This window comes from Aethalodelphis obliquidens, unplaced genomic scaffold (genome assembly GCF_003676395.1).
Source record: "Aethalodelphis obliquidens isolate GAN/ISIS:26980383/991018 unplaced genomic scaffold, ASM367639v1 scaffold52, whole genome shotgun sequence".
NCBI lineage: Eukaryota > Metazoa > Chordata > Mammalia > Artiodactyla > Delphinidae > Aethalodelphis > Aethalodelphis obliquidens.
This window is the reverse complement of record NW_020837996.1, coordinates 2,032,010-2,175,130: the sequence shown is the minus strand read 5'-3', so window position 1 is coordinate 2,175,130 and position 143,121 is coordinate 2,032,010. Positions and strand designations below refer to the sequence as shown.

Here is a 143,121-nt window from a genome sequence, read left to right as displayed (position 1 = left end):
TAAAAACATAATGTCTATCTCCCATTCTGGAAGGCAAGCTTCATGAGGTTTACTTTGCTGACCATTGTGCCCCTGGGGCCTAAGCAGAGTGGGCCACAGATGCCCGTCAAATATTAGGTGAAATGACTGATGAATGATATACGGTCTAGACAACGTTTCTGGCTTCTTTGGGGGTGGTCCATGGGTCCCACACTTCTCTGAATGGGATTGTTTCCTTTATGAATCTGGGAGGGATGGGCAGGGAGGTTGGCCAAGCCTGCTTCTTTCAGGAAAAGACTAGTGTTTGAACCTTGGTGTATGAATGGCCAGGCAGAGAAGCACTGCAGGACACCTGTCACCAGTGGGACCCCAGCTCTGACACTCTACAAATGACCTATTGGGGAATCCTGGGAGAAAATTCTTCCAACTTTCAATAGAGCATTTTCTGAATATTTGACTGCAAATTTTGGAAGAACTCATGTCTTTCATTTTGCTTCAGCCACTGGGAAGCTCAAGTTGAAATTGTAGCCACCTCTTACAATCCAGTGACAGCTCAAGGCTCGCAGTTTGCACGGCAAGCACGCTCAGAATTCATTTTCCTTTCCTACCTCCATTTCCTTTAGTTCTGATTTCTTACTGCATTCATTTTGTATCCTGAAGCACGTATGCAACAATCAGCCATGTCGAATCCTTTCTGCAGTGATTCGGGTATTTTTTTTTTTTAATCGAGATGACGTTTGTCAACTAAAGCTTAACCATTTTGAAGTATAGGGTTCAGTGGCATTTTTAGTACATTCACGACGTTGGGCAGCTACCACCTCTATCTAATTTCAAAACATTTTCATCACTCCCAAAGAAAACCCCATAGCCTTTAAGCAGTCGCTCCTCACCCCCTCATCCCCCCATCCCTTGGTAATCACCAATCTGCTTTATGGGTTTTCCTATGCTGGGTATTTCGTATAAATGGAATCATCCAATACGTGACAGTCTGTGTTTGGCTCCTCCCACTTTGCATAGTGTTTCGAGGTCCATCCATGTTGTTGAACTTATCAGCACTTCGTTCCTTTTTAGGGTCTGTTTCGGTAGTTTGATTAGGAATGTGAGTCAGCAGAGGCTGAGAGCATTTATTTGCCTCTAACATGTGAAAGGAGGAAAAAAATCTCCCTAGAGGGCTCTTTAGAGTTCACAATAGGGATTCCCACCCAGAAAACCAAAGTACCATGGACAGTCCAAGAGTACATTCCAGAGGTCTTGGGACCTGGGCACGAGCTGCTTCTCTCCAGAGATAGTCTCCCGGAATAGACAGAGGTGTCAGTCAGCATTAAAATAACCTTGGCAGAAATCCTCATGCCAGAAAGATAGCCACAAACATAAGCGCCAAGGTACATGGTGGCAGGGAAGGGGGTTCTAAATTAAGTCTTGGGCTATGAGTTATATTGACTTGGGTCTGGTGGGGCTGACCGGTCGGTTCTGCCCCTTTTGGGTGCATGTCCCTGGTTTGGCAAGTGGTGGGTGAGAAGGGCCTTGTGAAGATCAAGGTGGAAACGCTGCCGATAAGTGTGGTATGGTTTCCAACACCAAGGCGCTCCATCCAGGCCAGAAATGAATTGAGGCGGGGAGAAATAAAGGGAGGCGCATGGAATTCAGCTTCTTGACTGGGACTTAGAAAAGCAAATTAACAGCCGCTTAGCTCATGGAAACGGGCTCCGTTGATGTGTTGATTGATTATTGACATTGGAGATGATCAGAGAGATGTTTGGGGACTCAGACAAAAATGACTGCAGAGGGCTTCCCTGGTGGCGCAGTGGTTGAGGGTTCGCCTGCCGATGCAGGGGACACGGGTTCGTGCCCCGGTCCGGGAAGATCCTATGTGCCGTGGAGCAGCTGGGCCCGTGAGCCATGGCCACTGAGCCTACGCGTCTGGAGCCTGTGCTCCACAAAGTGAGAGGCCACAATAGTGAGAGGCCCACGTGCTGCAAAAAAAAAAAAAGACTGCAGAAACCACTGTGAGCCCAACGTAATTTCCTTCTATGATATATCATGAGATTGTTCCTCTTTTTGAATCTCATAACAATATAAAATGATGGTTTGGGCATTTGGGGAAGTCTTAGGGCTAAGATGAACCTCAGAACAGATTCCAGCCATGTCATCTCTAGTTATGTCAACTTGGGTACATTTCCCCTCTGACCCTTAGTTTTTTCATCCTTAAAATGGGAGTAATATAGCATGGAAATCCAAAGAACTACTGTATGGATTAAAGCGGACAATGCAGGGGAGACGCCTGGCATCGTAGAATGTGTTCCTCAACGCTTACTCTCTTCTTCTTTCTTTATCTTCTAAATGTTAAGGAAAAAAACAGATCTTTAGGTGAGCACAGCTATGAGTGATGTAATGTTCGACCCCAGGGTGGGATGCAATGAGAAAGCAGAGGGATAAGACAGGTGAACGCCTTATATATGAGAAGACTCCAAGACCTCAAGTTGCAAGAGACAAAGTAAATCTACGTGAGAAGCAATTTCAGAATAACCTCAAACAGTGTCTAACAAATGTGAGGGGGCCTGTGCCATCTTTGACAGTCCGTTGGTGGTGTCTCCTCTGGAGGTCCTCGTCCGAAGCCTCGGTGGGTGGATGCCATCCCACAACACTCCCCATCCCAGCACTGACACATCACATCAAAATGATCTGTTTGGGGGTCTGGGCTTCCCTCCTCCAACCTACTGTGAAAACTGCCTGGCACATTTTTTAGTGTTGTAAGTTAGCATTTAATGGGTATTTACTTTGTGAGAGGGCCTGTGCTAAGCTCTTTGTACTGAGCATCTCCTTTTTTCATTACGGCATCCCTAGAAAGTAGACATTGTATTCTCCCAGACTAACAGAGGAGGGACAGAGGACTCAGAAGCAGAATATACTTGCCCAAGGTCACAAGGGGAGCAAGTGGCAGAACGGCTCTTGGACTTAGGAAACTGGATCTCAACGTCCCTGCCTGGCATCCCAGACCCACTGGCACTTTGGCCCTCGTCATTCCCGCCTACTGGGTACAGCAGGAAGGGAAGCAGGAGCAGTGTGGGCCCGACTGGCTGCTGAGGAAGGCTCCGAGGAGTCGCTGTGACATTGCTGACCATGTTTGCCCTGAAGGCCTGGGTAATCACAGGAGACAAGGAGACCAAAAGCTTCCCAGTGGCAGCAAGTTGTCATAAGCATTAAGGGCAGTGGAAGTGGGCAGCAGAAGTAGGAAGACCGAGGAAGGTTCTGTGGATGAGGAACGGCAGCCCCAGAGAAACTGTCACCCCATCACACGAGCTGGGGAGCACTGGCTGTGTACAAGCTCAGTGGCTCCATTGTGGGCATGACGGGGAGCAGGAAATTCGTCACCTGTTACTTAGAAAGAAAGCTTGAGAGCAGGGTGCTTGGGAGGGGAGGTCGTCCCTTGGAGCCACTCCTGGATTTGAGAGATGCGTAACTTAGGAGATGCGTAACTTAGAAAGTCGCCTTTCCTCTCTGGGCCGCAGATTTCTCACCTATAACCTAAGTATAATAATAGTAGCTACGCACCAGAATTATCCCCAGGATTGGAGAGAACGCATGCAACATAATAAGCACTATGCTTCCCCCATAGATAGAAATGGGAGGTAGCAACGAGTGGTATTAATACGTGTGTCATCTTGATGGAGTGTTAGTGTAAACCTAGGTTTCCTTCCGATGGCCTCGCCAACTTTGGCAAAAATCAAGAGTACCCACCTGTTTAGTTAAACTTTGGAATCAGCCTCAGAATGGAGAGTGAAGAAAGTTGGTGTGTGTGTGTGTGTGTGTGTGTGTGTGTGTGTGTGTTTATGGGTGTGTATAGTTGGTAATTGCAAACTGGCAGAAGGATATGATCATGCTATAGAGCAGGTCTGTACCAAGTGCAGTGCAGGCACAAATGACGGGATTATTCACCCTGTTAAGGCAGGGAGAAGATGTGACATCAGTATGGGCTCTTGGCAGATGGTATGAAGTCAGCGGGTAAAGACGAGAGAGAGAAGCAGAGTGTTGGCGGGGCTCACCTTGTTCAAGGAGCAAGGTCAGAGGGAGCAGAGACAGGGAGCTTGGAGGATGTGACAGGATGTGTGGCTGTAAACACGGGCCCTTTCCCAGCTCCAGCCCAAACCAGGGTCTGGCTTCCCACCCCAAGGCCCCTTGGACACTCGGCCACGGTTGGCCCCATCCTCCACCCTTCCCACCATGCCACGTGGGCGACTCTGCACTCAAGCATCCACGTACTCCTGGCTGTGGGTCTGTCCCAAGGCCCTGGGAAGAGAGGAGCAAACAGGTGAATGAAGTGGGAAGGGAGCCAGAAGCTGGGCAAGGACCCAGGGGCGGGAGCCTGGAAGACAGTGTTCTTTGAGCTCCCAGACCTTGGAGGGCCCGTGTAGCCTCTGCTGTGAGCCCTGCCAGGGTGACCTCTGGCTGTCTGCAGTGTCTCCGTGGCGCTGAGCCATGGAAATCGAGGGTGGAGATTGTTCTTGGCGAGGCCCGCCAGGGTCTGGTACATCTCATTATTTCCCTTGGAGGCCTCCCTGGGTGTGCTGTCTATCACAGGCAAAGATGTCCACGGGGGCCCCCATTGACTCTGACTTGTTTTCCCAAAATTGCGGCTGGATGTGCTCAGTACCATCTGCACTATCTCACCGGCCACCCCACCCGCCCATCTGTTTACAGGCTGTCAGGCGGCTGGCTGGGGTGAGGGGGATACTGCGTGACCACGGAATGTACAACGTCGGCAGCTTCCAACAGGAGGACCCTGGGGTCTTTACTTTGCTCGCCCCGGGATCCCAGCTGAGAGATGGGCCCCATCCACCGCGACCTTAGCCTATGCTAACGACAGCAACAACAGTAATAACACCAGTGATTGAGGGTTTATTAGGTACCAGGTACTGTACAAACATCTCATTAATCCGTACAGCAATCCTGCAAGACGATGGGGTGACAGGGTAGCTGTTAGTCTGTTCTTCCTGATGAGGAAGCTGAGGCTCAGAGAAGTTGTATAAATTGCCCTAGGAGTCACAGCCAAGTAACAGAGCCAGAAGTAAGCCCCTGGAAGCACAGGACCCTCTACGCAGGAAAAAGCCCCCTCCTCCTGGTCTTGGGATCGTGTACTGATCTACCCTGCTGTGCCCTCAGACCCACAGCCCATCCACAGTTCCCTACTGGCCATTCCTGATGCCCCATCTTCTTTCCAGCCTCCCTGTCTTTGTCCCCAAGGTTTTCCCCGCAAGTGTCCCTGGCAGTATCTCAGAGGAACCAGCCTGGTCTACACAGGGAAGATTATCTCTTCCTGGCATTTCCTGTGTCCAGCGCCACGGAGTTGATGATAACACTTGATTCTCAGGATACCAGCTCATTGTGAAAGATGCCAAGAATACAGAAGTGCATAGAATCAAATTCTCCTTTCCCGCTCACATCTCCTCCACCCCCAACTTCCCCAGAGACAGCCACCATGTTTGCTGTGTGTCCTCAGATGTTTTTATGTATGTGAAAAGGTAGATATAATTTACACAAATGGGATCAAACCACACTCCGTTTGCCTCTCCCTCCTCCGCCCCCAGCCCCGCAACTCTTCTCTGTCTTTCGCCACTGCTTTCTGTGTCTGGGAGGTCACCCTCACAGATGGCAGTGCCCTGGCTCCCATGGGCTCCGGCGTCAGGGGGAGCTGGCCAGTGGGACACCCCAGCGGCAGGAAATGGAAGGGTGGGAGGGGAAAGAGGCGAAGGTATTTACTCCCTCCTTCTCCCCTCCTGCTTCTCCCCTACCTCGCTGTGGCTCTCCAAGTGGCCGGACTCCCTGAGGCCACAGGCCATGTTGGGCCCTTCTTCACAGCCCTGGACTCAGTAACTTTGGGCCTCCCCTTGTGCCTTGTACCCTGAGGCTGAGGCAGGGCAGTGACTTCCTGCTGTCTCTGCCCCCTGGGTGCTTCACAACCCCTGCTGGTTCCCTTACCCTTGCCCAGCACCATACCTGTCCCCTTCATGGCATCATCTTCACACCTTTGCACACTTTGCAGCATGCCCTCTGCTTGCCAACGGAGTCCTGTGACACGCATGCCATTCTGGAACTTCTCTGCCCCTTAGCACTGTATCATGAGCATCTTTTCAGAAGTCCTAGCTGCATATCTATTCTTATATATATATATATATATATATATATATATATATATATATATAAAAATTCATTTATTTATTTTTGGCTGCGTTGGGTCTTCGTTGCTGTGCACGGGCTTTCTCTAGCTGCTGTGAGCGGGGGCTACTCTTTGTTGCAGTGCGCAGGCTTCTCATTGTGGTGGCTTCTCTTGTGGCAGAGCACGGGCTCTAGGCGCGTGGGCTCAGTAGTTGTGGTGCGTGGGCTCAGCAGTTGTGGCTTGCGGGCTCTAGAGCACAGGCTCAGTAGCTGCGGCACACGGGCTTAGTTGCTACGTGGCATGTGGGATCTTCCCGGACCAGGGCTCGAATCCATGTCCCCTGTACTGGCAGGCGGATTCTTAAGCACTGTGCCACCAGGGAAGCCCTGCCTATCTATTCTTAAAGCATGCATACTGCTTCTTCCTGGGAAGATTGTAATCTAGAACTTGAGACCAAAAATGAACAGTGACCAAGTAAAGAGACGCGTGTGTTGGTAAAGGCAAGTGGTGGAGAGGGCTGTGGAGGGCATGAGTGAACTCTCATGACAGAGACCTATAGGGCGACCTGCTGACTGGTCTCCTGTCATCCCTACGGACCGTAGTCAATTTCCTCCATGGCCCATTGATGGACACTTAGGTCTTGTCCACAACTTCACTCCTGCAAACAATGCTGCAACATTCTGGTACCTATGTCTTTGGGCCTTTGTCCTAACAGAGCTGGAAAGGCACTTCCCAGATGTGAGACTGCTGCAAAGAGGTGGGAGTGAATTTAAAAGTTGCTAGGGGGCTTCCCTGGTGGCGCAGTGGTTGAGAGTCCACCTGCCGATGCAGGAGACACGGGTTCGTGCCCCGGTCCGGGAAGACCCCACATGCCGCGGAGTGGCTGGGCCCATAAGCCATGGCCGCTGAGCCAGCACGTCCGGAGCCTGTGCTCTGCAACGAGAGAGGCCACGACAGTGAGAGACCCACATAACGCAAAAAAAAAAAAAAAAAAAAAAAGTTGCTAGGTTTAATAAATGATGATGAAGGAGCACCTCTTCCCAGGGAGGCCCATACAAGACGAAACCACAACTTGTTTGCACCCTAGGGAGCTTGTCCAAGGGAGGGCCCCGTGAGAGCTGAGCCCCTCCGGCCCCCAGGACTGAAGCCCCATCATGGACTTTCTCCTTTTATTTAAAGTGGCAATAACATGACTTGCCCACCATCCCCTCCCCTCCCCTGCCTTCTATGACCATGTTTCTTCCAAGGAACCTTGGCGTCGATAAAAGAATGTTACAACCAAATACAACAGAGATTTAAAAAAAAAAAAAAGATCCAAGAGAAAACATGGAAGCAATTACACTTCAACTTTTCTGGTGACTCAGTTTGAATAGATGGTTAAAGCGCACCTAGTCTGTGCTTGCTGGGAAAACATTAACGGATACGATGCAGCCCCTCCGCCCCCTGAGGAGCACACAGTCTGGGGAGGGGAGGGGAGGAGTTAAGGACAGTGGTTTCCAACCTGTCAAGGGACCTGTTGCATCAGCATTATCTCAGAGCTTTTCAAAACACAGATCCCAGAGGCCTACCCTGGGGGCTTTCCATTCAGCATGTCTGAGGTGAGGTCTAGGACTCTGTGTGGGACTCCCGTGGAGACTCTGACGTTCAGGGAGGGTTGTGAGTTGCGGCTACGACACATCTACATGGGTACGCAACGTGGTCGCTTGTGTGACGTAGAGATGAGAGAGCTGCATGGCCCAAGGGTCAAATCTGGTATTCTGTGTGGCCTGGAGTTTGGGTTTGTGCATTTCAAAAGAAAAAAAATAAATAAATTAGTTTCCAGCCTCTAAAACTCAGGAGATCTCTCCTTAAAATCTGGATTTCAACTATTTGAAAAATTCTAACAACTTGGCTACCGTATTTGGTCTCTTAGATGGGGCATCCATCCTCCAGTGTCACAGTCCCCAGCCCTCCCTAGTGCCTCACTCTTAACATCATCAGTTGCCGTGTTGTCATTGGATGAACGACATATAGTAGAACTGAAGGAAAATGAAATACTTCTGTTCTCTTAGCTAAATCAAAAGTTGAAAGACATCAGACTCAGATGTCTGTCTCTGTGTGTGTGTGTATTTATGAACAAGAGCGTATTTCTTTATGAAATTGTTCGATAGGACACATCAAATGTGTCAAAGGAATATGAGGCCAGCTCATTTCTCTCATTGTTACTCCCAGCCTGATCCCTGTGTACCAGCACCAAGAACCCTGGATGGGGAGATGGACGGCAAGAGCATGGATTCCTCCAGTGCCTTTGGCCATTAACTCACTGTGTCGCCTTGGGCACAGTATTTAACTCCTCTTGGCCGCCCTATAGAACAGTGGCTGTTAACTGGGGGACATTTTGCTCTCCCTCCCAAGGGACATTCGATGTCTCGAGGCACTTTTTGTTGTCACAGTTGGAGGGAGAAGTTGCCATTGACTTCTAGGCAAAGCTCAAGGATGCTGGTAAACATAACCCAACGTGCAGGACTGTCCCCCACCGGAGAGAATTATTCTGCCCAAAATGTGAACAGTGTTGGGCTTGAAAAACTCTGCTATAAATGAAGGAGTCCATCCCTTCTAGCTCTGAAAATCTAGACTCTATGAGAGCACACACACAGTTATGGCTTTGGGGGGCTGACAAAGCCTCAGAAGCAGGTAGACTCTTGAAGAGTGAGTAGGACAGGAGGCAGGGAGAGAGTATTCCAGTCAGTGGGAGCCTTGAGCAGAGGTAGGGGAAGGTGAGTCCAGGGTCATGGTCGTGGAATGGTGAGTGGTCTAGTTTGCCTGACTGTCATGGGCCGTGTAGAGAAAACCATGCCTGGAGGGGCTGGGGTGCCGCTGTTTGGGGCAGTGTTCTCAGTGCATGGGTGGGATGCGAGTCCGTATGGCTGTTCACAAATATTCCAGCTCTCTCTCCTTCTGGGACGTGGTAGGATCGTACTTCCTGCCCAGGTGAAGTAAGGCTGGCCATGTGACTTGAATTAGCCATTGAAGAGTGAGCACAAGTGGTGAGTGTTCACTGCTGGGTGGAAGTATTAAAAGTCAGTGCACGCTTCCTATCACTCCTTTCCCTCCGGCATAATGACCCTCAATGGTCAAGATGATGGCTGCTTCATCAGCCTAGCATCCGGAGCAGCAAGAAAGAGTGGGGACCCTGCCAGCCCACAGTAGACAAGGGCAAGAAATAACCTTTGTATTTTAAGCCGCTGCGATTTGAGCATTATTTGTTACTGCTACAGAATGTGCCTTTCCTGACTGACTTAGATGGAAATCACTTGTGGTACCTGAGATTACTGAAGATGCTACACAGAGATGGCATGAAATTGCGTGACATCCCTCAGTGAAAATACGCCTCCCTTTTTAACTCTTTGGATCACACCAAGGAGTGAGTCTCCGTGTGGGGTTAGACAGTCTCTAACGCCTGTCCATTACATCCTATGCTCCCTTTTTAACAAACAGAGAGAGCGCACGGGCTCAAGTTTCTGTATTTAGCTAAAGTTTCATAGCATAGTTTTAAAATTGAACTTAATTTGAGGGTTGCCTTCTATTTATGGTAAAGGATTATAGTTTTCCCTTTATGGTAGTGATATACAATTTTTTTCAATGGTAAGTAAAGAAAGTGAGTCACTTAAAAGACGTATAAAGCCAATAAAACACAGGTCATACACGCTTATGGCTGAAATCATGAGGATGGTTTACAGATGACTGAAGTCGGGGGAGTAGAGCTAATAGTACATGGCAACGTGTCTTGCAGAGGTGCGAGAGGTCTGTCAAGGCAAAAGGTGTAAACATAACAACAGATACACCACTAATGATAACATTTCCAGGCATTCTCCTAACAACAAGGTGAGAGCAGCTGTCACACACCATAATTCAGAGGGGCGCAGAATATAGTCCCATGTCCTCAATACCACCCAGGGCCTGGCGCACGGTAGCTGCCTGACCAACATTTATTGAATGAGTGATGAGTGAGCGTTATTAGTTGAGTGGGTGGCAGTCTTGGGAAGGCCCCTCGCTCTGCTCATCGTGTAGAAAAGCTTCCGGGTGCACGTCCGGGAGCTGTGGCAGAGGGCTAACTAGCTAGCTCTGCAAACAGAGGGGAGAAGAGTGCGGATCCCTGGATGTGGGGATTGGTGGGTGAGAAGAGGATTCACAGAGGCTGTGGCTGCTGACCAGGAGGAAAGGGGGGGACATCTCAGTGATGTGTGTGTGGTGTGTGGGTAGGAGAGGGATTGGCTGGAAAGGACTACGGAGAACAGACGTTCCTAATATGAGTTTGTAAGCTGTTTGCATGAGATATGCAATGTAAATCCCTTCTCCCTGCTGCCCCAACACAATAGATGAGTTCCACACCTACATGTGTACAGCCCAGCTCCCACTCTGCATGGGAGAAGCGGGGATTGCAGAAGAGCTGGGGAGACTTGGGCTTTCCAAAGCCATGGAACTATTGGGTCAGAGGTAATTCCACCGTGATCTCAAGCACTGATGAGGCTGCAGCTGCCTTCTGGGCTACACATGAGTGAGTGAGTGAACGAATGATGATGACTCGTGTACATGAGGATGGGACATGCAGAGACACCGTGTCCACCATCAACAGTGAGTGGCAAATCATTTCCCAAAGGTGGGTGTAACAGAGTATCCCATCACACATGCTCTTCTAAATACAGTGTGACTGGACACTGGAGAGGTGGTATCTGTGTTCCTTCCCCTTACATATGTGTGGGTTTGTGATGGCTTTGACCAACAGAATAGGGTAAAGGATCCTATGTAACTGCCAAGGCTGCATCCTAAAGGGTCCTGTGGCTTCTTCCTTGTTGCCTGGGACACTTGTGCTTTAAGCCCTATGCTACCCTGTAAAGGGTATGACCCCTCTAAAGCTGCCATGTGTGAGAAAGCCAAGCCACGTGGAGTGGTCACATTCAGGTGCTCCGGTCTGCAGGCTTAGTCTTCAAGTCATCCAAGTCCAGACCTTTAGACAATTTCATTCCCCAGCTGCAAGTCATCTCTGGGCTTTGTGTCTCCCCAGCTGACATCAAGGAGCTAACCCTGCAATGCCCCGATTGAATTCCTGACCAGAGAATACAGGAGCATAATCAAATAGCAGTTTTAATCTGCTAAACACCGGGGTAGTTTGTTACTCAGCAGATGCTGACTGAAACACAGTGACTGAGTACTCCCTACCTCTGAATCCTCAGCCCAGAGCACCAGGCCTGGAACCAAGCAGGGGCGACATAGGATTAGTTGAGTAAATGAGTGAGGGAATAACTGAATAAATGAGCGTGTGTTTTTAGAGCTCTGCTCATGCGTAAGCTTTCCTTCGGGAGCCCCTCTCCATCATCTGTGTTCACACGAGTAGGCTGAGTACTGAGGCTTTAGTGAGGACTGGATGCTCCAGAACCAGGAAACAGCACTTCTTTTTCAAAGAAAATCTGCCATGATTTGCTGTCTGACAAATCAGCTTTTCTGGTTGATTGACAACTTTGGTAGGAATGAGAAGCTCACAGGCCAGTGCAAGTGGGGAAAGGTAGCCGTATGCAGAAAGGAAATAGGCAGCAGAGGGATTTTACTATTATCAAGTGTGTCATTTTCCACCGAAGTGAGCAAAGGCCTGCACTGCATCTTTTAGAGGCAGGCCACTGACCAAAGTGCACGAAAAAGGCTACCAGTTAACTTTCCCCTCTAACTCATTCCAGCCCCACATCCCCACCCAGCTGTAAAGGCTGGGGAAGAAATTGCTCTTGGTAAAGTCCACCTTCATTTAAGTCCCAGTCCTGGATGGAGGCAGTATGTTGGCCTAGACTGTTTTTCAAATGCTGTCCAATGTGGTTCCTTTGATTTGCCCCCAAGCCGCTTTGCAATAGCTGTTAGAAATTATAACTGCGAGGGAGGCATTATAAAGAGCCAGGGGTTTGCCTACCTGGAAAACATTGGTGGGCAGCATCCAGCTGAGGCTGCTGTCTCTTGGCTGAGAAAGCATCACATTGCATTCAGAGGCAGGAGGCCAGCTCCTTTCAACAGAGGGCTACGCCTGTGTCTTAATAGCAAAAGCATTGCATCCTGGGGTCTCGCTGCCCTTGACATGTGACCTAAGAGATGTTGGGAACACTTGTTGACTACAACCTGGCAGGGATCACCGAAGGAGGCAAGATTGTGCTGTGGGGAGAGCATCTCTCTGAGAAATCCACATGGCGAGTCAACTGAAAAAGCCCTCTGTCAACTAGAGCCTTGTTAAAGGAGTCCAGTTCAGCTACTCCCTTTTACTAAAAGGATAGTCAGCATGCTTTGAGTTTCTTAAAGCAGAGAAGTAGGCAGCTAGTTCATTTCGCATAACCTGAACCCTCAATCTCAAGATGTATTTACTGCTAAAAGGTGTGTGCGCAGGTGCCCCCTATAGGCAAGTTGTGATGCTGCAGCCTAGCTCTATTAGATGCCGTACCAGACAAAAAGCACCGTAAAGTCAATAGATAAAAAGTGCAAGGGGATTTTAAAAATATACATATATAAATATTTGTTGGCATAATTTGTTTTATAAAGAGGTAAAAGCTCTTTCGAAGTGGAGACAGCAATCATTAAATTGTATGCAAGAAGATGGAGAAAACTGTATTCGAGGAATTCCTCTCGGAAAAAATTCTGTGTGTCAAGGAAAGGAATTCTCTGATAAGTCTCTCTGGTTGTGGCGTAAGACTCCAGAGGCCATGCTCCAGGAAGAGTAGATGGTGTTTAAACTGCCTGCTAAGGAGGGTGGTTCCTGTTAGCTGGCTGTAGTCGATCTGGCGGGAGTAGACATGTTTGAGGGCAAAGCTGCATTGCTTGACCCAATAGAAAGGAGACAGAGCATTTGCAGAGGAGTTTAGAAGAGGAAGATTACCAGGGGCAACACGAGAGAATGGGCACTTGGGGGATAGTCATGTCTGTTGAGGAATGGAGGAAGTGTGCTCTGAGGGGTACAGGGTACCATCTCTCCTGCATGTCCCCCATAGGAAATCTGGTGGGATTCTTTGTGGAAAATGGATAAGTGGTGAGACCCTGGGTTGTTCTGGGTTCTAAATAGAAGCTTGAATCAAAAGGGGTTTTAGGAGGTCACCAAGCCCATTCCCACACAAAGTAGAAGCCCCTTCCCTGGCTCCCCTGGGAAGCATAAGCAGTCTGGTTCAAACACTTCCAGGACAGCGAGCTCACTTCTTCAGGAGGCAGACAGGGCCAGTGAGGAGACGCCTGTCTTTGGTTTGCTGTCTTTGTTTGATTCAAAGGAATTGCAAATAAGGAAGTGGCTACACTTTTGTGGTAGGGAGGCGAGGGCATAACAGTAAAGTCACAATAGCTCCTGGGTAGAGCATTCCTACCGGTGCCAAGTACTTCACTTACATGATCTTCTTAGAGCCTTATGGGGAAGTCATTTCTTCTGCTTTGAGATAAAGACATGGAGATCTTACAGGCCCAGCTTATCTGCCTGAAGTCACACAGCTAGTACGAGGAGAAGCAAGGATTTAAACTTCGGGGTCTTTGAGCTTTTCACCCCATCACCATGCCTTCCCTGTTGATTTTACTGGGAAGTCACCCTCTAACAATATCTGTGAGAGAACGCTTGTCCTGCAAAGTGATGGACTCCACATCAGGTCAGATTGTAGTTTCTGCACCTTAAGAGGAGCAGAGAGAACTTCCAAAAGGGTCAAATAATTTGCAGGGGAAACTTGGAGAACAAATATCATCTCTGAGAAACATTGAAAAGAACTGGGATGATTTCACTTGGAGAAGGCTAGTTATATAATGGGCTTTCAAGTTTATGAAAGATTCTTAGACACAGTGGCCACCAGCTGTTCTTCATTTCCATCCTGGACCAGAGAGGAGGAAATAGGCTTAAGCAGCAGCCTGAAGGTGTCGATATGGAAGAACTTCCTGACCCTGCAATGGGTCAGTGCAGAAAAAAAAAAAAAAGAGCAGGCCCTTTTTCTGAGGACACCAAATGGAGAGCAGAGTCATCTTGGTGTGTGTGGGCTTTTTAGAAGCCAACGTCTGCTTTATTAATTGGGTTCACTGGGTGTATATCTCAGGATTTTGTCTCTACAAGCACTCAGGGTCAGAGGGCAATATTGTGGGATCCCTTGAAGATCTTCTCTGACAGTAGAGCTACACCCCCATTTATAGCCACTACCCCTTAATAATGACTGATCTTGCCAAGGTCCAGGGCATTATGCATAGATAAGTGCCAGGGCTCTGGGCCATTGGTTCTGCCCCTGGCAGTTTCCTGGTCCCTAAAACTGGGGCTCAGGGCATCTCATGGGATTCTGGGGAGGGGGGAATGAAATCATCTATGTGTAGGTCTAGCAGAGAGCCTGGCATGTAGGTGGTACTCAATAAATGATAGTCTACTATATGTATAACTGAACCACTTTGCTGTACACCTGAAACTAACACAACATTGTAAATCAACTATACCCCAATGTAAAGTAAAAATTAAATTTTAAAAAGTTAAGCAAAAAAAAAGAAAAAAAGCCTTCTGCTCCTACTACCCAAGTCTTAGAACTTATGTGAAGTCTAAATAAACTCTGTTGTTTTTTTTTTTTCGGTACACGGGCCTCTCACTGTTGTGGTCTCTCCCATTGCGGAGCACAGGCTCCAGACGTGCAGGCTCAGTGGCCACAGCTCGCGGGCCCAGCCGCTCCGTGGCATGTGGGATCTTCCTGGACCGGGGCATGAACCCGTGTCCCCTGCATTGGCAGGCGGACTCTCAACCACTGCGCCACCAGGGAAGCCTAAACTCTGTTTTTTAATAGTAAAAGTATTTGATTTTGAGTTGATGAGTTCTGCAAGATTACTCTGTTGGACCTAGTCAAAGATTCAAGGGACACAACTTAAATGTTTGGTATGGGGATTTGGTGATAGAGCTCATATTCACTCTCTCCACAACACTCATAATATTACAGACCTTGAATCTCTGCTTTTAGCCCAGATCTTTCCAGACCAAAGTGCCTTGGGTTCATTACAGGTCACCCTTGCCCACCTCTCCCTTCAGTCCATCCAGCCAATGTGGACTGGTCCCTTGCAGGTCTCTAGTCCTCTTTAGGTACAGAATCGAGGGAGGCTTCAAATTATTTTAGGTCAGGCTGGGTTCCAACCCCAGCTCTTCCACTGACTTGATCCGTGGCCTGGGACAAGTCACTCAATATTCCCGAACCTCCGTTTCCTCATCTGTAAAGTAGGAATAAAAATCTTGCATCCTGTTGCATGGATGAAATCAAATAGGGTACGCAAAGCACGTGGCACAAGGTTTTGAATACAATTGCCAAATGAATGTTGAGACTAGGGCCATATTCTGAGGATGGTTTCTAACTCTTGGCCATACCTGAACCTCTCCAGAGCACTTCCTGGGTCCATCAGACTCTGGAACTTTATTAGACAACCTGAATTGGCCTATGGAGGGACCCTCTTTTCTCTTGCCCCCAAGTTCCTTCTTGGCTCACACGGGAAGAACGTCCTTCTGGGAGAAGGGCTAGGAAGGGAGCTTCTACAACCTTCTCTGAGGCCTTAGTTTCCCTGGAGCAGCTAATCTGAGTGGCCGGAGTGGTTGCCAGGCCACTGACGCATGCGTGCACCTCGGCCTGTGGCTGGTGCCTTCAGACTCCCACACAGCCTCGAGGAGGCCCGCCGTTTGGAGGGCAGGGCGATGGTGGTGGCGATCAGATGCTTGCTTAGCTGTTAATCAAGCCACGCTTTCTCAGCTTGGCACTGTGGACGTTTTGGATGGGATCAGTCTTCCTTGTGTACATTGTAGGATGTCAAGCAACATCCTCTATACCCATTAGGTGCTGGTAGCATTCCCCACCTTAGTTGTGATAGCCAAAAATGTCTCCAGACATTGCCGGAGACATCCTTCTGGGGGTCAAGCTCGCCCCAGGCTGAGAGCCACTGAATGAAGGTGAGGCTTTGATTCAGGTTTAGGTAATGAGCCTCTATCAGAGGTTTGGGCAGTGAGTCTGTATCAGAAAACTCAAAAGAGGGAGAGGGGAATTTTATTCCCACTAACCCTTAAACTCTTCAGCGGTGCTCCAGGTGGCTCAGTGAGAGGCCTTCTTTAGTTTCTTCATAGAGAGATAGAAATAGAGCAACAGATCGAGCAAAAGGGAGAAATGACAAAACGGGAAACTGAGGCAGGAGCCAGAAGCGAGTGACTTCCATGAAATTCCCGTGGCTGCTGGGTGTGCAGCAGTAGAGGAACCGGCGGGGCGGGGCTGGGAGGGCCTCTCTGTGCCTTGGTAAATATGCTTTTTCGGGTGGAAGGGCTGGCAGGTAAATATTAGTGAGCATCTCCACAACAGCTACTGGAGAGGTTGAAGTGCGGGGAAGGACACACAGTCCCTTGTACAGAAACCACATATTTTCCTCCCTCTGTCTCCCTAGCCAGCCAGTCACTGCAAACTGCCCCGTCGCGTCCTCCCCCGCCCAGACCTCTGCCCTGGGTCACCCACCGCTGCCAACCGACCTAGTCCTCTCCAGGTCCTCCGCGCCGGTGCTGGAACCCGGGTGCATGGAGACAGGGGGCAAAGGAAATGAAACTCCCCAGCACTGAGCCATTGAAAATAATCCCTGCCTTTTCAAAGGCTGTCTTCGCCCGGTGCCAAGGCAAGAACTGTCTGTCTCGCCACCTTTCAGTTCTTGTTAAAAAGCAGAAGGCATGTCAGGGCCGGGCCGGGTCACAGGACAGAGAGGGCTTTCTTTGCAGTGCTGGATGAAACTCAGTGCTTTCATGAAAGCTCTTATTAGCCCAGCTGGCGTCCCATTTTCCTGAGCTGGAATAAAAAAATTGCCTCGGTCATCCTTTCCCAGGCTAATTTCAAAAGCATAATTACCATCATCATAATTGATTACTATTTATTTTGGTCATTAATAGTCATGCACCCCCTTGTTCCATGTAGACTAAATGGTCCAAGAATATTTATGGCACGTGGCAGCTGTATTCGTTTTTCTTCATTCCACACGCCCCCCAGTCCCTTTTCAGGGTAGCCCCTTGATTTCATGACACCCAGAGAATCATTCTCTGGCTTTCATGTTCAAACTCCTAAGCTATGGTGACTGATGAAAGTTGGGGTGAAAAGCTGGGGGTTCAAAAAAGACATAGAGAGAGTACTATCGGGGTAATAACATTAAAGGACAAGAGGCCGGGTTACACCTTCCAAACTTGTGTTGGAGGTGGGAGGCTAAGGAGGGAGTGGAAGGGAGATGAACTGAACAATTATGAGATAACCATTTCTTCTCTCTGCTGTCTTTTTTTACTTTTTTTGTTTGTTTGTTTGTTTTTGCCATACGCGGGCCTCTCACTGCTGCGGCCTCTCCCATTGCGGAGCACAGGCTCCGGACGCGCAGGCTCAGTGGCCATGACTCACGGGCCCAGCCGCTCCGTGGCATGTGGGATCTTCCCGGACCGGGGCACGAACCCGTGTCCCCTGCATCGGCAGGTGGACCCTCAACCAATGTGCCACCAGGGAAACCCCTCTCTGCTGTCTTGAAGGAGGCAGTTGTTACCAAGCTTCCGTGGGCAGTTAGTTTGGGAAGAGAATTGGTATTTTCTGCCTTCAAGACAGAAAGCTTGAGAGCTGCCTGCATGTGACTGCTCAAGGATCATAATGTTCCCCCCAAATATTCAAACTATGAATATAGCTCCCATGTTGCCAAACTCTTAAGATTCCATCAACTGAAAGTCCCAGAGGAGGTTAGTCTAATTCACACCCACCCTTAAGTTGGAGTAGTTTTACTTCCACATCGTCCTACCTACTGTTAGATATTGAGAGCTCCTGAAAGGCTCTGGAGATTATCAAAAAACAAAAAACAAAAGACAAGGAGAGGTTAAAAGCTTTAAATTCCCCCAAAGGGAATGCTCAGATGCCTCCTGCCTCCCACTGAACAGACATGCTGGGTCCGCGTGGGAGTCTGACTCAGGCTAAGGCAAAGTTAATGCCCACCTCCAGCCATCCTACTCCTTCATTAATGGAAGGATGAATGCCAGGCTCAAATACATCAATCAGAGCCCTTCTGTAGAACTTTTGAAGCTGGGACAAATAACAGCACGAGTCAGTGCCTCCTTGATGTTGGAAGTAAAGAACCATTCACCATGGTGGAGGACAATTCTTCATCCACCACATGTATGAAATCAGCCCATGGTGGGAAGGATTTAGTCAGTGCTCAGAGAGAAGCCCATTTCAGAAATGCAGAGAGAGTCCTGGTGGCATTTGAGACCCTGCTTCCAGTTATTCCTGAAACCTGGACAAGAGACACTGAGAAGAGCTAGACAAGTTGTGCCAGGAAGTGCCATTCATATAGCCACCTTGTGATAGTGGCCCCGGGGTTGTGCAGTGTGCAGCTTGCGCAACTGTACATGGTGACCCATCTGGCAGCATCCCTACCCTTTCTTCAGCTTACTTGGAGATACTCCAATACCCTGTTATTGAACTCCCCTTTTTGCCAGATCCAGTTGGAGTTGGATTTATGCCACTTAAGCCCAATGAGATCTAAATAATGATAATAGTTATCTACAACCACAAAGGAAAAAAAAGATGTAACATCCCCTGTCCACCCCAGCTTATTCTAGATAGCAGGAGGGAAGTACCTGTTTGTCTTAGCTATGAACTCTCAATTTACTGGCCCTTCAGGGAGTCATAGAAGGGGAAAAGAAGAGTAGAAGCAAATCAGTTCCTCCACCCCAGCGCAGTCCTGGGGTGCCAGGCCTGGCAGAGCTGCCAAGAGTACAGAAGGCACATGAATGCAAACAATTTCCGGAAGGCCTTTGGTCTAGCTGCACGGGAACAGCTGCACAGCTCCCTAATGGGTGTCAGTGTCAACTCAGACTCAATATTTTCCAGGGGGAACGGGGCTGAGACAATGCTGTGCTCCGGCCAGATGGAGCTCTGGAGGGGTGGGGGGATGTGGAGGGAGAAGGAAGGTTGCCAGGCAGAATAGTTGCACGTCCAGACTCAGTGGGGGGGGGGGCGGGCGGGGGGGAAGAGAATGAGGAAGAGTCTTGAAAAGCTTTCAATTCATAGTTCCTGCATTCCAGCCCTCTCAGCTCTTTCTGAGTCTAATCAATAATTAACGGATTTTTTTAAGGATGGAGGGGAAGAGGAACACTGGCAGAGTTCTTAGTAAGAAGGCTGAGAGAAGAGAATTCAAAAAATCCCAAGGAATGTAAATAAGTATTCTACAAAGAGACAGGGGCGGTGCCGTGGGATTAGAGTGGATTTGGAAATCAGCCTGATTTGGGTTCATGTCCTGGCTCCGTGGAACCGTAGAGAAGCCACATCTATCTGGAAGCATCAGTTTCCTCATTAAAATAGGCCTAGTTATACCTAATTGCGTGTGGGTATATTATCAGACACAATAAATAAGTTGTCATTAAGACCATAGAGCTAGTGTCACCCAGGAGAATAGTGCAATGCCAGAATGTGAGCTATTGGGTTTGGTTTTGTTGCTGTTATTTTCCCCTTACTACATTTTTGACACTGTTGTTAGGTTCGTATATGCATCTTTTCTAATACAACTCAGGTCTCTGCTTTTATCCTCAGGCCAAATATTTTTGGAAATATGTAACATAGTCCTTTTGATCCTAGAGAAACTCAGACTCATAGGCCTTCCAGGATCCATGCCACCACTGTTTGAATTTTTCACCTCGTCCCTGCCGTACCCATCCACATCTTGCCTCCTTGTGTATCCTTTTGGTTTTGCTTTGCTATTGCTGCTTTCATCTTTTTCTCACTGCCCATTTGTATTGGTTATCTATGGCCACATAATAAATTATACCAAAACTTAGTGGCTTAAAACGAGAAGCACATACTATCTCACAGTTTCTGCCAGTCAGAAATTCTGGAACTTCCGAGTGGTTCTAATTCAGTGTGTTTTGTCAGACTGCAGGCAGATGTCAGCCCAGGTTTCAGGCAACTGAAGGCTTGCCTGGGGCTGCAGAATCTGCTTCCAAGTGGGCTCATTCATGTGGCTATGGGCAGGATGCCTCAGTTCCTCCCTCCGTGGACCTCTCCACGGGCTGCTTGAGTGTCCTCACAACATGGCAGCCACCTGTCCCGAGGGTAAGTGATGGAAGGGAGAGTGAGCAAGCAGCAAGTCCCAGGGCCTTCTATGACCTAATCCTCAAAGTCACACACTGTCACCTCCACTTTATTCTGTTTGTTAGAAGTGAGTTACTAAGTCCGACCCATACTCGAGGGGAAGAAAATCAGAATCCACTTCGTGAAAAGCACGTCAAAGAGTCTGTGAACATTTTAAAACCACCGCAACATCTAAGTTAGTTAGCCTTCCCACCATGTCTTCAGTTTCAGGATTTTAAGATTTATTTTCCCAGGGACCTGCACCCTATTTCCATGGTATAGAAGGCTGAATGGTGGCCCCTAAGCATATCAGGTTATTCCAGCGTATTCCTGGAACATGTGACTGTTACCTTAAATGTGAAGTTTTTGTAGATGTGATTAGGTTAAGGATTTTGAGATGAGGAGATTTTCCTAGATTACCTGGGAAGGGCTTAAATGCCATCACAAGTGTCATAAGAGAGAGGCAGAGGGAGATCAGACACAGAAGAGGACAAGTTGATATGAAGACAGAGATAAAGATGGGAGTGATGTAGCCACAAGCCAAGGAATGCCAGCAGCCACCAGCAGCTGGAAGAGGTAAGAAGCGATTCTCTCCTTGATTGTCTCCTGGAGAGAGCATGGCCTTGTTGACACCTTGATTTCAGCCCAGTGAGACTGATGTCAAACTTCTGGGCTGCAGAACAGTGAGGAAGTAAATTTCTGTTGTTTTAAGCTGCCCAGTTTGTGATCGTTTGTTATAGAAGCCACAGAAAACTGGTACACATGGGTTTCCTTCATTCAGCCAATACGTCTTTAATATGCATCTTTTATTCAGTGTCAGCCACTATGCTAGGTCTTGGGTAAAGAGGGGCTTTAAAAGAAACCCTCATGAAACCCTAATTCTAAATGTGGGGACTGCCACATATATGTCCACCCCCCAGACCTCTGTCCTAAACCCCAGAACCCTACTTACTAAGTAGCTTCACCTTGACCTCCCATGGCCTCTACGGAACTCAAATGAAACTTGCCCAACTTAACTATTTTTCTTCTCACCCTACACCCTTTTCCTGGTTTTGGTTTATGGGATCAACATGCACCCAAATACCCAAGTAGGGAAACTTAGCCTTGATTCCACTGTCACCACCTACATCCAGTCTCAAATCCAATGGAGTCTACCTTAGAACTCTCTTAATTCAGCAGTTTGTGATTTCTTACCTAGAGGATCTCAACAACTTCCTGTGATATGGTGATTTATAATAGGAAGTAGACCTTTGGGTTTTATCCTTGCTCCTGGCACAGAGCTCCTAAAACTCTTGGAATTTCCTAAGTGAAAATAGTGATAAAGATGCAAAGAGTGTCTTTTGTTATTCATAACAAGCTCCTTTCTACCACACCTGAATTTATGTTGAGGTGACTTTTGAAAAACCCCTAAGAATGGGAGCTGGTTGATTGGGGAACTGACCAGGATGAGAGGGTTGGAACTTTCAGCCCTACCCCCTGACCTCCTGGGAGGGGAGAAGGACTAGAGGTTGAGTTAATCCCAACCTTTTTGGCACCAGGGACCGGTTTCATGGAAGACAATTTTTCCATGGAGCAGGGGATGGTTCAGGCGGTAATGTGAGCGATGGGGAGCGTTGGGGAGCGGCAGATGAAGCTTTGCTTGCTCGCCTGCCATTCACCTCCTGCTGTGCGGCCCAGTTCCTAACAGGCCGTGGACTGGTACAGAGTGTTGGGGACCCCTGGTTTAATGGATCATGATCATGCCTTTGTAATGAAGCCTCCATAAAAAGACAGGGTTCAGAGAGCTTCTAGGTTGGTGAAACGTGGAAGTGCTGGGAGGGTGGTGTACCTGGACAGGGCATGGAAACTCCAAATGTCCCCCATTCCCCAAACTTGCCCTATGCATCTCTTCTATTGGGCTGTTGTATACTTTATTATAAACTGATAAACATAAGTAAAGTGCATTTCCGAGTTCTGTGAGCCATTCTTGAAAATTACTGAGCCTGTGGAGGGGGTCATGGGAAACCCTGATTTATAGCCACTCGATCAGAAGTGTGGGAGGCCTGGGACTTGGCAGTTGGCATTTACAGTGGGGACAGTCTCACGGGACTGAGCCCTTAGCCTGTGGAGTCTGACGCTAACTCCAGGCAGATGGTGTCAGAATTGAGTTGAATTGTAGGACACCCAATTGGTGTCCACAGAGAACTGAAGAATTGCTCAGTGTGGGAAAAAATCACAGATCTGGTGTCAGAGGGTTGTGTGAGTGTAGAGTAACTGAGTTTTCTGAGATTTCCTCTCTGGGATTTCTCTTTCCAACTGACTGTGGAACAAAGGTTTCTCAACCTTGGCACCAGTGACATTTGGGTCCAGATAATTAATTTTGTAAGTTGTTGAACAAATTGTCAGCTTTAAAAAAATGCATGACGTGAGAGTTGCGAGTTAAGTTTTATTTGGGGCAAAATGAGGACTATAGCCTGGGATACAGCATTTCAGATAACTCTGAGAAGCTGCTCCAAATAGGTAGGGGGAAGGTCAGTATATATGTGAATTTGGTGAAGGGAGAGTACATACAATCAAGCACATATTTTTTTTAAATTAATTAATTTGTTTTTTGGCTGCATTGGGTCTTCGTTGCTGCACGCGGGTTTTCTCTAGTTGTGGCGAGTGGGGGCTACTCTTCGTTGCCGGGCACGGGCTTCTCATTGTGGTGGCTTCTCTTGTGGCAGAGCACGGGCTCTAGGTGCACGGGCTTCAGTAGTTGTGGCTCACAGGCTTAGTTGCTCCACGGCATATGGGGTCTTCCCGGACCAGGGTTCGAACCCCTGTCCCCTGTCTTGGCAGGCAGATTCTTAACCACTGCACCACCAGGGAAGTCCACGAGCACGTATGTGTTGCAGAAGGTCTCGCGAGGGTTACTGCGAGTCACAAGGAGCATACGTCACCATGAAGGAACTTAGTGCTTTTCTAGATATGAGGAGATGCAAGAATTGGGCTCATAAAATCAGCTCCTGAAAATGTTTAACTATCTGAAGACCTGTTCTGCCAGTTTTTCTCAGAGCACCGAGTGCCTCATTCCTGATCTTCACCCTGAATTCCTTTCAGGGGGTGTTGAAGGTATAATCAGCTGCAGCGGCAACTGATATAATCCTTGCAGAGGTAGATGGCAAGTGCCCGTGGCAAGTGCCAGTTTGTAGCTGACAAATTCTGTGCTGTGCACCACACTCTGTGCATTGCAGGCTGTTTAGCTGCATTCCTGGTCTTGACCCGCTAGACGCCAGTAGCACCGTCTGAGGTGTGAAAATCAAAAATGCCTCCAGACATTGTCAAATGTCCCATGTGGTAGGAATGTGGGGGGCAAAATTGCCCTTAGCTGAGAACCACTGTGTTAAGCTGACTCTAGAGTTTCATCATAAAATATGTTAATGATAAAATATACTTATGGTGTGTTCAGTGTACAAGGCTGTTGGTGATTGGCCCAATTTGTGCCTTTCTCGCTCTTGGTTTGTTTTTGTGTTTGTTTTTTTTTGCGGTACGCCGACCTCTCACTGGTGTGGCCTCTCCCGTTGCGGAGCACAGGCTCCGGACGCGCAGGCTCAGCGCCCATGGCTCACGGGCCCAGCCGCTCCGCGGCATGTGGGATCCTCCCGGACCGGGGCACGCACCCGTGTCCCCTGCATCAGCAGGCAGACTCTCAACCACTGCGGCACCAGGGAAGCCCCCTCGCTCTTGTTTTGATCTTTCTTTTTCTTGTTGAGGTTATGAGTATGCACAGTTCAACTAGTTCTGCAAGGTTTGTTAGACAAATAACATTCCTCTGTTCTCCTCCCCTCCCATTTTCCCTTCTCTGGGGCAAGTATTTTCAACTCTCTTAATAGTTCCTCCATATCTCTCTATATATAATTGAATTGCTAACTCTGGCTTTTTCAGTTTGGGGCAGTATCCATCAATTTATCCATTGACTGGGGAAGATGAGGACTTTATCACTACTTTCTCCCTCCATTTTCACCACTTCCATCCCCTACCCTCTCCATATATTTATGTTGTAATTTTGGCTTGATAAGCATTTTTTGTTTCTTTTACATGTTTACATATGCCTTGCAGAACTGGGGCTATGAACTAATCTTCTGTTTTTCCTGGAATTAATGACTGCCTTTTTATTGGTGCTATTATTTATTTGTTTCATTTTCTAAGTGTTTATCATTAATTCAATCTCCAAATCTCAATTTCACCTTTCTGACAAAATCTATGAGCATCTAACCTGCGCAATCTGGGCTGGATGCCCTCTGCCCTCATACATAGCTGTCAGCCTGGGCTAGTCCTTTGCCATTATCCAGAGAATTCCTCTCATCTGTTTCTGTATGTTATACTAGGTTAACTATTGTCCCTGCCCTCCCAAATTCATGTTTTTACTAGAATCTTAGAATGTGACATTACTTAGAAATAGGCTTATTGTAGATGTAACTAGTTAAGATGAGGTCATCCTGGAGTAGGGTGGGACCCTTAACCCAATACGACTGATGTTCTTATAAAAAGAGAAGAGATAGAGATAGACATGCACAGAGGGAAGACTATGTGATGATCAAGGAAGAGAATTGGAGTTCTGCTCCTACAAGCCAAGGAATGCCTGGGTCCACCAGCAGCTGGCAGAGGCAAGGAAGAATCTTCCTCTCGAGGTTTCAGAGGAAGCATGGCCCTGCTGACATCATGATTTTGGATTTCTAACCTCTAGGACTGTGTAAATTTCTGTTGTTTTAAACCACCCAGTTTGTGATAAGTTGCTATGGCAGCCCCAGGGAACTATTACATATGGCATGTCTTTTTCTTTTTAGCATAAGCCTTCATTTGGTAGAGTATACCTTCCAATGGCTTCCTGGGAAAAAGCATGTGGAAGTTAAATTTTTTTTTTTGAGAATTTGCATGTCTGAATTATTTTTATTCTCTTCTTACACATGAGTGATAATTGGGTTGGATGTAGAATTCTAGGTTGGAAATAATGTTCCCTTAGAATTCTGAAGTCACTGCTCCATTATTTTTTGTTTGTTTACTTGCTCCCTGTGTGCTGTTGAGAATTCTGAATTCTTTCTAATTCCTGATCTGTTGCATATGACCTGTTTTCTTCTACCCTTCAGAAGCTTGGCAGTATGTTTTCTTTATTTCCAGTGTTCTTGAAATTTCATAATAATGTACCTTGGTGTGAGTATATTTTTTCCGTTATGCTGTAAACTTGAAGTTCCCTTTCAGTCTGGAGCCTCCTGTTCTTCAAGTTTAGGAAATATTCTCATATTATTTTGTTGATGAACATCTGCTCCTCTCAGTTTTCACCGTTCTTTCTTTGCAGTACTCTTCTTTTTGCATGTGAGACTTCTTGGACTGGTCTCTGAATTATTTTCTCTTTTCTTCCCCATGTTCTGTCCCTTTGTCTTTCTGACTTACTTTCTGAAACTTTTCCTCAGTTTCATCTTCCATTTTTTTACAAAGTTTTTTACTTCTATTTTCACATTTTTAATTTTCAAGAAATGTTTTTTGTTCTGTTAAGTGTTTTCTTTTTATAACATTCTGTTCTTGTCTCATGGATGCAATGTCTTTTCTTATCTTGCAAATGTTATCAATGCTAGTTTGGGGAAGTTTTTTTCTCCTTGCATAATTTCTGTTTCCTCTAAGTTGTTTTTATTTTGTACTCTGATTTACCTTGTGGAGGCTTTCCTGAAAAGTATCTTCATCCGTGGTTGTCAGAATAGTTGGAGCTCCTTGACCGTGAACTTAATTGTGGAGTGCCATGCTGTGCCAGTTGATGGGGGATCCCCTGTGTCAGTATCTTCAGATAGTTCCACCTGAGCTTGTTAGACATAGCAGAGAATATTCTTCCAAGCTCCTGTCTGGAGGGCAAAGGCCTGGTTGCCAGCATTCTGGAAGCTCAATAGGGGCAGGGGTAGAGGAGAGGGGCAGGGGTAGAGAAACAGGTGAATCCCCCTGTTTCTATATGATTCCCTGGGTATCAGATCCCATCAACTGGGTCTGATGTCACACAGACCAGAGCCCTTATGTTTTATCCTCCCTGGAAAGCAAATGGTCAGTCTTCTTCCAGAGTCAGGGAGGGGCAGGTACCCAGCAGTGTAGTGGGGGAGGTCCAGGCATCTAACTGCTACTAAACGGATTTCAACCAATGTCCATTATTTTATGCTCTCCCTCCCCAAAGCTTTGCTCTGAGTTCCAGAGGTACCCGGTGCCACAGGTTCCTGAGCTCCTCTGTGCATTCTTTTGTATAAATCTAGATGGTTCATTTTCCTGCTGTGAGTTTGGAACTCATCTCTGTCAGGGCTACTCAGGCAGTGACTTCTTATCCATAAGCTTTCCATCTTCCAAAGTTTTGTGATTTTCATCTCTCTCATTTCACTTTTAGGTTTATGTCTTTAAAAACTCCCATCATGATAGTTGTAGTAAGGTTTCATGAGGGACTGCAATCAGATGCTTGTGTTCAATCCAATCTCTTTACTCAGAAGGGCCTAGTTTGCATTTCCAACCTCATCTTGGGTGTTCTTTTGCAAGGGAGCTCAGGCATGTCTCAAGTCTGTTCTGAAATGACTTCCTCAGCATTACTTGGTCCAAAGCCGCACTTTGAGCCAATCACGTCCTATCCGGCAAAACCCATAAACTGTATTTATTTATTCCATACTGTCTTCCTACATAACCCAAGGAATCACGGTTCCGTCAGATACTTTTGTCAAGCACTTTGCCACTCCTTTCTACCTCTCCTGCACCTGATCCACACGTGATACTGGGAGGAAATGAAGAAAGCTGGGTTACGGTGGAGGAGGTTGGTGATTTATTGGTTTGTGACACATAGTCAGAAGTCCACTTGGGGACTTGTTTATTCAGGATGGTCAGGGAAACCTGCTTTGATGATGTGGTGTGTGAGCAGAGACCACAGGAAGTAAAGGAATAAGACATGCAGTTATGGGTGGGGGCGGGAGGGAGTATTCTGTAGTGGGAAAGACAGGACCAAAAGCTCTAGGAGGGAAAGCAGGAGACCAATGAGGCTGGAGAGGAAGAGGGAGAGGAAGCATGGTGGAGGACCAGCTCCGTGAACCCATGATTAGATGCTGACATTTTCTCTGGGTGAGACGGGAGCCTTGAGGAGAGTTACATGATGCATCCTGAGTTGCTATGGCTACGGCAGGAGAAGAGAGCCATGGGCAGGAGCAGAAACAAAAAGCCCAGCGAGGAGGCTGCTGGAGGCACCCAGGGGAGAGAAGGTGCTGGCCTGGACCAGGTAGCAGTGGAGGTGGTGAGCTATGGAGGGATTCTGGGTCTATTCTAAAGGTAAAGCTGAAAGGATTTGCAGGTGACTTAGATGTGAGCTGTGCAGAAAAAAAGGAGTCCAATTTTTTTTTTTTCAAGCTCCCAGGTAGACAAAGTTGCCAGATGTTGGAGGGGAAAAGAGTGGGAGAGGGCAAGTTTGGGGGGTAGATCAGGAGTTCAGCTTTGGCTCTGCCAATTTGAGTTTCCTGTTGGATGTCGAGGTGGAGATGGCGAGGGGGCAGTTGACTAGAGGTGGGAAAGCGGACAAAAACACCCAGTGTTTATGGGGATCTTCCAACGTGCCGAACACTGTCTGTGCGCTTACACATATCTAGTCATCCCATCTCCATGGCGCCCTGATAAGGGATTATTCTTCCTCTGCATGGACGGGAAAACAAAGGTACAGAAAGGCAAAGTACCTTACCCACGACCATACTGTGAAAAAGCACTGGACCTGAGTTCACACCTGAGCCATCTGGCCCCAGAGCCTGCCCTTCCACCCACTGTTCTCTCTTCGGGGTTTGGTGTGGGCGGCAGGAAACTGATTGGGGCCTGCGTGGAACAGAGGAGTGTGAAGCTCTCAGGCTGAAGGCAAAGCAGGCAGCAGATTTGTGGCTGTTGTCGAAATGAGGCCTGTGGGGCCAGTCAGATCTGGGTTTGAATCTCTGTCACTTAACTAACCTTGAGGAACTTATTTTCCCCCTCTCAGCCTCAGCTCTCTCTTCTGTAAAGTGGGGATAATAGTGAGACCTACTTCATAGGGTCATTGTGAGGATGAAATGAAGCAATGCATATATGGTGCTCAATAAATGTCATCAGTTATCATCATTATTGTTATTAAATGGCAAAGGTTGCAGTGTCTCCTGACCAGACTCACATCCCACCCTCAATCCTCCATAAGGTGTTGTGTTGGAAGGGAGGGAGGATTGGTGGGAGGGAGCTTGAGAATCTATTATAAAATAGTAGACCTTATAGAATCTTTGGGAACAGCCTCTGTCTCTTTCAGAAGTCAGGTGTGGTTCAGGGCATTACCCAAAACCCATGATGTTACTGAGACTTTGTGGTCCATAAAACCACCTACAATTCTTCTGGCCCAGTGGTCTCTTTCTTTATTTCCATTATTCCAGGACCTCAGAGATTAGGGCTATGGGAGGGAAGGGTCCATCCAGGTTGGAGATCAGACTCATAAGGAAGCTTCCTGCTTCCCGAGGCTACCTTGGAGTCCCACTTGGAGGATGCTGGGATGCAGCTTTAAATGGCCCATCTCACCACACAACATGGCAACAGCCCTGGAATGTTTCCTGAGATGAGGCCCTCTCTGACTTACAGGAACGAAGAGTCACCTTTAATTCTTGGTCCAGAAGGATCCCAAATGAATTTAGAACAACTAAATACTCTCAGTCAGTTCAGAAGGACACTTTAAAAAGCAACCAATAATTACAGTTTGGGAGCCATGAAGTAGCTCGAAGAGACCACGGCCTGTCCAGAAGAGACCAAAGAAAGAATTCTGTTTACCAACTTTTCATTTATGCTCCACCCACTTCCAAAAAGAATTTGGGGTGGCTGACTGGATAAAGCAAACAAGAATCCAAGCTCTAAGACTTTGCCCACTGCTAAAACTCCTGAGATGGATCCACTAAAGTGGGTTATTTTTCCAAGTGGAAAAAGAAACAGATCATGGAACCAAATAAATCACACGGACGAACCAGCTACTTATATGCATAATATATGTCGAAAAGAGAAACTATTCCAAATGCTTCTTTTTTTAGCATCATCAGGGAATGGAATTTTTTAAAATAAATTTATTTATTTTATTTATTTATTTTTGGCTGCATTGGGTCTTCGTTGCTGCTCACGGGCTTTCTCTAGTTGCGGCGAGTGGGGCTACTCTTCATTGCGGTGCACGGGCTTCTCATCGCGGTGGCTCCTCTGGTTGCAGAGCGTGGGCTCTAGGTGTGCGGGCTCAGTAGTTGTGGCTCGCAGGCTCTAGAGCGCAGGCTCAGTAGCTGTGGCGCACGGGCTAAGTTGCTCCGCGGCATGTGGGATCTTCCCGGACCAGGACTCGAACCTGTGTCTCCTGCATTGGCAGGTGGATTCTTAACCACTGCGCCACCAGGGAAGCCAGGGAATGGAATTTTTAAAGCACATGTTGCCATATTTAAATTACTGATTCTTCTCTGTTCTAGGCACTGAAATTCTACCATTAGAATTCTTTTTTTTCTTTCCCTAATCCCTATTTTATTTAATTAATTAATTAATTTTTATTTTTGCTTTTTGGTCTTGCCTCATGGCTTGTGGGATCTTAGTTCCCCACCCAGGGATTGAGCCCAGGCCCTCAGCAGTGAGAGCACGGAGTCCTAACCTCTGGACCACCAGGGAGTTCCCTACTGTTTGAATTCTTAATGCAAATGTTCCAGGGAAGTGACAAGCATAAATGTATCAATTTATCAGGTGGTTCCCATTGTGACTGTTGGTCTATGAGTGGATGCTAATTTGTGACTGAAAATTTGAGGGTCTAGACGCTCGGTACTGCTGGGGGTAAGACAGCGTGGGCTGGGGTGGGGCACAGGTAGAGGTGGGTTGACTGCACGGGGTGGGTCTGGGGAGAGAGTGGGGAGTATGGTGAAATGAGTGGGGAGTATGGTGAAATGAGAAGGTGGGCAAATGTGTGAGAGCACGAAACTGACATTTGTTGAGCATTTATTTTACGTTTAGGCCTTTAAATGTTATCTTTACAACAAGGCTGTGAGATCAGTATTATTATCCGTAATTTTATTAAGGAGGAAACTGAAGCTCAGAGAGGCACAGTGATGGGTCTAAGTCACACAGCTACAAAGGAAGTGAGTCCTGGCTTGTTCGCAATGTGATCCAGCACCAATCGATCCAAAACTGTGGAAAGTGTTGACTCCTCAGCTCCTAGAATTTAGACCTGGGGACATTTTAGGAATTCTCCTGTTCATCTTCTTCCTTTGATGGGGAGGGAAGCAAAAGCCCAGAGACCCAAGGCATCTTGACTGCTGGGTGATAGCAGAGACTCACCCTGAAACTCAGCTCTAAAGCCCAGGGTCCTGCTGCTTGCTAACGACCACACACTTCAGCTGCCTGGATGGCTGCCATGACACAGCCTTACATGACAGAGCTCCCGAAAATTCTCTAAGCCCATGGACCATTTTCAAAAATGGAAAATTTCAGCAACCACACCTGCTGGGAAGTGGAGTCTATTTTGCACTGGAAGCCACTTTATTTACCATACCTGACCTTGATCTGCATCAGAGAACATTCTTAAGGATCTAGAGACATGCAGGTCAAATCCTGTTACAACCAGTACTTGGGGCCGTGGGGAGGAGGCGGGGGGTGGGGGGAAATAGTTGTGTTTCCTCGTGTCAAGTATTTCCAGGCATAAGTGGCTTGGGGCTTGGAAGTATTTTTGACATAGTGTGCTTTTTGTTGCTTATGGGATTTTATTTTATTTTAATTTTAGGTAAATGTCAGCATGAATTCCAGTGCAAACACAGGCTTCTCTATATCATTCACAGGTAAATTAAAATTAACATCACTTCCACTAGTGTCCTGTTGACAAACCCTGGCAAATTTAGGCAATTGGGTTATTAGAAATTAAGTTGTTTACTTTTTTTCTTTTAATTTTTTTGACCATGCCCTGCAGCATGCAGGATCTCAGTTCCCTTGATCAGGGATCAAACCTGCACCCCCTGCAGGGGAAGCACCGATTCTTAACCACTGGACTGCCAGGGAAGTCCCAGAAATCAAGTTGTTTAAAACTCACTATGACATATATGAAAAGGTTGGATATGTGAAACCAAGGGCATGTGCCCAGTTCTTACGGCGGGGAGGAGGGTGGAGAAAGCAACAATACATATAGGTGTTCAGAACTCTACAGCCAATGAGCACATAATGGTAGGCAAGAGCTGCCATTTTTTGAGTATCTTTTCCCTGTGCTGGGCACTGTTTTCCCTACAAGTTATTATTTAACAGGAACTAGTCAGACTGCCTGGGCTCAACTCTCATCTTTGCCATTTACCAACTGTGTACCCTAGGGCAGTTTACTTACACTCTCTGTCCCTCCACTTTCCTCATCTGTAAAATGGGGACAGGATTGGTCCCTACCCAAATAGCAGGGTTGTGAGGGGAAAGGAGATTATCCTGCTAAGGCATTTAGCACAGGAGCTGGGCTGGAATAAACACTCAGTCCATGTTAGCAGCTATTACCTTTTGACTATCACAGATATGCCAAGTAAGTTTTCTTTTCTTCATTTTGTGAATGTATGCGGTGGGCTTATAGAGGGCTAACACACTGCCCAGAGCCATAAAGAGTGTCTGGGGCAGAACTGGGGCTTGAAATCAGACCTTTTTACCTGTGAAACTAAACCCGGTGAAGAACCAGAGTGCGTGGTTTCAGGCAGGTAGATGGTGGCGGGAGGTGAGGTGCCTTTGAGTAGAAAGGCTATGCACACATTGTTTCTCCTGGGGTTGGAATGGGTCTTTCTATTTCACAAATGTAACGAGAGGAAGCACATTATAGTTACCATAAAATTGGTTGGCTTAAGAGGAATTCCATTATAGGAAAAAAAAAACACATCTTACTGTTCTTATCTGATTTGAAATGTGAGGTCCCCTTGGCAGAGCCGATCACATTGGTCTTCTCTCTACCAGACACAATGGCTCCTTCTTACAGAAAATGCTTCGTAAAATCCCCTTTGCCATCCTGAAATGAAATGTATCTACACACGTAATTCCCCCTCCCAAATTAATTTAACGCTCTAGTTGTAATCGAAAAGAGAAATACAACTAAAGCAATTTATGATAAAATCATATGTGCACCAATATCTAGACACCTGGGCATGACCAGACCAGGGGATATAGCTTAAGTGATCAGATATGTGCTCTGAGCTATAATGACTACGTTTGGATTGAAGAGAAGTAAGACGATTATCCAATGAAGATTGTCGAAACTTCCTTTACAGTAAATAGTTTGAAAAGGAGTCAACTAAGTATGTGTGCCTATTTCAAACATAAAATCATCTAGAAATGTAGACAGATACAGGTGGGTTATATGGGTAACTCGCGTAACTCAAGCAACTTTCCTGTCAGTGGCGTATCTCTTCTGAAATGGTGATTCAAATCTTGGTAAAGTTCCAAATAAAACAAAAAATAATCGTCTCTAAATTTACACAGGAGTTACATTCTGGGAAACTCAGTGTATATTAAACTGTACAAAAAAATACTTTGTTTATGTGTAAAGCTGAGCTAGGCTCTAGGTCAGATCTTTATAAACAGGTTTTTCATCTTCATGGATGTCTGATGGATCATTCAAAAGTGTGTGGGATTATAAATCAGAATGTGAAAGGTGAAACTATGAAACTTCTAGAAGGAAACAAAGAGGTAGGAAATGATGACTTAGCACAAAAAGTTATTAACCTCAAAGGAAAAGTTAATGAATTTTACCCTCTAAAGATTCTGTTTTATCAGATGACACTTTTAGGAGAGTGAAAAGACAAGTCACAGAATGGGTGAGGATATCTGTAATCCATATATTCATTGAAGAAGTCATACCTGGAATACAAAAGAGCTACAAATCAATAAGAGAAAAGACAAATGACTCAACAGTAAACTGGGCAGAAGACTTGAGCAGACACTTCACAGTAGAGGATATCCAGATGGCCAACAACCACAGTGTGATACCACAGGACACCCTCCAGAATGGCTAACATGAAACAGACAGTACTAAGTGTTGACAAGGAAGCAGGGCAACAGGAACGCTTCTACTGGGCAGGTGGGAATGTCAACTGCTACAATAACTTTGGAAAACTCTTTGGCAGTAGCTACTAAGGCTGCGTATATGTCTGTCCTGTGATCCAGGTATTCACTTCTTGGTGTCTGCCTGGGAGAAATGTGTACATCTATCTCAAGAAGTGTGTGAGGGAATGTTCGTGGCAGTGCTACTCCTAATGGCTCCAAACTGAAAACAACCCACGTGTCCATCAAGAACTACAAGCAGCAACATGGAGAAATCTCACAAACATGATGTTGAGTGGAAGCAGCCAGACATGGCATGAAGTCATTTCTAGGAGGTCTAAAAAAAAAAAAGGAATTCCTTAGACGTGTTAGGAATCAGGGTGGTGGTTATCCCTGGTAGATGGTCATGGCTGCAAGGGGATCCAAAGGGATTTGGGGATGCTGACACTCTTCTGGTTTTGGTCTGGGAGCTGGTTACATGGATATGTTCACTTTGTGAAAATGTATTGTGTGTACACTCAAGATATATGTACGCTTCTCTATTCATGCCATAGTTCAATAAGTTTACAGTGAATATTGAAAAAAAATGTCAACCCTTATCCACTGATATCACTGGCTCCCCGCCAAACATTGAGACAGCTGAAGATGCCACACTCATTTCCAAAACAGCCCCAAAGATCCCCCCGTGAGAACCACTGGTCCAAACAAAAGGGATTAAGACAAACGAATGGAGAAATTCTCTACACAGGAAAGTAAAAGGGATTGAGGGGTATATTGGTTCGCAACCAGGAGCAGATGGGAGGAAGAGTCTATAAAGGGAGCAGAGAAGCAAGGAGGGGGATTGGAGCTTGGGAGGGGTTGCTCTAAAGCCACCTGGGACGCAGCCCCACGTGTTGGGCTGTGAGCTCAGGTGCAGCAGGGGCACCAGCTGGTGACGCTGTGTTGGCCCACACTCCATGCCCACGTGGTGTGAGTGCTGACAGCCAGGTGCTGGGGTGGGGGTGGGGGGCAGGTGGTCTGCCAGGCCAGCAGGCTGAATGGAGGACAAGGTGAGAGGTTGGGGTTTGCATCCAGTGAGTGTCCAGGGGGGACCAAGTCAGTGAGAGGGAGATGGCCAGTGCTCCCTGGGGTGTTTATGAGCCCAAAGAACAAGCCGTGAGGTCACACTGGTCACAGGTGGGGGCATCAGAGTCAGCAGGGCACCAGCAACCAGGTGGGAAGGGTCATGGCTCTGGATGTCAGCAGGTCCCAGCCAGCACCCAGGCCAGGGCCCCTTCCTTCCCACTCCGGGGTGGTGTGTGGCCCCTTCCCCACTCCTGGATGCAGAGGCGTCTTGTGGGCATCACCCATCAGAACACACACGAGGCAGGTGAGTTAGAGCAAAACCTCAGACCCTCACCACCCCAGGTGTTAACCTTTCAAGTTGCTGGATTATGTGAGTCTGAGAGTTATAGGGAGAAACTGGGGACAGAGTAGGGGTACACTAGTGGGGCTTGAAGCAGTAGCTGTTTACAACCTGCGTGGTAGTGTTGATAATTTATCAGCCAGTACAAGTGTGTCTTTATACGCTGGCTGAAGGTCAGCCCAGCCTCACCACTCTATCCAGATGAGGACTGGGGGGAGGTCATCTGAAAGACATTTTTATCCAAGAGACACCCAGGCAGCACACACACGTCTCTCTTATAAACAATTGTACAAACCACCTGAGAAACAGAACATCCTGGCCCACAAAGTGGGTTAAAGCAGTTCACTGGGTGTCGATTCTACATGGAGAGGGAGGGGAAGAGGTATCTCAGCTGGCAGTCAGCCCAGGGAGAGACGGTCTAATGGGTAAGATTAAGTTCATAGCAGCTGCTATGAAAGCACCGTGCCTAGGACAGCAGCAGTTTATACACAATAATGTTGATTTTTCTCTCATTTCAAACAGTTCTACAAGTAGTTAGTCCAGGGCTGGTGTGGTATTTCCATGGTCAAAAGGGTGCCGGGTTCCCTCACTATTTCTGCTTCTCCATCCTTAGCCTTTGCTTTCATCCTCTAGTTTGCCTCATGGATCAAAGAGGCTGTTGCATTTCCAGCTACCTATTACGGATTCCAGAAAGAAGGATGGAGGAGAGGGGAAAGGGACACTCCATCTAGCTGGCTTCCTTCTAAGGAGCATCCCTGACGTTGCCTAGTGTGGACTTAGAGTGATTTCCAGGGTATCACAGGGAAAGTGCGAGAAGCAAGTCCTCAAGAAAACAGAGAATTGGAGAAGCCTTCCAGGCAGTCAGATCTGGAGCAGGCATTTTGCAGAGCATATTAGGGGAAAATGCCTTTTTAGAAATCAGTAGTTGAGTACTCTGTGATTTATGAGTATTGGGAGATGCAATTAGCAACAAGAGCTCTGGGCCCACAAAGCAACCTGGGAGAAGGCAGAGGGCAGAGGGCAGAAGGTTAGGTTCCGTTGAGTCTAGATGCTGGAGGAAAAAGAGGATCCAGCCAGATCAGAACAGAGAGTGGCCTCTGACATACCTGTCCAGTGGGCTTCCTGCTCCTTGGTGATGCAGGGCCTGGTATTGCCAGTTCACCACCATGTGACACGTGCATCTGTATCCGACCCATCCCACATAGGTAACCAGCTTCCTGGAGTCCTTCCTGAGTCCTTCCTTTCTCAAGGCACCCGGGACTCTCAGACTCAGGGTAGTAGCCTTATCACAAAATTAAATCTCTAAGTTTAACCGATGCAAAAACACGTTCGTTCAGTGGTGGCGATGCGAAGCTGAGACACTCTGGAGCCTTGGAGAAGTCCGTCATCTGGCTTCTTCTGATGGCTGAGCATGGGGACAACCTTCCCATCCCCATGCCACAGGCAATTGAGTTGGAATCCAGCCCCACTACCGGGCAAAGGCAGGACATTCTGCACTTCGTAGTGGACAGCCTCTAACCCCTCCATTGCCCCCACCCCAGGCCCACAAGTGCATCATTTCAAATCAGATCTTTTGAGCATCTACTGAAAATGCCAGTGGTGTTCTAGGTGCTGGTGGTCAGGTCTGTCCCTGGAAATGCAAGGCCCAGGCAGGAGTACTGGGAAGACCCCATATCTTATGCTCAACAGGTAAGCGTTCTAATCAAGCCATGAAGTACAGTATGCTCTAAAAGTTTCTCTTGACAAATGTACCTTCCTAACTGTCTTCCCCCGGGGGTGAGGCAATAGGGCCTGGTGGGCACTGTGATGAGCTGGAGTGTATGCCCAGTCCCAAGAAGGTAACTGCCCCATAGCCCCAGAGAGGTTGCCCATGTGAGGATATGGGCCCTTCACCTCATTTTATAAGCAAAGACAGAAATATGGATTTTATGTGAAAGATCCCAACTTAAAAATTTTAAAATAGTGACCCCCCCCCCCATTCAGTTTATCAGACACCAGGAAGCTGAACAGAGGACATCTGGGGGCCAAATCTGGCCGACGGGCTGCTCTGCTGCCACTTCTGTGTCGCCTACCTCTGTGTATTTCTCAGCATCCTGGAGTAGGTGGTCTGTGTTGGTTGATTTAGTTGTATTTCCCCCGATCCAGTCTCCAGAATTATTAAATTTTATGCATTTTCAACGTCACCCTTGAGCCGACAGCCAACTATGCAGGAAAAAGAAAAAAGAAAAAGGGATCAGGGAATTGAGTTGGATTCCAGAGACCCCAGACCCTTTCCCCGGGGGTTCGCAGGTTCGCTTCAGCCTACAGCGAGCTGTGGTCCTGCAGCTCAGCGAGGGCATCTCAGGCTCTGCGGACCCGCGTTGCCGACAAGGAGGAGTTGCGGGCGCCCTCTAGTGGACAGAGGGAGGCACTGCCGAAAGCCGGCGAGCTGGCTGGGGGCGATGGAGAGCTCCCTCGGGCGGGGGTCGAGGTGGGGAAGGCAGAAAACGACCTGGCCCAGGGCCCCAGGGGTCGAAATGACCTGACCTGGCACCAGGGACACACAAAAACAGGCGGCTGTCTGCAATTCAAGAACTCGAAATACTAACAATATCAATAATAACAGTAACAATAATAATGAACAGAATGACAAAGAAATATAATAATTAATATTTAACAGCTTATGAGTTACAGTTCACAAGAGGTTTTTATTGACTGTGCCTATTTCACAACTGAAAACACTTCACACTTTAGTAACATCAATGTTTTCTCATTGAACATGATTCAAACAATATGGAAGAACATACTGCAAACGTTTTTAGGGCCTTTTAGATAATTTTTATTTTGAAATCATTCCACACTTACTGAAAAGTTGCAGGAATAGTGCAGAACTTCTACACACCTTTTATCCTGTTCATCAATTGTTAATATTTTGCCATATTGGCTTTATCCTTCACTCTCTTTCTAAATATATATTTTTTTATAAGTCTGAGCCATTTGAGAGTGAGTTGCAGACATGATGATCCTTCACCCTTAAATAGTTCGTGGGTGTTTCCTAAGAACAGGGTCATTCTCTCCCCTGACCCAGTCCAGTTATCAGAATCAGGAACATTAATATGGATGCAATACTATTATGTCATCACAGACCTTATTCAAATTTCACCAATTGTTGCAATAATGCCCTTGCTAGCATTTCTGTTGTTGTTGATCCCTGTTACAAAATAGGAGAGTTCAAAGGTTTTTCCTCACCCTCTCCTCTCCCTTGCCCAGAGGTGCCTCTCCCAACCATGGGGGGTGTTCTCCTATGAAATCCTATTTTCCACTTCTCAATATGCCTTGAGAATTCTTGTTCAATCTCTTCCCCAGCCGTCCAAGGGCAGACTTTCCCGTCCCATTGGACACCAAAGGAAACAGAGTCTCATCTCGATAAGGAGAGTGCCTGTGGTGACAAAACTGGGACTCCAGTCCTGTCCTGTGACCTCAGGTCCCCAGACTTGCTAAGAAGGCAGGAGAAGATGACTGTCCTCAAGCGTGATTACAGTGCCATCGGCGAAGCCCCTTCCCTAGTCCGTCCTGTGCTGGGTCCTTTACACTCAAATCTTGCCCTTATCACCGTTCTCGGCTCCCATCTCTGTGGACCCACTGGCAGCATTTGGAACAGCCCGTGGTGCCCCCTCCTTTACACATCCTCATCTGGCTTTTCAGACACGTCTCTCTTCTGGTTTCCCTCCACTGCCCTGTTCTGGTTTCTCCTCACAGCCTCGCCTCTCAGCGCTGGAGCCCGGGGCTTAGTCCTGGACACCTTCTTCTCTGTCCCCATTCTCCCTGCACAGGTGAGCTCATAACCTCCTCACCCTAAGATGCACCTAAATGCTGGTCACTCCCAAATTTGTCCAGCCAGCCGGGAGTCTCCCGTGAACTCCGGGCTCATACATCCAACTGTTTATTTGACGTCTCCCCTTAGATTTCCAATAGGTGCCTCGTGCTTAATAAGCCCCAATGGAACTCCTAGTTTCCCATTCCCAGTCTGGTCCCATTCATCCCCAGCTCAGGAAGCAGCTACTCCTTCCTTCTAGTTGCTCAGGTTAAAACTTGGAGCTGCCTGTAATGCCTCTCTCCTCTCTCACGCTCCACATACGATCCAAAAGAAAATCCTATCAGTTCTCCTTTCAAAATGCATCCCCAATCCAACCCCTCCTCACACCTCCATGGCTTTCCCCCAGGTCTCCGACCTGGGTGATCACAGAAATCTCACTAGTCTCTCTACTTCTCCTCCACCTCCCTTAGAGTCTGTTTTCTACACAGTAGACAGAATAATGTTTATAGAACATAAATCAGATCACGTCCCATATCAGAGCAAACGCCTCCTCTACTCTCTGATCTCTCCCCCTCCCTTCTTGTCCTGGCTGTCTTCCAGCCACACTGGCTTCTTTGCTGTTGCCTAAACACACCAGCAGGCTCCTACTCAGGGCTTTGCACAGGTCTCCTCTGCTGGGAATGTTCTTTCCCCAGTGATTCCCATTGCTCGACCTCTTCCTGCATGACCTGGTTAACTGTCACCATTCAGTGAAGCTTCCCCAATCATTCATTCATTCAATTCACCCATTCATTTCCTCAACTAATATTTGTTGAGGGCCCACTATGTGACAGCACTGTTCTAGGTGTGGGAGAAACATCTTTGAACCAAACAGACCCATGTTGCTACCCACATGGAGAAAGTCTATAAACAATAAGATAATAAAATCAATATTAGAGGATAACTGCTATTTTTTTAAAGGGGGAAAAATGAGCAGGCCAAGGAGATTGGGTATGCTGGAGAGGTTGCAATTTTAAATTGGATAATCAAAATAGGGCAATTCAGAAAATGCCATTTGAACAAAGTTTTGGAAAGGTGAGAGCTCAAGTCATGAGGGCATCTGGGGGAAGAGCATGATAGGCAGAGGGAACAGCCAGTGCAAAGGCCCTGAGGCAGGGAGCATTTTTGTAGGTTCAAAGAACAGCAAGAAGTCCAGTATGGCTGGGGTAGATGAGCAAGGAGAAGAAGTGGGAGAGGAGAGGGCAGAGGAGTGATGAGGTTTGAGGGGCAGAGGATGAGGGTGTCCACGTCTATATTCTGAGGAAAGCAGTGGCCACTAGAGGGGCTACCATAATAAACACCCTCCTTCTACCCAGTGTCCACACGCCCTGCCCTGCTCTGCTTCCTCACTCAGCAAGTGTACGTGCCATTTCTAGGTTTGGGGGACCCAAGAGGAAGTTGTTGTTGGCTGCCCTCAGAAACTCCCCAGGCTGGTGGGAGGGACGGTGGTAGAGGGGTGATGACAGTACAGAGACTTACGTGGAGAGCTTTGTGGAGCGATGTGGGTGTGATGGGGTCCAGGCCACCTGGTCCTCCAGTGGCCTATGGTTGTGGTGGCCACACCAGAGGTTCTCAGCAGGTAGCCCAGCAGGCTGAAAGCCCATGCCTGGTGACACTGTTTGACTGGGCTCAGTGGACCTGAGTGCAATGGCAGAAGTAGGGCTTTGTTGCCACGAGAGTGGGGATAGGAGAGGTTCAGAGAAGGAGGATGGAGAGGACCCAAATCACCCCTGTGACTTTAACCCAAATCCTGGGAATTCCCTGGTGGTCCAGTGGTTAGGACTTGGTGCTTTTAATGCCGAGGGTCCGGTTCAATCCCTGGTCAGAGAACTAAGATCCCGCAAGCCCTGTGGTGTGACTAAAAACACAAACAAACACAAATCCCTTGCAGCAGACACGGCCTCCGGCCCCAGGTCCCTTGGTACTGGGGACAGAGGACAGAGCTGAGTGCACAGAGGAGACTGCACACTCCCCATCCCAGCGCAGCTGAGCCGCCCCCTCCTAAGAGTCCCCGGATCTCAACGGGGAGTGGGGGACAGAAAGGGGTGTTGTGCCCATCTTCTGGGTCCTCCGCTCCTGTCCCCTGCTGTATGGGACACTGTTCCCAGATTTTACTCTCGCTGGATCCCAAGAATTCGGACTATGAAACGCTGCCCTCTGAGGAGTTGGGTCACTGGAGGACCCGGGTCTCAGCCCTGATTTGGTCCTATCGGAGCTGTTGAAGGAAGTTGACGGCTGGTGTCCTGGGGGCCAGCAATGATGCCCAAGGGGTCACGGGGAGGAGTTTCTAGGATTCCTGAAGGCTGTAAGTGAGCATCCCGGCTTCGGAGTGTTTCAGTCCATGAGTGACATAGCCGGGTGCACAGTTTGTCCTTCAAGTTTTCATTCCCACCACACCATGTGCCGGCCCCTCAGCGGGTGCTGGGGACACAGGAGTGACAGCGTACAGGCCGAGCATGGAGTCTGCTGGAGAAGACGGGCAGGTCAGCTGCAGGTCCCCTGCAGCGTGAGAAGTACCACCAGTCAGCAGTGGGTCGCAGTGGGGCTCAGAGGGGGCCACCAGTCCCGCCTGGGGTCCTGGAAGCCCTCTGATCAGTTTCCTGTGGCTATCACAAATGACCACAAACTCAATGGCTTAAAGCAACATAAATTTCTTCCCTTCCAGTTCTGGAGGCCAGAAGTCCGAAATCAGTGTCACTGGCTAAAGCCAAGGTTCCTTGTGGAACCACTGAGGGGAGAACCTGTTCCCTTCCTCCTTCTGTTTCCAGAGCCCGAGCCTGTTCCTCGGCTCAGAGCCCCTGACCCCGTCTCCAGAGCACACCAGCCCAGTCTCTGCTTCTGTCATCAGTGGCCTTGTCCCCTGTCGTCAGATGCCCCTCTGCCTCCCTCTTTAAGGACGCTGGTGATGACATTTAGGGCCCCCCTGGCTAATGCATGATCATCTCCTTGTCTCAGGATCAGTAACATAATGGCATCTGCAGAGTCTTTGCCATACAAGGTGACACTCCTGAGGTCTGGGGATGAGGCCCTGGACCCCTGGGGTAAACCCCACCGCTTCCTGGAGCAGGTGACTGTGGGAGGGGGGTGGCAAGAGGAGTGCGGCTGCTCCAGAGTGGGCGGGGCTAAGGAACAGGGGGCGGGGCCGACCTGGGACTGGAGCCACAGTGATGTGCTCCCGCCTCTTTGGGAGGCTGTGACCACCCCAAGGAGGCGGGCAGGGAGGGGTGATCAGAACCCAGAGACAGCAGCTGCATGGAGAAGGTCACAGGAAAGGGGTGTAGCTGACCATGGTGAACAGGCAGGGAAGGATTCAGGGCTACAAATGCCCCGAACCCACTCTCCTCTCTCCCTCCCATGACTGCTGCCGCCCCCTGGACAGGGCAGCCTCGTGGCAGAGCAGGGAGGCGAAGGACTGGGTGAGGGCAGGGAGAGTGCCAGCACAGCTATCACTTGGGCAGTGGCACAGTCAGGTCATGTTCGAGAAAGTTCATTCTGGCCACACAGGAGAGGACGGATCCGAGTGGGAGAGGGGGAGGAGGCGGGAGGCCAGATCACTCTAAATGGCCCCAAGATCACTTTTCAAATCTGAATAACCCTACTTAGAGGCCTATTTACCCTACAGAGCGTCTGGGTTGGTTTTGGAATCAGCCGTGCCTGATAGGGTAAAAGGCATGCCATGCAGCCGTCACACCGTACACTAAATGCCTCCCTTTCAAAGATGCCGAAACGGAATTGATTACAGGATGCTGGGGGCTCCCGGCGTGTCCTGAGCAGCCCGAGGACCAGGCTGGAGGCCCTGCCCGTGGGAACACGGCCCAAACGTGCCACTGCAGGGCAGCTCCAGGGAGCAGTACCGTGGCCAGCACCTAGCAGAGCCACTACACCAAAGGGCCCGGATGTAACCGTGGACCTTCTGCCCCTGGACCCTGCCGCCTCCCCGCCATCTGTGCGAACCTGCTTCATCTTAGAGCCGCTGACTCTGAATCTGAGTCCACTGCTGGACCGGAGAGACTGCTCCTGTGCCCGCACCCTAGTTTCTGAGAAAACAGAGTTTCTGGCTTCTCTGGGGAGTCAGAGATCCAGGAGGAGAGAATTCTTCAAAGCTTTGAAGGGTGTTCAAAATGCCAGACAAGCAGAAGGACAAATGTGCATTACAAGGAAATAAGGGAAAATCATTTTCAAGTTCAGGCCATCACGCACCCCATCATCGGAAAGGAGAGACAGCTTGTGTGCTAGTCGCTTTTGTCATTAGGGAGAATAATATGGGAGGGGCTTCTTCTTTGAGAATCCTACCCAGGGGCCTCCCCTGGCAGGGCACAAGCACCCCAAGACACACGCCAGCTCTGGGTCACGTGGCTTTGTCACCATGTGTAAAGTCCCCTGGGCAGGGTAGAGGGCTGAGTCAGTGCTTCCCTGGGGTACCCTTCATTCCCCCCACTTCCTCAGAAGCATATTGACAACCTAATCTCTTCTAGACTCTGGTCGGGGGCGGGCATGAACACAATCTTGTCTCACTCCCAGGCTCTCTGAAACCCACTCTGGGAATCAGCAAGAATCATAACCCTCTCCCTTCCCAATCCATGGACTCCACGGAGACCAGTGGGCACAGCCCATGTTGCTGGGTGAGACCCACCCAGAGGCAACAGGCAGGGCCGCATGGCCTGAGTCTTTTGACTGTGTAACAAGTAAGAGACCTTCAGTGGAGGCGCCCAATGCCTGGACTTGCCCAGAAAAAAACCGTAGCTAGATCACCCAATTGATAACCTACATCCTCTCCTTTCTGCGTTGCTGCAGTGTTGCTAAATTTTCCCCTCCCCGTAACGGAAGTCCCCTTTCTTCCAGTTTCCACAGTGTATCCCTGCGCCTCTCCACAGGCTGTTCCTGCTTCCCGGCATGTCTTTGGTGGCAGTGAGGGCGATGGGTATGTTCACACACAATTGCTGGGAGTTGGGACAGAAATGAAGCAGTATCCGTGGAAATGGGACCCGTGCAGGCTCCACCTCGGCTCTACCCCACAGAGCCTCAACCACCCCTGTACAAGGCTCCTCTGCTGCGTCATTTATAATAGTGGAAACCTGGACTCAGCTAAAGGTCCCTCCAAAAGGGCATGCGTATACACAACGGCCGGTCCGTAGCATGGACTGTGATACGCTGGTTAAAAACGAAGCATTCCAGAAGAGTGATTAAGCATGTGTGCTCTGAAGACAGAAGGCCCAGGTCTAAATTCCAGCTTGGCTACTTGCTGTGTGATCTCGGGCAAGTCATTTAACCTCTCTGCGCTGTGATTTCTCCATCTGTATACTGGATGATAACAAGGGCCCCTGCCTCAAAGGGTCATTGTGAAGATACAAGGAGATTAGTACTATGTATACCGTAGAATGACCCTCAAAATGGATTAAATGAAAACAGCAACTTCCAGAAATACGTATGTATAGATACACATACATTCGTTATGGCATTTGTGAAAGAATTTTGCCTGCGAATCCAAATCATATCAATGCACACACATTCACATGCATAGAAAAAGTTCTGGGAAGATCCACAGCAAATATATAACCCTTAAACAAACAAACAAACAAATACAAACAATAAACCCCTGTGAGAGAAACAGCTGCCAGTTTGTGAGCTCTTCCACCCTGGGTGTAGCTTACTCTCTGATTTCATCTTGTCTGTTGGCAAGAGGATTTAGTTTCAAAGAGGAAGCCATTTCCCTCTAACCCACTGCTTGAGCATTAATGCTCATTTGGCGGGGGCTTCCTGGCTCCATCCTTGAGCAGCGTGGCGGGGTGCGGGGGTTGGGGGGGAAGAGGCGGGTCTTGTCCTTGTTGGCTCTCCCAAGACTCTTCCTCCCGCCCGCTCATAGCGCGCCCTCTGGTGGTCGTAACGTGTAGCGCTGTGGGCCCATAACACTTGTGGGGGGAAAGCAGAAAAATGTTGCTGATTCTCACCGGGACCCAGCCCCGGAACCCTTGACTCTGGGTTGGAGACTGGTGGTCTCGCCAGATCTCCGTGGAGTGGAAGAAGTCTTTCCCTTTATTGCTTTTTAAGTTGTCCCTATCTGGGGTTTTCAGATTTAGCAACAAAAAACACTGGGTGCCTGGTTAGATTTGAATTTTAGTAAATCACGGGTCATTTTTTTCGTACGACTGTGTTGCATAGTTGCACGGAACACCCTTATCCTAAAAAATTATTCGCCATTTATTTGAAATTCAAATTCCTGTATTTTATGCGTCCTGCCGTCCTGCCCTTGGGAGAGGCTCCAGTTGGCATGGGGGTGGGGAGGAAAAGGAGGGAGTGAGAAAGCAAGGGGGAAGAGAAGGTTGGAGGGAAAAGTGCGTGAGGGAAAGAAGTGTGGGTTCAGGTGATTCTTTTGCTGCCGGAGGCCATAAATGACATCAGTTTTCTGTAGGGCTGGTGTTGGCAGGGTCCCTTGCTCTAGGGCAGCGCTGCGAACCCAGCCGAAAGGACCTGGAAGCTCTGATAGCCTGATGATTGTGATGTCATTGGTTTGGTGGAAGGGTAGGCTCGGCACGTTTTTTAAAGGCCTCCGGCAATTCAAACTTGCAGCCAAGGTGGAGAATCACTGCTCAGGAAGATCTGGTCCTGCACAGGAGTGTGTGTGTGTGTGTGTGTGTGTGTGTGTGTGTATGCTTGCACACGTGTATCCCAGATGCCTTAAGTTTGCATATCCCCAAGTTCACCAGTCTGGGGTCCTCCTTCCTGAGATCCCACATCTGCATATTACGGCAAAGCCTGGAGCTCTTTCCCAAATGTTCCCAGACCCCCACCCCCTGGGGCTTATACTTTACTGATCACTTCCTGCCTTTGATTTCCTGTTGGCTCTGAGCACTCAATCTCATTCCTGTCTTCCCCCTGGGACTGTCTCTTTCTTTCTGTCCCTGTCAACTTAATGCTGGTTTTCAATGACCACCGGCACACAGCTGTCAAGTTTAGCAGATGTTTCCTGAAATTCTGCAGTTAACAAAGGGTGTCATCCCCAAAGTAAATTACTCTGCCCTCAAGTCCCCCATTGACTCCTACAAACCTTGCATGCAGCTGCTAGCCAAGTTCCAAGCTGCTGCTCCCTTTTAATCAGAGCAATTAAACTGTTTTTTTTTTTTCTACACATCTCTTGCGTGTCTAGGTATTTCCAAAAGTGATGCACTATCCCTGTGTAGAACTGGGTGATGCTCTTCTTAGGCAAGCCAGCTCCAGCTGCAGCCGCGGTTTAACAAAACAGCATCGCCCTCTTCCTTCTACATGTGCAAATCTTCAGGGATTGTAGCAAGTTATCTTAACAGCTAGAGGATCCTGCTGACTTCAGCGCAAATATTTTGGCCAGAGAACCAAGGTCCTTGGATGAAACTGAATAGTCAGAGGGGTCAGGGGTTCCCTGGTCCCAGGAGAAGGCAGCTGGTGTCCCTGCAGATATTCCTAAAGACCCGGGTTTGGGCCACATCTGTCCTGTGGGGAGAGCAGGAAAAGAAGAAGGGCAGAAGAGAGTGAGGAAAGGAATGGAAGAGAAAGCAAACGAGGTGAAGATTAAACAAAATGATATAGGAATCTAATTTTTTAAACTGATACAAATGAACTTACAAAACAGAAACAGACTTACAGATATGAAAAACAAACTTGTGGGGGGCTTCCCTGGTGGTCCAGTGGCTAAGACTCGGCTCTCAGGCGGGCCAGGTTCAATCCCTGGTCAGGGAACTAGATCCCACATGCCACAACTAAGAGTTCACGTGTCACAGCTAAATATCTTGCTCACCACAAGCAAAAATCCCGCATGCCACAACGAAGATCCCATATGCCGCAACTAAGACCTGGGGCAGCCAAATAAATAAATATTAAGAAAACCAAAACAAACTAACAAAAAACAAAACAAAAAAAACAAGCTTATGGCTACCAAAGGGGAAACGTTGCGGGGAGGGATAAATCAGGAACTTGAGATTAACATACACACTACTGTATATAAGATTAGATAACCAACAAGGACCTACTGCATAGCACAGGGAACTCTACTCAATATTCTGTGATAACCTATATGGGAAAAGGATCTGAAAAAGAATGAATATATGTATATGTATAACTGAATCACTTTGCTGTACACCTGAAACTAACACCACATTGTAAATCAACTATACTCCAATAAATTTTTTAAAAAAATCAAAATGATATAAGTCCCCCTAAGATAGAGTCTCTAATCCCCAAGAAAGAAGTGAGAGAGAAACAGAAGGAGGAGGCGTCTTGGTGAGAACAAGGCTGGATTCCAGCCTCCCTGAGCTCCCAGGGTCCTCTGGGAGGCAACCACAGCCAGCCTTGGTCATACGGGATGGACTCCTTCCAGCCAAGCTGCCTGGGAAGCCAGCTTCCCAAAGTCCAACTGCATTTCTTCCTTCTCCCCAAGGTGGCCCATGACCACTCTGTCTGCCTCTAGGATTGCACAGGGGCCCAAGCAGTCGAACAAAATTCACTTCCTGGTTCTGCCCACCCAGCCTGCTGCCTCTTTCTTTCCTTCCCCCTTCCCCTCATATTTTCCCAAAAGGAGAAAAAGCTTTAAAAGTTTGTTTCAAAAGTTCAAACTGAAACTTTACTGTGTATACCCATCAGATGAGTGAAAATTAGAAAGTCGGGTAATGCCAAGTGTTAGCCATAGTGTGAGGGGAAAGGGGAACCCTGGTTCTCTACAAGGATCATGGGCAGGTGCTGGCTAATGAATGAGAAGATATAGTCCCTCTTAGAAGAAAACAAGTATAAATTTTTGTGACCTTGGATTGGGCAATGGTTTCTTAGATATGACACAAAAGCAGAAGCAACAGAGCTTCCCTGGTGGCGCAGTGGTTGAGAGTCCACCTACCGATGCAGGGGACACGGGTTCGTGCCCCGGTCCGGGAAGATCCCACATGCCGCGGAGCGGCTGGGCCCGTGAGCCATGGCTGCTGAGCCTGCACGTCTGGAGCCTATGCTCTGCAACGGGAGAGGCCACAGCAGTGAGAGGTCCGCATACCGCAAAAAAACCCCCACAAGCAACAAAACTGAACATTATTAAACTGAACATTATTAAAATGGAAACATTTTAAACTGAACATTATTAAAATGGAAAACTTTGGGGCTTCAAAGGACATCAATGAAAAAATGAAAAGGCAACTCACAGAATGGGAGAAACATTTTGCAAATCATATATCTCATGAGGAACTTTATAAATGCTTATGACTCAATAATATAAAGACAACCCAATTTTAAAAATGAGCCAAGGATCTGAATAGACAGCTTTTTAAAGAAGATATGCAAATGACCAATAAGCACATGGTAAAATGCTCAACATCATTAGTCATCAGGGAAATGCAGATCAAAACCGCAATGATATATTACTTCACACCCACTAGCATGGCTATAATCGAAGATAGGTAAGAAGAAGCATTGGGAAAAATATGGAAAAACAAAACCCTCACAGACTGACTGCTGGTGGGACTCTAAAGTGGTGTAGCATTTTGGCAAAGAGTCAAAGCAAAGATGGAAACACAGTGGCAGTTTCTCAAATGGTTAAACATAGAGTTGCCACATGATCCAGCAACTGCACTCCTAGGTGCATATCCAAGAGAAAGGAGAACATATGTCCACACAAAAACTCGTACACTTATGTTCATAGAAGCAGTATTCATAACAGAAAAAAGTGGGAAACACCCAAGAGTCCATCGACTGATGAGTAGATAAATAAAATGCGGTGTATCCGCACAATGGAATATTATTTGTCAATAAAAAGGAATGAAGTACTGATACATGTTACAACATGAATGAATCTTGAAAACATTATGCTGGTCACAGAGGACCACATATTGTATGATTCCATTTATACGTAATAGGCAAATTAGGCACATCTGTAATAGGCAGAATAGGCTAATTTATAGAGACAGAAAGTAGATTAGTGTTTACTGAGCACTGGGGGAAAAAGGTTGAATGGTGATAGCCAAGGGATATGGGATTTCTTTTTGGAGTAATGAAGACGTTCTAAAATTGATTGTGGTGATAGATGCCCAGCATATGAATACACTAAAAGCCATTGAACCTTATACTTTAATTGGATAAATTGTATGATATATGAGATTTTTGTACCACGTTTGTCATAAGATTCCAATCAGTTAATTGAGGTGGGCTATAACTTGAACTTTGAGCTTCCTAGTAGTCAAAGCAAAGAAGGAAACGAGATCCAAACAGTGTTATCCTCAGCAACATCCTCATAGTAAATAAAAATGAAGCTCTTACAACATCCTCTCATGGCATCTTTCAGCGCCCAAGGCAAAATACCAAAGCATGATTAAGAAAAAGTAATTCTGTAAAGGTCCAAAGATGTTTTTTCATATCTTGTTCTTTTTATTATTGACTTTAATATTTACAGGTGTAAATTTTTATCCAAAGAGGACAAGACTAATTTGGGCAGTAAGAACTGTGGTTCTGTAATGGGTTGGTTTCCCTTTAGTGTTGAGTAGAAACGTGTACGTAGTCCAAGGCAGCGAAGCGCATTTGTCTCGCCTACAACTTTGACTGAAGGTAAGTTTATGGATAGGAGTTTAATAAGATAATGACATGGACAAATATTTTATATGAACCCAGCTTCAAAGATTAACATTAAAAGCTAGGGTTTATTCTTGGTTGGAAGAGGGTAGATGAATGCAGAAGGAACAGGGCCAGGGTAGAGGATGAGCTGATAAATGATGCCAGACATGATAAGGCAAAGATTTTCTTAACTGCTGGAAGCAGGATCCAGGGGACTGTCTTTGAGAACACATCTTGGTGAGCTGTTTGGGATATAAGGTGTGACCCAGACTCCAAGGGCATGGACAAGAACCCTAGCAATAAAAGTATTTTTATTCTTTTTCCTAAGAGGGGGAGCTAGAGAAGAGCCCAGGATGGGGTGACTTTGGGGAACTTGTGGGGCAAGGGGACCAGTGGAAAGCGCCTTGAGACTCCAGAGCAGGTGACCATTTACAGATAGTGATGCCCAGTGTCTAGCTGGAAAGTATTTGAGTTGCTGAGACAAAAAATCCTCCTTCATCTCCCTCCATGCCCTTGAATTTCAAAAACATCTCTTTCTTCTAACAAATGCTTGGAGTCAGCGAGATTTTGTGGAAATCAAGGGAGGGGATGAGTTTCCCGGAGTTTGCGTACACAGGGGCAAGGACGCAGAGGAAGAACTGGGTTGGGGACATTGAGTCTCTTGCTTCCTTGGAGAGCCTGGTAAACCTGAGAGGTCTTTGAACCACCAGGGCCATGGGATTGGGGTGCAGTTCAATTCTTTTGAGGGGCTGGGGGGCTCCTGTATCTTCTTTCGAAACTGTCCGCAGAATATTAGCAGTATACAAGTTATAAATATTCTTTTTCTTCTTTTCCCCCTCCTTTTCCCCTCCCCCTCCTCCCCGGAGAGCCTGAGCTCCCTGTGAAATATCTGATTTAGCCAAGTAGCTACGCAAAACGCATTCGAATAGGATGTTGGTCCCAGACCCTTGGGAGCTCCCTTAAAAATGCCTGAGGAGGACTGATGGATACTGGTGTGTCCATCTCTGGATGAATTACTGGCTGGGTAGACTAAACTTTTATAAATACCCCCGAAGTGGGAGAGCAAAGTAAATAAACTGGTAAATAGATTTAAAAAGATGTAAGACCAGATCAAAGATGCCAAGGCTCGTAAGAAGGTGATGTAAGGGGGCAAACAAGGAAGGCAAAAGATGAAACCAAATCCGTTCATTTTGTAAAAGAAACTTTACATTTTCAAACAATTTTAGATTTACAGAAAAAATTCACAAAGGTCATACAGAGAGTTCCCATTTGTTCTACACCCAGTTTTCTCTGTTATTAACATCTTATATTAGCATGGTATCAAAATCAATGAGCCAATATTGGTATATTATTATTAACAAATATTAAGATTTCCTTAGTTTTTAAAAGATATACTTATTTTATTATTTATTTAGGCTGCAACGGGCCTTAGTTGTGGCATGCAGGATCTAGTTCCCCAACCAGGGAGTGAACCCGGGCCCCTTGCACTGGGAGCGCAGAGTCTTAACCACTGGACCGCCAGGGAAGTCCCAAGATTTCCGTAGTTTTTACTTAATGTTCTTTTTCTGTTCCAGGATCCTAGATGGGATCCTTATATATAGTGACCTTATATTAGCGACCATGTCTTTTTAGGATCCTCTCGGCTGTGACAGTTTCCCAGACTTTTCTTGCTTCTATGACCTTGACAGTTTGAGAAGTACTGCTCAGGTATTTTGCAGAACAGCCCCCAACTGGAATTTGTCTGTTATTTTTCTCATGATTAGACTGAGGTTATAGGCTTTGGGGAGGAAGAACCCAGAGGTAAAGTTCCATTCACATCACCTCATGTCACGGGAACACATTATCGACATGACTTATCACTGCTGACGTTGACCTTGACACCTGGCTGTCACGTTACTTTTTCCTCATTTCTGTAGGTCCTCTTTGGAGGAAGTCACTGTATGCAGCCCATACAGAGCAGGGAGAGTTATGCTGCCCCTCCTTGATGGAGGAGTAGCTACATCAGTTCTATAGCCCCGGGCTGTCTCAACCCTACCATGTCAGGTTGGCTGACATGACCCAGAGTCCTGCCATAATATACCCATGAGTTTTCCAAACAATAATGGAAAAGTTTTCCTTTTTCTGCTCTGAGTAGATTGTTTTTTTTTAAAAAAAAGTCAAATAGTTACAAAACCACAGCAAAATAATCTGTCTCGTCCTTTCTCCCCTCTTTGATTGTGTGGCCAGTGCTGAACTGTGTGTCCAGAGCTCCCAACATGACTTGCTCTCCCATGAATGCCCCAGAAGCACCTGGTCAGGGGAGATGGGGCCCTTGGGACTCGTGATTGGGTCCCAGCTCTGGGAGAATGCCACCAAGAATTTTTCCACTCTGTGATGAAAGGAAAGGCTCTTCTGGGTTGGGCTGTGCAATGAAAGGCAAAAGCAATTTGGAAAAAACAAGATATGGCTACTAACGGCAAAGGTTTTTTTTTTTTTACTGCAGAGACCGGGTCATCGACTAAAATGCTGCCATTGCCAAAGTTTGTCAGGCCCTTGGGAAAGGTTACGGGTGCTTTTCATTCCAGAGCTCACTTGCTGTCAGTGTCTCAAGGAGTTAAGCGAGAGACTGGCCAAGGTCACACAGTCCCTGCCAATGGAGGTGGTGTCACCTAAGGGCTGGGGATTGTTCGTCACATCATGCTGTCTGATGCTGCACTCCACCCACACGCCAGTACACAGGCCGCAGGAGACGTGAATTTCTGGGTTGCTCTGTCCTTCTCCCAGACCTGAGATGCAAGTTTCTCACAGAGGTCGCGTGCCCTGTGCACGGCTCCATTGCAACGGGACAGAAAATATTCTCTAAGGGCTGTCTGTGGCCGGACGCAGGGCTGAGTGAGATTTCTGCGTTCCTGAATCCTGAATTGAGAAGATGTGTCTAGATGAGCCATTGCTCTCCTAGCAGCTATTTGAAATGAGCTTCTCAGCTGCTTCCAAATGCTTGCTGCAGGCTTCGCAGCCTCTTCCAGAGACATGGGCAGAGTGATACTCACTGCTGGAGGGGATGACGTGAAGGTGGATCTCAAACAATAAAGGTAGTGCGTGGTGAAGAATATATTTCCTCTTCCTCTTCCGGCACGGATCTCCAGCTCTTGATCCTTAAAAAACAAAATGATTCCACATTTCCATTCCTTTAAAAAAAAAAAAAAGTCTTCATTTGGTGCAGTGGGGGGCCGTTTTAGGTTCATAGCAAGATTGAGAGGAAGGTATAGAGGTTTCCAATGTACCCCCCTCCCCACACGTTTCCAGCCTCTGCCATTACCTACGTCACTCACCAGAATGGTACGTTTGTTACCAAAGATGGGTCTACATTGACACGTCATAATCACCCACAGTCCAGAGTTTACCTTAAGGTTCACTCTTGGTGTTTTTTGGATGAAAGTATCATGACATGTAGCCATCATTAATTATAATGTCATAACAGTGTTTTCACTGCCTTAAAAATCCTCTGTGTTCATCTCCCCCTGCACAACCACTGGCCACCACTGATCTTTCTACTGTCTCCCTAGTTTTGCCTTTTCCAGAATGTCATCTAGTTGGAATCATACAGTGTGTAACCCTTTCAGATTGGCTTCTTTCACTTAGTAATATGCATTTAAGTTTTTTCCATTGCTTTTGGAAGAAATGCTTTCTTCCAAAAGCATTTCAGACTTTCTTCCAAGTCTTTTCACGGCTTGATAGCTTATTTCTTTTTAGCACTGTATGATATTCCATTGTCCGGATGTACTACAGTTTATTTATCCGTTCACCTACTGAAGGACGCCTTGATTGCCTCCAAGTTTTGGCCATTATGAATAAAGTTTCTACAAATATTGCATGCAGGTTTTGTGTGGACACAGTTTTTAACTCTGAGTAAATACCAAGGACCATGATTGCTGGATCGTATGGTAGGAGTATCTTTAGTTTTGGAAGAAACCACCAAACTGTGTTCCAAAGTGGCCGTACCTTTTTTTTTTACTGAAGTATAGTTGACTTATAATATTATATTAGTTTTAGCTGTATAACACAGTGATTCGATATTTTTATAGATTATACACAATATAAAGTTATTATAAAATATTGGCTATATCCCCTGTGCTGTATATTTGAATGTACCTTTGTATCCTTGTATCTTATCTATTTTATACATAGTAGTTTGTACCTCTTAATTCCCTACCCCTATCTTGCCCCCCCCTTCCCTATCCCCACTGGTAACCATTAGTTTGTTCTCTATCTGTGAGTCTATGTCTGTTTTGTTATGTTTGTTCATTTGTTTTATTTTTTAGACTCCACATATAAGTGAAAACATACAGTATTTGGCCATGCCCCTCCCTACAGGACAAGGGTCAAGGGATGTGCCCACCTGGATCCTATGTCTCCCCTTACTTCTCGACAAGGCCCTGGGTACTCTGTACCCTGGAATTCCCTCCCCAAACGGCTCTGTCAGGTAGGACCCGGGTGACCCTGATCAAAGTATGTTGGAAGGAATGGAGATGAAGTACCCCACAGACAAACTCACTTTGTCTGCTCAGGCTGCAATTACAACATACCATAGATCGGGCAGCTTAAACAACAAATTTCTTTTTCTCGTGGTTCTATAGACTGGAAGTCCAAGATCAGCGTGCCAGCCTGGTCAGATTCTGGTGACGGCCTTCTTCCTGGCTTGCGGATGGCTACCTTCTCACTGTGTCCTCACGTGGCAAGGAGTCAGAGCGCAAAAGCTCTCTGGTTTGTTTCTCTTCTTATAGGGACACTAATTCAATTGGATCTGGCCTAACCTAACCTTAATTACTTCCATAAAAGCCCTGTCTCCACATACAGTCATACTGGGGGCTAGGGCTTCAACATATGAATTTAGAGGGAGGAGAGGACAGAAACATTCAGCCCATAACACTTACCAAGAAAAACACGGGAGGCTAGGTGGTGAATGATTCAGGCTCAACGGTGGGACAGCAGTGGAAGCTGCTCAGGCTCTCATCTTGGGGAATCATGTCTGAACATGAACCAAGGGAGCCAACTTTGGAGCCCAAGTGTGGGACACCACTGCAGAAACAGCAGATACAGAAAAGCAGGGACCACCCCACAGTGGTTTATGTGTCCACAGGGCTGTGCAGAACTGGTGTTCAGCAGTGCCCCCTTGTGGTGCAGAGAGGCAAGAGCTCTTATCAAAGAGGGATATGGGCTTTCCAGTTCTCCCTGCATCCGGTATTTCAGAAGCAAGACTAAGGCCCTGGCGTCTTCGGAATATTCAAAAGCAAGATATTAAACTTTATAATAATAGAGTTTGAGAGGGAGGGAGGATTCAAGTGATGAGTTAGGAAAAAAGAGATATGCCCAGATTCATATTGGTGATATAGGGCCTACCAGTTCCTCAGGAAAAGAATACATCTGCATAGCCGCTAAGCAACTTGGTAATAAAAGGATTTCAGCTGTTCACATTGGCTAACTTTTAAATATATTCACAGTACATAAGAGCACAGGCATGCCTGAATATCCATAGAACATGGCACAAGACTTTAGTGGTTCTCTCTCATAAAATAAAATGCTTCAAATACTTTTTATAATATAAATTTGTTTATTTTTAATTTTATTTTTGGCTGCACACGGTATTTGTTTTTCTCTTTTTGGCTGCGTTTGGTCTTCATTGCTGCGCGCGGGCTTTCCCTGGTTGTGGCGAGCGAGGGTTACTCTTCGTTGCGGTGCATGGGCTTCTCATTGCGGTGGCTTCTCTTGTTCCGGAGCACGGGCTCTAGGCATGCGAGCTTCAGTAGTTGTGGCTTGCAGGCTCTAGAGCGCAGGCTCAGTAGTTGTGGTGCACGGGCTTCGTTGCTCCTCGGCATGTGGGATCTTCCCGGACCAGGCCTCGAACCCGTGTCTCCTGCATTGGCAGGCAGATTCTTAACCACTGCGCCACCAGAGAAGCCCGCTTCGAATACTTTTTAAAAGGGAAAATCCAAGGCAGAACCAGGGCAGGGGCTTCTAAAATGTGTGGCCTGGAGGAGGGGTCCTTTGTGCCCAGGTCTAGAGCCAGGCTGCCTGAGCTCAATCACGGCTCCACCATCCACTAACCGTGAGCTTGGGGCAGGTTATTTTCTCTTCTTGAGGCTTACTTTCCTCACCTGGAAGATAGGGGTAATGATAGGACTCACCTTACAGGACTGTCATGAGGGTTAAATGAGTCCATCCATGTAAGACACACAGAATAAGGCCTGACATATGAGAGCTATTATTTTTATAAAACTCAGCCACTCTGAGTGCTTTCAAAATCATCCACTCACACATAGCAGCAGTGGTCAATGTAGCCTTTACTCAAGATTTAGTAAGTGGGCCAGAGGCCTGGGGTTACATTATGTTTTCCACAGTAAAAACCCTAAAGTTCTCCTTTCAGGAAGTTCTGTTCTCTGCATTCTCTTTGGTTATCCTGCCAGCAGGCTGTCTCTCCGGTGGCCCCCTGGCAGCCCCTACCATTCTCATTCCTCATGAACAGAATTTACCCTCTGTCCTTGGAGAAGACTCATTCCTTTTCCTGCCTCCTGGTCTCTGAACCATTCAGTCATATCATTTTGTATTTGTACATGTGCTACGGGTCTCACCCTGCATCTCGATCATTCTATCAAAGTACTTCTTTCAAGGAGATAAAACGTTCTCCCTCTGAGGATCCTGGCAGAGGACATTTTCTCTGTCCTTCTCTGTGCGGGACTGAAAGCAGGGTCTTGTCGGGCTTGTGAGGCTCAGCTACACTATTTCAATGCTGCCTCTGAACCCACAGTTGAAGTGAGCTCCCCAGAGGCAGGCCTGACACCTTATTACAGACACCAGGGTCTGGCTTCCAGAGGCACAGACGGCGGGTGTGTGTGGAATGGCTGTGTGAGTGCTGCCCTTGGTCTCTGATGGGTCCCCAGGAACAGGGGGGCTCACCAAGCTCCCTCCCGGGAATGGCCCCTTTTTATCTCCCATGAGTCACTTGCATTTTTTATCTTCACCTGAGGGCTTCTGAGAAGCTCTGCTCTGTGCTTTCCCCTAGCAACACAATGTTCTCAGCTTTGGTGTTTAAAACCAGCCCTTTTGCGTTGTTTCATCTTAAATAGAAAGGGAGCAAAGCAACTCAAGTGCCAAGCTTAATGGGGAACACCCCCCCTCCCCCGCAAGGGTTCCCGATCAAGGCCTGATGTCCATCTCTGATGTAAAACAAAATATAAATTAAGATTTTGTGCAAAGGTATCTAACTCCACAAACAACTGAGAGGTAATATTTTTATCAGGTCAGATACTAGCTTAGATAACTGCATAATTTTAAAGGTTTACACAATGTGACCTCCAAAAATGAATTGAGACAGCTATGAAGTAGAATTATAAATATATGTATCTATCTTTCTATTATATTGAGAACTAAAACCAAATCAGTAAATAAAGGATTTTGCAGCCTTCAAGCCATTATATTACTGCCACGTGGGCAGTGAGCCCTGAGGGAACTCAGGATGGAAACAAGGATTGCCTGCCATCTAGCAGTCATCAGACTGCAGCCACCTCCGGACTGTGCACCTGAGAAAATTCAGGATTAGAAAGTAGAGGATATTGGCCCCAGATAGCTGAGGTGCATATCAAAGGAATGACTTCAGTGAGCCCAGGCTCTTGCATCTTCCCATACATAGAAGAGCACTAAATTCCTTAATGTGAGATATCTAGTTTTCTTTTATTAACAGTAAGCTTTTGTTCTGAACTATCTGGTTTGTTGCAAAAACTCCTATATATCCTGGCTCCCCACCTTCCTCTTCAGAACAGTTTTCTCAGCATTATCTGAGTTGCTGTCTCCCAGGCTTGAAGTCCTAAGATTGTCCACAGAATGAAACAACTCTCAACTTTTAGGCTGTGCATTTTTTTCAGTCAACAATATATACATATAACTTTTTTAACTTAACAAACATTTCATTGGAACTTGTTTTGTGCCAGGAAATGTTCTAAGCATGTTACAAATGTTGACTCACTGGCTCCTCATATCAGCCCTCTGAGGCGGGCCCTACTATAACCCCCATTTTACAGATGGGAAAACTGAGGGACAGGAGAATGAAGTAACTCACTCAAGAACACACAGCTGGTTGGGGGCAGCCAGGATGAGGAATCTACGTCGCGGGGCTCTGGAGTCCACACTTTTTACACCTATACTATCCTTCTAGAACTTCAAGGAGCCTAAGAAGTAACCTGTTTACCTGTGGGTCTATTCAATGACCAGACTCGTGGTGCTCACCCATGCTCGGCCAGGTCCACGCCAGGTGGTGGCCCCACAGAGGGGAAGGCGTTTGTGGTCCTTACCATGTCAGCATCCCAGTCCTGGGTCCACACTCAGCCCTGCCACTTAAGAGCAATGCACTCCTTGGGCACCTTACTTAACCTCTAGTCTCCATTCTTTCAGTTGTAGAATGAGGATCAGACCACTGACCCGATCGGGTGGTCTGGAGGGTGAAATGAATGAGCACTTGCAAAGCAGTATGTGAAGTCCTGATGAGTGCTCAATCCACGCCCTTCACCTTCAGATAAACATTTCCCACTCGGATTCTTGTTCCTATATCCATGTGTAGAGCCGTTCGGCAAACTTGCTTGTTTCACTGGGTGTTGGAGTGTGCTTGGTGCTGACAAAAGAAGGGTCAGCAGAGCCTGCGTGGCTCTGAGGGTTGACTCCAGGGCAGGTAGAAGTGATTTTCCAGGGTGGAGGAGGGTAAAACCTGGGGTTTGGAGCCAGACTTGGATTCCGATTCCAGGCATCCCTCCAACTTTATGATTTGGGGCCAGTCGTCTTACTGAGACTTCGCTGCTTCATCAGTGACGGCACCCATCACCTCGGATGGTGAGGGCATTCACGAGATGCTGTGTGTAAGGTACCCGGGGTGTGTACTTTTGTCAAGGCTGCTGCTGTGGTCACTCCTGGGGGCAAGGTCAGCGGGGGTCACTGAGAGGCAGATGCTAGCTCTGGGGTGGGGCGGGTGATGCCAGGCCCATTGGGGTGGCGAGACAGAAGCTGGGGACTCGGCCTGGATGCCCTCTGGCTTCAGCACCTGTCTTGCTGCTTTGCCTGGCCAAGGGTCTTTCGTGGCCTGCCCTGTCCCTGGGCTCGGTCGTTACTTCCATCCAACCAGGCTGCCACCCTCCACCTGACCTCCTTCGAGGCCGGTGGCCTCCAGGGCCAGCAGGGAGCGCCTGTTTACTTACACTGCCTCTGTCTGTTTATAGCGGTGGCACTGATGAGACCAGCGCTGTGGTTGGGCCTGGGTGGCTGCCCCACGAAAACAGCTTTCAGGCCACACTCGGCTGGAAAACTGGGGGCAAAAGCAGGGTGAGATAGAAGTCAAGGTCAGGCCAGGATCTGGCTCAGGCCGAGAGTGAAACAGACAGGCAGTAATAATAACAACTACTCTTTTTTTTTGTTTTTTGCGGTACACGGGCCTCTCTCTGTTGTGGCCTCTCCCGTTGCGGAGCACAGGCTCCGGATGCGCAGGCTCAGCGGCCAGAGCTCAGGGGCTCAGCCGCTCCGTGGCATGTGGGATCTTCCCGGACCGGGGCACGAACCCGTGTCCCCTGCATCGGCAGGCGGACTCTCAACCACTGTGCCGCCAGGGAAACCCACAACTACTCTTTTTAAAGTCCTTACTACATACCAGATAGTATGCAGGGCTTCACATGCGTTATCTCAGTAATTTACGCCACACGGAGGAGCTCTGCCACACGGAGGAGGAAAAAGAGAGGCTGAGAAACTTGTCCAAGGCTGCTCAGCTACTTTTTAGGGGAGCTAGGATTTGAGCCTGATCTCTCTGAAGTCGGAAGCCTGTCCGGCTTGGTTATTTTGCCTCCCCAGGTAAAAATTAATACCAGTATTTCTGTTTAAAGAATTTCTATAGTCCTCAAGGCAATTTTATAGATGAGGAAATTGATGTTCAGAGAGGACCAGTCACTTGCCCATGGTCGCACAGGTAGAAGTGACAGAGCTGGGGCACATCACCCAGCTCCTCCAAATTGTGAGGGAAGGAGCTAAGCAGCTCTCTTCTGATAGAAACTTTTCCTCTAGGAAAATGCATGGCGGAGTCTCACTGGTTCCTTCTGTTACGACCACGCGGAGTGGATCCGAGAAGCACGGGTCTGCCATGTCTCTTTGGCTCTATGCTAATAACCGCAGCTTGGCTGAGCGATGATTAAGAGCTGCGTGCTGCACATTATTTCCTCAATTCCCTCAGCAGCTCCGTGAAGTAGGAACCACCATCTGCCCCATTTTACTGAAGAGGAAACGGGGGCTCAGGGCGTTAGGAAGACTTGCCCCAGATCACCCAGCTACTGAATGCGGTGCACTCACCCGGGTGGGTTTCACTTCAGAGCCCAGACCGGTCGCCGCCGCCTCCTGCTTTCTGCAACGCCCCCAAACTGCTGGGGACCCTCCTGTCCCCCAGCTCTCCTCTCTCCCAGGCTGCGTCCACACCTCACGCTTCCTATCTCTCTTTTCCCTTTCCCCGCATCTTTTGGATCTTGCTCTAGTTCCACGCCTTGAGCTAGGCTCCCTGATCTCCGGCAGGAGACAAGCCCTTGCCCCAGCTCTGCTGCCCTCAGGCCAGCAGGCAACCAGGCTGCTTCACAGCTCTGGATGTCAGTTTCTGTAAAATGGGGGTATAATGGCTAGTCTGCACTCTGGGGTGTTGGTCAAATGAGTCATCAACAACAACACGTACTGCTTCTGTTGCTACTATGAGCAATCACAATATTTAATGAGTGCTTACTATGTGCTCTGCACGGACCGGTGCTCTGCAGGCACGGGTCACTAACGGATAAATGATGGAAAGGGGTGAACTCAGGGACGTGAGTGTTTCTGAGGTTCCTCTTAGCTGCTGTTCCCTCCCCTATTCCTATTTCTCTCCTATTTCTATATCCTATTCCTTTTCTATCCCCGCGGAGCCTGGCCATGAGTGGAGTGCCACGTCTCAGAGCCCATGGAACGAGAAAGCTGCCAGATAACAGAGGTAGTGGTTGAGTAAGGCGACCCTGTCCCTCGAAGATGTAGCTGTGTCACTCCTCACGAATGGATAGGCCACAAGTCAGTCTTACGTTAGAACCTAAAAACCATCCCCTAGGTAACCTCTGGGAACCATGCACCTCCTGTTTCCAATTATTTTATTTTATTTATCTATTTTTGGCTGTGTTGGGTCTTTGTTGCTGCGTGCGGGCTTTTCTCTAGTTGTGGCGAGCGGGAGCTACTCTTCGTTGCGGTGCGCGAGCTTCTCATTGCGGTGGCTTCTCTAGTCGCGGAGCACAGGCTTTAGGCGCTGCGGCTTCGGTAGTTGTGGCTCACGGGCTCAGTAGTTGTGGCTCGCGGGCTCCAGAGTTCAGGCTCAGTAGTTGTGGTGCACGGGCTTCAGTAGTTGTGGCTCATGGGCTCTAGAGCACAGGCTCAGTAGTTGTGGCGCACGGGCTTAGCTGCTCCGCAGCATGTGGGATCTTCCCGGACCAGGGCTCGAACCCGTGTCCCCTGCATTGGCAGGTGGATTCTCAACAACTGCGCCACCAGGGAAGCCCCATTTCCATCTTACAACAACCTTTGACAGATTTGTGGAAGGCCTGCTCTTGCCTCCCTTGGCCCCTCCAGTCCCCTTCACTCTGCACTTGGGTTTATCCCACCGAGGAGACCCCCCTGGCCAGGGGGAACAGCCCTTGTTGGAACAGTTCAATTCTAGGGCCCTAGCGGGGCGGCAGGGCTAGTGTGATGTCACTGGTCTCCACTCACAGGTCCAGTGCCCTGGTCGTTGCCTTTCTCTAACTGTCATATGAGATTAGAGTGGGCCCAGAGGTAACTCTGCTCCCTCAGGGCAGGCCCTGGCATCCTCTACCTCTTTCTTTTCTGTTCTGGAGGCATGTGATGAGAACACAGCCTGGCTCTATAGGCCCTGGTAGGGCCTTCTCCATATCTCACGCTGTCCCTCCCCTCTCTAGCTCCAGGACTCAGCTCTGCTCCACTCCACGTGCCCCTCCTGCTGCCCATCTTTCTCCCTCTCTTCCTCTGCCTCAGGTGGGAGAGGCCTGCATCCCCCTGGAGTGGTAAGTTCCAAGGCTTGGGTGCATCACAGGGAAGCAGGCAGAGCCACCTTCTTCAGGCTGGCTTTGGTTCAAGGCCATCCGAGAGCTGGCTGGGGTGAACATAGCCCCCATGTGGTCCAGCTTGTCTCCCTGGAGTTCTGTGTCAGGGTTTGGGGCCAGAGGCTCCGCTGATCATAAAGGACCGCTTTGCCAGCATCAACTGTGCAAACACCTCCTCGGGGACTTGCAAGGAGGTGGGAGCCTGGGCCAAGGCAGGAGAGAAGTGGTCCTGGGTCTCCAGGCTGCATAGAACTCATCTTACAACTGCAAACCACAAAATGTTCCCAGGGTGAACTTAATGAGGAAAAGTGCAATGACATAACACAATACTCCTTTTACGGCGATTTCAGCGAATAACGTTCTCTGTGTTTTCATCCACGCTTGCCAAGCGTTTATGGAGAGATTTGTGCTTGGAATGGACGTCAGTGAAATCCTAGCTTATTAATAACTTATGGAGTATAAATAAGTTTCTGTTAGTTTCCACAGCTTGTGGACTTTCGCCAAACTGGTGGGTAGTTTTCAGGTGGTCTAACTTGGTGATGAGGAATAAGCAGACATCAGAAAGACAGGCGGCCTGCCACCCGAGGGGCTGACACTGAGCCATGGCAGGAGGACCCAAAAAGTGGATGGGGGAGGGGTGGGGATGATGAGACAGCAGGCACAAAGGAAAAAGAAAGAGTGAGCTTGACCCCAAGGTCTCTCTCTGTGGTCCACACCGTCCGGGAGGTGACCCTACTGTTTCCTCTTGCGGACAAGCCTAAAGTCAGCCAAGCCACCTGCTCCACCGGGCAGGGGCTCTCAAGTGGTGTGGATTCGATTCCACTGCTCCTGCCGTTTCATCTCTTCACTCTCACCATCCCCTGGCCCATTCATACCATAGGACCTTGAAGTTGGGGTCAGGTCAAGGGTTTGCAAAGTCACACAGGGCCAGCAGGTGGGACTGAGCAAGGTAAGTGTGCATGGAGATGGGAGAGTGGGGGAAAAACATCAGAGCGCAGTGCCGAGGGGCATCAATGGGAGCTTGAGGTGGTGACAGTGATGGGAGATGGGTTCTGAATAGTGGTACTGATCAGTGTAAATGTGTTTAGGATCATGGGAAAGCGGTAGAAAAATGATTACTCTTAAAGGAAGGAAGGAGACTAGTTGAATCCCGAGAGGGTCTGGGAGCAGAGGCACATCTAGCGCTCAGATTTGATTTTTAAATACCAGCCAAAGGAATCAAGCCTCCTTGGAAAAACGGCAGATTCCAAGGGAAAGTACAACACGATCTTGGGGCATCTTCTTGTGCCAGAAAGGAAGGAAGTGCTGAAAGAGAGATGGAGACATGTCCCATGGATACAAAAACCCACTGGCCAAATCTGGGACAATTTGAGCATCAAAAGAAATAACTCTAACACTAATAGAACACATTGATTAAATAGGAATCCATGGGTCAACACGAATAGAAATAAATAAGAGAATAAGTAAATGAGGACAAGGGAAAGTTTTCATTACAGTAGGATGCCAACTAAGAATTGTAGAAGGAATGATGGAATTAGAAAATTACCACTTGGCCCTTGTCACAGTGATACTTAGTTCAGCGGAGAAACATCAATAGGTGTGAATGTTTGATGAAGAGCAGAATGTTTACAAAGTCTAAAAGTATCCCCCCACAAGATATTAATTAATCACAAAGGGATAAAACAGCAACCTGGCAGACACATTTTCAATCAAGTGATCAAGGCGAACATCACCAGCAAAGGGACAATCTAAATAATGCACCTAGTTGGATGCTATGAAAAGAACACAGCATCACTTCTGTGATATTCCTGCCAAAGATGCAGAATCTGAATCTAACCACGAGGAATCGTCAGACAAACCCAAGGACTAGTCTACCAAAGATCTGGCCTGTTGTCTTTATAAAGAACTATACCAGATTGAAGGAATCAAAGGAGACGCGACAACTAAATGTAGCACGTGATTCTGAACGGAATCCTTTCTCTGTAAAGGATATAATCGGGACAACTGGCAAAACTGAAGGTCTGCAGGTTAATGGTAGTAATGTATTAATGTTAATTTCCTAATGCTCTTACTGTGGCTATACAGGAGATTGTCCTTGTTTGTAGGAATTACGTGTTGAAGTACTTGGGGGTGATGGGGCATCATGTGAACAACTGCTCTCAAATGGTTCAGGAAAAGAGTTATTTGAACTATGCTTACAACCTTTGGGTAAGTTTGAAATCATTTCAAAGGAGAAGGAAAAAGTTTTAAAAAGTTATTAAACATCTACTAAGAGTCAGGCATCTTTGCTCAGTGCTGTGGTTGAAAGCTAGGCTTTGCAAAATGTGCTGTGTGTATGTCACGGAATATTATACAGCCTTGAAAAGGATGGAAATTCTGACACATGCTGCAATATAGATGAACCTTGAGGACGTTATGCTGAGTGAAATAAGCCAGTCTCAAAAAGACAAATATTGTACGATTTCACTTACATGAGGTACCTAGAGTAGTCAGACTCACTGAGACAGAAAGTAGAATGGTGGTTGCCAGGGGTTGGGGGACGGGGAATGGGGAGTTATTGTTTAATGGGTACAGAGTTTCAGTTGGGGAATATAAAAAGTTCTGGAGATGGATGGTGGTGATGTTTGCATAACAAGATGAATGTACTTAATGTCACTTAAAAAAGTGGTTGAGATGGTAAATTTTATGGTATGTACATTTTGCCACAAAAGAAATTGGAGGGGGAGAAAAAGCTAGGCTTTGGAGGTGAACAGCTTCTCAGCTCTGACACTTGTTACTGAGATCTCAGGTGAGTGCTTGTTTCTTTCTTTGTTACTGGTGACAAGGACACTGTCTTCATAGTGCAGAGTCAGAGACCCCATGGGGAAGCCCTTCATGTAGCGGCTGTAGTGGACAGCACAGAGCAAGTTCTTAAAACAGACTACCTCCTCTTATCCTGATCATTACGCATCACTGACTCCATAACTCCGCAGGGCGGCTGCCGTTTTCCCCACTACCCCTCTTCCCACCTCCAAGACTTGTGGACTATTCAGCCCCCAGCCCACTATCTTCCCCTTCCTAGGAACTTCTTCTGTGGACAGTTAGAGAGGTGGAGTGTGTCCCAGCTGAAGACAGATATGAAAACTTACATGCTTATATATGCACAGACTGTCTCTGGAGAGGTCTGTATAGACCGGGTAACAGCGAGGGTATCTGGCAGCCTGGAGGGACACGGTGGGAAACTTCTCCTGTTAAACCCATTTGTACCCTTGGGATGTCTTCCCACATACAAGCATTATTCCTTTAAATAAATAAGATAATTAGCTGGATCAATCAAACAAATTACCCAAAGAGGGGGCCCTCAATGACAACTGAGTTCCTTCTGGAGGATCTGTCTTTAGGCAGCTAAGAGGCGTTCAGACAAAGCCTCTCCCTGCATTTGCTCTTTCTCAAGGGCCTACAGCTCAAAGTAATCGGTGTGCTAAAGCAGCTTATTTTGTGGAGGCACGTCCTCAACTCCCACTGTCATGTTTTGGAGCGGCATATTCTGCTACCCTTCACTCTCATTCACAAAACGTTAAGCTACATACACTGATTAGTTCCACACATAAGCCTTCTTCTGGCCTTGGCTCGGGGAGACTGCCTCTTGGGGCACCTCTGAGAGGCTTCTGAGAACACTGGGTGCTGGTTTCTGCCTGCTTCCTCCTTGTACCTCACACCCGCCTCTCCATGCTGTCTACATCCTGTCACCCTCACGCATCCTCGGGTGGTTCTATGCAGACACCCAGACAGGGATGTGAGGGAACCGCAGGGACCCCTTCCTCTCTTGAAAATTCTAGAACCAAAATCGGGTAGCTTAACAATCTAGTCTCATGGCAAGTTAAGGTCTAGAAGACAGCTAAAGAGATCGTTTTGAATAATTTAAGATCATCACAAGATAATGACCCTCTAGGGCAAGTATTTCCAACTCACATGTCCTCAGGGGCCAGCAGGGTGATGGAGATGGGTGAAGCCAGCCTGTGGCATCTGCGTGTCCCACTCATCTGAAATGGTGAGCTGCTATCAAACTTGGGCTGATGTTATCCAGTGGGAATATGGAAGTGTTTCCAAACCTTGACATTTTCCTTTAGGAGCAAGAAATACAGATCTATATGGAAATCTCCCCATTTAAAAATATCGGTAATTAATAGACAACAGTCACAACTCCTTGGCCAACAGAATATGGTTAGAAGGCACAGCAGAGCAGCCCGTCAGTTGGCAACCTCTGCCCTGTGACGTGCACTTGAGTGAGGGGAGCAAAGGCTGGCTAGAACTAAGGACATGTGTTGAGATGTAGGAGGTCAAGTTGATTTGATTTGGGCCTACCTTTGGAATGAAGGGAGGACCCGGAGGACTGACAAGTTGGAACTCGTTCTGTTAAGTAATAGGGCGGCAGAGTAGCAAACGGCGAGGCGGATGGGGAAATACGGGCTTTGAATTCAGAGGCTTGGCTTCAAGCCTTGCTTCCCTATCTAATAGCTGTGTAATGAGTAAGATGCTTCACCTCTCTGAGTCTTGGTTTCCTCATCCATAAAAGGGAGGATAGATCCTACCTAACAGGGTCATGAGAATTAAATGAAGTTGTGCCTACGAAAATGTCTACCACCTCGTAGGTGCCTAGTTCACTTGATCCTTCCTTTCAAAGGTTTGTGAGTGAGGACGATACTTGCTGAAAGCAGTGTTTCAGGAAGCATGGCCAAACGGCAGCTTGGAGACTGGAGTCAGAAAGACTGGCTCTCAGGCGGTGTGACCAGTTTGAGAGCACAGGTAATCATTACTGCACGGCCTTGGAGTTGAGCCCATCCCCAGGGACAAGACCATAAAAGCGGACCCCCTGGCTCCTCCACGGGTAAGGTGATGGACAGTGTGCAAGGCGCAGTGCTCAAGAAAGCTTGGCTGCTCCTGTCTGCTTCCCACCAGAGGCTGGCCTCTTGCCACTGCTGACCCAGACGTGATTTTCAAGCCCAAACCTCAGTGCCAGCCTCAGGCACCAGCCAGGCCCTGACCTTTGCTGGGTCCCTGCACGTCTCTCCTCTGACTCTAGGAGCCCCTGAAGGCCCTTCTGCAGAGTTCCTGGCAAAATTCTGAGCTGCTTGGCAAACTCATCTTCAGAAGATGGCTTATAGCTTTTGAAAGCTAAGGAGGTTTAAATTACATGCAGACATTTCTAAGCCAAAATGGCCAAATGCACAGTCCTTGCAAGGGACTAATGGGAGAATTAGCAAAAAAAAAAAAAAAAGAGAGAGATGGTAGTCTTGCACCTCAGGAGCAGAAGAGACACTGATTTTATACACTATGTAGACACTATGTTTATCCACTAATATAATTACACCGTCATTACCAGTCAGCATCGCTGACTTTCCAAAGTGTTCCTAAAGTGAAAATGATTTTTAGTGTGCCTCAGAAGCATCTGGAAGGCTTGTGGGCCCCTTCTCCAAGTCTCTGAATCGGTAGATCTGGGATCAGGGCTGCATTTCTAACAGTTCCAGGGTGATACTGATGTTGCTTGCTGGTGGTTGGGTGGCATGCTTTCAGAAGCACTGCTGTAATGAATCTGCTAGTATTTATTCAGTCCACAGCGCTAATGAGTGTTACAGAATGCATGGGAATCCCGACATCCATCCCCTGATGAGTAAATAGAAGTTAATGTTAAACAACAGAAATAGGATAAAACAATGATTGAAAATCTGATCTAGGAGCCACCAACTTCACTACAAGCCAAGAAGGAGTTAGACAGTCAGGACTAGGTGGACATGGTCGTTTGGCAATACCAGTCAAGCACATAGGCTAGTAACTGGGAACATGCTGGGGGCGATCGTCTCCAGTAGTAATTGTAGACACTGCCCCAGGTCAAAGAAGTGGACTACAAAATGAGCATGGGGTTCTTTGTATCACCGTGACTCTAAGGCTTTCATGGTTTCTAAAGGTTGCTAATATTTGGTGATGTCTTACAAAGGTTAGTTCTGTGCTTCACGAGGCTTTTGCAAATGGCAGTGGTTTTTCCAACTATAGGGAGAGAAGCCTTGAGGTCCGAGACTAGTTTCTTGTTTAGGAGTGAATACAGCAAGGGTGTTTCGGGATGAGATATTTTTGGGTGGCCTCATCCTCCTCAGGGAGGAATTCTTCTACTTTATCTCAGAACACATGAATTTTCTAGGTTCTGCATGCCTAACCTAATACACAAGCATGAGGACTCCACTGACAATGCAAATAGGCTTCGCGCGAGAGAAGGAAAGAGCAGAGGTGGCTCTGGGCTTCCCAGCCCCTCTGGTGCTGTTTACCTGGTCTCGTTTTCCCGGCCTGCCGAGTTAACTACACTTACTCAAGGGAATATGGGCACTACTTCCATTTCAATTTGGCTCAGCTAAGAGTCCAAGTCAGCCCTCTGTCCCAACAGTAGTGAGGAGTTTAGTTACTCCTGTAACCTGATGATTTCATTTGAAAAAATTATCTCTAGTCTACAGTGACTTAGTGGATGTAACACTGATTTTAAAAAAAGAACAAAACTCCTTGGTATCTTGGCATATTTAACATTCTGTGAAAATTAGGGTGTTTCTCATCCACTGGTACACCCTTCTCTTGTAATGGAAAAAAAAGAGAACTGAGATGGACCAAAAACTGTCCGCCAAAAAGCATACACAACAGTCACTTGGGCATCTGTGGGCAGAAGGACACCTTCTCTGGGTTGCTCTATTCTGCCCTGTCACTGGGTTGAGGTCAGTGTTGGATGGGCAGGATTTTGGCCGGGTTGACAGAAAGGGGCTCTGCTGAGGCCTCCGTCCGGTGGCAGAGGCCTCCCAGGGAAGGAGGTTCATGGTATTGAAGAGGGGATACCAGTCTGAGAAGCTTCCTTGCAGAGCACAGGACTGGTAAGACTGGTCATTCCATGTTTACCTATTAGTGGAGTGAAGAGGACTAGAGGGGCCCTTCTCTGGGTACTGAGGACTTGGTAGTTGAATCCTAAACTGAAAAGGACACCAACCTGTTTCAGCGGGAAGCAGAACACACTTCAGAGGTAACTGCCGCCTGCCCCAAACATGTGGTCAGCTTGCTTTAAAGTAAGGGCACATGTTGCCCAAACATCTTGCTAAATACGGAAGTGCAGTCCTAACTTACAGGTTTTGATGGTAAAGGTGGAAGTCTAAACAGGTTAAAGTCTGAGTAACAATATCCAGGAGTAGACTCAACTAAGAACGAAAGACATTTAGTTTGAAGTAATTTTTGATATCATCCAAGGCTTGGGATGCAATATGCCGAGTCATCACCTGGAACCTGTCAGAAACACTCTCGGGTCCTCCCAGAACTTCTGAATCAGAATATGCATTTTTTTCTTAAAATCCCCAGGTGACACTTCCGCAAACAAGTTTGGGAAACACTGACAGAGCACAGTACGCTCAACTAAAGACTGGCATCAGGAATAGTCTGGGGAAGAGAGGAACATCTTGCTCACTTCCAGCTACACCCACTAGCTGCAGGACGACACCCACTAGCTGCAGGACGACGGTAGTTCCAAGGCACGTCTACCAGTCCTTCACTGCCATTAAGTCGTGTTGAGCACAGGAATGGCATGCAGGCCGAGGACAAAGGTTACACTGCGCACCTGGGGTCTAAGAATTAGTCGAAACTTCAGAGTATCAAATGATTTAATTACAAAACTTAAGCCACTTATTAATTATTCACCTTCTAAAAAACACAAACATGAGAATAAAATAAACACACCCAAGACTCACTAGCCCTTGCAGGACAGGAAGCAGCCCTGGACAGAGAGCCTGCAAATGTTTTTCCTTATACCTAATTCTACATTTCCTCATGCATTCTAGGGTCCCATGTTTTGACACCTCTTACAGGGGAAAGGAAACGGAAGCTAAAGAGTCATGGCCAAGAGGGTCACAACAACCTTAAAGCTATTTGATGCTAACGGCTTGTACACTCTTATTTGAAACTCTGAGAAACAGTATCAAATAAGCATTGTCAAATACCTACTCCTGGCTAAGCTTTACTGTCATTCTTTGAAATTGCATCTTTGGGACTGGTTACGTGCCTTCATTGTAGCTGTTGCTTATCCCCAAGCACAAACCCTAAAATTCATACACAGTCTCTAAGTTCAAGTACAGAGGTTTGTTTCAGGACAACCCCAAGTTGATGTAGTGTTTCTTAATGTATCTGTAGTGTCTAGTGGGTGTCACCCCTTGGACAGGCTGGCCAGACGGCAGCACGATGTGGGGCCCACGTGGTCAACTCTCCTACTGGCCCATTTGCTCCCTACTTTATCTGGACACCGCCCCACAGTCAACGTTGAATTGTGAAATCAGTGATGACCTTGGCCTGTCTTCACTCTGAAGTTGTACTCTTATGTAACTGAATCCAGTTCTTCACCATTAATTCAATGGAGCTTCCAAAACGTGTCAGGCATATTCTAAAAAGAAAAGATAATCATATCAAAATGTTAGTCTTGTGTTATGTTTAATTTTATATCCCCAAAGGAATTAAACTAGAAAGACTTGAAATGAATGTTTTACTCTCCATAATGGAATTGAGGTGTTCTCCTAATATAGACAGGTACAAAGGGACAATTTCTCTCGAGTGCCCCATGTGAGCCTGATGTTCTCACTTTGTTCACTCACTGATGCTTATTTTATTTATCAAAAGTAACAGCCATCTTGAAGACTCTTACAAAGAGAACACGGAAGTAGCATGAGGGGATGAGGCACACCCTGATGGTTACCAACAATGGCTGAGTTGAGTCCGCCACTGCTTACTTGGTGATCACTGCTTACGTTTACTAATGTCTCCCAAGCTCTGCAAAAAGCATTGTTTTGTGTATCTAGAGCTGATTTTTAAAATTAAATTTCAAATGTAAAAAAAAAAAAAAGGAGTGCTCATAACAGAAGAATCCCACGGTAACTGACAGTGGTGAATTGAAATCCTTACTAAATACAAGGAAATCCAGCAGGGCTTAAAGCAGACTCTGAGCCCCATTTAGGATGCCACTTTAGAATGCATTGCTTGATTTTATATAAAAACTGTAAACCCAAGTTAACTCATGTCCAGGGGAGAGACTCATTTAAACAATTTCAGAACAACAAGACTTTCATGTGAATTTGCCTTGTGCACACCAATCATCCCAGATGGTTTCTAATGAAACATCTATTCACAACTTAAACGTTTAGCTCTGCTGGCACAGAAAATCATACTCACAGACACAGGAAAACATTACTAATTAGTTCTCAGTAAAAAATGACTCATAACAAAATGAAGTCCATTTGCAGTAAATACTTTTCTGAATAGACAAGAAACATGACCCTCAATAATGGCTTACCCCTTTTCTATCCATTTTCTATATCTATAAGCCAGAGGTGAATGTTCCTGGACAAAAGACGGGATACTGGGGCTTCCCTGATGGCGCAGTGGTTGAGAGTCCGCCTGCCGATGCAGGGGACACGGGTTCGTGCCCCGGTCCGGGAAGATCCCACATGCCGCGGAGCGGCTGGGCCCGTGAGCCATGGCCGCTGAGCCTGCACGTCCGGAGCCTGTGCTCCGCAACGGGAGAGGCCACAACAGTGAGAGGCCCACGTATCGCAAAAAAAAAAAAAAAAAGACGGGATACTGGACCTTAGGAAGCATCCTGGGATGGGGCTGGAGGGTCCTGGCTTTCAGGCTCTGGAGGGGGTGCTGGCACAGCTTCTTTTTTCTGGGCTGCCAGGAACTCATGAATTGCTCGTTCTATCTGTGGCCTGAAGATGTGGTTTAGTTTGGGATCCACCACCTGGGAAATAATTCTGTCCACTCCAGCTTCCAACATCCCTGACCTTGAGAAGACAAATAGATCATTCCATTATTTAGCCTCCAAATGCCATGAGAGAGCCCAATAAACGTCCACCTGGTGCAAAGTACCGCCCCTTGAGGGAGTCCTTTCACAGGGCGGTCCACTTACCACATAGGGTTCAAGCCATGATATCTCTAGAGGGCAATTCATGACCAGCAGCTATCATTATTCCTGATACACAATCTCATCCACTCCCACCTCAACCTTGTACAAGAGAACCAAACAACACTGTCCCAAAGACAAAGAGCAAGTAACAATATGGTAGGAAAGAACCGACGGCACGGGGAGAGTTGAAAACCTCAGTCTGTCAAAGCCAGTAAGCCTCCCACTTGACTCCATTTCCTTCAACATCTATCCTCTCACAAGTCAAAGCAGGAGAAGCAGCCTCCAGCAGCAACCTGGCTAGTAAGCCCTAAATCTTATATAACACAAATCAGTCAGGGCTGGGAACGTTTACAGCATCACCAGCAATTCAACAAGGCCTTCGGCTGTGGTTGTTACCTATGACACATACTAGGTAACTTGGAAGCAAACAAGTAAACAGACAAGAAACAGACTGGTTCTCAGTTCCTAAGGGGCTAAAATACATCCCTAATCCTTTCTGAAATAGAGCAAAAATTAGTCAAGATGTCTATATTCAAACACCAGGGGTGGGTAGTGAGGAAGATTATGGTCACAGGAAACAAATCTCATTTGAAGGGTTTGGAAAATAGTCCATGCAGGGTCAAACAGAATTGTTCTCCTCGAAGGATTAAAACAGTCAAATACCATCACAAGCATGGTGGACAGGTTTTACTTACTTTCCTTTAGACTTGAGTTCTTAGGCCATTCAAGTTTTTGCTTGGGTAAAAATAGGTCCTGCAGTAATGGGGCAAATGGTGTGTCAGGGTACAGCCAAGGAGAACTGGGTGAACACACACAGTGATAAGTGAGATGAAAAACAGGCCTTGAACTGGTTAGGCTGAGTAGTGAATAAAGTGCTTCCTAGATCCAGTGGGAACTGACAGCTTATCAACAGAAAGCCTAGATGTAAACAGACCACCATTAGAGTACAGGGGCACTTTGGGGCAGACCCCAATAGACAATGTGTGCCCTTAGAGATGAGCACCGTGGAACACAGAGAGGCCAGCAGCAGGCCAGTGGGTCAGTGGGGAAGCAAAGCCACCTCTCCTTAGGCACAAGCCAACGGCTGTCCACCTACACCACCCCGCTTCCCAGGTCAGATTCACAGGGGTCTTTACTGGAGGTGAAAGCCTGACCAAGGAAAACAAAGTACCAAGAGTGTAGCTCCCTTTCTTGGAGATTTTAAAAGTGTTCGGAGAAAACAGGATCTTGTCAGGAGCCTAAAACGGAAGATGAAATGAACAAATATGCAGTTAAAAGACTTATCAGTCATAATTAGGTTCAACAGTAGAGCCTGATTTCCTGTTAAGCCCTCCATGCTGCAGAACTGGGATACAGGTTCTGGGCCTGAAGAGCCAGGCCAGTCAGCCAATGCTGAGGGCTGCAGTGTTTCATCTACAGGGTTAAGTAGCAAATCTTCACTTTAAAACTTCATTAGAATTTGCCTCAAATTCAAAATGTTAGCAAGAATCACATAGAAGTGTCTCAGTACTACATCCAAATTCATGTTTTCAGGTTAAATACATTCTAGCTCAAATCAAAAAGGAGGAAATATTTACATAGGTGGTAAAACTATGAAAAAAAAGCAAGGAAAGAATGACCATCCAACTCAGAAGTATGGTAACCTTCTGAGAGGAGGAAGGTATATCAAGAAAGGAGGGAAGCAGGGCCGGGGTGTTTTGGAGGGTGCTGGTAAGTTCTATTTCTCAACCTGGGTGGTGACTACAGGGATGTTCTAATTACTTGTTAGACTGCATCTCTGTTCTAAGCACCTTTCTGTGTTACATTTCATATTAAAGGTATATAAAGAGAAGCGCCACATGCATACCTCAAGAATGACATCATTGTGTATTAGAAATTAACAGTAACGTTGACAGTTTTCATACCATTAATGGCACCCTTTCAAATATTTGGTGTTTAGATTTAGTTTCTTAATATGCTTGCCAATCTTTTAGAAAGCAGGGTTAAAAAAAAAGTTTCATCTGATTTGTTACTGCAGCTGTCAAATATGTTTTTTGTAAGGATTAGCAATAACACATATAGGGACCAGTGCCAGACATGAAATAGTTGCTCAGTAAGTGGAAGCTATCGTCCCCTTCTCTCTGAAGGATCCCTGTGCCACAGTCTGCTCCCTAGAGAAACAGAAAGGCAATGGGTGATAAATCCAGAATGACAAGGCACTGGGCATCTTTTGGTATCATGCTTCTTCCCTAACTCTGAGAGCTTTTGTAAATTTTAGTTTCGTTTAAAAAGATTCAGATTTCATCAGCCATACAGCCATACTGCAAGTGCCAGCTTGTTAATAAGCATCCCTTTCTATTTTACAAAACTTATTTTGAAATTATATATCCATAGAAAGTTGCAAGGAATTACATAGGGAGGTCCACGCACTCCTTTACCCAGCCACCCCGAATGCTTGTACTGTGCACAACTGCAGTACAACATCAAAGCCAGGAACACAGGAAAAAGGAAAAATTCTGTAACTATATGTGGTGATGGATGTTAACTAGACTTACTGTGGTGATCATTTCAAAATATATACAAATATTGAATCTTTATGTTTGAAACTAATTATACCTGAAACCAATATGCTGTATGTCAATTATACCTCCAAAAACAAAGGGGGTGGGCGCAAAAACCCAGAAAACCAGCACGGGTACTCTCCTGACCTCGGTTACATCTCAGTTACAGTTGCACTCATGCGCGTCGGCGTGGGTAGCTCTGCACAACTTTATCATGAGGACCTTCATGTAACCACCACCACAATTAACATACTCACCTGTACCCCACCCCCTTCATGCTACTCCTTTCTAGCCACACTCACCCCCCGACCCTGACCCTAAGCCCTAGCAGTCACTAATCTATTCTCCATCCCTATAATTATATGTTAGTTCACGAATGTTACAGAAATGGAATTGTGCAGCACTATCTTTTTGATACCGGGTTTTTTTCACTCGGCACAATTCCCTGATCCTTCTGTTTTTAAAGGGGAAGGCTTCACAAGCTTTTAGATATTCCAGGAGAGACAGTGGATCAAGAAAACCTGAACATAAGTGCTGATATGAAGAGCAAAAAAAGGATTCTGAATGGATTAGAAAAAGCTTATCTTAGGACACTGGATTTCCTGAGCCACCACCACTTTTGTGCCAGTGACACTGAGAAGTCACTTGGATGAGCGATCAGTAGCACCTCATTAACTAAGGTTCAGTTTGCTGCTGTGAAGAATATACCTTAATAAGACTCCATGCCTTCCTGAAAGCTGCCATTACACTTTAGAGGGGCCGTGTGGATTCAGAAAATTTGTATAACCCACACTGACTTGTGAGAAGATCCAGCTGCTCTTGCCTAAGACCCAAACATTGATATATCGGTATGAACTCCAGCGTATGTTCACATTACACTGAAAACTTCAAGAGTATGAAATATGTCTTACAATTTGGAATATCTTTCCTGGTAGAGGTGTGCATGGGAGGCCTATGTGGGTAGCAAGAATTTCAATTGAGTTCTTTGCTTACTTGAACCTTAATTTTAATAGGGGCGGGGTCTGCTGTAACTTGTATGTCACATTTGCTGGAAAGTACCATGCACCTTGACCAAATAGTGCCTTGCATTGGCCTTCTTGCGAGTCACGCTTGTGATAACTGCCTTTTCGCTCTCAATTCTGCTTACTTACTGAACCACACTCTGCCTCAGACCATTTCGCAATTGGTTTTTGTTCATCGTAGGATTCCACTCCTGCTTGTCCAGATGTGTTGACACAAAATTATCCACTTTCTGCCTCAGGTTTTGGTAAGCTGGCTAAAATATTAAAAAGAAGGGGCAAGGTCAGAAGTTACACGCACCAAAGTTTTGGAAATTAGTCATTCAGAACACTGCTTTTCATAGAAATGCAGAATTTCAGGTCCTTAAATACATTCCCATCGTGTCCATGAAGATCATCACGCAGCATGGCAGAGCATGGATTAATGACCAACATGTGTGCCTGCTACAATGCCAGATGCTTTATTACCCCACTTACTTTTCAAATAACTCTACGGGGGAGGTCCTGTTGGCCCTCTCCTGCTCTCATGTTAGAGGATACAGGCTTAGAAAAAGTAAACAACTTGCCTACAAGGCTAAAATGTGGCAAAGCCAAGGTTAGACCCAGGCCGTTTCCAAATCAAAGGAAATGGGTTCTAGTCCAGCTCCATTGCTTACTAGCTCTCTGACTTTCGACAGGTCAGCCAACCTGAGTCTCAGTTATTTCCGTCTGTAAAACAAGTATTACTGCCCTGCTTACCTCACAGGGTCTTCTTGGCCACAAGCAAGGCCTCGGGAAAGTTCTCCGCATAAAATGAAGGCCCACCCAACCCTCAGCATGACTCATGAATGCAGACTGAAGTCAACGCCTAAGGAACACTGGGAAAGGCTGAAGGGAAGCAAAACTTAAGTCCCAAAAGGAGCCTGAGAGGCACTTGTTGGTCTCAAATGTTCTAGACCCAACTAGGATCAGAACAAAATCAGAAAGGAACCTGATGAACACAAGGAATCCATGTGAACATAAGGAATGCATGTTCTAAGCCTCCAAGACCTTCTGGCACCACTAGCTGTTCTTCTCCAAACCAGGTGTAGCAGTGTGCATTGCTGTTCACACTTCATTCCTCTCTCCTCCCACTGTGGGCAGAGAATACTTCCCTACCCCAGTGACACTGCGTTTAGCAGTGTGATCTGCTCTGGCCAACAGAGTGTTAGTGACAAGAGGTCCTAAATGTGGCTGTGCCACCTGGCTTGGCTCTTGTACTCTGGTGACCTTTGATGAGGGTAGTCCTCTGCAGCCCCTGTCCATCTGGCCTGGGACCTAGGATGAGCACATGTGCAGCAGACCTACCCCAACCCACAGCTTGGACCCAAGCCCAGGCCACCTACAGCTGAGCACCAAGCCTGTCTAGATCAGAGGAACTTTAGCTGACTTGTAGCCCCATCAGCATGAGAACAAATGTTTGTTATAAGTCACTGGGATTTGGTTTATCATGTAGCGTTATTGTGACAAAAGTTTGCTAACAGTCAGGTCAATGAAACTGACAAAGGAATCGATTGGCCTCAACTCCATGAATGGGCTCTTCCCAAAGGCCGTGACTCACAGGCATAAAGACTCTCCACCAGACCTGGAGAGAGTAAGGCAGGGAGACGGGTGAGGACTAAAATTCAGATACCCCTGTACCGTCTGCCTAGCAACTCCTGTTTCCTGGCAACCATCTTCCCCTCTTCATTACCCACTACTGTGGGGAGGGCAGTGGGTGCCATGTTCTCCTGGCTACAGGGGTAGGTGCCTCCCCATGCTGAGACGATGCAGACACTTCCTGGGATTTTTTGAACTGGAGCTGTTTCTAGAGGAAGAAGCTGTAAGATGTAACCAATAGATACTAGTAACCAGATGGATGACTCTGCTCTGCAGTGACAGTTAAGAGAGTTATGAAGAAGAGGCATGAAAGACAGCCCTAGTGGAGCATCCCTGGTTCCAAATGCATCCCTACCCTTCTGGCAGTTTATCCATTCTAGCTTTCCTTAGATCCCATGAGCCAACAGAGCCTCCCCTTGGCTTACAGGAGTTAGAATTAGATTTGTAGCTTTTAACCATTAATTCTGATACTATACCTTCTACGATTCAAAATAACTCACCCAGTTTTAGATAGAAACGGTTCACAGGAAAAAGGACAAAGGACAGTTAATGTCACCACCAAACCTTAAGAGACCCTGACAATACAGAATAATCCCTTCAGTTCATGAAGTGAAAGGACCTAATGTGCCTGCCACTGACATTTTATTATACTTACTATCACTATCTCCGTCTCTTCTTCACCTATCAGTTTGTTCTGTTTGTTTATATTTTGGATGCACTGCAAAGTAAATTACAAACACCATCAGTACACTTTTTATGTTTGTAGTCTGGGGTGGAGCCTGACAATAAACGTGACAAGTTGTCAGGTGATGCTGATGACCCAGGGGCCACACTTTGAGAACCATGGGACTAAAGCGATAAAGGATGTGTCTAAAACACACTATCTTCAAGAATTAAGACAGGGCTTCCCTGGTGGCCCAGTAGTTGAGAGTCGCCTGCTGATGCAGGGGACGCGGGTTTGTGCCCCGGTCCGGGAGGATCCCGCATGCCGCGGAGCGGCTGGGCCCGTGAGCCATGGCCGCTGAGCCTGCGCGTCCGGAGACTGTGCTCCGCAACGGAAGAGGCCACGGCAGTGAGAGGCCTGCGTACCGCAAAAAAAAAAAAAAAAAAAGAATTAAGACAACCAGGTGACTACCAGAAAGAACATCTAAGGAGATGTTAAGTGGTGAAGGCTCCAATTCCCTCTCCCCCAACAGATTCTCAATACCGATTTAAAGAAATGTATACTACATTGATTAAGCCACACAAAACCCAGTGAGACAAATGAAACATGAGGGGAGAACTTGCAATGGGAAGTTGAGAACACCCAGTACTGGAAAAGGTGAAAGCTCTGTCAATATGTACCTGGGAACCTTAAATAAGGAAAAGTAAACACCCCATTTCAAGGATAGCACTTCTCCTTGAGTTTTTAATCTTGGAGAATAACAGCATACACCACTTACTATTTATACTATCTGGTCTACGTTTCAGTTTTCTACCCTAGAATACAATCTTTGAGGACTGGGTAGTGACTTGCTCGTTCCTGTATCCACAAGCCCCACCAATAAATGTTTAATGGGTACATGGACAAGGTCTTTCCCTATTTTGAAGGCCTAGTTTTAAGCTCACAATCTTGCTGTGAGGTACGCAAAAGATTTCCATGATAGGCTCAGAGGGGAGAAATCACTTCCCTCTAGCAGCCCATTCAGGAACAGAGCCTCCTAAGTCTTGTTGGAGAAGCTTCTGAGAAGGGAGTAAACGAACATTCCAGCAACTGCTGTTTGTCTGACACTTAACACACGTGACTTCACTGAATACAAATGAACCTTGGCAAGTAGGTAAAGTGAAACAGCATTGTACTATCTGTTGACTTGGTTCACCTATGGCATTAGGATCTAAGATAGGCACCAAATCCCTTTCAGTCAATGATGGAGAACAAAATAGGGTGCTGGTTCTACAACAATGTACCTTAATTAACTGTGCATGCAAGTCTGCAAATCACTAAGCTAGAGAAAAGGAATAGTTATTATAGGCTGATGATTGTGCATTCAAACCATTCACGCTTACTTACCTGGTTTCCTCCACTGTTTTTAACATACTGAGATTTGTTACTGAGGGCTTTAAAGCAGTCCCATCTTGGGAAAGACAGGAGATAGGCAGGCTGTGAAACCGGTGTTGGATCCCCAAGTTGAGAGATGCGACTGGGCTAAGTCGCACAGAATAGTGATGGGGCTGGGAGCCGAACCCACGTGGGCATCCCTCAGAAAGCTTCCTATACTGCCCTAAGCGGTCTCCTCGCTGCTGAGATTTTTAAGGTGTCTTTTGTTTTTCTCTCTCCTTTGGAAATGCGAAATGCAACCCTGGCAGCCTCATGCCCAGCCCGGCCCGCCTGAGCCCAGGCGGCCTAATCTACCTTGGTGTCCACGTCGGCCAGGCAGTCCCGGCGGAAGCTGTCAAACAGCCCCCGGCTCTTGAGCTGCTCCACGATGAGCGCGATGAGCTGCGGGTCGCCGGGAGGCAGTGAGGCCGGGTTGATGGGGCCGCCGCTCCCACCGGCTCCCGTCGCGCCTGTCGATGCCCCCGCCGAGGCTTGGCCGGCGCCGCCGCCGCCCACCGCGCCGGTGCCCCCTCCGCCCCCACCGTCCGCCATGGCTGCGCCCCGGGCCCGCGAAGGAGACTGAATACGGATTCCTCTCAAGGACAGAGGGCCTGGGTCGTGTAGAGGTGGCCGAGGGGCCGGAGAAGGAGGAGGCGGCGGCGGGGGAGGAGGAAAGGGTGGCGGCGAGCACGGCGGCAACGGCAGCTTCTGAGGCAGCAGAGGTGGCGGTAGAGGCGGCAGAAACCGCCCACCCCATCCATGGCGCTCTCCGGGTGACGACACCGCCGACCTCTGCATTGTGGGGCAGGAGGTTTTCCGGCAGTCATCTCCGGCTTTCTTATAGGCAGAGGTCTGGCCGACGAAAACTACATCTCCCGGCAGGCTCCGGACTCTCGTCTCCAGTTTGCGGGGCAGTATGGGACTTGTAGGCTTAGGCCCTCGTGATTGCTGCAGCCTGGGCTGGCCTTCCTCTCTCCGTTACTGCCCTCTCTCTTTAAATCAGCGCGTCCTCAAAGTGCCTGATTATAAGAATCGTCTGCTAGGCTGATTGAAAGTATAGATTCACAGGTTTGTCCCTTAGAGATTCTGATTCAGTATTTCTGGGTCGGGGCCTAGGAATCTGTGCTTTTAACATGCATTCCCGCGCCTTTCTTGAACAATACGATCCAGGAAATGTGGGAAGCAGTGGACTAGTCAAATTTCTTTTATTCAGAAATTGTGGGTGTATTTCCCCTTCTGATTTTAATAGAAATGCATACTTATTTTAGAAAATTGAAAAATAATGGAAAACTGCTGTAAAAAAATTTCCCTGATTCTCTATTTTATGTATTTCCTTCCAGGTATTAAATATTGTCAGTAATAATAAACGAATATTGAGTAATTGCAATATTACAGGCATGATGCTAAGTACTTCACATACACTACTTCACAATCTAAAATGCAGATCTTGTCATCGCTATTTTACAGAGGCAGAAATGGAGGCACAGAAAGTTTGTTACCCTGATCACGTAGCTAGAGGTGGAAGAGGAGGGTTTGAACAAAGGTTTCCTGAATCCAAATCTTGGCAATGTTTAACCTAAGGTGTTCTACATTCTGAGAGCTAGCTGGCATCAAAGGTAAGGCTTTTTTCTTGATTTTTTTGTAGCCCCAGTTTACTGTTGGAACTGCCACCACTGTCCTCTCTTCCATTCAGCCTTTTGTCCATTATTGACTGAACTCCTGCCCACAGCCCCTGGCAATTCTGCCTGCTATTGTTATTTCCTCATCTTCCATAAGCAGTGGAGGGGTTGTAAATAATAAATTCTTCAATATCCTTGTTTTCTGGGAAGAGGCATAATAGACAGAGATCTGGGATGCTCTCCACTCCACCATTTCCTATTTAACAGAGTTTAACCCTTAAAATGAAAATCGGGATGTTAGTTTATACTCATCCTTTAACTCAAGCTAAATCTTCCTCAAAGGTTAAGTTAATGACCAACATTCTCTCTTAATACTTCACCATCCTGGAGATTACCTAATGACTATTCTTCCTCGTTGTACCACACTCATCACCCACCTTTAGCCCCAGGAGAGACCCTATTCAGACCACCTGGGCCTCATGTCCATTCTCCCCCAAGCTCCCTGACTTTGACCAGCCTCTTCCCCATTTTGGCACAGCACCCCTTACTCTCTTTCTCCAGGGTAACTTTTCTGACCCTCTGACTTAATCTGGTCTTGTCTCACTGGTATAGACTCTCAGAGCCTCTTTCTTGTACCAATTATTATAATCAAAAGTGAATAATTTATAGGCTAGTTGGCCACCTGTTTCCCCTGCTACAGTGTAAGCTTTAGAGCTGGAATCACAGCTTGCTCTTCATCACTGTGTTCCCAGCCCATCGCTCAATGCCTAGCTCAAAGTAGATGTGTAAATTTTTGTCTATTTCCTATAATCATGGGGTAGAGTCAGAGAGAGAGAGAGAGAGAGAGAGGGAGAGGGAGAGAGAGAGAGAGAGAGAGAGAGAGAGAGAGAGAGAGAGTGTGTGTGTGTGTGTGTGTGTGTGTGTGTGTGTGTGTGTGGAGCGGGGGAGGTGGGTGGAGGAGGGTGTCATTTGTAGCCGCTACTTTCAGAAAAGAAAGTGGGAGATGATGGATTAATCCATCATGACCAAATGGGTCAGTGATCCTGGAGATTGGCAGCAAATGGTTTAACCCTTTGTCAGTCTCATGGGGACCTTGTGTCCTAGTTGCTAGAACTCTCAACTGTGAAAAGAGACTGCACCCTATACCTGTGACCTTGCCTCTGGAATTGATATAAATTGGGTGTGGTGGGGTCGGGGGAACGAGGAGTGAAGGAAATCAAGACTAGGGGAGGCTTATTGTTCGTCCAAATTTGCAGTAGGAAGCTTCCACTACATCCAAAATGTATTCCTCCCCCAAGTGAAGGAGCATGTAATACACAATAATTGTCACCAGGGAGCGCCATTGCTGTATTAATAATACAGGACCTTTAGAAATTTCTGTGCAGAACACTGTTTTAATTTTGGCCCAGGTGGTGATCTCATTTTCAGATATCCTTTAGGAAAAAATAATTGTTGCCTCTCATTGTTAAAATTTGTCTGTAACAAGTTTCCTGAGCCCAGTGAATTGTACATATTAGGTGTTGGAATATTTTATGTCAAAGACTGCAGGCCAAACCCAGATCTCAAAGGAGAAAGGGCAGAAACTAGAAATGAGATACACAGTTCGCCAAGGGAGATGTGAAAAAGCAGCCAAGTGCGTGGGCTTTTTGCATCAGGGGGCTCTGGATTGGAAGCCCAGCTCCATCACTTTGGGGTGGTGTGACTTTGGGAAAGTTGCATCACCTCTCCGAGCCTCAGTTCCATTTTAGCAATCCACTTAGCATAATAATTCCTGGTCCTCAGCAAGTGTTGATAACATATTACAGCCACAAGTTCACATTTGGGTTGGGAAGTTATTTGATTAACCACTGTCTCCTCTGCTAACTTCTAAATTCCATGAAGGAATGAATTGTCTGTTTTGTTTATCATTGTGTGCCCAGCACCTAGAACAGTGTCTGGTACATACGGGCTCTTTGTAAATATATGATAGATGGATGGAAGAAGAAAGTAATGAATGAGTAAATGGGAAATTTGCTCTTCTAAGTATAGGATCAGGCCATTCAAGATTTTTTTTTTTTTTTAATGCGGTACGTGGGCCTCTCACTGTCGTAGCCTCTCCCGTTGCGGAGCACAGGCTCCGGACGCTCAGGCTCAGCAGCCATGGCCCACGGGCCCAGCCGCTCCGCGGCATGTGGGATCTTCCCGGACCGGGGCACGAACCCGTGTCCCCTGCATCGGCAGGCAGACTCTCAACCACTGCACCACCAGGGAAGCCCCATTCAAGATTTTTGATACCTCCCTCCACCGAATGGCAGAATATACTGAATATATTGACTATATATACAGAGGGGTTAGATGTTCTAGTGAGCTTTCCATATGTGTGACTGAACTGGACTAGGAACCTAGGGCTGGGAGCAGGCCCCAGGGTTAGAAGTCAGTCTGTGTGTTGCCTTGGTAACCTTCCAACCTTCTAATCCAAGATCCGGTTATATAAGCAAGAGCATTCCAGAGCCCAGGGCTGCATTTAGACAACACATCCACTTGGGGTAGACAGGTTGTGGGTCCTTATTCATGTTCATGGTGTGGCCCTTTTTCTCCTTGCTTCCTTGTTTTCATCCAAAGAGCCTTACTAATTCTTAGGCTGTACAGGTATTCATTTCTTAATTGACAGCATCCAACGTTTCTCGAGATTGCCTGTCTGTAGTGTATTGGCTACATCTGCATTGAAGGATCTTGGCTGCTTTTTGTTTGTTTCTTTGCGATGTTTTCCAGCATCTCTAATGACAGATTGGATCCAAATACACACTCAGAAAACAGGGCTTTGATAAGCAGGCGTCCTCAGCACCAATCGATACTACCACTGCCTCTCCCACCTAACATGCATCTTAGATAACATTTCAGGCTGCAGTGTTTTTAACACGTTGTCATTTTGAATTATCATTACTAAAGAACGCTGAGTGGAAGAGGGAACCTGATATAATGGAGAGAAAAGAATGGGAAGTTGGGAATCTGGCTTGGGTTTGGATCCAGCACCTCTGCTATCGTCTGTGTGACCTAGGACAATCTTCTGAGCCTCAGTTTGTCGTGAAATGTAGAGATAATATATATGCAGAAGGTGGCACATGGTAGGCACTAATAGCTAATAATATGGTCTTGAAACAACATCCTAATGTACTCATCTGTAGTCTGTTATGGGCAGAAATCTTGAATAATATATATTCATAATTAATGCATATTTAATTACTTTGCTAGTTTTAATCTTGTGATGACATAGAGAACCACTCAGCCAGTCCCTAACTTGGTGGGCTCAGTGAAGCCAAGTGCACAGTCGAGCCCTCCATGCTACTGCTGCTGTGGTCTGGATCCGTCCTCTGCCTTTGTCTTCACACCTACAATGCCGTCTCTCATTCTCCAGTGACACACATATCGAATCATTTACTTCTAGTTGCCTATCCGGTATCCATTCCCCTTCTTTATCAACAGAACCCAACTTTGTCTGGGGCTTCAGTGTGCCCTGTTGAAGTGTGTACTTCCCTAGATTCCTTTGTTGCTAGGAGTGACCATAGGTGCCATTTCTGGCCAAGGAGATAGAAGCTGAGGGTATCTGGGAAAGCTTGGCCTTGCTGATAGAAGCATTGCCCCTTCCTGCTGTGGCGTCGAGATGCAGCAGTCCTAAACCAACACCCTAAGGGTTAGTTAGGGGCCAGTTACAAACTGGTTCTGGCCAGTGAGCTGTGAACAGAAGTGAGAGTTGTGTCACTTCTGGGCCAGGACATTTAAGTACCAACATGAAGCTGATTCACTTTGCTGTACAGCAGAAACTAGCACAGCATTGTAAAGCAACTATACTCCAATAAAAAATTTTTTAAAAAGTACCAACAAGAGACCCTCCAAGAATTCTCCTTTCATCTGCCATGATAACCAGCGCAATTTGAGATAGTGGCTGATCTATCATTCTGAGCCCCAGAGTGAGGGGACATGGAGGAGGGGCCCTGGTTGGCCCCTAATGAACCAGCAGGAGTGAGAAATAAACGTTGGTTGTTTTACGCCACTGAGGTTGTGGAGTTGTTTGTTACTGCAGCATAATCTAGCCATCCTGACTGATATAACCCTGACCCCATTCCTCCACTAAACCCATCATTTATGGAATGACTGAATGTAAAAACTAACTAACAAATGATTAACTAAAAGCATGAATGAATTAACTTCCTTCTCCTGGGCCCCATCCCTTCAGATCATGTCTAGGAATGACTATAAATCCACCTAGTTTGCTCTGTGTACCTTTGTAGACAGCTGAGGTCAGTCTTTCTTCAACTTTGGCGTTCATCAGAATTCTCTGAGGGCCTCATTAAAAATACAGATGCCCCGCCTTCCCCTCAGATCTGCAGAATCAATCCTTAGAGGTGGGTCTTGGCCATCTGCATTTATTATAAGTTTCCTAGGAGGTTCTGACAATGGGCCAAAGTTAGGAACGGTTGCCACTTTGGGTAGAAAATTCAGACCCCCATCAACAGGTCTGAAAGGGTGATTGTTTCTGGCATGTGGGTTTTCCAGCGTCTCTCAGTCATCCCTGCCTCAGCTCCTACCCTCAGCCCTCACCCTTGTTCCCAGGTGGCTACTTCTACCTAAGTGATCACCTTTGATTAAAGGTTCCCTTGAAAATATCAGTGACATCTCCCCTCTGGCTCTTGCATCTCTTGTCTGTAAAAAGAAGGGAGTTTATACCTAGAGGGAGGCCATCAATAGTGGTGCCTGAGAATGGAGGCAGGTACGAAGGGTGCAGAGGAGTGCCGGTAACTGATCGAGGCAGCTCTGGGGCCGTCCCACAGAAGGTGGCATTCAGACAGGGTCCTAATGAGGGTGGTGGGCATCGCCCTTCTTTGTAGCAGTGCCTTGGAACATGGTCCTGCATTTGGGCCCTCCCCACCTTATGAGTCTTGGCAGGCTGGGGAGACCCCCTTCTACCTGGGAGCCCGGAGACTTGCTTTCCCAGCTTCCCAAACATGTGGTCTTGACTTCAGCCATCAGAGGCCGATCTGGCGCTTAACACAGCAGGTAGCGTGTGAAGAAGGAAGCTTCATAATTGGGGGAGGTGGTGTCTGCCTCCAGAAGGGCCATGGCGGGGCCCCGCAGGGTGTCCGGTACCTGCGCGGGCAACATCAGAGGCACCTGATGCTGTTCTGTGCCAGCATTGGGACAGTGGCATCTCCATGGTGTGATTTGGCGGTGGCTCCTGTCCATGTCGTCTCCAAGCCTGGATCTCTGGCCCTCCCAGGGATTCTGGAAGCCACCCCATATTCTTTACTGCATACCTTTACTGATTAAACCAGCCAGAATTCATTTCTGCTGCGACTAAAGGACCTTTCTTGGATAAGTAGGTAGAGAAGAGAGAGGTTCAGGGTCCCACGCAGAGGGTACAGCTTGAGCAAAGGCCCAGAGTCTTGAAGAGCGTGGATATATTCGGAAAAGGGTTGCCAGTCCCATGGGTTGCAGAGCATGTATTTGGGGTGGAGTGGGGACCAGAAAGAGATGAGGTTGATGAAATAAGCTGGGACCTCAAAGGCTACCATTTCAGAGGCTGAATGTGACCTTGGAGTGGAGACAATGGGTTTTAAATAGGGCAGGGGCAGTATCAGATGCAAAATTGACAAAGATTGCTCTGGAACAGCACAGAGTGTGACTGGACCCGGTGAAGCTGGGGGCAGGGGGACGGATGAGGAAGCTAGAAGGGGCATCTCATGTGGTAGGTGTTGGCTAGGGCGTCCCTGCCCCTTGAGATCTGGCTAAGACTGCTCACTCCTTCCTCATCACCTCCCCCCGCCCCAACCCATTGCCTTCCTAGGCCAGGTGGGACCCCTTCCACAATTTCTGCAACTTCTCCATGGTCATCTCTGCTTGGGAGCTCCTGCCTCTGCTGTATTCATTTTAGTTAATGGATTTTCATGTGAACCTCAGCACCTTGATTCTTTGGCACAGATTGAAGTTCTGAGAGTATCAGAGGAGACACTGACATTTCAGCAACATTAAAAACAAACAAACTGCAAATTGTACTTTCAACCGCCTTGTTCTTAGAGGACTCTACATGTCCCGAGGGATTCATGGTCAGCTATTTCTCCCCACGGGTGCACCAGCCTCAGTGCAACTCCTTACCTCTTCTCTCCCCTCCCCGGTTCCGCCTACCTCTTCACTCCCACCCTCATGGTTTGCCTGTGAAATGCCAGATAATCCTGTTGGGATGCACCACAAGTCAGCCCTCTCAAGCCCTCTCTTCCAAACTCAGCTCCAGGCCCACTGTTGCACCTCCAGGCCCATGGAGGAGGCCATCCAAACATGAGGTTATCCTCTTAAAAAGCTCCACACCCCTTTGAAGATAGCAGTGTTAACAATTATTTTTCTGCCTCTGTGATAGCTTTTCACAGTTGAATTTTGCTGTCAGTAATTGTTTTATTTATTTATTTATTTACTTTATTTTTTTTTGTCTGTGCCGCGCGGCTTGCGGGATCTTAGTTCCCTGACCAGGGATCGAACTCGCACCCTCGGCAGTGAAAGCGCAAAGCCCTAACCATGGGACTGCCACGGAATTCTGAGCTGCTAATAATTGTAAACCACAAAATAGAAGAATTTTGTCTATCTCATTATATAAGTCTGGAGGAAGGCCGACAGGGCAGCTCCATGACCGTCAGGCTCCCAGGCTCCTCCGCCAGCTTGAGAGCTCTGATCGAAGGTCGCTGCCCAAGTCTCCAGGCCCGAGGGCGCCGCGGGCAGGCTGGGAAGTGTTGCTGGACCTTTGTGTTACAACCTCTGTTTAAAATTTGGTGTTCATGTTATTAAGGAAGAAGGGGCAAATGCACGTTGGGAGGAAACTAGTGTTCTGGGCCGTATCTATGAAGACCACTTACCTCAGAAGTGAACCTGAACTTTTCCCTGGACTGGGTATTGAAGGAAGCTTAAATGTTTAGTCTGTTGGTCATGGTGTACAATGGTACCAAGAGTTGTTCTCACTCCTTTAGAAGTGTCAACATTGCAACTTCAGGAAGGGCTGGGGGCCAGTCAGACCCGGGGTGTTTGAGGCCCCTCATAGGTACAGGCAGACCCTCACTCATAGGGCTTTGCTTCCCTGTGTTTTCCTGGGACTCAGCCTGGCCAGTCACCTCTCTGTAGCTGAAATAGAGTATGGGCCCAAGAGGCCTGTGGATACACCAAATAGCTCAGCTCCTGCTGCCCGTAGAGACTTTATTTCTAGAGGGATGCTAGGGCTACTGAGAAGTGCCCATCATTCTGGGGAGACAGTACAATGGCTAAGGAGCCTATGAGTGAGGACGAGGCTGCCTGCCTGCCTGAGCTCCAGGAGGCTGCCTTGGCTCCTGGCTCTGGGTACTCCTGGCCCCTCCAGGGCTTCATTGGTGGGCTGTGCTCTGAGCATCTGCTGCTGCCACGTGCAATTTGAGGGGACCACTTCCGTGATCACACTCCAAAGTTGGGGTTTCCTCTGTCCCTTAGGGGTGCTAGAGGAACGTACAGGTCCCAGTGGCTCAACCTGGAATGAAACTCAGGTCTCCTGACCCCATTTCAGTGCCTTTTTCTTCTCCTCCCTCCCTAGGAAGGCTCTGGTTGGCGGGCTCCATGTAGCAGACTGTGGGCATCATTAATGCTATTCACTGGATAGTCTCAGCTCTCTGCTTTCTAGACCCAAGGCAGGACCATGTGACTAGTTCCAACCAATGAGCCATGAGTGGAAGTGATGTCACTTCTGGCCTAGAGCCTTCAATGGCTGCTCCAGATCTCTCTTTCCATCTGCTGAGGTGACAGTGGCCAGTGATGGTGGGTGCTCCATCAGCCTGTGACCGGGAGCAGAGCCCGCAGCTGACCCCTGATGGATCTGTAGCGTGAACAAGAAATAAATCTTTGGCATTTTAAAAATTTAGGATTTTTTTTTTGTTATCACAGCCTTGCCCATCCTAACCTAACAGTGCACACCTACCATCTATTTGGTTGCCTGACATCTCAATGCCCTTTCTATTTTGGGGGTAACTTTTACCCTCTTGAGACTTGTTGGGAGGCAGAGCCTTCCTATAGATGAAAATGCCAGGTACCACTTTCCCAGCTCGCCTTGCAGCTCAGGTGCAGGCACGTGGCCAAGGCCAGAGAAGATAGTGCTACAGCGGCAATACCATGGGCTTGGCATTTGTAGCAGCTGCAGTGGGTGACGTTGTTGGGCTGGTTCCATTGCAAGAGTTTGGGCTGTGATTCGGGCTGTGTGGCCTCCCTTTTCTCTTGCCTACTCCCTAAGCCTAGTTCTCCAGCCTTCCTGTCTCACCTGTGAGCCGCTCAGTATCCTTTCGATAAATTCACATTCAACTTAAATCACCGAGTTCATTTATGTTGCTTCCCCGACTAAGAGACTTGGATGGATGCAACCAATTGAGAGGGCAGCGTGGGGCGGCACGGGAGCCAGGAGCTGGAAGGAAGGATCTGGCAAGAGGCACCTGACTTCTCTCCCCTGCACGAGCTGCTTCTCTGGGAGCAACCTTTGTCTGTCTTAGGCCAGAGCAAGCCAAAGGGTGCTGGGCGGGGGCTCTGGTCAGACTTGGTCAGCCTTTGGGCATGTGAACCTCACTTTTCTTATCTGTAAAATGGGGCTGATTATAGGACATCACTTCTAGAGTGGTTGTAAGGAATGTATTTGAAAGAGAATGTATTTGAGAGAGTTCTGGGAACCATAAAACAAAACCCCAGTGCAAGTTCATCACATTATTCTGTGTTAGCGTGCCCGAATATGTCCAGCTGGGGAATCTTGGTTGGCGTGACAGGGTTAAATGAAAACTGTTCGTCCTGATGCCACCGTCCTATCACTTACCTCTTGGGAGGTCCCAGGCCAGTCCTTACAATTTAGATCCATCTGAGAGTCTACTCAAGAGACCAGAGACCTCAGACTGGAAGCAATGAAAAGATTCCTGATGGGCTTGGTAAAGGCAGAGACGCACAGAGATGGGCAAGGATATTAGGAGTTGTTTTATTCAATCCCCTCCGTTTTCATAGTTCAGAGAGGGAGAGCCACCAACCCACAGCCACACAGCCACGCTGTGCCTGAGCTTGGGGTTGGGATGCAGATCTTTTCACTCTGACAGTGTGCCTTAATCTGGAGCTATGTTTGTGCTGTAATCCAAGGATGCAAAGTAAATTTGGGGAATATGACGACTCTCCCTCAAATGAATAACCCCCATTTCCTAGCAACCTATGGTCAACTGGTCCTTATCCCACCCTACAGAAGGATCCCTGGAGGACCCCTTCTCTTTTTTCTTTCTCAGCCCTCTAAAACACTGTATTGAGGAAGGGTGAAAAATTGCTGAATCGATCTTTTTCAATTAGCATGGCATCTGAATCAAAGAAATTTGGAAGAAGAGAACTTTCTCATCCGAGTGGCTGCCAACACCCCCGCCCCAGCTGAAGTGCTCCCTTGTTCTCGCCTGCTCTGCCCCAGATCCGTGGGCCACTCTCCGAATCGTTGGCAATTTTCTCTGCACTGTCCTGACAACCTCAGGCCATGAAAATTAAAAAACTAGTTACCGAATCTCGCTCCTAACGGCTTTGTCCTTGTCAGCGATTCGACAGAGAAATCTGGAAGAGGGAGCCTCCTTAGGCCTGCAGTGGGCTGAAATGCCACCAGAATGACAATGGGCTTTGCCGTGGGAGGAGGGGAGAATGTGCAGTGTGCCAGGAGTGAATGAATGAATGAAAGGGAGAGAGAGAGAGAGAGAGAGAGAGAGAGAGACAGGGTGAGCGCACAAACTTTGGGCTTCAAATTAAATTCCAGTGTCTCAGCAGAGGTCCTGGTGTCTGTACTCCAGGACCTTCTGCCAAATGCTGAGCAGGGCACTTTTCCCCACGCCATTACCCTCTGGTCCTCCTCCAGGGTACAGAGCTCTGGGCTGGAGAGGGGGGCAGTCAGAATTTGGTGAGGAAATGGCTCCAAAGTGGGGAAAGCCCTGGGAGGCCGGCCCACCTAGTCAGCTTGCTATCTGCCCAAGCTTCCCCCACCACCTCAAGGGTCTCCCCTGATTTCAGACATTAGTACTCACTCCACATACTATCACCGCCCCCCTCACCACCCTGCTGAAGGAATTTTAAGAAATCCTCAAAAACTGGAGGAATTTTAATTACCCTTGATTAAGAAAAAACTTTCTAGAAGACCACTGTGATGGGTGACTCACTGCGACATGGGTGTCCCTGAGCTGCAGGAGGGTGGGGCTCAGCCTCGTGGCTCTGTGTCCCCAGCCCTTGGCTTTGGGACCCACACAGAGCAAAGGCCTGGCAGGTGCTTGTTGGGTGAAGGAGTAGGAACAGCTTCATTCAGAGAGTTCTTGTTCCTGCCTCATCCCCCCGGGGCGTGGACTTGCAGACTGACGTGGGGATTTGCAGGGAAGCAGGAGAGAGAGGTATCAAAGCACTGGGTCCTCAGGGCCAGGCCGAGCGAGGTCTGTGACTTCATAGCCAAGAGACCTTGAACAAGTTGCTTAACATCCTCAAGCGTGTCTCCTTATCTCTGACATGGGAATCACCATGGTGTCCATGCAGAGGGAGGCTGTGAATTAAACAAAGGCCTGCAGGTCTGCTTGCTGTATAGTCAGTGCTCAGTAAGAAGAAAAACTTAACCAGGCCTAGACCCAGAGCCCCTCCCGAGATAGGGAGACTCTTCTCAAGGGCTTCTGCCTCATCATCCACGGATCTTGGGATTAGTCTCATTACTGGACAGGCCTGGCATCGAAGGGACCCCGGGAAGCTGGGCTGGTTCTCGCTGTTTAACTGAGCACGTGCATTCACTCAGTCTCTCATTCGTTCATAAAAGTATCAGTATTTATTGAGCACCTTCTACATGCTGCCTTGTGCTGGGGTTTGGGCTAAAAGAGTAAGTGAAAGGTGGCCTGATCTCAGTTCTTGAAGCTAACAAGAAACAAACAAGCAAAGTCAAGATCAGAATCATTTGGGGTCCAGATCAGTAGGTGGTCAGGGAAAGCTTCTCTTGCGGGGCAGTATTTGAACCGAGATCTAAATAACAAGGAGCGGCCATGCTCCGGCCGGAGGGAAGAGGGACCTGGGAAGGAAGCAATAGTTCAAAGGCTTGGAGGTGGGGACAGGACTGGTTAGGGGGCACGTGTGGCCAAGGTTGATGGAGCGGCGGGGTGGGGGTAGCAGATGGTTTCTGGGAAGCCCTGGGAGAGCTCATTTCATAGGAAGGCTGCCCGGAGGACTGGGGCTGGGCCCAGAGTCCAGAACACGTACTGAGGGTGGAGTGCTTTCACCAATGTCTCCCTGGAGGCCTGCTCTGGCCCCTCTTTGCCCTACACCTGCTGTGACTCTGCATTAAAGGACAGATCGTTCAGAAGAGAGGTGTAGTTCCGCCATTATTATGTGTGGCCCACTTTCACACAGTGCATGTCTCCCTGACCGTGGGGGTCGCACCTGGGTGGAGGGGGTGAATACGCTCTCCTGTCTGCCACCAGGCTCTCCTGCTGCTCTTAGCGTGTGGAGCACACACTGGTGCTGGCTGCCAGGGGTGCAGGTAGTCCTGCTGGAATCGGAGATACCCTTCCCCAGCTGGGTCCTGATTGGGGCAGTGGTCAAGCAAGCTCCACGGTGGGCCCATCCTCCAGGCCCCCAACCTGAGATCACTCCCATGACCAAGCCCTCCTTGGTCCCAGCTGTGCAAACAGAGGACCTGCAGCCACCCTGGATGTTGGATCTGGGGTCCCAACACACGTTGGCGTGACCAGCCAATTCACAAAGGGCTGCCTGCTTGGGGTCAGGCACCAAGAGACATTTAACCCAGCACCATTCATTCATTCATTCAGTAAATGTTTGTTAAGTACCTACCGTGTGCAATGCATTGTATTAGTGCCATGTTATATACTATACATGGGGAACTGTGTGGTGACCAAAATACAAATGATTCTGGTTTTCACAGACATCAGTATTTTTAAGGGGGTGAAGACACACGAAACAAGGAAACCTACAAATACGTAATTCTGAACACAGTAAGTGAGAGAAAACACAAGACATACAGCATATGTTACAGTTCGGTCAAAACTGATCTAATGGTCCAGGTATGAAGGCTTAGGTAAGGTGCCAGCCACATATAAATACCCAGAATGCCCGTATCATCTGTGAAGTTCATTACTAATAATACTGCCAGCATGAATAAATATGAAAACCATGTTGTTGAGGAAGTCTGAAATGTGGCCAGTATTGAGATTAGCCGGCGAATCCTGATGTTAACGAAAGTGGTTAAATTTGACAGTCACTGACTGTGTGTGTAAACTCAGAGATGGGAACAGGTGAGAGGTTTGTGGAGCATCTCCTGTGTCAGGCTCTGTGGGGGGCACTGGGGGTCCCCAGGATGTTAAATGTTAGCTAGAAGTAAAGTGCCCCTGCCTGCCCGCCCCTTGGAGCACCTCACAGGGCCTGCCCGCGCCGTGCCACGTGAGGCATGGCCAGGCTGCAAATTCCCGCTTGGCTGTTTTGTTTTGCTTCAAGATTTGACCTTGTTGCCAGATTTCTGTCGAGATTAACCCGACAGAGTTCCGAATGTACTTCATTCTATGGCGGGTTAGGTTTCCACAGTCGATGAAGTCAGTTATGCCTTACATCTCCGTGAAGCAGGCGCAGAAGGGGAGGTTTGCATGGCAGAAAAATCTCTTTTTAGATTGGGCAGAATAGAATTCATGCTTGAGAGTCGTGCTATTTCTGTCTCTAGTCTCATTTTGTACCCATTTCTGTTTGAAGCTGTGTCCTATTCCAGTGCAAAACCCTCTTCCTCCTCCTCCCCCCACTCATCTCCTTCCCCCTCCCCCCACTCATCTCTTCCTCCCCCCACTCATCTCCTCCTCCCCCCACTCATCTCCTCCCCCTCTTCCCCCTCCTCCTCCCCCTCATCTCCTCCCCCTCCTCCTCCTGCCACTCATCTCCTCCTCCTCCCCCACTCATCTCCTCCTCCCCCCACTTATCTCCTCCTCCCCCCACTCATCTCCTTCTCCTCCTCCTCCCCCCACTTATCTCCTCCTCCCCCCACTCATCTCCTCCTCCTCCTCCCCCCACTCATCTCCTCCTCCCCCCACTTATCTCCTCCTCCCCCCACTCATCTCCTCCCACTCCTCCTCCTCCTTTTCCTCCTCTTCTTCCTCCCTCCTCATCTTCTCTCCCCTCCTCCCCCTTATCTTTCTCCCCTTCCTCCACCTCTTCTCCCATACCCCCTTCTGCCTCTCTTCCCTCTCCTCCTTTTAAAATCAATCCACATTTATTTGGCTTTGATTTGGGGTATAGTAGCAATTAGGAGATTTAGTGTTAGAGGAAAATCAGATAACTGTGGAGCTGCTGACCTAATTTATAGGAGTTCCTCTGTTTTTCTCTGTAAAATGGGAATGGTTCAATACCACATGTATTTGCGCATATATTTGTTTATGCCAGTCTTCTGGGTTCTGTGAGGAATAAAAAAAGGAATTAATAGGACAATATCCTCCTTCTTAATAACTTCCTATCTCAATGGGAACCTCCTATCTGATGGGGACGCTCTGTCTCAGGACACTCGAGACAGATCACAGTATGTACATAATTGAAAGACAGAGCGAGAGGCACAGACATGAGATGCTAGCAGAGATTGGGGTCACTGTGGGCTGGAGGAAGGCTCTGTAGACAATGTGGTGCTTAAACTGAGTCCTGAAGTTGGAAGGGTCTGGAATTGGAGGGCTAGGCACTCCTGATTCTGGTGGAAGGAACAGGTATGGTCATAGAACCAACTTGTCTGTCCCTAGACTCCCTGTTCCTACACTGCGGGGACCTGCCTTCTTGTTTTCCTACCTGTCTCCCCTGCACTGCAGTCCCCTACCCCCAAATCTTTTTGGTATCAGGCTTTCCTCTCCTCTTTCCTCTCACTGACAGTGACCAGCACTGTCAGCTGTGCCCATTGTCCGGGAGAGGTTTCCCTCGGCTCTCCCTGGAGAACCAGACGTCCTAGTACAGCGGGAGCAATGAACGTGGCAGGAAGGGCTTGGGCTCTGAGCTCACGCTGACTTGAGTCTGGATCCTGCTCTGACTGTGGACCTAGGCAAGCCAGTTGACAAGTTGAGCCCCCCAATCCTCTCCTCTAACCTGAGGGTGATAATTCCCACCTCGCAAAGCTGTTTACAGGAGGAAATAAGATAATGCATGGGTCTGGTGCAGGTGAAGACTCTCCCAAAATACTAGTTCCAACTTTTCCCCAGTTCATTTCAGCTAAGCGTGATGGATGGCAAAGAGAACCAGCCAGGGCCCCACAGCGAAAGCCCTCACACCATGGAGCTGATCACACTGGCCTTGGTTCCTGGTTCCTGGGTCAAGGAGAGGTATCTTTTGGATGAGTGACTTATCCACTGGGAGGTGCACTTTCCTCATCTGTCAAACAGAGGTATCCAGACTCCCCCCAGGGCCGTGCTCAGCGTGAAACTAGACAATACTGGTGAAGAGTTGCACCCGGGGGCTGGAGTATAGAAAGTGCTAGCTATGGTGACCGCGGCTGATCCAAGGCCACAGAAACGGTACCCTCCGTGGCATCGGGCAGAATTTTTGTACCAACCTTAGAAAGATGATGAAACGAGTGGGAAATGGCATCAGGTCTTTGCACGGAGCGGCTCACCGTCTCTAATAACAGTATCTGCAGGCCGGAAGCATGTTTGGAAATAGGACTCGGGAGCCCGGATGTAACTGATTTGCTTGTGTTGCCCTTTGGAGCTCATGCACACATCCTGCCCTCCTCAGAATTCACACAATCCCAAGAGCTCATCATATCTGGAGAACAGAGTAACCAAACCTGAGGCAGCTCGCATTCTAGGGCGCTTTGTTCACTGACCTTAAAAACAAACCCAGCACACTGACAACAACCCGCCAGCCTGCTTCAGGCGGGGCAGGGCCCAGGGACTGGAGAGTTCTCCTCACCTGCTGATCAGAGTGACAGCAGCAGAGATCAAAGTTCAAGGCACTGATTATCTTTCTGGTTCGGGGTGCCCGGCGGGACTGAAGGGGCTCGGATCCCAGAGAGGGTGGTTGGGTCGAACTGAAAAAGGAAGGCGGCTCAGCTGATACAAAGCCAACCCCACTGAAGTTTTTTTAATGAGGGCCCTGAGTGCCCTGGGCCTTCTCTGCGACTCGCCTGGAGGGCCTGGCTCAGTTATTTTCAGACTTCTCAGGTCCGTGGAGGTTTGGCAGGCATGAGGAACAGAACAGAGGGACCCAACTGGAATAAGTCCCCAGGAATAGAACTGCTTGCAGGAAAATCAAAGTAATAAATATCTGGACATATTTTCACGCTTCTAGACCGGCTTAAAATGCATCGTGTTACCGGAGCCTGCCCTTATTATGGGAAAGTGGGCCATGAAACTGATAAGAGCAAGAAGGTGCTCACCCCCACTCCCTTAATGATATTTGACAGCGATAATTATTATGATGATAACAACAGAAGCAGCTCACACTGATTGAGTCCTTCCTATGTGCCAGGCAGTTTTCTAGGCGCTTGACGTACATTAATGCATTTAATCCTCACCACAACTCTATGAGGTAGGGTGCTGATATCGATTTTACAGAGGGGGAAACAGGAGGCTCGAAGAGCAAGTGCAAGAACCAAGAGATAATATTCTTAGACCATGTGGTCCCAGCCATCAAAGAGCCTGCAGTCCAGTGATGGGTCATTAGGTTCGAGGAGTGGATAAATGAATCGATCAGTAGCTGTAGGCAGACCATGATGCATGACGTGAACGCAAATAAGAGGTGCAGACAATTAGAAAGGAGAGGTTGTCTGAGCCTGAAAAGACTGGTAGGATTCCAACAGTTGATCAAGATGGAAGGGGGCAGGGACTTCTGGTGGAGGTCACTGCTCAGGAAAAGCCCGAAGCAAGTCTGGATGAAAGGATCCTAGTGTGGCCGGACTTAGGATTCATGGAAGGCAGGGCTAGGAAAGGGACATGGAGCTGGATTGGGAGGCCTTGAATGCCGAGTGGAAGGGACTAGGTCTTTTTTGGTCAACTGTAGGGAGCAGCTGAAGTTTGGAGCACTGGAGGCCCAGGACACTGCTTAGGGAAGGAAATAGAAAGAACAAAAGTGACCTTTGGAGTCAGGCAGTCGGCTTTAATCTTGATCTTCCTCACATATTTGCTCTGTTGTCCTTGAGGAAGTTACCCAACTTCTCCAAGCAAAGCGGATACTTAGCTGCATTTCAGAGGTTTTTGGAGACCATTAGATATGATAATGTATGTAAAGTGTAAGGTGTATAGTAGGTGTTCCATGGTGGTGGCCAATATTATTAATAATATGAACTCTCTTGTTTATTTTCTTTATGGTGCCTGTTTCCAAAAGCAGGTCTGCAGACTGCTAGGGATTCCCCCAGACTCTTTTAGCAGGTTCTTGAGGTTAAAACTGTTTTCATCATAACTCTGGGACATTGTTTGCATTTTTCATCCTGTTGCTATCTGGACTGGTGGTGAGTAAAACTGCTGGCATCTTAGTACACACCAAGGAAGCAGCACCAAAGTGTACAAGGAATCGTTGTGTCCTTCACTATCACACATATACCAGTTTCACTTAAGAATGTTCTAAATGAAGCAGTAAAATGATTAACTTTAGAAATCTCCTCCCTTGAGTACCTGTCTTTTTAATGATCTGTGTTTAAAAAAAAAATAAAAAGGACAGCTACATAGAAAGCACTTCTGCCGCATACCAAAGCACACTGGTTGCTGAAGGTAAGGTCAAGAAAAACATGTGTAATTGAATTGTCCACTGGATTGGTCACTTTTTTAATGGTACACCATTTTTACTTGAAAGAACAGCTGACACACCAGGGTTTTCAAATTTGGGCAGATATTTTCTCAAAAATGAACAAAGTGAGCCTGTCACTTTAACGAAAGCAACAGGCAGTATTTGTCACCAGTGATAAAATTCAAGCTGTTCAGTGAAAATTAGAAGTTTGGAAAACTTTATCTGCCACTCTGAGCTTGACATCTTCTCGTGAAACAGCCTCTGATGAGAACTATGGTGATACTAATGAATTTGAATTTTTTTTTTTTTTTTTTGGGGTACGCGGGCCTCTCACTGTTGTGGCCTCTCCCGTTGCGGAGCACAGGCTCCGGACGCGCAGGCTCAGCGGCCATGGCTCACGGGCCCAGCCGCTCCGCGGCACGTGGGATCCTCCCGGACCGGGGCACGAACCCGTGTCCCCTGCATCGGCAGGTGGACTCTCAACCACTGCGCCACCAGGGAAGCCCCAAGACCAAAGATTTTTGAGAGATGCTGCCTCATGGCCTGGCACATAGTAGGTGTTCATTAAATAGGTGTGGAGTCCAGACCTTTGGGGGTGATGGCAGGCCAGGCTGCCTGGTCCCCATGTCACTCTGTTTCTCTGTTCTTTGAAGGACAGTGTCTAGACTGCCTGGTCCTCCCTCCTGTGACTCTAAGCAGGGGCTGGACGTGGTGACCTGGGAGCTCCCTCAAACCAAGTTCTGCTGCCCAGTTTATGCTAAGTAGGATTACCCATGAGCCCTCACATCCACATCCCAACTCGCCTCTGCAGACTGCAGGTTCTAATTCCATTTGTTTTCGGCCTTTATAGCTGGGTTTAGGCCAGATTGGGAAGCCTGCAGAGTTGCTGAGACAGTAATTTGCAACTAAATGTAAGACATGTTAGGGGTCAGGCCTGAGGCAGACGTAGGCTATTTTTAAAGATGGGCCACTTAAGAAGAGTAAAGGTGGACCACTTAGCACTAGGGCCTTCCTCGGCCTGGCTTGGGATATTGCCTCTGCAGGAGGGGAAATGCTGATTCCGCTCTCCTTGCTCAAAGGCAGGAAGAGGTGGGGGAGTGGTGACTGTTCCCTGACACCCAGCCATCCAATCTCCTCTCTCCTTTTCTCCTTCTCTGGGCTGCTCCCCATGGGCCTGAAAGAGCGCATCTTCCCCAGTGGCCTGAGCAGCTGCCTGTCATCAGAGTCAAGGCCACGATCCACTTGATGGGATCAAGTGGATCCCAATGGGGCCTGGGAACAAAGCTAATTAGCTAATGTACTAAGACATATAAATAAAGAAATCCAGCCACCTCCAAGGTTGGCTTGTGGAGGTTGAGGTGACCCTGGGGCTTCCGTGCCGCCAGGGCCCTTGGAGAAGGTCGGATGCACCCGTGCTCCCTCTGCTTGGGTCTTCTTGGGGTGGAACTGCTGGGGAGACAGGGCTGGTTGCAACGGTGGTTGGGGACAAATGCTTTTGGACGGCGTCTTAGGTGGAGTTTCTCAGGCAACAGACTCTGAGAGAGAGGGGCTTTGGGGGAGCAGGCTTGGGAACCACACCTGTGAGGGAGGGAGTGGAGCGAGGCTAGCCAGAGAAGGTGGGCTGGGGTGCAGCTGCAACAGAGGCCTCAGCCCATCCCCCGGGGAGCTTTGGTGGCCCCGCAGAGTTGTTCTGAATTGAATCAAGGGGTTTCAGTTTTGTTCCCCCATAATGGTCAGTCCCTGCTTGTCGGCTGCCCCCAGGGGGAATGACTAGAACCGACATCCACGCAGTTCTCTGTGGTCTAGTGCAGTTCCCAGTGAAGGACTCAGTGAGGGCCACCAGCAGCCGCCAGCGCTGGAAGCCAGAGGGACGAGTGCCTGGGTCCTGATGGGCCACCTGGGCAGTGTACCATGGCACAGCCCACAGAGGCAATCGGAGGCCATTTGAGGATGGCAGGGAGCTGGAAACAGCAAGTTTCATTTAAAAATAAGCATTGCTTCAAAGGAACCACAGAAGATACTCAATACATATCTGTTGAATGGCTGGATGAAAGAATGAATCGAAAAATGAAATTGTATATGGGAATCCAACATGTACAAAGGATAAGGATTGCTCTTGGGCAGGTATTTAACCTTTCTGTGCTTCCAATTTCTCATCCATAAAATGGGACTAGTAATGGCACCATCGTCATCTATGTTTGTGAGAGGATGAAGTAACTTAATATGTGTAAATGCTTAGAACAGTGCCTGGTGCATGATAAAAGCTACATAAATGTTCACTCTGATGGTGGTTGTTACTACCATCGCGAGGGCTGTGGTTATTGCTGTTATGCAAAGCGCTCACCCATCGCGGCAGGCCCCAGGTACAGCCATGGAGCTCGAGGTCTCCAGCGAGCATAGTTACAAACCAACAGCTGCCGGGAATGGTGGAGACACGTGTATGGTTGGGGTTTGGCTCAGATTTTGGTTAGGAGTTTCCCCAAGTGTTGGGGACACTAGTAGTATCTAGGGTTCCTGTAGTGGGGGACGCAGACACAGCATCAGAGAGAGCATCTCTCAGCCCTGATTATATCAAGAAGCTCTCAGGCTGGTGCTGGGGTGTCCCTAACGCCTCCCTAACAGTAGCTCTTCTCTCTTTTTAACGACAACGAGAGAGCAGGCTGCAGACTTAGCAGCTCCCCGAGTTGCAGAACCTGGCTGGGTTTCAGGAACGTTATCTTGTTTTCAGCGTTCTTATTTTTGTGATGATCATCTATCTATAGCAAGTGAAACCTATTTTCCAATTGCTGCGATGAGAGAAAGATTCTTCTTAACATACATTTTATAAAATAGCAATCGGTGAGTTGATTTCAGGAGAAATGTGACATAACTAAGAGCCCAGGTCCCACATGGGTATGGCAAGCATGCAAAGGGTTTCCACGAGTAACTGAAGTTTGAGAAGCCCTGGGTTTAGGGAAACAGACAGGAAGTGAGAGGGAGGCAGACTTGGCGGGACTGGAACCTGCTTCTATCGCTTTGCACACAGAGAATGCCCCTGCCTTCTCACCTCTGTGCGGCTTGGATCCACACCTTTCCCATCCTGGCTCCAGGGCCAGTTCCTTCACCAGATTTTCCCTGGTTCCATCCCAGGTGACAGTTACCTCTCTCCCTGCTCTATCCCCATAGCACCTAGGAGGCAGTGAGGCTCTTCTGTTCTGTTAGACTAGTGCACCCCCAATTCCAGTCATTTGCAGTGAGCACAGCACAGAGCATGCAGCAGGTGCTCAATGAATGTTCACTCTGAATCTGCATCTTACTCAACCATGGCCAGATGATAAGCATGTGCACTGCTCCAGGTAAATGGAACCCATGGCAAAGTACAGCTGCCCGTTGCATGGGCATCCTGTGGTTGAAGACTTCGCAGTGATTGCACATAGCTCAAGCTGAACTCGGTGGGAAGTGGGCCTGAGGGCTGGGCGGTGAAGGCCAGAGGTGGGCAGCCACTATCCCTGTTTCTGTGAGGTGCCGCGGGCAGCTAAGGGCCATGGGAGTTCATCAGAACTGATGTCTGTGGCAGCTCTTGTCCTGTCCCCAGGAGCCATCTGCTCTTATCAGAGCCACTCATCCTCCTTCCCCCTCCTCAGGACACTGCCGTGTCCTCCTCCCATCGTAGATGACTGGTGCTCTGCCCTGGTGGTGGTAGCTGCTCATTAGGAGGGGACAGGAGCTCCCTTCTCTCAACGCCATGATTACCTTTCTCCTGTTCCCATCTGGGGAGAGATAGTGTGGCCTGGTAGGAAGCTCCGCAGGGTACCCTGATGCCATGCAGACTGGGTTTTGAACCCTAGCTCCTCCATTGATGGCCTTGTGACCTTGGCCAAGTGACCTCCCTCTTGGAGTCTCAGGTTCTCCATCCTGATCCCTGCCCTCCAGGTTGTACCAACGGGACCAGCATAGCGATGGGTGTGTGGCAAGAGCTCCTGCTTGACAAAGCTTGGGTTCCTTCGCCTGCTGTGCTCCAAGGTTGCAGTGGGGTGGGGGGGTGGCACGGCTTGGGAGGAAAATGCTAAAGGGGAGGTGCCCCTGCCTCCACCCTTTGGCTGCAAATGAAGAGTTTGATTTCCTCTTAAAATGGAAAATCCAGAATTTGTAATCCTCAAATTTTAGTGAACGTAAGCACCATCTGAGGATGCTTGCTAAAATGCAGATTCCTGAGTGCTGCCTCCCGAGAGTCTGGGTGGGGCTGGAGAAGGCACTTTAAATAGTCCCCTCAGGGGTCTACGGCAGGTGGTTCCTGGGAACATCTCCGAGAGCCCTGCCCTAGGTCACAGGGCTGGGCCGTCTAGTCCGGAGGCCACAGCTGGGGGACCACCCCTCGAAACTGAGAGAGTTTTCCATTTCTATTCAGCTTTCTTGTTCTTTGGGAAAGTGTGGAGCATTGGCAATCCTGGGCCTGCCGTTCTACACGACAGGGGGCCAGAGCTGAGTTGCTCCTGCCCCCTTCAAACGGGGCTGCCGTTGCTATTTAAAGTCCTGGCCTAAACTCCGGGGTCATTGGCATTTGCGGCCTCTCGCTGGTCCAGTCCCCTCAACCCACAGACCAGGAAACTGAAGTCCAGAGCGAAAATAGCTCAGGCGTGGAGAGCCAGGTTTGGTGAGGCTGCAGGAAGCAAAGGCCAAGACGGGAACGTGAGGAGAGAGAGTCCTCACGACGTTACTCAACTTCTGGATCCAGCTTGTTTCATGAGTTAAAAGTACCCACCCCGCCTAGGGTCGCCAGATAAAACACAGGTTGGCCAGTTAAATTCGAATTTCAGATAAACAAGGACTCTTTTTTTCTATAAGTATGCCCCATGACATATTTGAGACCTATCTATACTAAAAGTTATCAGTTGTTTATCTGAAATTCAGATTTAACTGAGCATCCTGTATTTCTGTATTTTTGTTTGCTAAATCTGGAACCCCAACCTCACGCCTCTTTTGGGCTGAAGCCAGTCTGGTTGGGTTTCTGAGTCTTACAACTAAAGGGATCCCAGTGGAAGCAGGCAGTTGAGAAATGACTCCACTTGCCTGGCATCACAAGGCCAGCAAGTCACAGTGGCTGGATTGGAACTCAAGTCTGTGACTCAGGAACCTGTGATTACTCCTCCGAGAGGCTGGGGTGTGGTGGAGAACAGATGATCTGGAAGCTCATGTGACAGAACTGGGCTTGAACAGAACATGGGGCAGGGAGGAGGGCGAAGAGAGAAGGAGATAGGGACTTGTACCTTTGCTGACTGACAGATGACAGTAGTTTTTATTATTATTTGCTAATTTGCTCACTAAATATTTATCAAGTACCTATCAGGGACAAGGCACTGTGCTTGTTTCTCTGATATCTGAAATGGGCTGCTACTATCATTGTTTATCTTTTGCACTGTACAGGATGGGAGAGCGATGCTCAGTGAGGCCACAGGACTGGGAACTGAGGGAACTGGGGTTTTTTCAGGCCTACTGAGCTCCACGCCCCACCCTGCCAGCCCACATGGAGGCTAGTCTGCTCTGCCACTTGCTGCATGTTCAAACCTGACTCCCCATCCCCTGCCTGGGCAAAGCAATGCAAGTTGAAATTGCTAGTAAAGGCTCAGGCGGCACCCGCCCTTGGCAGGTACATCTATTGTGAAATATCTGATGTTTAATCCTGACAGCCTGTGTCCCACACCTGGCCACAGCCCTCCTTGCACACCCCTAGTATGGGTGCCCAGCTGTGTCTCCTTTCTGGGTTGTGGGATGGAGGCTGCTGGGGGAGGGGGATAGGAGCTCTGGGCCTCAGCAATGCTGGAAGTTGGATCCAGGCCTCTGGTGCCATGGTGACGGTTACTATAGAAACACTCGGGCTGCACTCAGCACTCCTACCGGGATCTGTGGGGGGTTTTCATAGACTGGAGTTGATAGAGAGGGGGGACTCAGTAGTGGTTAGTCTTCCTTCCACAGTGAGGGCCAGGTCTGTTATTGGGGCTGCCCCACCTGTGTCCCCTTCTTCCTCTCCTTCCACTTCCCCTCCCATCCCGTCCCGTTACCCCGAACAGTCTGCGGTCCAAAGGTGGCTTTGGCTGTGGCACTCTCAGCCTGGAGGACCCAGGCTTCTTCCCTTGGCTAATTCCTACTCATCCTCCAAGCCTCGTCCTGATATTCTCTTTCATTCAGCAAATATTTATTGAGTGTCTACCAAGTACAGGACACTGTTCTGGCCACTGGGGACCAAGACAGACAAGGGCCCTGCTCTCATGGAGCTGCCAGTCTCGGTGGAGAAACAGGCATGAAGGAAGCACCCAAGAAAGGGCACAAGAATACATTCTGACGGTGCCATGGAGAGAGCGAGGAGGGCGATGAGGCAGACAGTACGGGGCTGTAGGGATTAGGGGTCAGGGAAGGTGTGTCTAAGGAGTGACATCTGTCCTCTCTGCACCCTCCAGCTATCTCACCTGCATAGTCTGGTCTCTGAATCACAGCACTGATGACGCTATAATGTCACTGCCTGGCTCCCACCCTAAACTGCTTCCTCCTTGAAGGCAGGAGCAAGGTGTCATTTGTCTCTGTGTCCCCAAGGTCTGGTGCATAACAGGGGCTTGATAGAGCACACACACGTACCAGCTGTGACCCAGGGGTCAGGCAGTGTCACAGATGGCCTCTCATGTCCTCTTCATGTTGAGTCCAGGACATACGTATAATTTGATTATTTCCTATCACTTTAGAGATAGTGGAACCAAGCTCAGCTAGGTTAGGAAACTAGCTTCACACCCCGCCTAGTCCACAGAAGGCCTGAGAGTCAAACCCAGTCCGCCCTCTCTGTGCTCCTTTTATGTAATGTGGTAACAGCTTTATGGAGATATAATTCACATATCGTACAATCCACCCTTTTACTTTTTTGGCGGTACGCGGGCCTCTCACTAATGTGGCCTCTCCCGTTGCGGAGCACAGGCTCCGGACGCGCAGGCCCAGCGGCCGTGGCTCACGGGCCCAGCCGCTCCGTGGCGTGTGGGATCTTCCCGGACCGGGGCACGAACCCGCGTCCCCTGCATCGGCAGGCGGACTCTCAACCACTGCACCACCAGGGAAGCCCCAATCCACCCTTTTAAAGCGTAAAATTTAATGGCTTTCAGTGTATTCACAGAGTTGTGAAAACATCAGAACAATCAGTTTTAGAACATTTCAATTGCAGCCCCCCAGATAACCAAATTCCTCCAGCCAGGGCCCCCAACCTGAGCCTCGCGGGAGGACTTGAAGTTCAGAAGTTGGCTGCAGTTGTAAATTTAGAGCTGAGGGGTTCTGCGTGGGATGGCTGCCTCTCTCTTGGCATAGCAATAATGAGCTTTTGCTTGTTGGCATTTTAAGTGTATATGCTTGGCTTCTCTGAATTAAGACACTGATTCTCTACTGAAAATTTCAAAACAACCTACAGACAAATAAGTTGAATTCCAGGAGAGCCTTCAGAAGGCTTTCCTCGCTGGGACATGGCGGGTGCTATCCCTGCAGTGGCTCAGAATGTCCGGAATTCACCAGACTCTGCACTTTTAAAGCCCGAAGCTTTCTGGAAGCCTGACTTTGTGGCATGTGCTGACGTAGAAGGGACTGCAGCCAGGAGGAACCGGGGACTCTTTGAACCCCAGGACCACTCTGCCCCCACTCTTCGTGAAGGGCCCATGGTGACCAGTTTAACCCATATGTCCAGATCACTTAGCCCCAGAACCAGTGAGTGGAGTAGGCAATGGATTTATCCTTTCCTCAGTGCCAGGGGAGGCTCCATTGCCCCAAATTTTCACATCCTTCCCCCCTCCCTCCTTCAACTAACCACAGGTGCCTGAAATTCACCTCTGAAGATGTATTTATTAAACTATTGAATGGGAGCGGTTTAACTTTTTCCCCAGCTTGGTGCATGAAAGAGGTCACGTGTCATTTTACCATGCACACCATAGCCCCCAGTTGCCCAGTTTAGTAGAAGGTTTAGAATCTCTCTCCTGGCTCCATCTCTCCCTCCCTTGGAATCGTGCAAGAGATTCAAGTTCTTCATTGGTCTCCAGGGGTCAGGCTGCAGTCAAAGATGGGTGACGCGAGCTCTGGAGAACCTTACCAGTTCTTGCATCCTTTTCCTCATGGCCAGCTCTGCATTTACTGTCCCTGCTCGATTACCGGAACCAAACCTGGCCAGTTGAAGCAGGAAAGGATTTCTTAAAGGTTGCTTGTTGACTAGCTTCCAGAGTCTTTCCAAGGGCCAGAGACCCAGGCTTGGAGGTCGCTCAGCTAGGAACAACTTCCAAAACCACACGACTCTTCCTCCACTGGGTACAGGCACTGCCACTGGCACCACCAGCACTAGCAGGGCTGGACCCCGCATCTGGGCCTGATGTTGCCACTGGAAACCGGATTCAGCTCGTGGCTGCCATGCTCTCCATACAGTCCCTGCTTCCCTGTGTCATTAGTGCCCACGCTGTCCTGAGAGGGCATGTCTGATAGGAGAAGCCTAGCTCACGGGCCATCTCGCTAGCTACACGGGAGGCTGGGAAGTGAATTTCAGCTTTTGTAGCGGGGGGTGGTCTCTGCCCGCCGGCTAGACTCATGGGGTGGCGAATTCTCCCTCAAATGAGCCACGCAAATGAATGCTCCGTTACCAGTGGCTTCTGTGCAGATTCGTCCATCTCCACCCTGCACCTGTGTTCCATGGGATTTGAAGAGGGACAGCCATTGGCCCCTCCTTCCCCCTTCCCCCAGGACCATGAGTGTCTGCCTGGCATTTCTATAACTGAGAGGAGCCACACGTGACTGCACAGAATAAAGAAGCCTACTTCAAGGTGACCATAAAACCCACATGGACCCAAGTGGGAGGAGCTGTTCCCCAAAGGAAATCAGGGTACCGTTTCCAAAAGCCGGGATGCTGGGCAGGAAAAACGACACACATTCACCACAGCTGAGGAATCCTGTGGCAAATCAGTTAGGAAACAAAAGTAACACATTAGAGAAGACACAGAGGGGTCTCAGCGAGTACCAGTGTCTTCAGTGGAATGATCTGGAATGTGCATGGCTCTCAGCCTAACACCCTGTTGGCCCCTCAGGATTCCCTTTCCTCTCCTCTTTGTCCTTCAGAGGAGGCCTTTCCCCATTCCACCCTACCTGTTCCGGAGAGGCTGTGAGGCCCTCATGTGGGTATCCATCCCTGACAGGCGGTGCGCTCTGGGCTTAGAGGTCGGGCTTTGGATTTGAGCAGATCTGGGTTCTGCTTGGACTCTGCTCCTTTCTTTTTTTAAAAAAATTTTCGGCCACACTGTGCGGCATGCGGGATCCTAGTTCCCCGACCAGGGATCGAACCCGCGCCTCCTGCAGTGGAAGCACGGAGTCCCAACCTTTGGACCGCCAGGGAAGTCCCAGACTCTGCTCCTTTTTTGTAAATTGGGTAGCTTTACCTTTCTCAGCCTCGGTTTCTTCACCTCTAGCATAAATAAAATGATAGTATTTATGTCCTAGGATGGTTTTGAACTTTAAATGAGATTGTTCAAGTAAAGTATGTAACAGCGCATGGCACAATAACTTGATAAAAGGCAGTCGTTTAATATTACTGATGGCAGCATAAATAATCATTATTATCATTTAAGAGTTGGGGCAAGTTATTCACCACCTCTGAGCCTCAGTTTCCCCCACAGTAAAGGGTGTGAAAATATGGGTCCCCTATTGCTTGAACCATGTTTAGTGCAGAACAGTGGTCCAGGAAATGTTCATTATTCAGTGACATCATAACGAAGCTTTCCCACAAATGTTTGTGGAATGAGGGTAGGGATTTTTATAAAGGGAGACTGGTGCTTGTAGCCGTTCAGGCAGGGTGAGGTGGAAGGGATGCGCGATTACAGACTCTGTGGGCAAAGCATCTTGGGCCAGAGGGACCCCAGGGGCACTGTGTAGGCCTTGATCAGTTTAGCACTTCCTAGGATTTTGATGTCCTCTTTCCATTCTTTCACGACTCAGGCATCCAAGGTCACCTCGTTACGGTTCTGTGTGAAGACAGCACCCCAAAGGGGCCATCGATTTGGAACATCTGATCGGCTTTCTGAGTCAGATCTACTAGCTTGTAAAATCCAATAAATGTCAAAGATCTGTCAGGCCCATTAACCTCTGGAGGTCTATTAAAAGACTCTGCTTTTGCTAAGGAGATTCGGTTTCTGTCACACAGACGCCAGGGCGGCCAATTCTAAAAACGCTGGAATTTAGGAAGTTAGGAAGGGGGCAGGTTTAAAACAGGATCCCCTGGTCTCTACCAGTTTTGCCTTAAGACTCTACCCCCTCTTCCACTGGTACATACAGAGCCTCTGTCAACATGACCAGCCCTGTGGTAAGTATGTGGGTGGGTGGCCTCCTCCAGGAAACGGTCCAGAACTTCTGTACCTGCCTCCGAGAAAACGAACCCAGTCCTTCCCTTCAAAATAACCCTCCCCCATCTCTGTTTTACCCCTTACAACACTGAAGCATGATTACTTGCTGCCCGTCGGTCCCTTCCATTAGTTTATGAGGGCCGCAAGGGTGGAGTGTTGGTAGGGATCTCTTTGACAAGAAGTGAGGGAAACCCGGACCCAAATTACTTTAGCAGGAAAGGAAATTTGGTTGACGCGTCTGTCACAAGCCTCCCCGTACATGACAAGACGGGTGCTGGCCGATCCCATGTGATGGCAGGGCTGCCTGTAGCAGCTGCCGGCATCCTGCGGCCAGCCTAACATTCCTGTGAAAAGGGACTTTCTTTCCCAGTAGAGCCAGCCAATCTGCCACGCTGATTTCCATTGGCCCGACCTGAATCCCCCTTCCAATCCCCATGCGTTCCTCTGGCAAAGCACTTAGCATGTTGTGCTGTAATTACTGCTTTGCTTGCCTGTTTCCTACCTGGAACTGTGAGTTCCCTGATGGGTGGAACCAATTCCATCTTCCCAGTGCCTAGGTTAAGGCCTGGCACAGAGTGAGCACTTACTAAATGTGTTATGAATGAAATTAACGTCGTTGACAGTCTTCTGTGTATTAGGCACTGCGAAAGTCTTTTTGGAGGAAATTATGTTTCCAAAGTGGCTGCAAAAATATCCCCTACCTCCCATGCCTCTTTGTGAGGAGAACTGCTATGTCCACACCAGTGGCAGAGCCCATTTGCCCTGGCATTGAATCCTTTGGGGCTGACCCTCACACCTGTTATGACCAACAGAATGTGATGGAGGTGACACCGGGTAACTTCTGGGCCTTAAGAGAGCTGTAGCGTCTGTCTTCACCTCTTGCAATATCCCTCACGGCCACAAGCAGCCATGTGGAGAGGTGCATGGAGGAGAACCAAGATTCCTGGCCAGCAGCTCCAGCTGAGATCCCAGATGGTGGTCAGAGCTAACTACTAGTCATATGGGCAAGGCCATTTTGGACTTCCCAGCCATCCCTGAGCCTCTGCTGCACCATGTGAAGCAAAAGAACCACTGAATCAATCTACAAAATCGTGAAACATAATACAATTTTATCCTCACATCAGTCCTATGGAAACAGGCTCAGAGACATTAAGCAGCTTTCCTTCAATCACACAGTCCTTAAACAGTAGGGCATCCGACTTACAGCCAAGATGTGCCCATGGAAACTAATTTTGCCAGCAATTAATAATGGAAATCGGTAATTGGAAAGCAAATCATTTGGCAACATCACAGGAATGCATCTTAGAGCGAGGCAGTGGATTTGGTTTGATTCTCACTGAGGACTTTAGCATGGTAGCTAGATTTAGCATAGTAGGACATAAGGTAGGGGCTAGATCAGTAGCATAGTGGGAGAGATGTAGGCTGCTGTGCTGTGATAGGGGATGGTGAGGACTGTGGCAAACAGGAGAGGGCATGCCTCATCTAAAAGAGATAGCTGTCGTGAAGGCCATGCCTTTTGCTGCTAGGTGTGTAGGTTGGCCCAAGAGCACCAGCTCCTTCAATACTTCAAAAGCACTGAGTATTCAAATCCCTCAATTTTGTCTGAGTCGGGGGGAAGTGGGATGGAGAAGACATTTGCATGCCAGACCTGACCCACAGAAGCCCAGTGTCTGACTTTCTTCCCAAAGAGCCTTCCCAGTTTAGTCTCTAGAGAGAGAAACATACCCACTGCCTTTGTTCCAACAGAAAAAAAGCAATTTTTTTCACTATAAGCTCTAGAAAGGGTTCCAAAATGTTCCATAAGCTCTAGAAAGGGTTCCAAAATGTTCCGATTTTTTTTTTTTCCCATAGTTAAGATAATTCACAGGGAACTGCTGGTCCATCTTCCACCTCCCAACTGGCTTTTGCTTCTCTGAGCTCATCTCATCTTGTGAAATGCTGCTGCTTCCCAGGGAAGGCCAGCCAGGGAAACTCCTTGTTGAGAGGCAGGCAGCTCCTGTTTCCCTAGGCCTACCCAGCCATGGGTCCCCATCCCAGGCACGGGGCCCCTGGCAGTCTGAAGGGATGTTGTACTCCCTGAATACATGTGGTCCCATGGAGCCATCCTGGGCAGAAAACATCCCACTGAGTGAATTCACTTACTGGGTCCATGACCTGAAGGTGGAGGCTTCTGCAGAGAGCCTGATCTAGGCCTGTGATGGCCTCAGAGGCCCTCAGAGAGGCTGGGCGGTCGTGCTGTCCTCAGCCTTGACCTTGCCTTATGGCCAGCCTCAAGCTCATGGCCTTTGTTTCTATGTGTTCTTCTGCCCTTTTACAGAATGGTAAAAACCTCCCCCGCTTCTCTCTGTCTCCTGATGCTTCACGCTGCTGCTTGGGTAGCTGTTTACAGCTACATCGAGTGTTTCACATCCATGAACTAATTTAGCATTTACTGCTGTCCATCAGTATTGTAGTGGTGCCTGACCAGGGCTCCAACGGTAGGCAACTTGTTCAAGATCAATATGGTTAGCGAATGTAGTAGACCCAGCTATTCTCTCATTATTTCTGTTTTTCACTCAGCAGATTTTAAAAGTAATAGTGATAATAATAATTCCTATGTTAATCATTGAAAAGTCCCCTTTCTTACCCTGATGCCCCTATGCCCAGTCTGCTCCTCAGAAGCAGCTGCTGTTACTGGCCTTTTGTGTGTCCATCTGGATATCAAATGTAATAAAATTACATGAAGTTGGGACTGGTTGGGATTAGCCAGGCTCCACAGGCACTTGACTAATGATCACTGCTTCTTGGAGAGAGCCTGGCGTGTGCTCAGGGATGCCCATGCTTGGTCACTGGTAGTGGTGACAATGCAAGGCCTTTCACCAGGGTACTACAGTGGACCCAGTGCCTGACCTGGGCATCAGCGGCCTGATACAGGCCACTCAGTTTCACAGGGCAGCACACTCCACTTTTACAAGATGAACCAGGAAATTCCCAACGTGGGTGTCCATCCGAATTATGGGCGTGCTTTACAAAATTCAGATTCCTGGGTGTCACCCCAGGCCAATGGAATCAAAATATCTTTTCTTTTTTAAACAATTCACTGTTTGTTTGTTTTTTAATTTAGTTACTTATTATTTATTTTTGGCTGCATTGGGTCTTCGTTGCTGCGCGGAGGATTTCTCTAATTGCGGTGAGCGGGGGCTACTCTTCGTTGTGGTGAGCGGGCTTCTCATTGTGGTGGCTTCTCTTGTTGCGGAGCACGGGCTCTAGTCACGTGGGCTTCAGTAGTTGTGGCTCACGGGCTTAGTTGCTCTGCGGCATGGGGGATCTTCCCAGACCAAGGCTCGAACCCTTGTCCCCTGCATTGGCAGGTGGACCCTCAACCACTGCGCCACCAGGGAAGCCCTCAAAATATCTTTGAGAAGGCCCAAGAATCTGTCATTTTAAACCTCCGTAATATCCTTTAGTGAATTCACAAAAGTGTACAAAGATTTACGTATAAGGGCTAGAAAGCTTACTGCTGCCTTGTTTGAGCACGTAATTAGAATGTCCATAGATGTCCATCGATAAGGGGCCAATTCTGTACGACGGAATACTATGCAGTCATAAAAAATTAGTTATATCTTCATGTCCTGGCATATTGATACAAACATCCAAAGTACACTGATGACAAAAAGAGCAGGGAGCAAAATGGTGTGTGGACTGGGCGTCCAGGAGTGTAGAGGACAGTTTTGCTTGCACATACATGGATTGCCTTTTGGAAGGTACATAAGAAAGAGTGGTTGCTTCTGGAGAGGAGACACTGGGGGACTCTTTACTGAATACCCTTTTGTACAGCTGGAGGGTACAGCGGTGTGCATGCAAAAGAAAACCATTCTCATGCTAGCATCTGCGGAGCTCCCAGGTAAATCTGATGAGCCCCTAGGCTTGGTAAACCGCTGGATTAGATGATTCTTGCCCTCCTGGGGATGTTTCAGCTCTAAAACTCAGGCCCTGGGATTAGTGACTAATACACGTGACAGAGACTTGTGAACTGTAAGGTGACATCAGAAGTGCGGTGTCACCATCGCTAACCCCCATGAATCGGTCTGGAAGGGCCTCAGCGATGACACGTTCTCTAGATGGGGCTGAGTGCTGCTGTCAATGTATGCAGTTCATCAATGCCAGCCCCTTGCCAGTGGACACCAAGCATGGGCTGTGCTGGACCCCTGAACAGTGGTTGGCCTCCCCAGCTTTTTAGGGAGAAGGACGGTGATGGGGCACACCAGTAGGCCAGAGCCGGAAGGCCCAGTGGAAGAGGCCCTGACCTGGGACTCCCTGCCCGTTCCCAGGTGAGTGCATCACAGCTGCCGTTTAGAGAGCGCCTACTCTGAGCCAGGCACTGGACCAGGCTCCTCTGTGTGCACTGTCCTCTTTACGTCACTTTGTACAGATGGGAAAACCGGGGCTCAGAGAGATCAAGTGATTTGCCTTTCTGAAAGAACTTAGGTCTTTCTGACTATAGAGCAAGTCCCGTTTCCCGGTTTTCATGACCCAAGTGACCTCCTACTGTAATGGGACCTGCTGCCATGGGGTCCCACGTCCCCAGCATCCTTTCCTATGTGCCTCTCTCAGAGCCCCCAGTGACCCAACTCCCAGGGGTTTAGGTGACTGGAGTCTCTGGGCTTTGAGCTCAGAGTCACTCCAGTCAAGCGTGTGGGTGGTGATGTGGGAAAGAGGCGAAGGCACCTTGTGGTCGCAGAGTTCAGGCAGACTGGGTGGGTGACCTTGGCGAGTGCCTGAGCTCCGGCTGTACTACGGGATCGCACCTGCTGGGGTTTTGTCTGCGAGGATCAAGCAGTGCACCGCACGCGCTTGCAGCAAGCTTGGCACGGGGTAATTTTACACATTCACTCTACCAGCAATGGACCCTTCGATTATCCCACGCCATACTGCCAGCACCTTGAATAGTGCCTGGTACATAGTAGGCACTCAATAAATATGTTGCCTAAAGGAACAAATGAGCCGTTGACGTGTTTGCTGGAGCTGCTGCTGACAAACTAGGTAACAATGGACCCGTTCCTTCCCCTCTCCTAGCCTCAGTTTCCCCAGCTCCGAGGAAGTGGGTCCCTTCCACCAGGTCTCAACCCACCCAGCCCAGGTCTCATCCCCTTCAGGGACCTGTGAGCAGCCCAGAGCAAGTTGTCCTGTTTCCCTGAATATTAGTCTTTGAACTAAACAAATCTATTTGGAGTATTCAGCATTGCCATGGTATTACAACTGCTCTCGCGCTCTCTCTCTCTGTCTCTCTCTGTCTCTCTCTGTCTCTGTCTCTCTCTGTCTCCCCCAAGCAGCTGAGAAGTCCTTTCCTCCTCCCAGGTCCCCTCCAGCCCCACCCCAGGAGGTGGCCCACGGGCCTTAAAGCCCAGCTCTGCAGTTCCCAGAGAGAGATGTCTTCTGAAGTCACAGGATAGCTGTTGCTTCCTGGCAAGGTGTTCATTTGGTTTTATCCTTTGGGGAGGCAAATTGTAGCTATAGGAGCTGTGGAGTCAGGGCTCCCCAAGGAAGTGGTGGCTCTCCCCAGGCTGCAAGTGGTGACTAGTCTACACCTGAAACGTTAGAACCTCATGCCACCTGTCCAATTCGCATACCAATATGACCCCAGATGCAAGCTGGGTGGGAAATGGGAATGACCTCTAAATGGGTCCATGGACCAGAGGACCCTGGTTCTGTGAAAGGCCAGAGCACTACAGACATAGGCCACTCCTTTGGGGCAATAATTAATGTTGGTTCAAATTTGAGACTTAAATTTAGTCATGGCTGCTCTCTGAGGCCACTGCCAGAGCTTCGGGGCTTTGGGGATGGAATTTTCTTTGCCCACTTAATTGAGATGTAATTGACGCATAACATTTGTAAGCTTAAGGTGTACCATGTGGTAATTTGATACATGGATATATTGCAAAGTGTTGGCCCTAATAAGGCTTGTTAACACAGCCTTCACCTCACATAATCACCATGTTGTTGTCCTGGTGAGAACATTTAAGATTTACTTTCGTATCTACTTTCCCAATTGTTCGCTGTAGTTGCCATGCTGGAGGTTATTCATCTAATAACTGAGAGTGTCTGCCCTTTGACCGGCACCTCCCCATTTCCCCACCCCTCAGCTCCTGGTAGCCATCTGTCTCCTCTCTATTTCTGAGTTCAACATTTTCAGATTCCACGTCTAAGTGAGGTCATACTGTATTTGTCTTTCTCTACCCGAATTATTTGGGGTGGAAATTCTTAAAGGCACTGCCATGGTGGGAGGGAAGGGCCAGCAGCTTCCGTTAGTAACCAGATTCTGGCAAGGGTTAATAAGTAATAATACCTTTTTAGTATATAAATAATTATTATAATAAATGAAACTTGTGTGCCTGGTGTGTCCTGCACTAAGTAGTAACATCCCCATTTCACTGATGAGGAAACAGGGGCTCAGAGGGGTCTAATATTTGACTGAGGTGATTTGGACTGTGTTGTTTGGAATCCACTTCCCTGCATGGCCCTGGGTGTGGCTGGGGGAAGGAGGCACGTGTGCGAGAATCCGGAAGTGGAGGTGAGCGGTGGCCATACTCAGCTCGGACCTCGTTGGATGTGGTGGCGGTGAGATGCTGAAGGGCCAGTGGTGCCTGGGGGCCTTTGCTCTCTTTGACTCTGTGTCCAGCTCTCCTCCCCCAGACACTCTGGCAGATGCACGAAGGCAGCAGCCCCCTGGTTTCTCCCCCACCAGCTCCCCCTTCCCAGTCCCATTCGGCTTCCCGGATCCACCAGCCCGTCAGCCATCTGACTCTCCCACTCCCCTGTCCCAACCTTCCTCCTCCCACAAGGTGTAAGGTCGAACTCCAATAATAAAACCCTTATCCCATGACCCTAGTGGCCTCTTCCCCACTTGAATCCTGACTGATCCCTTGACAAAGGCACGGATACTAAGAGGTGTAAGAAACCTCGACTTAAACCCAGCTCTGTCCGACGGGGGAGCCTCTATTCTCCCGGTGATGTGCTCTAGGATTTTCATCAGTAGGGAGTTGTTGGTCAGCCAGGTGCCCAGTGCTGTGTTAGACCACGGATGACACTGAAGAAAGAGAAGCCAGGCCTGCTCTCAGGGAGTTTTTGTCTGTTAGAGAGAGAAAATGAACAGACATGGCACTTTGAGGACATATATGTCAGGGTCTTTCTTAGCAGAGATGATGTCAGTTTACTAGAGTTTAATTCCATAAGCGTTATGTGTAGGGCATAAAGCCACACCCTGGAGGGGCTGCAAAAGTGAGCCAGCCGTGGGCCCTGGCGGAGTAAGGTACGTAATTAAAGAGACGTACAGCCAAAGAGCCGATGACATCTACTGTGTGTGCTTGGAAGGCATCCCAGCCCTCTTCATCCAGAAACTTGTTCCTTGGGAAAGGATGCTTCCTCTAGTCTCACCCCATGTGATCTAGGCGTGGCTGACCCTTCTCTCCGGCCACAGTGAGTGGTCCAGGGCGCCGAGGGTCAGTTGAAGGACTTTCGCTGGAGCTATGGGAAAGGGGGCTCTTTCTATGGACTTGTCATGCTGGCAAGAAGTGAGCCTGGGTCCCTCAGGGGCTGCCACCTGGACAAAGGTTGCCCAAAGGTGGGCGGGGAGGCAGGGTGAGAGGTGTAGAGACAGGCAGCTTCCTGCCGTCCTTACACCAGCCCTGGGTCTGCTCTGGCAAGTATAGATTTGTGAGTCTCTTCTCCCAGTTGGGTTTTGTCCTGGAAGACCACCTGACTTAAACGCAAGGATTCAGGAGGGAGTGGTCACACTTGGTGAGGGCCTCAGAAAGGCCTCCTGGAGGGGTTGGCTTGGGTCCTTGGGAGAGAGGTCAGGAAGGGACAGATGAAAGCAGGGAGAAGGGAAGGTGTTGGGGGGAGTGATGAAGTAGGGGAGGGGAGGGGACGCTCGTCCCCTGGGAGATGTACACTGGGGCAGTTTGGCTGGGACCAGGCTCTGTGGGACAGGAGAGTAGGGTGAGGTAAGGACGGCACAAGGCCAAGGTGAAGCAGGCCTTGAGTATCAAGCCAAGGCCACGGGGAGTCATGGAGGGTTTTAGATCAGCGGTGCAGTGGGTGTCATGCCTGGTGGTGCTGAAGATGCCACCTGTTCAGGGAGATGGGTTTATCACCATCGAATGAGCTGGGGGGACGTCTGTCGGAATTCGAAACGTGTTCCATGGCATCTGAACCGGGAAAAGGCCCGGGTGACTCGCTCCACACCTGGCTGCCTTGGTCTCGAGAACACCGCTGGGTCTGAAGCTCATCTGCCTCAGAGGACAGGATTGGGTGACCCAGATGAACGGGGGCCAACAGGAGGCTTCCCTGCATTCCGTAGTGGGAGGACCGCAACCCCATCAGGCCAAGGGCTCAGGAACCCTCTTCTGTTTTTCCTCTGTGTCCCTCATCGCACACGTGATCAGCCAGTAGGAGGATTATCTGATGATTGACTGTCCCTCTCAGGTGCTGACAAGGGCCAGAGAGCTGATAGGACTGAGTGTAAGTCCACAGAGAGTGGGAGCACTGATGGGGTGCTGAGGTCATGACCATCTCGGGGGTGGGGGGGGGGGGGCAGGAATTAAAGCCAAGAGGGAATGGAATCCTCCAGCTTTTTTTTTTAAGAGAAGCCAGAAATCTAGACTTTGATGTGAAATGGCCTGTTTTAAATGTTGGAAGCCATTTTCTTTTAAGAACAAACAAACATGCCCAGGGCCCAGGTGCTTTTAGCACCCCACCTGCTCATCCTGCACCAGCTCTAAATACCACGAGGACAGGACCAGCTCCGTTGTAGCCCCAGGGCCCGGATCAAGGAAGGCTGTCATCGTCTGCCGTGTGAATGAAGGAATGGATGAATGAATGTTTTCCGTGGCATGTTTCTGGCTGGGCCATGGCATGGGGACCCAGAGAATCCTCCTTTCTCGGATGCATTGTTATGACTGCCAGGACTCTTTGGCTGGCCTGGGGGCCTGGAGTCGTCACGAGTACGACTATCTACCTCTTTGCCTCTCAGGCAGCTGCAGAAATGTCATTAGCATTGTACAGCCCACCAAGAAGGCATCCCCCCATCTTCCCCAGCTGCCTGGCTGGAATTTCTGGAGCCCGAGGAAGGTACTGGCCACCTTGCCAGCTTCCAGGGCCCTATTGAGCCTTGGGCATCCTTGGGCATCAAAGCTTGTGGGAGGGACCGAGGTGCCGCCTGTCTATGGGTGGCAGGTGGCAGCACCTCGCCTTCCAAATACCTTCCCCAGGTTTGTTTTCTCAGCAATCCACATTTGCTCGTGGAGAGAGGTGCCCTGCAGTGAGCCCAAAGCCATTTTCCAAAGTCTGCCTGCAGCGGGGAAGAAGGAGGTCAGTGCAACCCTTCCATCCCAGAGAGACTGCCAAGGCCGTCCTTGCAGTGTGGTGACGGAGACCCTCCAGGAGTGCGTCCTTCTCCCCCACTCGCCTACAGGTCCCATCTGTGCCATACTTCCAGGCTTTAGCGTCTACCCATAAAAAAAATTTACAGCAGGCTTGCTGTGTGTAGGACCGGGGATGGGTGGGGACAGTGCCTACTCTCCTGTAGCCCCAAGTGTCAGACCGGGCAATCACAGACGTGTATGCGGAAGTGTCACCTTTGCTGAGCATCAGGGAGGGAAAGAAGGGCAAGTCATGAGGCATAAAACAGGGCATCTGACCTAGTCTGGGGGCGGGAGTCTTTGTCAGGGAGGAGTGTTTGAGCGGTGCCCTGGGAAGCGGTTTTCAGCAGGGATTCTGATGTGCAGAGAGGAAGGCCACCTCGGCTGCTCCAGGAGTGCAGGGTGATGGGTGCGGGGGCGCTGTCAGGAGCCTGTGACGGCAGTCCAGGAGGAGCTGGGGGTGCGGGAAGGCGGGCGGCAGCAGCAGCAAAGATGGGGCGGAGCAGTGGGCAGATTCGCGTTATATTTAGGAGGATTTGGTGACAGCTTGGACGAGTGAGTGGGCAGGTGCCAGGGTGCCGCCTGTATTTGTGGCTTGTGACCCTGGAGGGCTGGTGGTACCTCTGCTGAGACGGGGGATCCTGGGGAGAAGCAGGCTGTAGGGGGAGTGCTGAGGGGAGTGGGGAGGGGGACGTCTGAGCCAGCCACCCGACGTTATCCTCTCTCCCCAGATGTGCTCTGCTTCTCACGTGCCCACACTTTTCCACATGCAGCTTCCCAGAAAGCTCTTCTTTCTGCTCTCTTGACCAAATGCCTGTTCACTCTCCAAGGTCCAGGTCAGATGCCGCTTCCTCAGGGATACTCAGCTGCACCCTTGGTGGGAGCTCAGCATCTCCCTTTGCTCATAGCCTGAGTCACACTGGACCCGAAGGAACATTTCAACTGGGGAGGAAGGAAGTGGGGAAGCTGGCAGCAAGCTGAGGGTCACCTTGGCTTCTGGGAGCAGGAGGACAGGGGGTGTGCATGTGTGTGTGTGTGCACGTGCTCGCGCGTGTGTGTAAAGACTGTGTGAGTGTGCGTGTGAGAGAGCATGAGTGTGTGCTTGCCTGAGAGTGGAAGGGGAGGCAAGTGCAGGGAGGCAAGGACGGGGAGGCTGGCCTTGCCTATCTCTGCCACTCCTGGGAGGACTATATGCTGTTTGCTCAGGGTCATGGGCGATGGAGACCGGTCCACCTGGCTATGAGTCTGAGCTCTTGAACATCATAAGCCCTGTGACCTTGGGCAGCAATATTACCTCGCTGAGCCTAAGGGGACTTGTCTGTAATGGGATTATAATGGCATCTGCCCCACTGGGCTGGTGTGAGAAGTGAATAAGATGATGCTTGTAAGAATACTTAGGCAGGACGTGGCATGTGAAAGCACTCAAACCTAGTGGCCATTCACCCCAAACTCCCTCACACCCCAGACACGCTGCCCACCACACAGGTCTTGTCTCCTGGTTATTCCTGCACCCACGTGCTCCCAGTGACTCCGCAAAGCAACAGTCTTGTGTTTACTTATCTATGTGTTTCTGTGGTTGAAGTTATCTCCTCCATAAGCTCCAAGAGGGCTGGAGTGGGGTCTTGCTTTGCTCGCTTCTGTCTCCTGGGCACCTAGCGTGAGTGGGACATAATGGATACGTAACAAGCTTTTATTCAGTCAGTTAATGACTGTAGAATGGTCGTCTCTTCCCCCCTAGCCTCCTTCCCTCCCTCTTCCCTGTTTCTTTGACACTCCACCCCCACTAGCAGAGCTGACCCTCACACTCACCCGGGACAGGACCCACTGTCCTCTCTGGGTGGGATAAAGCTGGTAGCCAGAAACTAGAAGGAGAGTGAACTGGCCAAGACAGATCTGAGGCTCCCCTGAGACTTCACGGTATGGCCAATGTCTGTCAGAGAGCTGGTGCTTCATTATGTAATCGATGGCTGCTGTCACCTTTCACACCTCTGAGCACACTTCAGAAATTACACTTTCCTTTTTTTTTTTTTTAATCCTGAAGCTCATTATTATTTTTATTACTTTTAAGATCTCATTCCTTGTTTTAAGCCTCCTAAATTAAGGCCACTAATTTATAGTCGGCCGTAATGGCAGAGTTTTCTAATTTGTTAATTATTGTTGAACTCTAAGCTGCTAGGAGATCTTACCAGAAGGTATCTTTTGGCCTGGAGAACCCTTAAAATTGTTAACGAATTTCTTCCAGCCAAATAAAACAAATGCAAGAAAGCATTTCACTGCCATCTGAAAGATTGATGTTCATCCTCCCAAAATAAAGCCGCTTCTTTCCCATTATATTTGGGAGCTGAGGCTCTAGACATTTACATGGAAAACGAGGAGCGGCTAGCAGTTGGATTTTTTTCCCCCTTTTTTTTAACCTTCAGGAAATTGCTCTCTTATGCAAGAGAAATACAAGTTCACTCACAGCAGAGCAGTCATATGATAAGAAATCTGTTTGCAAGAGAGGGAGGCTCATATCGCCTTTGAGAAGCTGCATTTGTTTGAGGGAAACACGGAGAGAGAAAGCATTTTTCTGGGGGACAGCGAAGGGATTAAGGCATCATGACAAGCACATGGCTTAGAAATGAGCCCAATTAAAAAAACATGATCCCATCTGACCCTCATAGGAAAATCCGGAGCTGTCACCATTCACTCCTTGATTTGAGAAACCAGCACAATTATTCTGGAGATCATTAAGATTCTGGGGGAATGAGTTTTCTGATTTTGCCTGTGATTTCCATTTTCTCATTACTGACAGGAGCTGCATTTATGGATCTTTCTCTTTTAAACAGGAGCTTCTCAGACTAGAGTATTAAAAATTGGCCTCCCCCAAAGGTATCATGCCAAAGCTTAAATGGGCTCATCTCGGCTGGTTCCGCGAGAACTGTCCCCGTCCCCCTCACCCCCTCACTTAAAACAGATATATATATATATATTTTTTTTTGCCTTTGGAGATGGATTCACAGCCATGGGCAGGCAATTAGATTTCAAAGCCGGAGAACTCCGTTGCACTTTGCCAGGAACCGCTGAAGCAAGCAAGACAGCCCATGGGCTTTCAATGCCTGGCCCTGAAGCAGCCCCTCCCCATGCAGCTCTCCCAGGATGGGCTAGAGGAGTGTGTGTTTGTCTTTGTTCTGCAAAGGGAAATCTAATTTCATCCCTGGAGCCCTATCTGCGTGGTAGTTCCGTAGCTAGGCGATACTGGCACGTTCAAAAGGCTGGGAGATAGCCGAGTTCGTGAGATGCTGAGAGCTGGCAGGGTTTAGGAGAGGGTCAGCTTCCAGCGAACAGGGCAGCCCTCGGGACTGATTCTCAGGCTTTATCTGTGGCTCGGTTCCTTGGAGGGCTGCTATCTCTCTCAAGACTGAAGGCACCCTTGTGTCCCCACCCCAGCCTTCTCTCTTGCTGCCGACTGAGTCACGAGGTTTGGGAATGAGATCTGGTTTCCAAAGCTGCTGAGGACAAAATGCCAGCACTTGTTCCAGAAGCAGGCTGGTGCTGTGGCTAGAACTGTGAACTGGGAGCCACCTGGAGACGGACCCAGAATCAGTGGGTTGTGTCTGTGACCCCACACAGTGCTGCTTCTCTCATGGAGCTCATCTGCTCACGGGGAAAAGAAAGTGCACAGCTAAGTAACTAGAAAGATACTGCTAGTGATGAGTGCTGTGATTACTGAGTGATGTGAAAGAGCAAGAAGGGAGGGCTTCTCGGTGGAGGTGACATTCAAGGCAAGACGACGAGAAAGAGCCAGCCAAACAGAGATCTGAGGGAACAGCATCCTAGGTAGAAGAAACAGCAAGTGCAGAGCCTCTGTGCAGGGAGTGATCTTGGCATGTCTGTTAAGCAGCGAGGAAGCATGTGTGGCCGGAGCCTGGGTGACCAAGGAGGAAAGGGCATGAGATGAAGTCAGAGAAGTAGGCACAATCATAGGAAGGAGTCTGAGGGAGATGCTGAATGTGTTTTGGTAGTTTGGAGGCAGGGAGAGACAGATGACCTGATTTATGTTTTAAGAGTATCTCTCTGCTTTCTGGATGGAGGATGGATTGGATGGGCACAAGGCAGGAAGCAGGGCTGCCGATCAGAAAGCTACTCAGGCACTCCAGGTGGGAGAATGGAATCGTTTTATCTTCCAATGACAGAGACACCTTCCACAAAACAAATACAGTGCCCTTCTTCAAGAAAATATTTCTAGGGTTTTGCTTATTCTTGACATTGAGAGCCACGCCCCAGTGGACAGCTGGATGGAGGTTTGAGTGCACTCTGACGTATGTTTTACTAACCAGGCCCCAGAAACTCACCTGTGGGCAAGGGTCTGATTTTTTGAGCACCAGCAGCCCTGCAATAACAAGTCAGTGAGAGTGGACTTGAGCACGGTGGATACTCAAAGCAAACCCCCAGTGGAATATAGTGGAATAGCCACAGTCTGTGCTGTGTAACTGTGAGGCAAGGCAAAATAATATAAGCCATGTCTGATTTTCAGGGATGCATTCCAGACCACGGGTCTGATGCCTAGCTGTCTATAGAAATCAACATACACAGGGATAAATTTAAGACATGCTATATACCTATGCCCTACATATTTCATAGCATTCTGACACAGTTATCAATTACACTGTACAAAGGAGAGCAGATCATGCCCATTTTATTGCATGTGATGCTGGACGACATTCAGATTTCTTAAATTCTTTGTGATTTCTGACTCTTCACAAGCTGAAAAAATATCAATGCCAAAAAAAATCAGAAAAGTTTCTTTGGGAAGATTTTGACAGTCATTCTCCCAATTGCTGTGTGACTTTGAGCAAATTAGTTAACCTGTCAGTGCCTTAGTTTGTTCTTCTGTGAGGGGGTGTCTCCTTCTCGATGCTGCTGTGTGCATCGAGTCAGATCTTGACCACACAGAATTCTCGGACAGTGTTTGGGCCATAGTGCGTGCTAGAAAAGTGTTAGCTGCTCCTGATGAGACAGCTTTTCTTCATATGAGTAGGGCTGCATTGGACATGAAATGCCACAGTTGTAAATGCACAAAGGATATAAGCGTGACTCTGCAAATCAAACTGCTAACAAGTCAAGGGTTACATGTCAACAACAATGGCAATAATAACTATACAGTGAACAGAGATAGTGCTACTGTTGTAAGGTATATTTACCAGGGTCCTGGCAGGAAATAGAACGTCATTCAGATGATTCTATTGAAGAGAGGTTAATGAAGGCACCACTCGCATGGGAATGGAAAATTAAGAGAACCAAAGAATTTGAGGTATCCAAAAACTATGGTGCTAGGTTGCAAGTTATGGTCACAGATTCTTCCCACTTCAGTATCCAGACCCCTTTGCAAAAAGACTTTGCAGTTGCTCCTGTTAAAAGACAAAGTCCATTTTCCCACTTCCTGACTCTGGCCTAGTCTTGGGACTTGCTTTGGTCAAGTGCCAGAAGTGGTGTTGTGAGAGGCCCAAAGCAAGGCTTCTGGAAGCCTTGCAACTTCTGCTTTCACCTTCTCGGAAGCTGACCTGGACTTCCAGGTACAGAAGCCTAGTCTAGCCTACTAGATGATGAGAGGCCACGTAGAGGAGAACCAAGGCACCCAGCCAACAGACAGCACCAATCCCCAATCAGGTCATCCACCTAGTCAACCTGTCAGATGATGGCAGCTATATGAGTAATTCCCTGACCAGCAGAAGAACTGCCCAGATGAGCCCAGCCCTGACTGCAGAATCATCTGCAAATAAATGACGATTGCCTTGAATCCCTACATTTGGGGTGATTTGTTACACAGCAGTAGATAACTGATACAACTAATAATAGCAGAAGCCATTACCATCCCCAGGTCTGAAGAGTCACACAACTGCCAGAGACCTGTGCCTTAGGAAGATAGCAACGAGGAAGAAATGCCCCAACCTCTCTCCCTTCCTCACTTTCCATTTCTTTTTAGTGCCTCCTATTGGGCAAACAACCAGAAACCAGAGGCTGAGTGAGACTGAGTGACACAGTCCAGAGGGGTCAACCTTCCAGGGCTGGGAATCGCTCTGGGGGTGGGTGGAGGGCACAAAGGGAAAATAGCCAGCAGAAAGGGATAAGTGTGAGGCCTCCCACTTATTCCACAAGAGTCCCCGGTCCCTGTGGTCCTGTGGACCCTCCATCCTCTGAAAAACCCAAGCACACACAGGGCCAGTCCTTCTAGACATCACTTGATTTCCTGAAGAAGAGAAAACAAGTTGAGACTGCTCTGTTTGTCACTGTTTTTCCTGAACTTTAAGGGAGTGATTTTCTCCATGGCCCGTGCCATGCTCACCACCACCCAGACACTCCCCATTTCCCGTGAAATATGAGAAGGGAGAACGCGCAGACATCAACTCAGAGACTTCATCTCCTGCCATCCTTGCCTCCCAGGCCATGTGTCCCACAGGGGAGCTCGTCAGTCATCCTCCAAGCTTTAAAAGAACTCCTGAGTCCCCGTTGCTGGGTTGCTGGTGAGCACTGTTCTCTTGGTCTTACCCTCTCTGCAGGACTGTGCACTCCTGCTGCAAAATCCTACTGGCAGTGCTCACCAGATGAGCACAAAGTCGGTGACCGCTGGGAACAAAAGGAACTTGTCATGGCCGACGGACCCCAAAGTTCTGCTCTCAGGCTTGGAAGGAACCAGGGGGCTTTTTTTTTTTTTTCAATCTCCACCCTTGTGGCAGGAAAAGTGAAACCACATTTTTAACACTGCTCTTTCATAGGCGGCAAGGAGAGCCTTAGCAAGCTGGTGATAATTTAAACTTGATTCTGGAAATGTGGAAGAGATCATCATTTTCCTGTTGTTTTGCCCTGAAATGCCATCAACAGACTAGAGAGTGGTCTAGCTTTAGAAAGTAGCAGGGCAGGGCTCCCTGAAGGGATGGGTTTATTGTGACAAATGCAGGGCTGGAAGAAAAAGCCCAGAGAAGGAATTGAAGCAGTTTGCTGACTGGGGAGCAAGACGACTTTGCAGAAAAACCTGGATGTTGAATACAAACAAAGTAACTCTTTAGCTTCTCACAAAGGAGCCCAAAGGAGGAGCCAGCTGAAGTTGGGAGGGCGGAAAGGGGGCTGTCTGAAGATGATGGGGTGCCTGAAGATGATGGGGTGCTAGCCAGCTCTAGCAGAGGTATAGCCTGACTCCCCGGAGCAGAGCAGGGGAAGCGCATCTCAGATGTTAACCCCCAGGATGGAAAAGCAATAGAAGGAATGTGAAAAGGAGCTGCTCCCCTGGGAGACAGACCTAATAGGCCTGCTTCATCTTGGGCCTCATGACGCTGGGGTCCTGTTTCAGGTAGTGACTTCTTAATGAGGCCCAGTGTTGGGAGGCTGCACGGCTGTGCTTATCTATCACACAGCCGTAAACAGGGCTCCACTGTTTCCTGTCCTTTTCTGCTGCAGAATCCAGTCCCATCCATCCTCCTAAGTGATGAGCCCTGGTCAACACCCCGCTCTTGCCATCTATGGCCAGAGGATAATGATGCCGGTTCTCATTGTGCTTCCAGACCTTGGGACCCGAGGGATGAGGCTTTCTTTCCTGCCAGAGATAGGGAAAGGGTGGGCCAGGGTTTCAAACAAACACTTACCCTTCCTCCAGTTGAATGGATGTATGGAGGGGTGTGGAAAAGGGAGAGAGGCTGTCTGGAAGGCTCTGCAACCGCGCCAAGAGAAGCATTCAATCAGGGACCTGACATTTGCCTATTGACCTCTTATCAGAGTTGCTAAGTCACCGAGGCTTTTGTGCTGCAAAACTGGGAAGGAAGGGATAGCGGGGCCCAGCCAATCGCGCACCCAGCTCCCTGGCCGGCGCCCGCCATTAGCATTTCCCTGACATCTGACTGATATCTTCATTTCACTTTGGTAAACAGGCCACCTCCAAGGCCAAGGTGACGGTGACCTCTGGCGCTGCAAGCAGCACAGGATTCTCCCTGGAGACCCCAGTAAAGCACTTTCACATGGGCCAGGGCTCTTATTTCCCATCCCTACCACACTGATGAGTGCTGACAAAAATAAAAAAATAAAAAACCATCCTGCAGGATAGACAGTTGGGGCGTGCCATGCAGAGAAAGAGATGCGAGGGAGGGCGCCAGGGAGGGTTAAGCAAAGCAGGGGGAAGGTCGGACTTAGAAGGTCGCCTTTGCTTCTCTGTCACTAAGAACAATGCGGCTGCCCAGGAAACACTACCAGAGACAGGCTGACTATTGATAGGCTGGAGCACGAGGCCGGCCAAGCTGCTGCATTTCTAACGTTTGGGAAGGGTCTCCAGTGTGAAGTTGCTCGCAGGCTTCGATTCTGCAAAGACAATTAAATATAAATCCTTTGGGGTGAGGGGTGGGTGGATTGTAAGCGGGTGCCACAATGCAATTTAATTCTGAAGGTTTCCGTGGATCTAGTCACAGGCTCAGTGAGTGCATTTGAGCACGTACCATGTGCCAAGTGCAAGGTACACCCAGAAGAAATGCACATTGCCCCCCAAAGAAACCCGTGGTCCAGGGGGTTTCCTTCCTCCTTCCTACAGGGGCCAGGCAGGCAACATAAATAAATGAAGCAGACAGGGTGTGAGACAGTAGGGAGTTGTTGGGTCTGCGTGAAAAGTACTGTGTCCTCTGCACAGGGATTAGGGAGCCACTCAGTCCCAGTCGACTGTTCCTACACAAGAATAACTGCTCAGTATGACTGTACTTCATGATTTTTAAGGAGAAAACAAATATTTGGAGTTTTGTATGATTTTTCTTTTCTGTCTTCTTTAAAACACTATGTGGGCCGAACAACGTCTGTTGGCCTGTTGGGTCCAGGGAGGATCTTACAATAACATACGATAAGAGCTGAAATAGATGGAATCTCAGAAACTTATGGGAGCCTGGGGTGGGGGTGGGCGTTAACCCAGCCAGTGTGGGGAATGGGAGTGTCTTCCCAGTGAAGATGAACTGAACTGAGTCTTGAATGATGGTAAAGGGAGCCTAAATCATGACAAAAAGATTGGGAGAGCCATTCCAGGCAGAGGAGTAGAAATTTCACTGGAGACATTGCCCGTGCCTGCCCAGCCAAAGACTGCATTTCTCAGCCTTCCTTGCAACCATGTAGCCAAGGGTGGCCATCTGGCTAATGGTGTCTGTCTTGCGTCCTTAAAGAGGGGAGGACATGCACTGCTCCCGCCTCACCCCGCGCATCTTACTGAAGGGTATGGTCGCCAGGAGCACAGGTGGTGGAGCTGGTGATTCAACCTCTTTGTTTTCTGTAAAACTGAGATACTACTATCTAAAAGAGTCACAGCTATAAAGTGTTTAGAATGGGGCCTGGCATGTACATGTGCTGCTAAAGCATTATTCCATCAGTATGATTCTGCAGCACTCCAAGGAGGGCAGAGCAACAAGAGTGTGGGAGCCTGGGCCCCAGTTCCCACACTGCACTTGCACCGATATGTGGGGACATGCTGACTGCTCTCTCCTTTAAGCCACTGTGTCTTTGTATCTCTGATGCAGCACTTGAGCTTATATCCTTCCAATACAATGAATAAGTCAGAGGTCAGCTGGGGTTTACCAGGTGAATTGCCTCAAACCGCCCCAAAGTGCATGGCCCTTGAGAGTCCAGAGTGACACTAATACCCAGGTTCTGTGGCTCCTGGACCTTGTGAGCCCAGCTTCCTCTCATGCCACCCTAGCCTACACCACACCATGACCTTGAGTTCCCACAACAGTGACAGCAACCAGGTACCCAGGTGACACATAGGTGCACTGAGCTAACGTCACTGAAAGAGGTTGACTGAGTCCCTGGGTGGCAGGGCACATGACCATCACAGACTTTGATCTCCGGCTGGACCCTCATGTCTCCTTCTTCCCCACCCCGTGAGCCCATTTTTTCTTCCCGAGCTGCCTGTGACAGCCAGGGAATGCCCCTTGCAGCCCTCTGCTTACAGGGTGTGTAAGTGACTAAGGGCCCCTGCTGCATCTGTGTGGCAGAAGAACAAAGGTGGGCCATCCCTGGCAGACATAGGACGACTCTGACAGTAGACTTTGGCTCAAGCACGGCCCTCCAAACCATTGTGATAACACAACAGCCTAGGACATCTCCACCCAATCTTCCCTCTCTCCCTCACTCAGGGTTAGAGTGCATCATGGTCTGACTGCTGTCCAAGCCCTCGCTCTCTCCCCCATTAATCCCATGGGCATTTCCTTTAATAAAACCCCTGTACATTTGCTCCTGTCTTGGCACATGCTTCTCCAGTAATACACATTGACCACGTTTCTTACAAGAAGAAAGAGATATGATTAATTCCTTCACAATTAGGGGACTTATTCTATCCCAGGACCTTTTGCCTACCTAATGAGAACCATGCCTCACTCAGAGTGGTATTCAGACACCGGGAATATATTTTGGTAATGGTAGAGCTTTCCCAGCTGCCTTTGGATATAAGGGTCTGCTCTGTCTTTATACAATTGGAAGGGTGGGAGTGCAATGCCTGCGAGTTGGGAGAGGTCTGGAGCTTTGACTAGGCCTGTTTGAATCTCTAGAAGGAAAGGAGAGGTGATTTCATGTGCCAGTTTGGATGCTTTGGGGAGCAAGTAACAGAAACACAAACTCAGAACAGTTTAAACAAAGGAGGATCTATGATTCAATGTAGAGTGTCTTCAGGGCCTGTTGACTCCCTGGTTCTTCATGTTACCAAGCATCCGGTTTCCTTTGATCCCACTGCTCTGGCATCTTAGGCCTGTCAGTCCTGCCTTAGCCTGCTTCCCTCATGGTGCCAAGGTGGCTGCCACAGCCCAGTCATCACACTCAGTTGCAACAACATTTTGCCATAAGCAAAAGAGACTGAATTTCTCTGTGTTTCTCATTGTAAAAGTGAGCAAACTTTCCCAAGTCCTGCAGCAGGACTATGGTCAGAATTTTGTCACATGCAGTTTTGCACGTTTTACTGTCAGAGGAGTGGGACTGCACGTTTGGCTTGGACAATTGGGATTTAGTCTCGAGCTACCTTGCCTGAGGGGTGGAATCTGAACACAGTTCTGATTCCATTTTTAGTTGGAAAATGTGTTGCTCTTCCTTCACTTTCCACCATTCAAGCTGTTCAGCCCCTTTCTATTTTTGCTGAACTGTCTCTTGGTCTCCCCAAAGGCAGGACGTTCTTTTTGGTCTCTTGATTGCTAAATTGGTTCTATTTAGCAACTTCCTGGCAGCCAGGAGTGGTCTGATTCCTGAGCTCATTTTACTAGTGAGTTGCCTTTGGCTGCAAATGATTAAAATCTTTTGAAGTAATCAGAAGTAACGAAAGATCTTTTTTTAAAAAAATGACTTTCTGACTATGTGATTTCATATTAAAGATAATCTCTAAGTTCCCTTCCAGCTTAATGTCTGACCTTGAGAACATAAACTAGGTGTCCAGCATGGTGACCTGGGCTTTGCCTCTGGCATGCTATGAAATTTGGGATAAATAATGGTTCCTCTCTGGGCCTCAGAATCTCAATCCAAAAATTGATTGGGGTAGGCCAGATCTGGGACAGCAGATCATTTCAGTTAAGTGGCAGAGGCTGCCTGGAGCAATATGTTAAGAAGGACTCAGAAGTTCAGTGGGGGAAAGTACTGTGATCTATTGGTGATGTCTGCCAAGGGCACAAGAGGGGAAAGTGGTAGGACACATTTTGTTGACTCTGGGCTAGAAGGTCTTGAAGAGCCTTCTAGCTCTAACATTCTTTGGCTCTTATGTTTTCCTTCCCCATAGTTTATGCTGAGATTTTGAAGAGGCAATCCAGTGCAGTTAGGAAAGTGGCTTCTGATGGACCTGGTAGCTGTATGACCTTGGGCTTATGTTTCTTCAAATACAGCATTGTTTTGCCTCTAGAATTCCTCCATGAATACAGAGCCAGAAATAAAATCTTGTATCCCTTTGTGAATGAGTATGTTCTGCTTTGTGTTTCACAGATAGATATAGATAGGGATATGAATATAGACATATAGATATGAATAGTGTGTGTATGTAAATATATGTGCTTATAACAACATATACACATGCATATCCTCATATGTCTAGAAAGCATACCTAATGCATACTAATTCATTCACTCAGTCACTCAACACACATATATGTTGCACACCTACTATACGCCAGGCACTGTTGAGTGCTGAAGATAAACAGCAGTGAACAAGACGGTTAGTCTCTGACATCCTCAAGGGGCTTTTATTCTAGGAGGAGAGAGAGACAATAAGCAAATGAGTACATAATTGTCTCTTATACATAAACGTAGAAACCTGAAGGAGGGGAGGGAACAGCATGCCAGGCAGAGGGAATAGCAACTGTGAAGGCTCTGAGTCAGGAATGAACTTGGCAAGTGCAAGGGACAGCAAGGTGGCCAGAGTGGAAGGGACATGTTAGCCAGGGGGAAGCATCATGGGAGGGAGGATGTGAGGTCCGAGAGGCCAGGTCCTGCAGGGCTTTGTAGCAGGTGAAGGTGTGGATTGTGCCCTGAGTGGGACAGAGGCTAGTAGGGTTCCGAGCAGCGGAGGGACTTAGCTTTTAAAGGATCCTTTGGGTGCTGTGCGGTTGGAGAGTGGGAGGGAACACAGCAAGGGTGGAAGCCGGGAGCTGGGTCAGGAGGAGGCTGCTGTGACAGCAAAGGCAACAGGGGATGGTGCCTCTGGCCAGGGTGGTAGAAGTGGGGGTGGGGAGAAGTGGTCAATTTCCTGATGTATTTCGAAGATGGAGCTCACGGAATTAGGGGATGGATTTTGCCCCAGGGATGAGGGAAAGAGGACTCAGGGATGACTCTTACATTTCTGGCCTTGAGCAGCTGGTGAAAGGTGGTACGGTTTACTAAGAAGGGAAAGACTGGGGAGGAGCAGGCATGGGGCAAGGAGATCAAGGTCCTACTTGGACAAGTTAAGATGATCACTGGACAGGTGTGGGAGAGCCCAGCGCTGGAGATAGAAATTAAGTGTTAGTTGCTGATATGTATTTTAGGACCATGTGTCAGAGCCAAGGCTCAGAATTTTGTAAGTGTAATCTCCTTTAATCCTCACCACAAGATTGTCGGACGGGTAATACCATTTTTTATCGCATCTAAAGCTCTGTTGGCTGTATGGCATGTTCTGATTTCAGAGCTGCTAAATTGTGAAAAACTGTGCATCTTAGAACTGATGAAATATGGTCGTATTGTTCCCATTTTCCCGATGAAGAAACTGAGAATCGAGTAGCTGGCTCGGGGTTTCCAAGCCAGTAATTGGCAGAGTTGGGATTCCTGTTCTTGTCCTATTGTTACTGCTCCTCATGCGTGTGAAATGCTTAGCAGTGACTAAGTAGTCAGCCTCCTTGATGGGGTCATGATTATCAGCTGTTGAATGCACTGGATCATAGACACGCCACATACGTTCAGCAGGATGCCATGCGATACAGCGCAACGTACACACCTGTACAAAGGTCAGGAACATAAAAATGTCTTGGGCCTAAAAACACACATTTTGGTATATGATTGTGTAGCTTTTCATACCCAAATCCTCTGGGCTTAAATTTGCGTGTATTAAAGCAAGAAAAAGATATTCTTAAGAATGAACAGCCTCCATCCTGCCCCAGTTCAATCTCTCTTGCTTGGAGCGTTCGCTTTTGCTCAAGACTTATCCCACAATCTCCCTCGATTTCCAAGGAAAACCAGCTTCCCATAAGTGGAGAGACTCGAGTCAAAGAGCAGCTGCTCACGGGGCACGTGTCCGTGACTATGGGGTTTCTCAGGCCTCAGCAGCTGCAGAGGAACTGGAAGTGAGTGAAGGTCATTTCCACCCCCTGCAAATTGAAAGCTACCCAGGTGAGAACTGCAAGATGTGAGGAACATAAGCCTACACTTGGTTCTTAGATGGTTCCAAGTTCCGCTCAGAAGCTCAAGGTTGCTCTGAGCAGGATCTAAGCAGAGTAGGGTTGGAAGATTTAGAAATGCTGCTCGCATTCTGACATGTGGAAGTTTGTCCACTTTCGTCGCCATGTGATGAGACTGGATCCACCTGGATAATCCAGGCTCGTCTCCCCACCTCAGTGTCCTTAGCCTTAATCACACCTACAAAATCCCTTTTGCCATGTAAGATAACATTTTGATGTGGGCATTTTGGGGGGTCATTGGGTCATTATTATGGCGACCGCATCAGTCTATTTCCTTTCTTATTTAGTGTGTAGAACAGACCTGAAAATCAGTAGGTGTTCATTAAGTTTGTTGAATGAGTGAAGAGCTACCATGTGCGGGGCAGGGACCAGGTGGTGGGCAGATGTGAAATGCTGGAAATGTGGTTTCTCACTTGCTTTTTACCCTGGGTGGTAGGTTTTACCCCCATTTTACAGATGGGGAAGCTAAGGCTCAGAGAGGTGACATTACTTGCCCAGGACCATCCAGCTGGAGAATGGCAGAGCTGGAACTTGAATCTGTGTCTTTCTGTCTCCAAAGCCCAAGGTCTATACTCCTGTCTTCTGTAGCTAAGGAGGATGTCTCAAGCCTGGGCCTGCCCCTGCCCACAGGTATCTTATTCACATCTGCTCACCTTTCCATGTTGGCATTGCCTGTTCCAAAACTGAAGATTGTTTCAGGCCTGTCTTCCTCCCTTTCATTTGGAAAACTCCTTAAGTTCTTTTGATGAAATCAGTTCCACCAGCCTAACGTAAGGATTAGATGAGATTGGGGTATAAGCTTTGCTACTCCATGTGTGGTCCAGAGGCCAGCAGCACTGGCATCACCTGGAAACTGTTAGGAATGCAGACTCCCAGGGCCCCACAGCAAATGATTCAGGCTCTGTGTGTTGATACAGTCTCTGGGTGGTTTGTTCACACATCAGTCTTTTTAATTTATTTTTATTGAGATGTAATTGACATATTACGTTGTATAAATGTAAAGTGTACATTGTATACATGTAAGTTGATTTGATACATTTACTGTATTTATTGCAATAAATTACCATATTTATTATGGTAATTATGATACCCACCATAGCCTGTTAGCTAACACCTCCATCACGTCAAATAAATCAAATAATGATCACTTCTTTTTGGGAGGTGAGAACACTTAAGATCTAGTCTCTTAGCAACTTTAAAGTATATAATACAGTATTGTTGACTATATTCACAGTGTTGTGCATTAGATCTCCAGAACTTATTCATCTTCTAACTGCAAATTGTACCCTTTAACCAGCATCTCCCCAGTTCTCCCCCCGCCCCCCCCCCCCCCCCCCCCCTGGTAATGACCATTCTGCTGTCTGTTTCTAATGAGTTCAATTTTTCTAGATTCCACATATAAGGGGTCTCATACAGTACTTGTCTTTCTCTGTCTGACTTATCTCACTTAGCATAAAGCCCTCCCTTTTCATCCATGTTGTCACAAATGGCAGGACTTCCTTCTTTCTCATGGCTGAATGATATTCCCTTGTATGTAAATATACCACACCTTCTTTATCCATTCATCACTGATGGACACTTAGGTTCTTTCCATACCTTGGCTATTGTGAATAATGCTGCAATAAACATGGGAGTGTAGGTATCTTTTCGGTATCCTGTTTTCATTTCCTTTGGATAAATACCCAGAAATTGGATTGCTGGACATGCAAAAATCAACAAGTGGGGTCCTGCATCAAACTAAAACAATTCTGCACGGCAAAAGAAAGGATCAACAAAATGAAAAGGCAACCTACAGAATGGAAGAAAATAACTGCAAATCACATATCTGATAAAGGGTTAATATCCAAAATATGTAAAGAACTCATACAACTCAATAACGACAACAACAAAAATCTATTTAAAAATAGAACTACCACCCATCCAGACACACTGTAAATGCTCGATAAAATGTTAGTTGATGACTGCAGGAAGCTGGACCTGTTATTTTTATGATAAAAAAGAATCTCAAATTCTCCTGTGATGTAAATAGTCTCGAAGGTCCTTTTAAGTCAGTGTTTTATCTAAATCAGAAATAGAAAGAAAATAAGCAATGGGCAGATTACAAAGACCCAGATTCTTTGGGCGAACAAAAAAAGGGAGAAAGAAAAGAAAAAATATATTGAGTGTAGTGAGTGTTTCCTAGGCCATCTGTGTGAAGAAATAACAAAACCAACCTTGAAATACCAGCAGGAGAGAACACTGGATAGCTTTACTTGACAGAATTATTGGAAATGGTGCTTCCTGGTTCAGGAAAAAAAAAATTTTTTTCTAATATATTTGTCCTTTTCTTCCTAGCACGTTTACAACTCCCGGTAAAGCCAACAATCGGTTTTCAGCTCTTTTTGATTCTACTCATCCTGTGGTTAATAATTTCCAGTTTACCCAGCAGGCTACGTCACCTCCCCTTTCCTGGGAAAGAATTTCTGTGCCCCGGCTGGCAGCGAACCTGTCTTCCTAGCAGCTGCCCAAGTCATGCAGCCCACCCCTGCCTTCTCTCCAACAGGGACCCTCCCAGTGGGTGTCAGAACAGTGACTCAGTGTTGTGCATGGGGGAGAGGGAAGAAGAGAGGGCTGTCTCCCTGTCCTTTTATTAATCTGGCGACGAGAAGAATTTTCTGTTTCCTGGGAAATAGCTGATAAAGGACATTTTGTCTGCTGCTCTTTATGTATACCTAGGCTGAACGAATCCCCAAACTCTGCTCTCCCCAGCCTCCTCTGGAGCTGGAACTTTGAAAACAGGGGACAATAATGAAAGCCTAGAGCCGGCAGCCTGGTATGAGCCTGGGTACCCCATCTCCCCTTCCTCCTCTCACCTGCTGTTGAAAGCTATGCCAGCTGCTGCCACATCCAGGGGTTGGCTTCTCAAACCTCCATGGCCCTGAGAAATGTCTCTTTGGGCCGGTGGGGTGGGGTGGCATGAGGGGATTTGGCGGAAAGTGGGCTAGAGTAATCAGAGGGCACATCCCTGCAGCCTGTAGCACCACCCATCGCCTGCCCCCTCCCCGGGTGCAAATCTTTGCCCAGCAGCCTTGCTATCGCCAGATCTGGCCAGCGTCAGTGCAGGGGGAGGTGCGGGCTGCCAACAGGCTCAGTGAGTTTCTGATCATCCTCTCCCCAGTTTATCTGAATGGGCAGAATGGCTGCAGAATGAACCGGCAGAAAAACACAGGGTGTTCCTGAAGAGTGTACCTGCAACTTCCTGTTTACAGCTCCATGGGAGAAGCCCTGGGGACCAGTTCTGCACACGTCAGTTTTCTTTCTGCTTCCTCTGAGATCCCTGACATTGTGAGGGCAAAGGCCTTCCCTTTGCCACCTGGAAAAATAATACCCTGGGAACGGGAGCTTAACTGTGAAGGCTGCTCAGAAAAAACACCAAGCTGGCAAGTTGGGGTTTGTGACTAAGGTTGACTTGAGCCAGAATCTTCAGGTCCTTCTGAGAGCATCCCCCATCCTATTGTGGGGGTCACAGTCTGAGACCCCGTGAGATAGCCCACTTGGGGACTTCAGGGGGTCAGCCGTAGGGAGCGGGGAAGGCTAAGGCAAAGGCATCCGAGCCCCACCCTACCTGCTGTGTGTCCTTTGCTTTCCACGTTTCCCTTTCCTGGACTAAAATGAAGAGTTGGGCATTCTCAAAGGGCTTTATCATGGTGATGCCAGGCAAATGGTTGTCCCAAGGACACCCTAACGATGGGGAAGATGTTTCTTTCAAACAGCCAAGCGGCAGGGGTGGTGGCCACTGAAAGAGTGTGCAGGGACCAGCAGGATTGTCCTCCCCTTGGAGCTTGTTCGAATGCAGAGTCTCAGGCCCTGCTTGTCCCCACTGATCTGAACGTGCCTTTTAACAGGCTCTCCCCCCAGCCCTGCCCCAGGCGGTTCCTACACACGTTAAAAGAGAAGCGCTGCCCTAGGGCACCCAGCCCTGTGTCCTCCTTGGGTGGATGCTGCGCTGACTTTGGACAACTTGTGCTTTAAAAAAATCACATGGGCACTTTGACTTTTGTAACTGAGCTTGTTTCCCTCTTTGCTAAGAAGAAAAGGTTTAATTCAACTGAAGTGTTGGCTTATTTGGCCTCATGTATAAGACATGCCACATAGCAGAGACCTAATAAGGACACTGTTATGTCCTCAAAAGAAGAGTTTCTCAGATGAATATGATGTGTCCCGAGACCCGAAAATTCAAATGCCAGAGTGGGCAGGCAGGTGACAGAGATGCAGAAAGTGGGCTGGGTGGACCTGTGAGGACTGGACAGCAAATGTCCTGGCTGAAGGGGCAGCTGTTAACCCCGGCCTGTCCTTGTCATGCAGGGATCCAGCCCAGGGTGACCAGAACATGATATTTTTCAAGAGAAGCCTATATTTGGATTGTTTTGAAATCACCCACTATTAAAATGTTGGCAATTAATTAAATTTTTTTTTGAAAGAAAGAAAACATGGGGGGAAAACCTAACACAGCATGTCAGGGAACATCTTGGGGCCATGGGTCTATAACCTCAGGTTGACTCCCGCCACCCTGGATGAGCTCTGAGACTAGTGAGGGAGATGGAGAATTTCGATATAATACCACAAGGGAACACGTGCTACCAGACCTCTGAAAAGAGGTACTGAGTTCAGCCTAAGGGCATCTTTATTCAAATTGTCCATTCATTATTCAGAAGTGTTTACTGATCCCCTACTAGGAGCTGGGCTTTGTGCTGAAGCTAGGGATAAAACAGTGAACAAGAGAGATAGAGTCCCTGCCCTCAAAGAATATGCAGACTGGAAGATGGGACCAAGAGGCTAGACATGGGAATGGTGTTCCAGGCAGAGAGACTTGCATGTGCAAAGGCCCTGAGGTGCAAACAGCATGTTGTAGGTGGGGAGCTACAAGCACATGGGTGCTAGGGGAGTTTGCTGTGTGATTGAGGAGGGGTGTGAGGCGAGGCTGGGAAGGGAGGCAGGGCCAGAAGACAGTGGTCCCTACTGTACCTACGATTAAGGAGCTTGAATTTAGACCCACATGGCTGGAATTCAATTTTCCTAAATTCATACTAGTTGCTGAGAGGAGGATGAATCTAACGAGCAGGGAGCGGGGAAATACCAGAAGTCCAGAGAGCAGCCAGGGGAGACTTGGGCAGTGGTCCAGGAGTGAGGTGATGAAGGCCTGAACCGGGGGCATTATGCAGGGATGAAGAGGTGCGTGTGGATTCGAGAACAGTGCAGAGTTAAAATCAGCGGGATGATGCTAGCTTGATGGGGACCGTGGGGAAGAAGGAGGAGCCAGGGTTTCTGGTCTGTGTGCTGGGTGGATGTGGATTGCTGTGGTTGGTGATAACAGTGGTTACTTGCATGGCCAACAGAGGCAGAGCGTGCCTGGGTTCGAATGCCAGCTCCACCCCTTATTCTGTGAGTGACCCTGGCCAAGTTCTTTCAACCCTCTGAGCCTCGCGCTCCCCATCTGGGGAAGGCGGCAGGAATACTGGCTTAGTTGGTGTGAGGATAAGATGAGATAAATGGTGAAAAGCACACATCGGCATGCACTGTGAAACCTACTGGCCCCCTAGCAATAGAATGTAGTTCAAAAAACACTAAAATGGTTTACAAGGTACCTGTCATGGGCTGAATGGTGGCCCCTCAAAGATATGCCCACGTCCTAATCCCTGGAAGCTGTGAATGTGACCTTATTTAGAAACAACGTCTTTGCAGATGCAATTAAACGAAGGATCCTAAGATGAGATCCTCCTGGACTATTCGTGTGGACCCTAAATTCAATGATGGGTGAAGAGACACACAGAGAAGAAGACATACAGGTAGAGATTGGACTGATGGAGACAAGAGCCAGGGAATGCCTACGGCCACCGGATTCTCTCCTAGAGCCTTCGGAGGGAGCGTGGCCCTGGCGACACCTTGATTTCAAACTTCCGGCCTCCAGAACTGTGAGAGAATAAGTCGTTGTTTTAAGCCACCCAGTTTGTGGTGATTCGTTACGGCAGCCCCAGGAAACTCACCCAGTGCCCTTCCACAGCGTCTCACCTTGAAACCGCATGAAAAGTAGAGGAAGTCGGTAGGTGGCCCTGGCTATGCCCATTTTACAGAGTAGGACATTGAGTCTCAAAGGGGTGGAAGCAGCGGCTTGAAGACACACAGCCAATGAGCTTCACGAGCCTAGAACTCTGCTCTCCTGAGTCCTCTTCCACCCACTGGCCTTTCTAGAACATTCCACCCTCCTCCCTGCACCAGGCACCAGTGGGTTATGAGGTGCGGTTCACTGTGTAGTCAGGGAAGGTTTGCAGGGTCCCAAAGCAGCTTCTTCCAAGACCAGGCAAACAGCTGGTGGGGATGAGGGCCCTTCTGAGAACGGGGAAGGGGGCAGCTGTCAAAGGGCATCCGCCCTGTTTGGCTTCATTAGCTCCCAGCTCCCCTGAGCGGCTCCCAGATTCCCTCCTAGAAACACAGCCGAGAAGAACCGAGCTGGGAAAGCATTCACACGTTTGCTGGCGAGAGGCGCTACTTTGAATAACTGAATAACTTTACCATACTTGTACTACAGATATACCTGGTAGTCTTACATGTTTCCTAAGACAAGGTAGGGTTTAACAAACACCAACAAGCAAATCAAAAGAAATAAACATGTAAGTAAATGTTATGGTCTTGAATATTTGTGGCTACACTTGCCTTTAGTTAACGTCATATTATGAATTTAGATTTATTGGAAGGACTCATAGGGTAACCAGCTCTTACCGTATTGAGGACGTAACGAGTCCTGCTGTCTCAGCAAATCTCCGTACCATCCTTGTGAGGCTATATGACTACCGCTGATTTTTAACAAATGAACACATCAGGACTGCGGTGAGTTGAGTGCCTCATGTAGGGCTGCACTTAGATGTTCCAGAACCAGGATTTCACCCCAAGCCAGTCTAATCCCTGAGCTTGTCCTTTTGATTTAAGCCCCTGGTTCTCAACCCTGGCTCCACACTGGGAGCACTTGGGGAGCTTTGAATGATCCTGCATCAGGTGCTGCCCCTGTGAGTCTGAACCAGTTGGCCTGGGGTGTGGCCCCAGTGTAGGATTCTTCAAAGCTCCCCAGGAGATTTTGAATGTGCAGCCAGGGTAGAGAACCCCTGCTTGAAATCCATGTCACATGTTGAAGTTCAGAGAGCCAAGGGGCTGGTTTCAAGGCCAGGCTTCCCTTCCTGATTTTGCTTTTTGTAATCCCAGGTTGGCTTAAAGGGAAATGTACTGCCACACTTTAAAACAAAACAAAACAATTGGGATTGATGGGGCGTGCAATGTGAACCAGAACCGTGCTAATCGGTTCCCTGCGTGATGTAATGTCATCCTCACCACACTGCCTTCATTGTTCAGAGGAGGAAACTGAGGCCCAGAGGGTGGAAGTGTTTGCCGAGGTTGCAGAGCTGGTGGGTGGTGGTACCAGGATTCAGACTTGGGGCCCTGTTTCCTGTCCAACACCGGTAACTGCTCTGCTGTGTGCTCACAAACACACACATGTGCCCAGCATTCTTTATTTCTGTTTGTTAAGGTTGTGGCATGGGCTTAGGAAGAGTCAGGGATGTGTGGGGTGGGACGGGGGGGATCTGGTTTCAGTACTAGCCTCCAGGGGCCCAGGGAAGTGCGTGCTCGGCTGGGCTGAGAAGGGGCAGGAGGGAGACAGAACCACCATCCATCCCTGAGGCCTGGTCTCCTCTCTCAGCAGAGGCCCCCCTTGCTGCCCCTCTGCGCCCCTCCAGGTTTGGCTGCCCCAGCTGTGTTGGCAGAGGGGACTGAAGAACCAAGCACCCCCAAACTCCTGTGACTTCACTTCCTGCCTTTACTTTTAGACCTTGTATTCAGTGTGAAGGCTGTTTGTACCAGGATGACAATAATTAAAAACTTAAAAAATAAGGAGTCTACCGTTTCTTGAGAGAGTGTTACATGTAGGTAGCAAGAACCAGCAAGTAGTACGAATCAGCACTCTCATTCGAGTCTCATAACATGTCACAGAGAGTGGGAAAATTGACCCCATTTTACTGATGAGGAAAACTGAGGCCCACAGCTCACATGACTTTCTTAAGATCATACCACAGCTAGGAAATGGCAGGTTTGTTATTTTCACCTGCATTGTTAAACTCCATGCCAACTCTGCTGCAAAAGAGGGATTTTTCCTGCCCCCTTAGCTAACCACCTTCCAGGCTACACTGCCCAGTGCTGGCGAAATTACAGTTGTAGACCGTGCTTGCAGACGCGTTCAGGGTCTCATACCCTGAATCATAGCTTACCAGTTAAAGTTGGAAACGATCTCTGCAGAAATCCAAACCCAATCTCTTTGCTTGACAGATGGGGCAACTGAGGCTCAGTGAGGCAAAGCGACTTGCCCAAGGTTATGCGGTCAGCTAGCTCTGGACTAGGACTAGAACCCAGGTCTTTAGACTTGACATCTGGTTCTCTTATCAGCCATAGGCCAACTAGTTTCATTCATTCATTCATTCATCGCTTCAGTCTGTTAATAGTATTTTGGTGTGTTTGTCAACATTATTTCATTTGACTCTTGAAACAATCCCATGAGGTCAGTTATATGACTACACATGAGGAAACTGAGGTTCAGAGGGACCCCAGAAGGCAAGTGGCAGAGCTAGAATTTGAAGCCAGGCCTCCTGAGAGAGGGGAGGAGCTGCGGAGTCAGGAGGGTGGCAGCACAGGGCTGCTGCACGGGTAGATCAGGGCTGCCTTGGCCTCGTGGGCTTTGCCTCTGTTCTGGAGGTGGGGGTCAAGTCACTGCGCTGGCATTGAGGGTGGGGGTGGGGCTGGGCCTGTGGGTGAAGGGAGGCCATGGAAACAGGTATCTCTGAGGTGGGCTCATAGGAGAGATCACGGATGGTCCTCCCCGAGAGGTTTCTGAAAAAGAATCTGAGCAGAGCACACTGGGCACAGTCATCTTACGAGGGCAGGGTGGTTCCTGCCCGCTGAACCACACAGGGGCCACCAGCAGGGCATAGCCCCTCTCAGGAGTGTCATCCAGGTCTGCCTCACTGGGCGGGAGTAGAGAGGACAGGGGGCGTGGCCTGGTGCTTCGTGCCTGGTCATTTCCACCTGTTCTATAGAGTTGATACATTCACTGCATTGAAGAGTTTTCTAGCTGGAAACGCCTTTTAAGGTGATCGGGGCCAGCATTTCCCAAAGTGCAGGGCAAGTAGGTGGGATATTACCTGTGGTCTGCAAGAACACGGAGGTGGTCCACACACCTGGTACTAAATGACATTGTGTCAACCAGCGAGGCATTCCCTCTTCAGGTCTCCTTCAACCTTACGATGCTGCAGGGAGAGAGTCTCACCTTGCTAGAGTCTCACCTGTATGTTGGGGTGTCTTTAAATACCTCCCAGAACACCTGCTAATCTCCTCCCACCCCCTCACCCCACCTCCCCCTGAAGGCCCAGAGTCTTCAGGAAGTGACAGCATCTGACTAACGATGTATGACTGTGCTGTGTTTACAGCTATCTTCTATCGATGGCAAATGACACTGGCTCTTCAGTTAGGGCAGTGTTATAAAGTTTTCGTTTAAATGAGTGATTTAAGTTTTTAAAAGGGGGTGCCTCGGGCTTCCCTAGTGGCGCAGTGGTTGAGAGTCCACCTGCCGATGCAGGGGACACGGGTTCGTGCCCCGGTCCGGGAAGATCCCACATGCCGCGGAGCGGCTGGGCCCCTGAGCCATGGCTGCTGAGCCTGCGCATCCGGAGCCTGTGCTCCGCAACGGGAGAGGCCACAACAGTGAGAGGCCCGCGTACCGCAAAAAAAATAAATAAATAAATAAAAGGGGGGTGCCTCTGTTTTGAGACAAATGTCAAGCCAATCATCCTGCAGGCTTCTCTGGCTGTGGCAACTTGTGAAGTAGAAAGGAGGTGACTGAGGCAGAAGGCACCGAGCCGGGGCCCTCCCACGCTGGAGGGGGAACCGTAGCCTTGCCTTGCCTTAACTTCCAAATCTGCAGAATGGGGGAACAAGCCCATCCCTCCCAGCAGTGACATTGGGAAGGGCCTTGCCCAGAGGCTCGCAGTGAGGCCAGGCGAGCAGGCACCTTCTAACCACTTTTCACTCCTGCGGCCCTAGAAAGCCTCCTTCGGCTGCTTCTATCGTTTATATGTCTGGGAGCCAAGACTTGGTGGGTGAAGTTCTCCAGTAACATGTGTGTCTTTATCCCAGCCTCTTCGGATATGGCTGTACCTTCTGATCTTGTCTCTGACTTGAGGTGCCCCCCGCCCCCGGGCAGATTGCCCGCTGGTCTGGGCAGCAGGTGTCTGTCTGCCCCTCTGGGGACTCCCGCTGCCGGGACAGGCGACTGTGTTTCTGACTTCCGGGCTCTGACTCCGCTGTTGCTCTTCTACATAACCCCAACCCACCCTCCCCGACTCAGCCGTAGTATCACCTTTTGGATGATTTCCCAGGTCCCCAAGGCTGGGGTGTCCCTGCTCCGTGCTCTCAGCCCCCTGCTTTCTCCTCTGTCACAGCACTCATCATGGGATATTGCCATTCTCTAGTCACTCATCCGGAGCCCCCATTACATAATGCACTCGCTGAAGGAAGGACAGTGTGATTCTTAACTTGGCATTCCCATAGCCTGGGGCCTGGCACACAGAAGGCCCACGTGAAGTTTGTTGAGCAATATAATAAAAACAACAATCATTGTTCATTGAACGCTCACGAGGTATCCCCATTTTATGAAAGAGGACACTGAGCTCAGAGATGATAAGCATCTTGCCCAAGGACACACAGCAAATGACAGAACTGAAACTTGAACCAAGGGCAGCCTCTGGAGCCCACATTCTTGTTGCATGTCACAGCCATTCTCTCTGTCCCCCTCTCTCTCCACACACACACACACACACACACACACACACACACACACACACACACACACGCATGCACCCTACACATGCCACACACAAACATGGTGAGGCTAGAGAGGCTGATGCAAGGTTCTGGCCCTTCCTGCTTCTCCCCGGCTATTTGCTGTTTGCTAACCCAGCCTCTGTCCCTTCCGGGAGCCTGACTCTGGCTGCCTGTGGGTGCAGCCGCCCTCGCCATGCGGACTCGCCAGGCAGCCCACTAGGGCCTGGCTGCCCACCGGGAGCCCATTAGTCAAGTCATCCTACAGCAGGATTATGCCTTCGCCATGGTGATTTCAGGCCCAGCTGCCAGGCCCATGTGCAAATTTGTGCTGATTTGATTAGCTTGTTTAGTCATCGCTGCTGATGAGAGCGGGCTGCGGCCACCAAATGACATTCTGCTGCCTGCAACTCTGTAATCACTTTTGGAAGGGATATTATGTTAATATCTCACACAAGAGCCTCCGATCACGCAGAACGTCGGGGCGGCCAGGCCCAGACCATATGGTACATCCGAGGTCCTCCTTTGTAATCCTGGGTAATTGAAATCCTCTGCCTCATTCAAACGTGGAAAGCCTTCCTCCTGATGGGTAGCAGAGGGCCCTTTGGCAATTTACTCACCACTCCTTATGGGAACATTGTCTGGGGGATGATGGCAGGGTGGGCGGGGATTCAGGCCAGAGAAACTTGACCCTTTTTAAGAACAAAAATCCCTGGTACCTGATTGTTTAAGAGGAAAACCAACAATAATAATAGTAACTACCAGTTACTGAGCTCTTCCAATGTTCTAGGCACTGAGATAATTACATCCGGTGCCTTATGGCAAACAGCCAGACAAGTGTTACTCCCATTTCAAAGATGAGGAAACTGAGGCTCAGAGAGGGCGACAAGCTTGCCCAAGACCACCGGCTAGGAGTAGAGGCACCAGGACTTCTCCCAGGTCTGTCTGACCCCACGCCCTGGACTTTGCCAGCCACAGTCAGACTGGGAGCTGGAAAGGGTTTCGAGACTGTCAATAACCCCCAGACAGCTACCACTTAATGTGGTGCCTTGAAATCGTGAGTGTCAGAAACCGCTGGAGGTCTCATTAAAATTCACAAATTTCTGGGCCCCATTCCCAGAATTATGATTCAGTAGATCCAGGGTGGAACCCGAGAATTTGCATTTCTAGCCAATTCCCTGGTGCTGCTGAAGCTGCCGGTCCGAGGACCCCACTTTGAGAACCACTGGTCTAGGGAATACCTCCTGTAAGCATGGTACTACCCAAGTGTAAGAGGTTTTTCACCCCATTTTTCTGAAGAGGAAACTGAGGGTTGGACAGCTGAATCGCTTTCCTAAAGGCTCTGAGCTAGCATGTGGGATTTGAAAGGACGTGACTTGTCCACAGCACGAAGGTCACAGAGCCAGGATTCAGCCCAGGTCTTTGATTTGCGATCCAGAGATGTGGCCTCGGGGAGGTGGTTGTTACATTTTGATTTTGCCTCCACCAGAAAAAACACAGAAAACTGTGTCAATGCTTGCTCTTAACGGGCTGTCTCTGTTGCGGGCCCAGGAGGTCGCCCACATTCTCCTGCGGGCCTTGGCTTGGGCCACGGTGGGCTCTTGGTGAGTGGACGTGTGCACAGGCCAGCCTGTCCTTTCTGAGGACTGGCTCAGGTCCCCTTTGAAGCTGACTTGTGCTTGAATGGAAGGACCCCAAGCTGGGCTAGGCAGCCTGAGGGGCCAGAACCTGGGGCAAGTGAGGAGCTGGGAGGCTCGGGGTGGAGTGCGTATTCTGCCTTCCGTTCCACTATCCA

The 143,121-nt window shown here is 48.4% G+C and overlaps 1 protein-coding gene and 1 long non-coding RNA gene across 8 annotated transcripts; one reads left to right on the top strand and one right to left on the bottom strand.

Moving 5' to 3' along the window:
- Positions 1-68,832: 68,832 nt before the first annotated feature.
- On the bottom strand, positions 68,833-79,192 carry BOD1 (biorientation of chromosomes in cell division 1). Of its 5 annotated transcripts, none has more exons than XM_027084268.1 (5): positions 78,707-79,104; positions 76,970-77,032; positions 74,830-74,954; positions 70,820-71,016; positions 68,833-69,623 (listed from the first exon to the last, which is right to left on the bottom strand). In XM_027084268.1, the coding sequence occupies exons 1-4, from the start codon at positions 78,941-78,943 to the stop codon at positions 70,821-70,823; spliced, it is 621 nt and encodes a 206-aa protein (XP_026940069.1). In that variant the 5' UTR covers positions 78,944-79,104; the 3' UTR covers positions 68,833-69,623; position 70,820. The 5 variants fall into 5 exon arrangements, with proteins under 5 accessions (XP_026940069.1, XP_026940071.1, XP_026940070.1 ...); XM_027084271.1 differs by lacking the exon at positions 68,833-69,623 and adding an exon at positions 73,204-73,288 and having other exon boundaries at positions 70,903-71,016; positions 78,707-79,132; XM_027084270.1 differs by lacking the exon at positions 70,820-71,016 and having other exon boundaries at positions 78,707-79,122.
- A 113-nt stretch (positions 79,193-79,305) lies between these two features.
- On the top strand, positions 79,306-131,603 carry LOC113608208 (uncharacterized). 3 transcript variants are annotated; one of them, XR_003428255.1, is made up of 3 exons: positions 79,306-79,459; positions 79,859-80,007; positions 128,292-131,603. It is a non-coding gene; the product is annotated as an uncharacterized LOC113608208 (long non-coding RNA). The 3 variants fall into 3 exon arrangements; XR_003428257.1 differs by lacking the exon at positions 128,292-131,603 and adding an exon at positions 106,738-108,934; XR_003428256.1 differs by lacking the exon at positions 128,292-131,603 and adding an exon at positions 89,359-92,829.
- Positions 131,604-143,121: the final 11,518 nt, after the last annotated feature.

Excerpts from the sequence above, each read along its gene's own strand:
- BOD1 (XM_027084268.1), bottom strand. The coding sequence starts at position 78,943 with ATGGCGGACGGTGGGGGCGGAGGGGGCACCGGCGCGGTGGGCGGCGGC. Across the intron at positions 77,033-78,706 it reads TGGCCGACGTGGACACCAAG|TGCATCCAAAATATAAACAA; the intron begins GTAGATTAGGCC and ends TTTACTTTGCAG. Across the intron at positions 74,955-76,969 it reads AAGAGACGGAGATAGTGATA|CCAGCTTACCAAAACCTGAG; the intron begins GTAAGTATAATA and ends TTAATATTTTAG.